The sequence below is a fragment of the Macaca thibetana genome, chromosome 6 (genome assembly GCF_024542745.1).
Source record: "Macaca thibetana thibetana isolate TM-01 chromosome 6, ASM2454274v1, whole genome shotgun sequence".
In the NCBI taxonomy this organism is placed as follows: Eukaryota; Metazoa; Chordata; class Mammalia; order Primates; family Cercopithecidae; genus Macaca; species Macaca thibetana.
In genome coordinates this window covers 6,144,148-6,288,326 of record NC_065583.1, presented here as the reverse complement: position 1 = coordinate 6,288,326, position 144,179 = coordinate 6,144,148, and the positions used below count along the sequence as shown (strand labels likewise).

At 42.6% G+C, this 144,179-nt stretch overlaps 3 protein-coding genes and 1 non-coding gene across 10 annotated transcripts; 1 reads left to right on the top strand and 3 right to left on the bottom strand.

Moving 5' to 3' along the window:
* Positions 1-3,596: 3,596 nt before the first annotated feature.
* LOC126956369 (uncharacterized) lies at positions 3,597-4,277 on the bottom strand. Its single transcript, XM_050793285.1, has one exon. The coding sequence runs from the start codon at positions 4,275-4,277 to the stop codon at positions 3,597-3,599; it is 681 nt and encodes a 226-aa protein (XP_050649242.1).
* Positions 4,278-40,718: 36,441 nt separating this feature from the next.
* DRD1 (dopamine receptor D1) lies at positions 40,719-45,398 on the bottom strand. 2 transcript variants are annotated; one of them, XM_050793227.1, is made up of 2 exons: positions 44,376-44,885; positions 40,719-44,259 (listed from the first exon to the last, which is right to left on the bottom strand). In XM_050793227.1, the coding sequence occupies exon 2, from the start codon at positions 43,773-43,775 to the stop codon at positions 42,435-42,437; it is 1,341 nt and encodes a 446-aa protein (XP_050649184.1). In that variant the 5' UTR covers positions 43,776-44,259; positions 44,376-44,885; the 3' UTR covers positions 40,719-42,434. The 2 variants fall into 2 exon arrangements, with proteins under 2 accessions (XP_050649184.1, XP_050649185.1); XM_050793228.1 differs by lacking the exon at positions 44,376-44,885 and adding an exon at positions 45,321-45,398 and having other exon boundaries at positions 40,726-44,259.
* A 6,076-nt stretch (positions 45,399-51,474) lies between these two features.
* Positions 51,475-51,577, bottom strand: LOC126957806 (small nucleolar RNA U13). The gene has a single exon (XR_007726968.1). It is a non-coding gene; the product is annotated as a small nucleolar RNA U13 (small nucleolar RNA).
* Positions 51,578-79,113: 27,536 nt separating this feature from the next.
* Positions 79,114-128,742, top strand: SFXN1 (sideroflexin 1). Of its 6 annotated transcripts, none has more exons than XM_050793249.1 (13): positions 79,114-79,217; positions 80,370-80,471; positions 86,046-86,150; positions 92,327-92,499; positions 108,054-108,224; positions 109,132-109,230; positions 110,473-110,548; positions 111,119-111,204; positions 112,463-112,590; positions 115,638-115,687; positions 121,253-121,302; positions 121,706-121,753; positions 125,937-128,742. In XM_050793249.1, exons 4-13 carry the CDS (start codon positions 92,336-92,338, stop codon positions 126,031-126,033), a joined length of 969 nt encoding a protein of 322 aa, XP_050649206.1. In that variant the 5' UTR covers positions 79,114-79,217; positions 80,370-80,471; positions 86,046-86,150; positions 92,327-92,335; the 3' UTR covers positions 126,034-128,742. The 6 variants fall into 6 exon arrangements, with proteins under 6 accessions (XP_050649206.1, XP_050649208.1, XP_050649205.1 ...); XM_050793251.1 differs by lacking the exon at positions 86,046-86,150 and adding an exon at positions 83,071-83,129; XM_050793248.1 differs by lacking the exon at positions 86,046-86,150.
* Positions 128,743-144,179: the final 15,437 nt, after the last annotated feature.

Sequence of the window (144,179 nt, the reverse complement as noted above, 5' to 3'; positions counted from 1 at the left end):
CTCCATTTCTTTGTCTGTAAATCCAGGAGAACACTTCCTACTTCCAGGGTGGTGATGAGAATTAAATATCATAGCATCCACAGATCCATACAGTAATGCTTAGTAAGTATAAAATGTCTTCCTTTTTCTCCTTATTTTATCCAGACTTCCTCAGCTACTATGAAGGTAAAATATTCGAAGAGGGGGAGTTTAATAACTGAATATCCATGATCCTTTTAAAATCTCGTAAATGTGTACATTTCAGGTAAGTAAAGAAAAAAGAAAGTGGGGTGACTATGAAAGAGCTAATAGCTACTAGATATGAATTTTAAATGAAGTTTAATTTTAGAACAATTTTTGGAACATATTCTTAGCTTTCATCACTCAACAAATATTTGTGAGGCATCTATGTGTCAGACAGACATACATTCTCAGGCTGGGCTTTTGGTGAATTTGCACCGTTAGGGGCGGATATTCTCAAAATCCAGTGTTGCAAGAGAGCATCATCTTGACAATGGAGAGCTGTTAAAGCGTATCCTTCTGTCTCTCTGTAGCTCAGGCAGTGGACCAGGGAACGTCGTTGTCAGGGGCTGCCTGGTAACTGCTATAGTCACTGTAGGCTCCAGATGCACTGGTGGGCTTGCCTGGTTTCAGCCACATGGTGCAGTATGCAAGCCGTTCTCACTTGAATGGATTTCTTTTCTTTTCTTCCTCATCCTTCAGACAGTCTTCCATCCCTCTTGTTCACATAGATAGCCTTCCATCCCCTTTCTCCACTATCACGCCTGTCTAGTTCAGACACCCTCCCCCCTCACCCCACCTCCATCACAGCACCCATTACATCGGAAAGTACTTGCTGATTTCCCTGTGTTGCCACGTTGGGGAAAGGGCTCCTTGTGATTAGAACAAGCTTACTCACCTGTCTATTACAATTCCAGGGGCCTAATATTCATATATGTTAACCTATAAATACATCTATAACTTGGTTCATACATGAGAATATGTATTATAATACATTTATATAGCAGTTATAGAGAACATAAATTTTGATTAAATAATTTTGCAAAATTATTTTAGTTTTAATTTTACAGCTTCAACATTATAATTCATTGGACAAAGAACCATAATTTTTTTTTCTTTTTGAAGAAACTGAAATAGAGAGAGAGAATGCCATTCCATTTCCTCATTAGTCACAACTAATAAATGGACAGAAACCCAGTTAAACCGAGGTGACGGGATTTATTGGTTCTGGTATTTGGAAATGCAGGGAGTATCTTAGCCTCAGGAATCGCTGGATCATGGTGGCTCTCTCCACTTCTCAGCTCTGTTTTCCTCTAGGCTGACTTTATTTAGATTCAGGTTTATGTCACTGATGCTTCAGGAAGCTCCAATGTACAAAAGAGAAGTTTTCCAACAGCTGCAACAAAAGTCCCAGAACTGAGTCCCCGTGATCTGTCTTGGGTCATGTCTCCATCCATGAACCTCTGTCACTATAGACAGAGGCTGACCAGACAGGCCTGGACTCAGCCCTGGAGTTTGAGACAGCATCGGAGCCACCCAAACACCCTGGATAAGTGCTAGAGAGTAGCAGCTCTCCAAAAGCACACACCATGCTGTCACCAGAGCAGGGAATGGTCACTGGGCAGCAGAATAACATGTGATAAAGCAAAGTGGTGATAGAGCCAAGAGTGGAATTGATGACTTTCTGTGAGACAGAATTTCAAAGCACTTGAGGTGGTGGAGGAGAGAGGCCAAGTTTCCAGCCTGAGCTTGGTCAGGAGCAGTGAGAATTGAAGGAAGAGAGGCAGTTGGAAGATAACCAGGGGCGACCTGGTGGGGACAGAGCAGTGGTCAGGCTATGACCAGTAGGGTGGTAGGACAGAGGGGGAGGAAAGCAAGATGGCCAATTGCCATCCAGATGGGACAGGTGGCATGAAGACCAGCCTTCGAGTGTGACGCTCATGCATGAGGCACTACCCTAAAAGCCAATTCATTTCCTTCTTACTTCATTAAAATCCTGGAATCCCATCCCCTAGATTAAGGAAACTTCCTTATTCTCTTTGTTCATTCTAAAAGAGCCTGGTCTATAGACTCTGTATCCTAACAGTCAACTAGTATTATTTTATTACTATGATTAATCTCCTGATTGAGTAAAAAGAACAGAGAATTTGCAGTCCATCAGATCTTGTCAAATCCCTGCCCTACCACTTGACAGTTGTGTGAACTTGAGCAGGTCACTTCCCTCTCTGAGCCTCAGGATTTTTGTAATGCATGTCAGCCGCTGGCCAAGAACTTGAATACAGCAAGCATTCAACTCTTGTTAGCAGCTATGACTGTAATTTTTGGTGCTGTAAAGTTTTATAGGTCTAAAAAAGCCCAGTAACAAGTTCTTCACAGCAAAGTCATAATTAAATCCAGCTGGACAGCCCCAGATGAGTCTGCAACACATGGAATTTTTCATTATGAAGCAAACACTTCCCCTTTCCGAGGATCATCGTTAAACCAGGGATTTTTTTTCCTCACCGCCATAGACTCTGCTCAAGATTCCCAAAGGAGAACAGTACTTAGAGAATTCATTTTTAGTCATCTGAGCCTCATAAGAAAAAGCTCTGTCTTATTCAAATATGGCATAACAGAAATGAGGGCAGGAGCAGAGGGAAACGTAGTGTTGCTGGATTTAAACTTGAACTGTGGACTCTGCTTTTAGAATAAAACTCCATGGCTTTCTGGTTCTCACACTGTGCAGGTGCACCTTCTACCAAATGAGCTTGCACTGCATTCATTGCTCATCCACTCAGCTATTCCTCTTCCAACACTTACTGACTTCTGTTCACCAGTATCTGGGCTGAGCTCCAGAGTTCAGTAAGACCCGTCTTTTTTTTTTTTTTTTTTTTTTTTTTTTTAATAGGGATAGGCTCTCACTATGTTGCCCAGGCTGGTCTCAAACTCTTAGACTCAAGCAATTCTCCTACCTTGGCCTCCCGAAGTATGGGGATTATAGGTGTGAGCCACCACACCTGGCCTAAGACCTGTCCTTTGCCATAAGTAGCTCATAATTTACAGCCGGGGTTCACAAACTGTTTCAACGAAAGGCTATATGGTAAATATTTTAGGCTTTACAGGTAATAACATTTCTGTTGCCACTATTCGAGCAGATCCTTGAATAGTTGGGGATATATTTTTGGAGGCTTTGAAACCTATTGGAGGAAAGGAGCAATGGAGGAGACCTAGATATGTGGCCCAAGCAACTGGATGGTGCCTGCTGAGGCTGCCCCAAGGCAGAAGCTCATCTGCGTCAGTGCTTCTCAGCCTTTTAAAAAAATTATCAACCCCCACTAGGAGCCTTTTCAGACATTATTTTCTTATTTGTGCACCCATACAATTGTAATACCACAGATGTGATAATCTTTTTATGCAGCAATGCCTATCTGTGCTTTATGCATAAAAAACGTGAGAACTTTTGCCCTCCCCTGCCTGAGAACTAATATTTGCTCCCTTGGGAATGCTGTCACCCCATTAAGAATGCATGGTCTAGCTCTAGGAGAGGTGGTTCCCTCTCCACCTATTTCAAGCCTCTTGTCTGAGCACCGCCTCCTCCTCAGTCATGGCAGGTTTAATCATTGGGCTTTGGGGGGAACCCCTAAACCTCCAGAGAAAGACCATCTTAGAACACAGCATGGCAACACCAACCTTCCTCTTCTTTGGAGGAGTCTGCACTTCCCAAGGCTTCTGGGATAACTTTGCCCCAAATGTTCACATGGTCTGAGACCCACAGTCACAGGTGATAAAGGAACATTCACACCCTTTATCACCCCAATTCCTCTTAGGAAGGGGAAGATCATTGTGTGGGGAAAATACCTTAAGAAGTGCTTTGGGTAGAAGGTGAGACCCTTGGTGTGGGTGTTCCTGGAGAGGGGTGGAAGAGAGAGGCTGAGGCAGAGCCAGCGGGACGGGAGTCCACACGGGACACGCTGAGACTTCCTGTCAACCTGCAAATCTTCAAGAAATTCAACACACACACCCGAAGTGTTCCACTGGCATGTATTTCTGGTGGGAAAAAAAGTGAGGGGGCTGAGATTTGCAGGGGGGAGGGGAGCAAAGGCAGGTGAATACACAAAGCAGCAGCAGGTGGACTCCAGGCAGGTGAGTCTAGGAACAGTGAAACTTGGGAGACGTGCATCCCGGGCAACACTACAGGGAGAAGGAGACAGTCCCACCCAAGCTTCGAGGTCCACAGAGGCCCAGGAAGATGGCCGGGGTTTGGTTTCTGTAACCACTCCCGTGAGAATGCAAGTCATGGAAGACCCATCAAAAAGTTAAACAACCAGGAGGTATTCGCTCAAGAATGCAAGGCCCAGAGGTGAGGCATCTCGGGATTGGTTCATTCATCAGCTGAACGTCCTTATCCTCTAAGACTCCAGCGCCCTGCATCTTCCGCCACCCCCACCATCTTCGGCACACGGGCCATGTCTCCCCCCATGGTTCCCCTGCTGCCACATTTACAGCCACATCCAGAGGTGGAAAAGTGGTGAACCGCTATTCTATAAAACCTTTTAAGAGTGAGGAAAACTCCCCCAGAATCCCACCCTGACCCCTCAGCCCCCAGCACACTGCTCAGCAGTAAGCGGTCTATCACAGGTCCTTGGTGAAATTAAGACGATTGGCTAAATGAGCGACTCCCAAAATGTGGCCCCTGCATCAGCAACATCAGCGCCACTTGGGAATTATTAGAAATGCAAAGTATTGAGCTTCATCTCAGCCAATAAAATCTGAAACTCTGAGGGCAGGGCCCTGCAGTCTATGGCTTAATGGGCCCTCCTGGTAATTCTGATGGAACCAGAAGTTTAGAATCAGTCAAGTAGCTTAGATTAATAAACATGCATTTCTGGTCCTGTGGTTTGGATGCGTGTCCTTCCAAATCTCATGTTGGAATTTTATCCCCAATGTTGGAGGTGGGGCCTTGTGGAAGATGTTTGGCTCATGGGGATGGAGCTCTCATGAATGTCTTGGTCTCATCCTCATGGTTATGAGTCAATTCTCAATTCTCACTCTATTAGTTCCCCCCAAGAGCTGCTTGTTTAAAAGACCTGACACCTTCCCACTCTCCTTTGTTTCCTCTCTCACCATGAGATCTCTGCACACCTTGGCTCTCCACCTTCCAACGTAAGTGAAAGCTTCCTGAAGCCCTCACCAGAAGCACATACTGGAGCCATGCTTCTTGTACAGCCTGCAGAACTGTGAGTCAAATAAACCTGCTTTCTTTATAAATTACCCAGTCTTTTAGGTATTACTTTATAGCAACACAAATGAACTAAGACATCCGAGCTGGAGAAGATGGCACCATAGGAAGCACCTGCTGGTTGCCTGTCCTGAAGGTGGCTACTTATGCATGAGACAGGTGGACTGGAGAGAGCTGGCAGTGTAGAGAGGGGCCCAAGTGAAGCCCACACGCTCACTGCTCGGCAGGACAAGAATGAGTGTGTTCTTCAGTCAAGTGGACTCATGAGAATACCTGGGCTGAAACCATCTTGAGAGGACCCATACTCAAAGGAAAAACATTGGCCCCATGTCCAAAGATTAGCAACTAAATGTATATTGACATGGTATTAAATAAAATGAAATGTTTAAGATACATTTGTAGGGCTGGGCGTGCTGGCTCATGCCTATAATCCCAGCACTTTGGGAGACCGAGGCAGGCAGATTACCTGAGCTCAAGAGTTCAAGACCAGCTTGACCAACATTGTAAAACCCCATCTCTACTAAAAATACAAAAAGTTAGCTGGGCATGGTAGTGCACACTTGTAGTCCCAGCTACTCAGGAGGTTGAGGCAGGAGAATCGCTTGAACCCGGGAAGCAGAGGTTGCAGTGAGCCGAGATTGCGCCACTGCACTCTGGTCTGGGTGATAAAGCGAGACTCCATCTCAAAAATTTTTTTAAAAGAGGTACATTTGTATAGGTACTACTTCGAATAAGGAAGGAAACTTAGATACCTCTCACTCAGTAACCAATAGAACAAAAAATGCACAAAAAAGGCATAAAGATTGTATTCCAGTTCTTCAGGGAAACAGAACCACGTAATATAGATAGATAGATAGATAGATAGATAGATAGATAGATAGATAGATAGATAGATAGATAGATAGATATATGAAAAGAGATTTATTATGGGAGATTGGCTCATGTAATTATAAGGCTCATGATCTGTCAGGTCCAAGTCCAGAGAACCAGGTCTGAGAACCAGGAATGCTGACATTCAAAGGCAAGAGGAGATGGATGTCCCAGTTCTGACAGGGAGAGAAAATTCACTCTCCTTCCACTTTTTCTTCTATTTTGGCCTCAGTGTATTGGATGATGTCCACCCACATTGGTGAGGGTGATCTTCTTTACTGTGTCTATGGAGTCAAATGCTAATCTCCTCCAGGAACACTATCACACACATGTCAGAAATAGTGTTTTCCAGCTATCTGGACATCCCTTAGCCCAGTCAAGTCGGCACATAAAATTAACTGTCGTGAAGATATAGACTATCTAAACAACCAATACAATTAACAAATTCGATGCAGCTTACATATATAGAACACTACACCCAACCATGGAAAATACTTGCTTTTTAAGTATACATTGATTATTTACCAAGACTAGCCATATACTGGGCCGTAAAGCAAATCTCCACAAATTCTAAATGACTAAAATTATTCTGAGTATGTTCTCTAACCACAGTGAAATTAAGCTAGCTATCAGTAACAACACAATTTTTTAACCAGAATGTTTGGACATTGAGCAACTAAAACACCCATTGGTCAAGGAATAAATCAAAAATAGCCATTAGAAATTGTCTTGGGCTGAATGGTAATGAAAATATCACATGGTGCTGGGTCACAGCTAAAACTGTGCTCAGAAGGAAATGTGTAACTTTATTTCTTTAACTTTTATTTTAAGTTCAAATGTACATATGCAGGTTTGTTACATAGGGAAACTTGTGCCATGGCGGGGTTGTTGTACAAATTATTTCATCACCTAGATATTAAGCCTAGTACCCATTAGTTATTTTTCCTGATCCTCTCCCTCCTCCCACCCTCCACCTTCCAATAGGCCCCAGTGTGTGTTGTTCCCCTCTAAGTGTCCATGTGTTCTCATCATTTAGCTCCCACATATAAGTGAGAACATACAGTATTTGGTTTTCTGTTTCTGTGTTACTTTGCTAAGGATAATGGCCTCCAGCTCCATCCATGTCCCTGAAAAGGACATTATCTCATTCTTTTTATGGCTGCATAGTATCCCATGGTGTATATGTGCCATATTTTCTTTATCCAGCCTGTCACTGAAGGGCATTTAGATTGATTCCATGTCTTTGCTATTGTTAATAGTGTTGCAATGAACATACATGTGCATTTTAATAGAATGATTTGGGATTGCTGAGTCAAATGGTATGTCTGTCTTTAGGTCTTTGAGAAATCATCACATTGTCTCCCACAATGATTGAACAAATTTACACACCCACCAACAGTGCATAAGCGTTCTTTTTTCTCCACAACGTTGTCAGCATCTGTTATTTTTTGGACTTTTTAATAACAGCCATTCTGATTGGTATGAGATGGTATCTCATTGTAGTTTTGACTTGCATTTCTCCCATAATCAGTGATGTTAAGCTTTTTTTTTTTTTTGACGGAATCTCACTGTGTCACCCAGGCTAGAGTGCAGTGGCATGATCTCGGCTCACTGCAACCTTCAGCTCCTGGGTTCAAGGGATTCTCCTGCCCCAACCTCCCAAGTAGCTGCGATTACAGGGGCACATCACCACACCCGGCTAATTTTTTGTATTTTTAGTAGAGATGATGTTTCGCTATATGGGCCAGGCTGGTCTCAAACTCCTGTCCTCAAGGGATCCACCCACCTCGGGAGTTTTTTTTTTCATATGATTGTTGGCTGCACATATGTCTTCTTTTGAAAAGTGTCTGTTCATGTCCTTTGCCCACTTTTTTATAGGGTTTTTTTTTCTTGTAAATTTGTTTAAGTTTATTATAGATGCGGGATATTAGATCTTTGTTGGATGCATAGTTTGCAGAAATTTTCTCCCATTCTATAGTCTGTTTACTCTGTTGATGGTTTCTTTTGCTGTGCTGCACTTTTTTTTTTTTTTTTTTTTGAGATGAAGTCTTACTCTGTCACCCAGCTGGAGGGCAGTAGCATGATCTTGGCTCACCGCACTTCTGTCTCCTGGGTTCAAGCAATTTTCCTGCTTCAGCCTCCCGAGTAGCTGGGATTACAGGCACAGGCCACAATGCCTGGCTAATTTTTGTATTTTTAGTAGAGAAAGGGCTTCACCATGTTGGCCAAGCTGGTCGTGAACTCCTGACCTCAAGTGATCCGCCCGCCTTGGCCTCCCAAAGTTCTGGGATTGCCAGCGTGATTTTTAGAATTTTCTATTGGTATTCATAAGTGACAGTGGTCTACAGTTTTTTGTTCATCTCTATATTTATCAGGCTTTATTAAAGTTATTCTCATTATGTAAAAGAAATTGGAAAAATATATTCCTTTTCTTTTGCTCCAGATAAATTTAAACAAAATTAGAATTATCGGTTGTTTATTACTTAACATTTTGTTTTGAAGAATTACAGATTTTCAGAAAAAAAATTATTTTAAAACTACAAAAATTGCTACATACCTAGATTCCCTGGAGGGATATACATATTTTTCTGAAGTGCTTGAGAGTAAGTTGTAGATATATTTTTTAACCCTGAATTCTTTAGTGTATATTTCCTAAAAACAAGGACATAGCCTTATGTAACCACAATACAATTATCAAAATCGGGAAATTAACAGATACAATACTATCATCTAATCCATAGGCCTTATTCATATTTTATTAGTTTTCCCAATAATATCTTTTCTAGAAAAATATTTTTTCTGGTTCAGAATCCAATACAGCATCACACACCATTTAGTTGTCATGTTCCTCTAGTCTCTTTTAATCCGGAGCAATTTACCAGTCTTTTTCTTTCTTAAGCCCGATATTTTTGAAGGATGTGGGCTATTTATTTTATGTAACATCTCTCAATTGTATTTTGTCATGACTAGATTCAGGCCACGCATTTTTAGTCACAAATACCACAGAAATGATGTTCTGTCCTTCTCAGTGCATTTTATCAGGAGGCACGTGTATGTTTGCCTCATTACAAGTGATGTTAACTTTGATCATTTGTTGTGTTGTCTGCCAGGTTGTCCACTGTAAAGAATGTCTGTTCCTTAATCGTTTGGTAAAATTTCCCTAGAAACCTCATAGCATTTTTTCTAATGGATGGAAAAGTAGCTCTTTCAAAACTTCCATTACTCCCCAAATTTCCTTAAGCTGGCCCTTTGTAATCACTCCATTTCCCAATTCCTAACCACTGACAACCACTGATCTGTTCTCTGTCCCTACAGTTTTGCTTCTTCAGAATGCCATATAAATGAAATCATAAAGTATGTAACATTTTGAGACCGGCTTCTTTCGCTCAGTCTAATGCATTTCCGATTTGTCTATATTGTTGCCTGTATCAATAGTCTGTTCCTTTTAATAGCTGAATAATATTCTATTGGATAGCTGTACCAGTTTGTTTATCCATTCACCTGTTAAAGAACATTTGGGTGGTTTCCAGTTTGAGGTGATTATGAGTAGAGCTGCTATAAACATCTGTGTAGAGAGTTTTGTGTGAGCACAGTAATTTTATCTAGGGTAAATACCCTGGGAGTGAATTGCTTGGTTTTTATTGATAGTGTATGCTTTGCTTTATAAGAAACTGTCAAACTATTTTTTCAGTGGCTGTACCATTTTACATTTCCACCAGGAATGTAGGAGAGCCCCAGCTATTCCACACACTTGTCAGTGTTTGGTATTGCCAGATTTTTTCTGCTTTTAATTTTAGTCATTCCAGTGGGCATGTCGGTGTATCTCATCACAGTTTTAATTTATATTTTCTTAATGGCTAATGATGTTGAATATCTTTTCATGTGCTTATTGCCATGTGTATATGCTTGTTAAAGAAGTGTCTTCAAATGTTTTGTCCATGTTTTTATTGAGTTATTTGTTTCCTTCTACTGAGTTTGGAATGTCCTTTGCATATTCTGGATACAAGCTGTTTGTCAAATATGTGTCTTGAAAATGTTTTCCCCCAGTCTATGGCTTTTTTTCTCATTCTCGTAACAGTGTATTTCACTCAGAAAAGTTTTAAATTAGCCCCATCGAAGAGTGGGCAAAGGATATGAACAGACACTTCTCAAAAGAAGACATTTATGCAGCCAACAGACACATGAAAAAATGCTCGTCATCACTGGTCATCAGAGAAATGCAAATCAAAACCACAATGAGATACCATCTCACACCAGTTAGAATGGCGATCATTAAAAAGTCAGGACACAACAGGTGCTGGAGAGGATATGGAGAAATAGGAATGCTTTTACACTGTTGGTGGGACTGTAAACTAGTTCAACCATTGTGGAAGAGAGTGTGGCGATTCCTCAAGGATCTAGAACTAGAAATATCATTTGACCCAGCCATCCCATTACTGGGTATATAGCCAAAGGATTATAAATCATGCTACTATAAAGACACATGCACATGTATGTTTACTGTGGCACTATTCACAATAGCAAAGACTTGGAACCAACCCAACTGTTCATCAATGATAGCCTGGATTAAGAAAATGTGGCACATATACACCATGGAATACTATGCAGCCATAAAAAAGGATGAGTTCATGTCCTTTGTAGGGACATGGATGCAGCCGGAAGCCATCACTATGAGCAAACTATCACAAGGACAGAAAACCAAACACCCATGTTCTCACTCATAGGTGGGAATTGAACAATGAAAACACTTGGACATAGGGAGGGGAACATCACACACAGGAGCCTGCCATGGGGTTGGGGGGTAGTGGAGGGATTACATTAGGAGAAATACCTAATGTAAATGACGAGCTAATGGGTGCAGCAAACCAACATGGCACATGTATACATATGTAACAAACCTGCACATTGTGCCCATGTACCCTAGAACTTAAAGTATAATTAAAAAAGGGAAAAGTTTTAAATTTTGATTAAGTTCAACTTATCATTTTGTTTCATAGATTATGCTTTTGGTGTCATATCTAAAAATTATTTGCTTAACCTAAAGTCATATAGATCTTCTCCTATGTTTTCTTCTAAAGTTGTTAGAGTTTTTATATTTTACATTTATATTTATAATTTATTTTGAGATAATTTGTCAATAAGGTATGAGGTTTAGATCAAGCTTCATTTTTCTGCAAATGAATATCCAATGGTTCTGATGCCATTTGCTGAAAAACTATCCTCCATTGAATTGCTTTTGCATTTTTATCAAAAATTAATTGGCCATATTGATTGGTTTTTAAACTCTCTATTCCAAACACTGTTTCTGAAGTCTCTACTCTGTTTCATTGACCTATGTGAGTATGCCCTCACCAATACCATACTGTTTGATTATTATAGTTTTATAGTTAATATTAAAATGCAACTTCATTCTTCTTTGTCAAAATTTTTGTAGCTATTCTAGATTCTTCTTCTTGCCATATATATTTTATAATAAGTATGTCTATATCTATTTTTAAAAATCCTGTTGCAATTTTGATTGGACTAGCATTAAATTCATAGATCAATATACAGAGAACTGTCATGATTAACTCTATTGAAGGTTCCAGCCCATGAGCAGGGCATGTCTCTCCATTTATTTCTGTCTTTCTGAATTTTGTAATATCATTTCTCATTGTTAGTATATAAAAATATAATTGATTTTCATGTGCTGACTTTGAATATGCAAACTTGCTAAGTTCACTTACATAGTTCTAGCAGGTTTTATTTCTTCCTTTCTAATCTATATGCCTTTTATTTCTCTATCTTGCTTTAATCCACTATTACAGGAGAGAACGAGAATGGACATTATTGCCTTATTCCTAATCTTAGAGGAAAGCATTCAGTCATTAAGTATGTTATCTGCCCCTTATCAGGATAAGGTCATTCCCTTCTATTCCTACCTCACTAAGATTTTTTAATCACAAATGATGGTGTATTTTTCAAATGGTTTTTCTGCATCAATCAAAAATAATCATCTAGGGTTTTTTTTCTTTACTCAGTTGACATGGTGAATTACATTGATTGGGCTCAACTATTGAACCAGTCTTTCATCACAGCAATAAACCCCAGTTACTCATGGTATATTATTCATTTCATATGTTGCTGAGGTTTTTTTTGAGTTTTCCTGAGAACTTTTACAACAATGTTCATGAACAATATTGGCCCATACTTTTCTTTTCTCATATTATTTTTGTCTGGTTTTGGAATCAGGATGATGTATAACTCATAAAGTGAGTTGGGAAATGTTCCTTCCTCTTCTCTTTTCTGGAAGAAGTTATGTAAAACTGGCATTATTTCTTTTGTAAATGCTTTGTAGGACTCACCAGTGAGATCGTCTGGACCTGAAAATTCTTTCTTGGAAGGATTTTCACTACAAATTCAATTTTGAAAATAGATTTAGGACAATTCAGGTTTTCTACTTTTTTCTTCGGTGACTTTTGGTAGTTTGTGTCTTTCAACAAATTTATTTTATGTAAATTGCCAAATGTATGTACATGCAGTTGTTCCTAGTATTCTCTTATTACCTTTTAATCTGTATGGAATCTATAGTAATATCCACCCCCCACCCCCATTTTGTGATCTTATTTTTGCTCCATTTGTTTTCTTTTTTTAAATTTCTATTGTAACTTCTTACGGTTGTAGCTTCATTTGTGTTACCCCTTTTCACTTCTTAATATAAATCTTTTAAGCTGTGAATTTTCCCCTGAACACCATTTATAGGTTCTGATATGTAGAATTCATTTATCATTTCCTTCATATAATCTAATTTTGGTTGAAATTTTTTTTCTTTGCCCTGACTTAAAAGAGTTTTGTTTGTTTACTTCGAAGAGATGAGGGTTTTTTCCGATTTTATATTTAATTCCTACTTCTACTGCATTAAAACTAAGAAATTTTCCTGTACCATATCTACCTTTGGAAATGTATTGGGACTTTCTTTGTGGACTAATATGTGGTCAAGTTTTGCACTTCTTCCATAGGTACATGTTTTAAAAAGAACTCTATTCTTTATTTTCAAGGTAAAAAGTTTCCTTTATGCTAACTATATCTATATTACTAATTGATTATACTGTTTAGATCTACTTGGTTTGTAATTGACTAAGAAAGTTGAATTAAAATTCTTAATATTACTATATATCTGTTATGTATCTGTTTTTTTTCTTTAGGTGATTCTTGTAGTTTTCACTTTGATCAATGCTGATACTTTTATTTAGTTCTTCATTGAGAATTATACTCTTTGTCCATTTTTTGTTTCTCAGCTTACTGAATTCCTCAATTTCATATATGTGTCTTGCAAATATCATAATGGTAGTTTTCTTTGGTGACCCATCCAGAATTTATTCTTTCATTCATAGGTAAGTATATGAATTTCCTATTGCGGCTATAACAAATTATCACAGACTTAATGGCTTAAAACAACAGGAACGTATTATCTTACAGTTCTGGAGGTCGGAAGTCTGAAATGTGTCTCACTAGGCTAAAACCAAAGTGCTGACCTGGTTGTGTTCCTTCTGGAGCTTCTAGGGGAGAATCTGTTTCCTTATTTTTTTCCAGCTTCCAGAGGCTGTCTACATTTCTTGACTTACAGTCCCTTTCTCCATCTTCAAAGCCAGCAATGGTGGGTTGAATCCTCCTCGGACGGCGTCACTCTGACCTTCTTTTCTAGACTTAAATCTTCCCTCTGCCTCTTTAAGAAACCTTCGTGATGGCATCAGGCCCACAGATAATCCAGGGTAACCTCCTATTTAAGATTGGCTGATCAGGAACCTAAATTCCATCTGCCATCCTCACCATGTAACATAACAAATTCACAGCTACCAGGGAACAGTCCTCTATTTTCTTAGTCCTCTATGTTTTTACTTATTTATTTGTTCTTTATTAGCAAATGTTAGTTACTATTATATTTTTTAATATTTACATTTTAATATTTATATTTGTACCAGTGAAATTTTTGCAGATGCAGCGTGAGCAGAGGCATGAAATGTTCTTTACTGGTTGGCTTGGTTGCTTATGCTCTTGTGGTATGCTATGAGAAGATTTCCTCTGAGTATCTGCTGCCCTTTCACCTGGGTCCCGAGCTAATACAGGTAGATATCTAAACCCCGTCCATGGCCTGGAACCAAGCCCAGATGGCCTACAGCCTCAGGCAGGGTTACCTGACAATATCATTTCTAATCAGCCCAAACCTCAGACAAAGAACACATCAACAACAATGATGTGATGTTCTCGGAAACCACTAGCTTCTTGAGGTCGATTGTTACATAGCAAAACCTGGCTATTATGGTTTGTATTGCTACTATTTAGTCAATTTTAAATGATATGTTTTTACTCTCAGCCATTACACGAAATCTTCAATATAATTTTCTCTCCATCTATTTTTTTTTTACCTTTTCTTCACCCAGTTTGGGTAAGGTCTATCATTTCTATAATGTGTTACAATATATAACATTCACCTTTTGTCCTGCCAGTTGAATACCCCCATTAATATTAGTCTTAGTTCTTCTATCAAATATGTATAATGCTAACCTCCAGTCCTTGTATATAGTTTCTTGAAAAATGGTTGGTTGGTTGAAAGTTGTCATTTTTATTTTCCTCAAGGAAGGCTCATGGGAACACATTCTCTGAGTTCTTGTGTTTTTAAAATTGTATTTTTTTAACCTTGCTATTTAAAGAAATTTTTGACTGGGTATAAAATCATTGATTCATGCTCTCTTTCCTTAAATAGTAAGTGTTGTTCTACTGTAGTTTGGAATTAAATGTTGTTCTAGAGAAATCGGAAGCCAGCTGGGGACAAAGGAAATAAAGTCCTATATAAGGTATAATACTAGGAATCTTTATATTCACAGTCCACTAATTTTTCTAGGAAATGTCTCAGCATTGACCATTCAGAGTCACCTTTCTCGGGCACACAATGTATTCTTGGCAATGTGTAGATTCAAGTGTTATTTTATTTTAGGAATGCTTTTTTGATTTATACCTTTAATATTTGCTCTGTTTTGTGTTTTGTTGTCTTCTTTGGGAATGCCAGTTATGCATATATTTAATGTCCTTTGCCTGTGCACTAAATCTATCACTATCTATTCCTCTTTAACTCTTTCTATTTACATTTTATTTTGTTCACACTTCTCATTTCTATTTTCTATGTCATTATCTTTTTGTAGTGTTTATTAACACTTACGCTCTTTCAAATATTGTCTTCGTTTTTATCATGGTTCTATTTTTCTTCCCCTTCTTCTCTGAGTTTTGCCAGATCACATTTCATCTTCTGCTGCCCTGCAATCCCATCTCTGAGGTATTACATAATGGTTATTTTTAGAGATTATTGCTTCATTATGATGTTTAATTCATAGTAGAGTGTTTGTTCACAATTCTAATCTGTTCCAAGGCCATTTTACTACTGAACATTTTTATTCATAAATTTTGCTGTTCCCTTCCTCCTTTTTTTCATAGTATCTTCTTAAAAATGCAGCACTAGTGTATTTTTTTTTATCACTTATTGTTAAATGCATTAGGATTTCATGAGCCATGTATTTGCTATAGATGGAGAGAGGCCAGGGTGGAATTATAATCAAGTCAGCTTTCACAACTCAGAGGCTCTCTTCTCCTCACTTGCTACAAAGTGAGGCTGCTTCTCTTAAACATGGATTGTCTAACATAATTCTTCTACATGTAACCTGGTGTGGAAGATTAAATTCCCATTCTCCCTTCTTTTCTCCCTGTAGTAACACCATATATCTACATCTTTGCCACTGCCTTCTGGTGGATGGATTGTACTTTTCTTCCCCTTAACTTTGGACTTGGTCATGCAACTTGCTTTAGCTAATGAGCTATTAGTGAGTATCTCATGATCAAAGGCATGATTCTTGGCTAAGCTGCCATTAGTGAGTATGCCATGATCAAAAGCATGACATATGTTCATGCAGTTGAGTTTATCCTCTTGACTCTTGCTTTTCATCATGAGAAGAACATGACTCAGGTAGCCATTGATTTGAGAAGGTTGAGTTACATGTGGAAAAAAACAGCACTCAACCATCAACCTAGGGTCAAACCTAGCTTAGAACAGCCTACATACATTAACCCCAGCCACCTTAAAGATGTATGAGCAAGAACAAATGTTTATTGAGTTTGGGTGTCTTTGTTACCTAGCTAAAGCTGACTGATACATCCAGCCTCCTCACTTCTCTGAACCTGACCAAGCTTAGGGGGACTTCTTCCACCTCTCAGTGTATTCTATTTCTTCACTCTCTTTTTTAATTAAATGACATAGTTTTTTCTCTTCAGAGTGGTTCCCCCAGCTTCAAAACGTTTTTATAATTTTTTTGGTCCAATGCTTTACTGACCTCGCTCCTCTCCTGTTGGCTCCTCCCTCTTGCACAGCTCCTGGGTGCTCTTGGCAGCTCTTACCAAATATTTTTCAGTCTCTCTCCTAGCTTCACTGAAAAAGGAGTTTGAATTTTTGTTTTCTGTTCTCCTTATTGCTTTGGATGATTTCCAGGAAGAAAAGAAGAGATTATGAAGTTTGTGCATCCATTTTCAAATGGAAGTCTGCCTTGCTTCTAGAATAAGAAGCTGGCATGGAGTGTTGGAACAAATGTGGGCTTTAGAATCAGACAGACCTGAATCAGATCCTGGGTCTGCCACTAATTTCTGTGTGAATTTGAAAAATTTACACTGACCTCTCTGAGCTCCAGTTTGTTTCTTCAATCTATAAAAAGGATCTAGTAACACTTATATCAGAGTTATTAAAAAGAACATCTTCAGAGAATGAAAGCTAAAATATGGACAGCATCTAGCAGTGCAAATAGTAGGCACACCAAAAAAATGAAATGAAAACCTATTTTTTTTTTTTTTTTTTTTGAGACAGAGTCTCATTCTGTCACCTAGGCTGGAGTGCAGTGGCGCCATCTCGACTCATTACAACCTCCGCCTCCCAGGTTAAAATGATTCCTGCCTTAGCCTCCCGAGTAGCTGTGATTACAGGCACACACCACCACAACCAGCTAGGTTTTTAAAAATTTTTTTTATTTTTAGTAGAGATGAGGTTTCACCATGTTGGCCAGGCTGGTCTCAGACTCCTGACCTCAGGTGATCTGCCCACCTCACCCTCCCAAAGTGATGGGATTACAGGCTTGAGCCACTGCACCTGGCCTGAAAACATAATTATTATAATTCTTTCATTGCACTGTTGGTGGTGACTACAGAACAAAAGATATAAGAATGCAGTTTTTAAAACACCTAGATGAAAAGGCAATAAAAGTACAAAGATACGTCTTCCATTCTGTGAAATCTGCACAGGAACAGTGAGACCTGCTGATTCTTCGAGAAGTTCAGAAAATAATTTAATTCCTTGCATCCTGTCCCTCCTCTCCATACTTGGGTTTTCTATCCCCACCTCTATAGAACACATGTCTTGGTCTGGAGATGGGGCCAATGGCTAAAGTCAAGCCAATTTGCATAACCTCATTCCCTGACCACGATCCATTTGTTCATTGATGGGCACTGGATTAATTCAGGGCCAATTAGATTGAAAGAGATGTTAGCTGGTGGTTTTAGAAGAGTAAGGTTTTAGTCTTCTGAGGGAATTTCTAGGAACAACCTCGTCCCTCTCCCTTGACAAGTCCCAGAAGATTTTGAGAGCCCTCTGAAAACTGCAACAGGAAAGGGATGTGGTCTTGAGATGAGGCTGGCATGGCAGAGAGGAAACACGCAGAGAAAAAGACCCTGGATCCTTGATGATATTGTTGCACATCTGAATCAAACCAACACTGGAGCCCATCCAACCTCTTCACTGTATGGTAAATAAGCCACTTAACCTTCTTCCAATTGGTTATGCCCATTTGAGTTTGGTTGTCTCTTACTTGCAGCTAAATGTACTCCATTACATTATCAGACAGCAAAGTTTCCCAACAATTCCCATCACCATCATTAACACTTTCTCCACAAAAGACCATCTTGAATCCTGTGTCCCAGGTGGTTTCCAGAATCAAAAAACCATTGCTCAATGTCCCTTTTATAATTCTGTTTTTTTCATAGACTATGCTCTTGCATGGTTCTAACAAACATTTATCAATAATAAAAGCTAATATCTGTTAAGTTCTTAATACATGCCAGTCTCTCCACCAAGCCCTTTGCTGCATTCTTTCATCTAATACTTACAACATTCGTATGAGATAAGCACCATTGCCTCTTCCTACAGAGGGAGTAACTAAGACTTAACCATCTTAGCCTCCGACCTAAGTTATAGATCAATAAAGTGGTGAATCCAAGAGTCAAACTGACTCCAAAGTTGAATTCTTAAACAGTAGGCTGAACTGTGTCTAAAAAACATTTATTTGAGCCCCATCTATGCCCAGAGAGGAGTTAGTTTTTCCTCATGAGTTGCACATTAGCTAATGGGATAAGCAAATTTGTACACAAATCATCATAGCACAGCAGGGAATGCAGGAACATGCCTGAAGAGATAAGTGGAAGTCAATTCAGGAAAAGTCCCATACCATGCAAAGCAGCCAGGACTCTATCCTGAGGGTGATGGTGACCCAGGGAAAGGTTTCTGGCAGAGGAGTGATATGATGAGATGGGTTCTATAAACTGTGGATGTGACTGTAATGTGAAAGATAAATGAATGGAATGAGACTGGGGTTTAGCCAACCTATGAGGAAGGTGTGCAATACTCCAGGTGTGGTGCGATGTGCACATGGCCCATGAGAGAATATTCAAATGACTTCCCCTTGAATGGAAGAAAGAAAAGGAGCATAAAGTACTTCCACATTCTGCTGCAAGCCAACATTCAGCCCAGTGGGAACTACAGACGTGAACATCCTATATTAGAGAAGTGCCCTATCACACAAAAACCATATCCCTCCCACCCACAATGAACACCACTCTTTCTAGGTGAGCTGCTGGACTGCCCAGCAAGTGCCTATGATAATTGGATTGCAGAGAATTAGGCCAGTCAGCCAAGGGTGGGGTGTGGCCTCCAGAAGGAGAATGTGCTCCATCGTGCTTTCAACTGTTGTAAAGACTAAATTGACTCTGTGACTCATCCCCGTTCTCACCATGGAAATCGGCCCTTAACCATGCTAAAGCACACACATACGCACACAAAAAAATGTAAACACATCCACACACACACAAGAGGAAATGAAAAGAACACTTATTGCAATCAGTCAATGACGTAAGCCATTTCTTTATTTCTATCTGTGTCCTAACCTTTGTAGCATTGCTTCTGAGCCAGAGGTCATCATCAGACTACAATTGCTAAAATTTAGTGAGCATGCACATTAATGTATTCATCTCATTGGATCAAAAAAAAAAAAAGATCCTGTTATGTCAGTATTTCTGTCCTAATTTTGAAGAAGAGAAAACCAAGGTTCAGCAAGGAAGTACCTGAGCTGAGACTCAAATCTAGTCTGTGTGACCAGGACCCCATGCCTTCCAAAAATGAGTACTATCCTTCACATTTATCCAGCACTTCAGATTTACAGTAATACAATGTTATGTTGTTTAATCATCACAGCCACTGTCTACAAAACCATTGACATTTTTCAGGTTCATGGGTTGAGGCTTAGGGAGGGGAAATGACTAACCTGGGATCACACAGCAAGGAGTAGAAGCAAGGTTTATATTCAACCTCCTGAGACAGTGGTTCTAATCACAGGGATACACTGCCCATTTCACTGTAGGAACTTTGCACCTGCCTGGATTGATATACACCTTCTGTTTCTGACTCCAAATGGCTAAGTAATCTGCTCGTGTTAATACATCAACCTAAATTACAGTAGAAAAGAATCTAAAGTTGACCACCACCTCATTATCTCACCCTTTTGCACAGAACAAATAAGAACAGTAGAGAATGTAGCCCTTGGCATTCTTTCAAAAAAAACACTTTTCTTATTATTGTATTCTAAAGTAGCTATGCACCAAAATTGCAAAGGAGTTTAAAGAACTGTCTTGAAACACATTTGGGAGTAGATTTGCTTCTCATTCTTTAACAAGTCCTGGGCTGAGGTAAAAAACATTCATTTTATTCTTAAGGGTCTTGAAATCCATGTCTTTCACTTTTTAAGAACTAGGATTAAAGCATCAAAAGAAAAGTCCTTATTGAAGGGCTTTGCATGGCTGGCCAAGAGTGAATTCACCAGCTATCTCTCCAGGCTCCTGTCATCTCTGGCCACAGGGGACGGGCCACCATTGCCAGATCAGGGCAACTAGTGAACCAAGAGAAAAGGAACTGCCCTTTACTGAAGGCCCACCACATGCCAGGGGCATACCACTTGCCAAGCACTCTATACAGCCCAGGGGTGCATAGCTAAAGGGCTAACTGCACGCACCCTGGAAACAGCCTGTCTGGGTTTGAAGCCCAGATCTGGGCTATTGGCCGGAGGCCTTAGTCAAGTCTCTTAACCTCTCCGTGCCTCAGTTTCTCCTCTGCACAATGAGGGCTGTAACAATAGCTTTCTCGTCGTATTGTTGTGGGTTGGGATATACAAAGAGCATGAAGTAATTCCTGGTACACAGTAAGAGTCCTCTTTCTTTAAATATTAACCACAATTGCTACTACTGTCTTTTTCAATTCTTACACCCACTCTGTGATATAGTGGTTCTCATCTCTTCTGGTAGATAAGGAAACTGCAGCTCAGAGCAACAAGGCAACAGTGGCTGGGGAAGTGATTGGAAAAGCTGAATTTAGCCCTGGTCAGGCAAAGCTCAGGCCTGTGGTCTGCACTCCCTCACCTCCAGCTGATAGGCACTATGCCAATATTTTCAAGTTTCATAATCCCGGTAATACCCCACAAGGAGAAACGCACAAGGTAGAAGTGCTATCAACATAGAATGGTATAAACAGATTGCTGGCAGTCAAACACACACAATAATCTGGTTGTGTCTGGTTCGGCTGCTTATAATCAGTCTCAGAAATTTTAATGACATTGTCTTCCTCCAATCCACCCACATGCCCACCCATCCATCCCTTCACCCACTCACCCATCTGTCCATCATCCTTCCATCCACCCACACACCCATCCATCCATCCTTCCATACACCCGCAAATCCATCCCTCCATACACCCGCAAATCCATCCCTCCATCCTTCCATCCACCCACACACCCATCCATCCATCCTTCCATACACCTGCAAATCCATCCCTCCATCCTTCCATTCACCCACACACCCATGCATCCATCCTTCCATCCACCTACACATCCACCCATCTATCCTTTCATCCACCCACACACACACCCATCCATCACTTCATCCACCCACCTACCTATCCATCCATCCTTCCATAAATCCATCCCTCCATCTTTCCATTCACCCACCCACCCATCCGTCCATCGATTCACATGTCCATCCATCCCTCTACCTATTCACCCATTCATCTGCGTATCATCAAATATTTACATAGAACATACTTCTTGTCCTTCCTGGTAAAACTGCTAAAAATCTTTAAAATAATTCCAAATTGAACTGCTTACTGAATTATGTGCTGGGTGCTACAGGGATATAAAATGACTATTTGACAGATCTCAACCACAAATGTACACCCTTCAACACTGGCACACAGAATTTATTTATCATTTACCCTCTGTGCCCATCACCACCCCCCAACAGGAAAAGAATTACTCATGAGACAGTTCCTGATTTGCAACCAAGGAAAAGGGCCTTGTTATTTGGACAGCTGACACATCCAACTTTGCTAGCTTAAGATATATATTTTTCTTAATATTCAAATGAAACAACTTCAATCTCCCACTTTACCTGCTACAGTCTGCATATTTGTCTTCAAAAACTTGCATGTTGAAACCTAATCACCAATGTGATGTAATTAGGAGGTGGGGTCTTTGGGCTGGTTAGATTTGAGAGCTCATGAGTTTAGTGCCCTTATAAAAGAAGTTCCAGAGAGCTGTCTTTCCCCTTCAGACATGAGGACACAGCTGTGAGGACACAGGGAGAAAACACCATCTATGAACCAGGAAATGGGCCCTCAACAGAATCTGACTCTGCTTGATCTTGGGCTTCCCAGTCTCCAGAACTGTGATAAATACGTTTCTACTGTTTATGAGATACCCAGTCTATGATATTGTATTGTAGCAGCCCAAACTGACTAAGACATTCCCTATCAGGAGCAGGTCTATCTTCCCACCTAGGGTGATCCCAAATACCTGCAAGGTGTCTCTTCAGTCTAAGGAAGCAGGTCTTATAGCCACTATCAAAAGATCAGAACACAAAAAGCTCTGCTTTGCTCAATTGTTGCCTTAGGCAGCGTGGGCTATGGGGCTTTGGTAACTGATAGGGACATACTACTTTATCTCTGAGGAGGCGTAACATCAAGGCCGTGTCCAGTTGGGACATACATTCCGATGGCCGAATAGCATAGGCACTGTTTTCTTCGGATGCTTCATGAAGAGGGCAAGGGGAATAGGGAATACACAGTATCCTCTTCTTAAGTGTCTTGCTTAGTTGTGGTTGCTGCACCAAACCTCCACCTCCACAGTGAAGCTCTTTGGAGACTCAACTCTGTCAACACATGCCACACACACACAGAGTTCTATGCATCATTAATAATCCATGGAGTCTATGTTAGAAAGAATTCAGTCCGTTGTGCCATGTGTTCTGCCTAGAACTAGTCCTCCCCTAAATTTTGGAGAGCTTATACAAAGAGGTGGGTGGGTTTCAGCATGTTGGGTCCAACAGTGCCTCACAGGCCAAATAGATCATCCTAGCATCAGAACTTTAGCCTGGCCTCCACACACACTCCGGTCCAGCCTAGGGGAAGTCCTACCCTCCCCGATCCCAGGGCCCACCCACTCCCTGAGCCATGACGGTTAGCAGCCAGAATGCCCATTCTCTTGCCTCATGTTTCCCTAAAGACTGATATCAGCAAATTGCCCTCAGTTCAAGATCCTCAGTTACCACCCTATATTTCTTTCCAAATTTTCCACCACTTCATTTTCTGGTATCCTCCTCTTTTTCCCTGAGAAGCATCACTATGCTGTAGGCTGGGGATGGGAGGGAGAATCCATGGGCTGTGGAGACATTTCATAGGCTTCTTCTAGGCATTAAATGAGGAAATGAATGCAAAAGTGCCCAGCACAGTGCCTGACACATAAAAACATCAATAAACTTCAGCTGTCTTCCCCCTTCTTCAAACTACTTAATTTTCTGTGAAACTAACACTTCTTTTCTAATTGCCCTTGACTTCACATTCTTTAGCCCATACTTCATTACTAATCCATTCTTGCCTAGTTCCTCCTACATTCCTATTGTTCATGTTAAAGATGACTTTTCTGCTCACCTGTATAAGTCTTGCTGCCTCCTACACTGATTAATTTAGCTAGATTGAAAAGGAGGACTAGTGCTTCCTCCATAAAACTCCAATTAATCAATCATTTTAGAACTTGAGCTACTTTGTGTGATGGTATTTGTGGAAAGAGCAGGAACGTTGCTGTCAGTCCTGAGAGGTGGTATTTACTGGTAGAAAGACCTCAGACAAGTAATTTTACTCCTGTAAGCCTGAATTTGTTTATAGTACCCTAACTCATAAGATTGGTGAGATGTTTACGAATAACCTACGAGAAGTTTCCTGGGCAAAGCCTGACTTAAAGTTGCAAGGTAACATGAAATTACTGCACTGCGACAGATTTGATTCTGAGTACGTTTATGCCACTTAGCCTATTTTTGTGTATAAAATGTACAGAATACTTTATCAAACAAGAATAGGGTATACATTCTTCTCAAGCTCAGAGAGAACATTCACCAAGATAGACCACATTCTGGGCGATAAGGATACACCTTAACCAATTGAAAGAGATAAATGCATACAAAGTGTGTTCTCATACCACAATGGAATTAAACTAAAAATCAACAACAGTAAGATAACCCTATCTATTTATAAGTTAAACAGCACGTTTCTAAATTTCACATGGGTCAAAGAAGAAGTCTCAAAGTTAACCAATAGTTCAAACTAAATGAAAGTATGATTATCAAAATATGTGTGATACAACAAAACAGTTCTTCAAGGGAAATTTATAATATTAAATGCATATAAGAAAAAAAAAATCCCAAATCAATAAGCTAGGTCTCCACCTTAAGAAACTAAAAAAGTAAGAGTAACTTAAGCCTAAAGAAAACAAAAGAGCTAGAGCATAAATCAATGAAACTGAACACAGAAAAAAACAATAAAATCAACATGTGTTCTGCCTAGAACTAATCCTCCCCTAAATTGATAATTTGATAAATTTCACAAATCAAGAAAAAAAAGGAGAGACGACACAAATTAAAATATCAGAAATGAGGAGGGGAAATGACTTTACAACTGATTCCATGGACATTAAAACGGTAAGAAAAGAATACTATGAACTACTCTATGCCCAAAAGTTTGATAACCTAGATGAAATGAAAGACGATTCCTTAAAAGATACAAACTACCAAATTCATACAAAGAAAAAGGTAACCTGAATATTCCTAATCATTTTAAAACTTGAATATTCCTAATTATTTCCTAATATTCTTTTATTTAAAAATCAAATTAATAATGTTGCTCTCAACCTTCCAAAAAACGAAACACCAGGCTTAGACAGTTACACAAGTGAATGCTACCAAACATTTAAGAATTTAAGGAAGAAATAGTGTCAACTCCTTACAATCTCTTCCAGGAAATAGAAGCAGAGGAAGCAGTTTTTAACTCATTCTATTAATATAAGGCCAGTACCAAAACCAGATGAAGACATTACAAGACATTACAAAAAAGAAACACTGTAGACCGAAATATCTCATGAACATAAGCACAAGAATCCTCAACAAAATATTAGCAAATCAAATCCAGTAGTGTTTAGAAAGAAATTTACATGATGACCATATTGGATTTATTCCAGATACGCAAGGCTATTTCAACATTCAAAAATCAATCAATGGTCTGAAGTCTTACATTTGTGTCTTTAATTCATCTTGAGTTAATTTTTGTATATGGTGAGAAGTAGGATTCCAGTTTTAGTCTTCTGCGTATGGTTAGCTGGTTTTCCCAGCACCATTTATTGGGTAGGGTGTCCTCTCTTCATTGTTTATTTTTCAAATAATTTATGATGAAGACCCCAAAAGCAAATGCAACACAATCAAAAGTTTCGTTAAACTGAAGGAGCTTCTGCATAGTAAAAGAAACCCTCAACAGAACACACAGACAGCCTACAGGATGGGAGAAAATTTTTGCAACCTATGCATCCAACAAAGAACTAATATTCAGAATCTATCAGGAACTCAAATGAATCAACAAGAAAATAACAACAACAAAAAAAAACATTAAAAGTGGGCAGAGGACATGGACAGACACTTCTCCAAAGAAGACATACAAGCAGCCAACAAACATACAAAAAAATGCTCAACATCAGTAATCATCAGAGAGATGCAAATCAAAACCTCAGTGAGATACTCTCTCACACCCCAGTCAGAATGGCTATTATTAAAAATTCAAAAAATAGCAGATGTTGGCAAGATTGTGGAGAAAAGAGAACACTCATACACTGTTGGAGGAAATGCAAATTAGTTCAGCCCCTGTGAAAAGCAGTTTGGAGATTTCTCAAAGAACTAAAAATAGAACTACCATTTGATCCAGAAATCTCATTACTGGGTATATATCCAAAGAAAAATAAGTCATTCTACTAAGAAGATAATAAGCCAATAAGTCATTCTACATGCACTCATATGTTCACTGCAGCACTGTTCAAAATAGCAAAGGCATGGAATCAACCTAGATTCCTATCAGCAGTGGATTAGATGAAGAAAATGTGGTACATATACACCATGGAATAGTACACAACCATAAAAAAGAATGAAATCATGACCTTTGAAGCAACATGAGTGCACCTGGAAGCTGTTATCTACGTGAACTAATGCAGAAACAGAAAATCAAATATCACATGTTTTCCCTTATAAGTAGAAACTAAATCCCACTTGGGTTCACATAAACATAAAGATGGAAAAAACAGACAGTGAGGACTCCAAAATAAAGGAAGACAAGGAGGGGTCAAGGGATGAAAAACTTTCTTTTGAGTACTATGTTTACTATCTGGGTGATGGGATCAATAGAATGCCCAAACCTCAGCATCATGCAATATACCGTTGTAACAAACCTACACGTGTACCCGCTGAATCTAAAATAAATATATATTTTTTTTTGCGATGGAGTCCCTGTCACCCAGGCTGGAGTACAATGAAGAGATCTCGGATCACTGCAACCTCTGCCTCCTGAGTAGCTGGAATTTTAAAAAATCAATCAATATAATCCACCATATAAACAAGCTAAAGAAGAAAAATTGTATAATATCAGTCGATGCAGTAAAGACATTTGACAAAAATCTAGCAGCCAATCATGATTTTTAAAACTCTTAGGAAACTAAGAATAGAGATTAACATCCTCAACTTGATAAAACTAAGAATATTTACAGAATTCTATAGCTAATGTCATATTTAATGGTGACAAGCTAGATGCTCTTCCCTTAAAATAAGGAACAAGAAAAATATTTTTTTTCTTCAACCACTCCTATTTAATATCATACTAGAAATTCTAGTTAATGCAGTGAGACAAGAAAAGCAAATGCAAAGTATACAGATTGGAAAGAAATAAAAATATTATTTTCACAGATCATATGATTGTCTATTTTAAAAACCTCAAAGAATCTACAGAAAAAGAAAACTCCTGAAACTAAAGTGATTATAGCAAGATTGTAGGATACAAGGTCAATGTACTAAAGTCAGTTGCTTTCTCATATACTAGCAATGAACAATGGAATTTATTTTTTTAATTTCATACAGCACAACAAAATAAAATACTTATATATAACAAAATGTGTACAGAATCTGTATGCACAAAACTACAGAGCAGTGATGAAAGAAATGCAAGATACAAATAAATGGAGAGATTCTATGCTCAGGGATTTAAAGACTCAATATTGTGAAGATGCCCACTCTTTCTAACTTAATCTATAGATTCAATGCAATCATAATCAAAATCCCAGCCAGCAGTTTGGTAGATATCGACAGAATGATTCCAAAGTTTATATAGAAATACAAGGGACCTACAATGGACAAAACAATTCTGAAACAGAACAAAGTTGAAAGACTCACATTACCCAATTTCAAGACTTACTGTAAGATACAATAAATAAGACAGGGTGATATTGGTGAAAAGGTAAACATAAATTAATGGAACAGAATAAAGAGCACAAAAATAGACCCACATACATGTAGTCAACTGATCTTTGAATAAGGACCTAAAGCAAGTTGCTCTTTGTGTTTTCAACAAATGATACTGGAATAATTGGATGTCTAGATGTAAACCAATGCACCTAGACACAGACCTCACACCTTACGCAAAAATTAACTCAAAGTTGATCATAGAGCAGTGTGACATGTAAAGCTTTAAAATATCTAGAGGGGGACCTGGCATGGTGACTCAGGCCTGTAATCTCAGAACTTTGGGAGACCAAGGCAGGAGGATTGCTTGAGCTCGGGAATTCAAGACCAACCTGGGCAACATAACGAGATCTTGTCTCTACTAAAAATTTTAAAAAAAATTATCTGAGCATAGTGGTCGTACCTGTAGTCCCTGCTACTCAGGAGGCTAAGGCAGGAGGATCGTTTGAGCCTAGGAGTTTAAGGCTGCAGTAAGCTATAATCATGCCACCGCACTCTAGCCTGGGAGTACAGAGACCCTGTCTCAAAAAAAAATTAAAATAAAATAAAATACTTATGAGAAAACAGGAGAAAATCTCTATACCTTTGGGTTTGGTGATATATTTCTAGATACAACAGCAAAAGCACAGTCCATGAAAGAAAATATTAATATGTTGTATTTTATTAAAATTTCAAATTTCTGCTCTGTGAAAGACACTATTAAGAGAATTAAAAAACAAGCCACAGGCTGGGAGAAAATGTTTGTAAAACATATATTTAATTGTAAAAAAAAAGTTGCATCTGAAATATACAAAGAACACTCAACAAAAAGAAAACAATCCCGTGTTGGGCAAAAGACATGAAAAGATACCTCACCAGAGAAGGTGTACAGATGACAATAAGCCTAAGAAAAGATGCTCAACATCACTTGTCATTAGGAACTTCAGGTTAAAACAGCAATGATATACTATTACACACCTATTGAAATGGCTATTTTTAAAATGCCAATACAATTTGCTGGTGAGGATGTGTAGAAGCAAGAACTGTTATTCATTGCCGGTGGGAATGCAAAACTGTATAGCCACTTCAGAAGATAATTTGGTGGATTTTTACAAAACTAAACAGAAGCCCCATATGATCCGGAAACTGCAAGCAGTCCTACATATTTACCCAACTGATTTTAAAAATTGTATCTACACAAAAATCTGCATGCAAATATTGATAGCCGCTTTTAAAATAATCAGCAATAACTGGAGGCAACCAAGGTGAACTTTATATAATAGGTGAATGGATAAACTGTCCATCCATACAATGGAATACCATTCACTGTCCATCGATGCAATGGAATACCACTGAGCAATAAAAAGAAATGAGAAAGAGAAAGCTACACAGAGACGTGGATGAATCTTAAATGCACATTGCTAGGTGAAAGAAGCAGTCTAAAGGCAGTGCATATTGTATGAATTCATGGATATGACATTCTGGAAAAGGCAAAACTACACAAAAGGTAAACAGATCAGCAGTTGCCAGGGGCTTGGCAGAAGGAAGGTTGAATAGGTAAAGCACAGGAGGTATTTTAGGGCAGTGAAACTACTCTACATGATATCATAGTGCTGGATACATGGCATTATGTATTTCTCAAATACCACAAAACTCTACAGCATAAGCAGTGTACCTTAATGTATGGATTTTTTAATCATTTGGGAGTTCAGGAGATCCCAAGATGGAATGTAGACTATGACAAAATAATCTAACTGTACTACAAATGTATGAAACAACCTCACTGAACGGGGTAGAAGAAAAAAGGACTGACGTAAGTAGCTTTGGAAATGGTGGAGTCTGTAAGACTGAAGGCCTTAAGGAACTGCACATAAACATTGTACCTACACACTTGGTAAAACTGATTCCCACAGCGATATGAGCTAACAATTCTGAAACCACTATACATGTGTCATGGGATTGAACATTTAAAATTCTGTAAATGTCCATGCATGCTTAATGTTTAGCTCCCACTTGTAAGTGAGAACATGCAGTATTTGGTTTTCTATTCCTGCATCAATTTGCTGCAGATTATGGCCTCCAACTCCATCCATGTTGCAGCAAAGGACATGACTTTATTCTTTTTCATGGCTGCATAGTATTTTGTGGTATATATGTACCACATTTTTTATCCAATCCACCACCATTAATGAGCACCTTGTTTGATTCCATGTCTTTGCTATTGTGAATAGTGCAGTGATGAACATATGAGTGCATGTGTCTTTTTGTCTTGTCTTTTTTGTATAATTATCTACATTCCTTTGGGCATATACTCAGTAATGGAGTTGCTGGATTGAATGGTAGCTCTGTTTTAAGCTCTTTGAGAAATGTCCAAATGGTTTTCCACAGTGGCTGAACTAGTGTACATTCCCACCAACAATGTATAAGTGTTTGACACTGCAGACTACAAGAAAGAGAAGGGAGGGAGAGGGACATGTGTTGAAAAACTACCCATTAGGTATTATGCTCACTACCTGGGTCCAACATACCCCAGTATCAATCCTACACATGTACCCCTTGTATCTAAAATAAAAGCTGAAATTAGAAAATAATAATAATAAAATAAAATTCGGTAAATGGATGGAAGATGGTAGGAGCCAGATTCCTCACTGTTAGAATGAGAGTTACAGATAAGCAAGGGGAGGAGGCTAGAATGACCCATGTGGTAATGGATTCAAGTTGGAGACATCAGCAAGAACTCAAGTTTAACTTAGTATAGATACAAATGGTTACACATAAAAATATTTATGTGTATGTACATGGGCTTGAAGATGCATATATTTATTTGCTCTGTAAGCTAAGGAGACCTAGAAGTAACAACACTCCAGTAGCAATGAGCACACCTAAGTACCCAGATCTTGGTTTCTAACACCATCCTCCAATAAAAGGAACCAGAGCTCCCTGGAGAGAGGGTTGATTCTAGGGCTGGAGCAGGAAATATCTGAAATGAGCCTGGAACATCTTATAGAGTCAGAAAGTAAGGAAGTGCAGGAAAAAAAAAAGGAAACACAATGATAGGGATATGTCAAAGGGATCAAGTAGCCAATGACAGAACTCCCAATGGCCAAAGGTGGAATGATCTGAGCAACAGAATAAAGTAGTATTGGATTATTACTCAAAGTAAAACATAGGTTACATGAGCCATACCAACATAAATAAATAATTGAATACATAAACAAACATGGAAGAATAGACACATCTCCTATGCAGAAGAATTCCAAATAATTCACATAGATAACCCACCCCTAAGTGCAAACTGCACATAATGATGTTCTTCAAAAGAATATCATATTTTCCATATGGGTAATTTTACTGTGGAGAAACCTGATAAACACTACTTCAGCCAGGAGATCAAGGTAATAAGTCATGTTGAAAGTATACGTCCTTGATATGATGTGATAAAAATGGCTCGGCTCACGCCTGTAATCCCAGCACTTTGTGAGGCCGAGGCGGGTGGATCACGAGGTCAGGAGATCGAGACCATCCTGGCTAACACGGTGAAACCCCGTCTCTACTAAAAATACAAAAAAATAGCTGGGCGCAGTGGTGGGCACCTGTAGTCCCACCTACTCGGGAGGCTGAGGCAGGAGAATGGCGTGAACCCAGAAAGCAGAGTTTGTAGTAAGCAGAGATCATGCCAACGCACTCCAGCATGGGTGACAGAGCGAGACTCTGTCTTAAAAAAAAAAAAAAAAAAAAAAAAAGGCTCAGCAGTCTTCCTTCCAAACCCCATAACCTCAGTCTAATTATGAGAAAAGCAAACAAATCCTGATTGAGGGACAATCTACAAATGACCACTACCCCTCTAAACTGTCAAAGTCATCCAAATAAGAAAAATCTGAGAAACTGTCCCAGCCAAGAGGACCCTGAGAATGTGTGATGACTAAATGTAATATGCTGTGCTGAATGGGATCCTGGAATGGAAAAGAGCCTTTAGGGGAAAACTAAAGAAATTCAAACAAGATATAGATTTTAATTTATAATATATCAACATGAGTTCACTAATTGAGACCATATTAGCATCAGGTGTTACCAATAAGGGACACTGGGTGTGGTGCATATGGGAACTCCCTATACTACACCTGCAGCTTTTCTGTAAATCTAAATCTATCCTTTAATAAAAACTTGCTTTTATTTTTTGTCTGTTTTTTGTTTTTATTTTTTATTTTTTGAGACAGAGTCTCTGTTGCCCAGGCTAAAGTCCAGCTCAACCTCCACTTCCCGGGTTCAAGCAATTTTCCCACCTCAACCTCCCAAGTAGCTGGGATTATAGGCCCCTGCCATCATGCCAAGCTAATTTTTTTCTTTCAAATTTTTGTGGAGACGGGGTTTCACCATGTTGACCAGGCTGGTCTCAAACTCCTGGCCTTAGGTGACTCGCCTGTCTTGGCTTCCCGTTGTGTTGGGATTACAGGCGTGAGTCACCATGCCCAGCCAAAACTTACATTTAAAAAATGTGAACTGGTAGCCCATATTTTTTGACAAACCCCAAGCTCTCTCCTCTGCCAGCTCTCCTCTCCTCCTCCGTGCCCTCTCTCCCTCCCTCCACACCCACCTCCTTCTCTGTTGCATTTGGAATCTCTATTAAATGCACATCAGTAGTTTAATAGCGGTCAGGGAGAAAAACAAGAAGAATCGAGCTGACTGTTGAGTCTTGACTGCTCGTTCCTGTGAACGTAGAGTGAGTGTGGGCAGAGGCCTCATGACACGCAACCTTATTCTGGCCAAAGCAGTCAGTCACTCGTGAACCGATGCTCTAAAAAGAGGTACCCAAAGACCTTCTCCTATACACACTTGTGTTTGAAATCACTTAACCTCATTTACCAATCTCTGTCTACAACTGACTACAGATTAGCAATGCTCCCTGATTGAGTATCTCGCCTCTGAGACCCCTCTGCATTTGACTCATTCTTCTAATGTTTTACAGGTTATACAATCTGATGCTTCACACGTACGTTTCTTCCTCCTTTTAGAATGAAAGATCAGATGAGGGAACCTGTCTTTGCCCTCAATACTGCCCTAAATGGTTTGATCCTCAAACCTTGGATTTAGAACTTGAAGCCTTCATTGCTCTTCTCTGGAAACATCTATAATTAGGAGCCTGTGGGAACATTTAACATAAAAGTAACACTAAAACATTTAATATCTGTGTCAATGATGAGAAAAATAGAATTTGAAAACCTCCCAAAAGGTTAAACCTAAGAACAAACACTGGAGTGTTTTTCAGTTTCAAAAGAATCAGAAGTGGTTGATGTCACAACGTAGACTGCTTTTTAGAAGAGGCTCTTAAACATTTGAGCAAAAGCAACCGAGCCAGAAAACAGAGAGGATTCAACAGGGAAAATGGCAGTGGTCATTCCTGCTGTGCCCAACAGCACCTGACATCTTTGCTCTCAAAACGTGGAGAAAATTCTTGCTGTGGTTTGTTCAGAGCCAGGGTACTAGAAGCCTCCAGGGCCCTGAGCTTTCACTATTAATAAAATATCCAAAACTGACCTGAGGGGAAATGCATTGGCTCCAAAATATGACAAAGGGACTGCAAAACTAAAATTAAGAAAAAATTCACAAATGAAATCTTCTTTTCTGCAGCAAATATATATATGTATATATTTAAGAAGGAGGTGGGAGCATTTTAATATGTTTGATCTGATTTGCATTGGAGCACCAAAAGTCAGAGTAGATGAGGTCTGTGAAGGTCTTAAAACAAGGCAGTCCCCTGAGAAGGGCCACTTTGTGTCAACTTGTAGGACCTCAGACCTGTTCCCACTAATGACCCCCAACCTGGAGTCCCCAAGGCCCCCTTGTGTGTGTTTCACCATTTCCCAAAAGCTGAACAGAGAAAATGATTTAACCTATGAGAAGGGCACACAATGCATTATTTTCTAAATGAGATGCATTTCATCAGCATTATTCCAAATATGGACTCTGAGGAAGCTCAGTAACAGAGTCCCTTTGTATAAGACCCCCACGTAGTGGTGAAAGTCATGTCCTTGGGGGAAGGGCAAGGGCTGGGAGCAGGGCAGGCCCTGTAACCCTGTGATCTGCACTGGTCCCCTGAGCCTCTACAACCCAGGCCCCAGCCCCAGCCAGCCTCAGCCAAACCAGGCGCGGATGATCAAGCCAGAGATGTGCACAGGTGAGCTCAGAAACACATACGGTGCTCAAGACTGTACCTTCTTTCAAGGTCTCAGCACCCTCGGCCCAACCCCGCCAGCAAAGCAGCCACAGCTGGAGCTCTCAAACCTAACACCCAGTCCAGCACGCTTCTCCAAATAATTTTAACATAGTTAAACCTACGATATACATAAACACAAGATTCTTGTAAAAAGCAAGAAATCTACAAAGTAAAACGTTAAGGCCTCCCCTCCTCGGTTCTCCCCAAAGCTCACTCTTCTCCCGAGAGAGATACCACAGAGGTGCACGGTCACGGGGTGGAGCTTACCCTTGAGGGCTGGACTTACCTACCTAAATTATTTGGAATTCTTCCACATGGGAGATCTGTCTATGAACGCACATTTGTTTATTTATTTGTTTCCATTATTCAGGTGGGTAGGCACTTTTCTACATCTTTTCTATGTATTTACATTAAGAAATATATACTTCTTACACTTTTTGAAAGAAAAGGAACTGTATTGTTTGACAACTTGTTTTTTCACTTAGTAATATGCTCTGAACGTTCTTTCTTAACTGTGCTTAGGGATCTACCTTTCTTTTAAACTACCACGTACTAGCAACAATGTGCATTTTAGTCATTCATTCCCCTCCTGCTGGACTCCCGGGTTGTCTTCAGCTGGCTTTTACAAGCAAGGCTGCAGCGTGCATCCCTTACACACACATCTCTGAGCACACAGGTGAGGAGGCATGTAAAAGAGATTCATGGAAGTGGGATTGCTGGGCCAGACTGTGTGCATGCTTTCAAGTTTGGTTGTCCTAGCCAAATCCCCCTTCCACTTGTCCGTATCCATTTACACTGCTATGAATAGGACAAGAAAGTGTCCGTTTCTTGCCCCAACCCAGAAGTTCTGCTATTCAGTGGAACCTCATCCAACTGTGACATTCTAAATGTCATGGCCCTAGGAGCAAGCAATCTTATTAGTACCAATGAAAGCTTTCTAAAAATGGGATGCCAATTTGCTCTTGCCTTGAAGGTATTATGACCAGTCTTTTTAAACAAACTAGAACCCTCACCTTATTGCCCCAGACTGGATCCTCTTTAATCCTCTCATTTGCCAGTCAGGAACACACTGTTTTACAGTAAGTAAAAACCCACAGCTGTTTTGGCAGAATTAGCGTGGAGCACCCGTCTCCCCTGACACCCCCCCTCAACCGTTTAACAGTAAACAGCAGGGTGCATTAAAGAAGCTCTTACAAATGGGGCTGACCATTATCTTAATTACAGTCAACATGTTTATAATGCTAAATACATCTGTCCTAAAAACTCAATCTCAAAACAGCATGCGTGGGGCTAGATAATCTGGGAGCACATTTGTGACATTTGGTTGACATTTCCTCTCTCTGCTGGGTAAAAGGGTTGACTGCTATCCAGGCACATTCCCATGAGAGAGAGCCATTGAAACACTATGTCACTTATTCTTCCTGTGATTGTGTCAGTGATGGAGAAACCTAATTTAACAGAAAAGATCAGCCCTTATAAACTCAGCAAAGTCAATCCCACAACAAAAATTAAGGTGTGTGTATAAGCACCTAAACTTTTTATAAAGTTATCAATTCACTTATTCATCTAATGGACTAAAATATTAACTTGGGTGCCTGTTGCATGCCCAGCCATGTGGGTGCTGGGAATACAGTGTTGAAAAGGACACACCGAGCCCTCCAAGGGCTGCCTCACTCACTGGAGAGAACGGGAACCAAACAGCACACAGGACAAGATGGATGTCCTGCAAGGGGGCTGGCGTCTGGAGGGAAGGATTCCAGCTCTGAGGCCCACACTTGAAATGGGTCTCAAACAGATGAGGATGACAGGGAGGAGGGGTGTCCCAGCTGGAAGAAAAGCGAAGAGGTGCCACCAGCGTGCCTTTGAGAGCAGTGGGCAGGTGAGCACAGCTGGAGAGGGTGTGCAGAAGGGAAGGTCGTGCTCACACCCAGGGGCTATCAGGAAATTATCTGGTTAATTATTCTGGCGACCGAGAAGGGGCTTCTGCAGAGGGTAGAGATCACCCCAAAGCCACTAACTTGGCAGCCTGTAAGTCCCCATTTGGACCAAACCTAATACATTTAAATGAATCTCCACTTCATGTCCTATAGCCAGAAAATCCATCTGGCACCCCCTTCCCAGTCCCATGTTTTCAGGCACTGGAGCTCCCACCCCAGCTCTCCTCGTTCCGTGTCTCTCTCCACCTGTCAAAGCTCTGTCCGTCCTTCAAGCCCACCTCCAATGCCACTTCCCTCCCAGCGCTGTGCTCAGTTCCGATGCTCTGCCAGTAACACGCCCCAGTCTTCCCCATCCTGCCTTTACGCTCTCGTGTCCCTCTCCAAAAGCACCTGGCAAGTGTAGGTAAACGTTTACTGAAATAAGGGGTAGCCTGATTGAACTGATCTGCAAACACAGGAATGTTTCAGCCCTTGAGTAAGCCATCTCCCTATTTTGTTATCTTTGAACTCCACAAGGTCGTGTTTTTGAAATGTAAATGTCTCAAACGTTTTCTTACACTCTACCCAAAGATACAAGCTTCCTGTTGTCATTGCTCACTTAACCCTTTCAAAGACCGTCAACCTCAGTGTTGCTAATGTTCACAGCCCGGTAATGTTCACAGCTGGTTCGCAGGAGTTTGTAAAACCGTTGTCTATACTTTTTGTATATCCTTGAAAAATATCAATAATAATAAGAAATGTTTAATACACAGTCTTTGAGATATTTGGAACCCTCTTAGGAAGTCCTTGTTTGGTTAGGACTATTTCCTGGTAAACAGATTCTTGATTAAAAAATAGGCTTTGAAGTCAGACAGCCTAAATTCAAAGCTGGCCCCATCATTTACCAGCTATGTGACCTTGAACACATTACATGCCCTCTCTCAATATTAATTATGATCTGTAAGATAGCAGTGATGATAAGTGTGCCCACCTCACAGGACAAGTATCAGAATGGAGTGAGATGAGGAATATGTATAGTGCTTGACACAACGCAGGGTACGTGGTTATCAAGACTCAATAAAATTGAATTATTGGCATTATCTGGAAAAAAATCTCCTTCTCCTTACATCATACTTTCAACACATTTTTTGATGATGGTTTATTTGCGTATATGTCTTTCTCCTCTAAGACTAGAATAGTGTCTAATCCATTTCTGTGTCCCTAGCATCCAGCACAGGGTCTGAATCATAAAAAGTGCTCCTGAAAGGTTACTAACTTCAAACTGTATTGAATCGTATATATACATATACACACATATGTATGTGTATGCATATATGTACGTTTATATATGTATATGTCTCTAAGTGCATGTGTGCGTGTGTGTGTGTGTGTATATATATGCAATTACCTCTATACAACCATGTCACTCTAGGGAACTGCAAGCCTCAGAAATCATGTGGAAGTTGTACCCAAAGACTTTAGAGAAAGCCTAGTAGACTTACACAAATACATCAAGCACCCAGAAATAAACTTCGCTGAAATTGTGACTCCAGCATTCCTTCTTTTGACTTGTCCATTCTTTCATTCATTTAACAAAGATTTAATAAGCAACTCCTATAAGACAGGGAGTGTGTCAGAGGCTTAGGAATATACAAAGAGAGGAGGGAAAAAAATAAAATAGCTTTTGCTCTCATATGCACATAATTTAGGGAAAATGATAAGGAAGTCAGGAGATCGCTTCATGACAACGTGGTGGGCCTTTGGGAAGAAATGAGGGAGTAGAGGTGGGAAGAAGACGCCAAGGAGGAACTCCGACTGAGTCGGAGTGGACGGACAGGCAACAGGGAAGGGTGCCCCAGATCAGGGAACGGCAGGCACAGAGGCCTAAAAGCAAGAAAGGACTCCACAAACTGGACGAAGCTCACAATGCCTGCAGGGTGGTGAGGCTGCAGAGGCCACCAGAGGCAGGATCATGAAAGGCTCTGAATGAACTTTATTTTTTTACTAAAAGTAATTGGGAGCCATCGAACAACGTTAAGCAATGGCATAGCCGTCAAATTTGCATTTTATAAATATCCCTCTGTTAGCTTTCTGAAAGCAAAGAGAATGGGGACTTGAGAAACTCATCGGGGGAACCTATCAGAGTCATATTTTGCCTATAATGAATTTTATATCTCCTATTTCTTTTTTTTTTTTTTTTTTTTTTTTTTTTTTTTTTTTTTTTGAGACAGAGTCTTGCTCTGTCACCCACGTTGGAGTGCAGTGGCCAATCTCGGCTTACTGCAATCTCCGCTTCCCAGGTTCAAATGAGTCTCCTGCCTCAGCCTCCCAAGTAACTGGGACTACAGGCATGCACCACCACGTCCGGCTAATTTTTTGTATTTTTAGTAGAGATGGGGTTTCACTGTGTTAGCCGTATGTCTCCTATTTCTAAGCCAGAAAATATCTTAGAAAGCATCTTATCTAACCCCCTTATTGTAGAGACCAACCCCCCACCTTACTTTCAAGGAATGTAAAGCAGCCTGTCCATTTTTTTTTTTAAATGAAATGAAACATCTTGCCCTACAATTCAGCCTTCCTAGGTCCCACCACCACTGCCGTTTTGCTAGCATTTCTGCCAGTGGAAGCATGAGAAGTAGTATCACTTCTGAGTACGCAGCTTAGGGCAGATCCTTTTCAATGGCTGAAAACATTTACCCATTTTGAAAGCTGGTAGAGTCTGTATTCTATGAGCATGAGAAAAATTCCAACTGGCTTTGTATATTTTCTCATAGTGATTAGAAAGTTAAACCCTTTTAAATCAGAGATTATCTTGAGCTTCTAATACTATTTAAATTACAACTCCCAAATCTTGAATGATGTAACAGACTAAAGTCCAAATGCTGCTTTTTAAATTCTGTGCATCACACGGAAGTTACTTAACGTGACAGAAGGCAACATAGATTGGCCTGGTAACAAAATCTTAGCGATTTTGTCTGTGCTAGAATGCTCACCATCCTCTCAATCCTCCATAAAATAAACAGGTTGATTAGATATGATCATTTATATCCAGGAAGTCTCAAACATATCCATAGAGATGCATCTAATCTATATAGTACTACAATTTCATAGCCCAGAGGGCTCAATCCTTCTCATGACCAAAGTAACCAGATCGTGCAAAGCAGTAAGTCCTAAATTTAACAGCCGGCAGGCCATCAACTCATTTATTACTCCTGAAACAAATTCTACAAGATAAAGACATTTTAAGAAGAAAATGTTGTGGACAGATTTATTCAATCAGTATCTAGCGGTAACTGAAAGCAATTTTCTTAACCACACAGATATAAAAAGCCACTTGCTTCTGGAATACCAGATAACTGCAGCAAAAGACAATAGTGTCTGGGAAAATCCCAAACCACCTGTACTCTGCAAGTCATTTCCACTTGCTTTAAGCACACATACGACAAGTCAAGTATATAGCAAATCCATTATCACTAATGCAACGAATATTGTGATTAACCCCTTCAAAATAGAGATCTTGCAAAGAATCAGTGAGCACATCTCAGTGCTCAGAGCTCTGATAGGCATTAACTTCATTTTAACCCTCCCAAGAACCTGTATATTTATTTCAGTTTCACAAATGGGCAAACAGGCTGAGAGGCAAAGGCGTAGGGCTATGCTCACACAGGTAGCTGCAATTCCTATCTGAAATGTCAGCCCTCCCCTGCCTGAAACAAACCCTGAGCTTTTTTACATTCCAGGCCCTCAGCTGTGGGCTGGCTCTGGGGGAAGGAGTGGCTGACATGCTGCTGGTGCAGGCCTGGATATAAATCATGATGGAGTCCCCAGAGAGTGGAGAGTTCAGAAAGTCACTGAAGTTAGACTACATATCAATTTGCTTTGGGGGGCAACACCCCCACTGAAAAAGTTAATGCAGAGGTTTTACTCCTCCCATTTAACGGCTCAGGATAACTGAGGCTCAGAAAGCATGACTTGCTTAGATGCCAAGAGAAACCAGTAACTTTCCTGAATGAAGCCTACCCTACGCATTGAAACCCAGTGTTCAATCCCCACTTCCACAAAACTTCCTGCTGTGTCAGTGACCAATAAGACCTGTGTATCTAGTTGATTAGGAAAGATGCCTTCTTGGATGGAGAGGGGAAAAAAAGCCTCTCTTTCAAGCTGCCTTAATCTTGGTAAAGTGTTTCACATATATTTAGAATTATTAAGGCTCACAAATACAGTTAAAAATGAAGTGAATGTCATCTTGTAATTTCACTTTTATAATTATAAATCAAGTTCTCTGAAAGGTTCTTTGAGTAAAATTAACATTTCATAAGATGCCCTTTATCCATCCAATATGCCAGGAATCCAAAGTATAGTCTCACGGAAGGTGTATTGAATGTTATAATTATTGAACATAATTTCTAGACATATCACTCATTTTCACTCTTTTGCCAAGGAGATAAAACTGTAAAGGCTCCGATTTCATTAGTTTGACAATTCTGCCTGTGCATTGTAGCTTGTGTTGCTGAGCTTCCAATTTAAAAACAAAATTAGGCTTCAAAGAATAAAGATACCCATAAAGTTATGAAACAGAGAGAAAAGACATCATGCTTTATGGGTGCTCATTCTAGATATGTTCATTATATGCCAAAGCCCAGAGAAGGCAAATTCGGAATTGAAAAAGACACCATCTGTTATGTGATGTTCCAAATTACACACTTAACCCGTAATTTCTATATCACCTGCCGTTTAGCTGTTCTCTTTCCTCAGTACAGGAAAAAAAAATGGCTCAGCATATTAACTGAGTAGCTTTGGCAGGACCTATGGATGTGCCTCGTAAGACATTTTGGTAAGCTCAGCATCACAACCTGTATATTCTGTCCAGAAAAAAAAATTGTTATATTTTACTTTTAAAACAACCATCACATGTACGATGGTTGCCATCAGCTGAGAGGCTACAACAACCCAGTAGCAAGTCATGGTCTTTTCTGAAATTTTTATTTTCTTTAAAATAGGCTTTTTGAAAGAAAAAGCAGAGATTTTAGAAAGTTTTAAAATCTGTGAAATGAAAAGTAAAATAATTCCTCAAGTAATTCCTCTTTTCAAAAAAAATTATTAAGACAGAAGACAAAAGAGTATATAGCCCAAATCAGAAAACATTTTCACTCGAAATATTCAAAGGCAACATGTGCCATATGTAACAGAAGAAACTCCCATTGAAGAAAAAATATATATATACTTGAAAATGCCTGTGTTTCCTTCCTTGTAGATCTGAAATGTTCTAGTTTTAAAAACACGTTTAGCAAACGCAACACAGCTCATTCAGGGTTGATTTGAGTTCACAAAATATTTTTATTATGTGTAAGAAAGCATACAGCCAATAAAATTAAGAAAACATTCACAATACATAAATAACACAGACCTGATGCAGGAGATATTTTTCAGATTTTTTTTCTTTTCACGGATTGCATCTAAATGTTAAGTTCATTGCTTATCAAGAAGAATACTTTGTAAACATTTCAAAGAAACTCTGTTGAAATGCCTCACGAGTTGGCATCTGGCAAGGGAGGCTTATGATACTTTTTACAGTCCAGGTGATGATGCAGGAACTTGATTCCAAAGCACAGAGAAAGGACTAGCATTTGTCAAAAGAGATGCTGATGGCTTTAGGGGGCTCAATACCCCCAAAGGGAAGGATTCTTCTGTTTCTCCCACCAACAGAAGCATCTGACTCAAGGATGATAATGAGGCACTATTCGTTAGTCAGTATACCATTAACATTTAAAGACTTCTTTAAAACTCAGCTCTAAATTCAGATTGAAGCACTACAAAAAGTAGCCCCACTGAGTGGCTTGGTTTGACCTGGTAAGTTGGAAATGCAGGGTTTGAGTCTGGTCCCTTAGTGGGACTGCTGTAACCCACTGTCCTTGCTATGCATCTCTCTCCAGGAAAGCCATTTGTCTGGTTCAGAAAAACTACCTGACACGTGAAATGAGAAAAGATGGAGAGGGCCAATTATTTTACATAAATACAAAGCAGCGTATACTTTTCATTACCAACTAAGATCATAAATTTAATGCTGGGTTCCTCTTAAGCTGGCTTTTATTTAAGATATTTACAGAATTGCAAATTCCCCTGGGAAAGTCTTTTGTCATTTAAAACATTTTGAACACAGTAGTAGCTGTACTTTTTTAAATTTTTCAAAATCTTTTCAGAAAAGAAAGCATTTATAGCATTTGTCAATTCTCACCTTGCATTTATTTGTATCCATGAATTTTAAGGAATCATTTCAACTTTATTCTCTTATCTATCAGTTTCTGCTATGTTTCTAGAAGTTACATGAACATTTAGAATGTCACAGAATCTGTGTGTTTGTTTCATTGACTTATAAAGTGCTAGTTAAATGGCCAGAAATGTGGTTGTAAGGTCTTGGATAAAGCTCATTAATTTATCCTATTAAATATGATAAATATAGATTTATTATATAATAAATTAAAAATATCCATATATACAATAAATAAATAGAACCAATATCAACAAAACATCTCTCAATTCTGGAGAAAATTTTCATTCCTACCGTGAGGCTCAATTAATGTTTTAGAAATAATGGATGAAGGCATGCACCTACCTTTACAATCTGAAAACTTTGCTTGGAACAGTGTTAGCACCTGTTTGTATACAGCAAACTCAACCCATCTCATTTTCTTCCCAGAAAGATTTGATTTTAAGTGAAGCTGTTCACTGTTGATTCTTTGCCCTATTTTGTAAGTCCTAAGATAAGAATAAATTTCTAAAAACAATTCTGAAGCCAAAGACATGTCCCTTGTGGCTCCCCATGTTTATAGTGTCCCCGTTTGATTGACTATGAACAACACGGGAAATACACTGGAATGTATTTGAAAATAGAGTTAGTTGTGTGTTGGAAAGCAGCAGAGGGCTCTCCTGACACCTCAGAGTCTCACCATACCTTAGTTTCTTAACAGCAAGCCCCAGAGCAAGTTCCTCTAGCTTTTGGGATGAGCACGTGTGGCAGGATTCATCTGGGAGTTCAAGTTGGGTGCTGTCCGTTTTGTGTGATGGGTTGGATCTTCTCCAGAGAGACGTCAGTGTCATAGTCCAATATGACCGATAGGGCTGGGGACAGCTTCTCCAAGGGTCTGGCGATTCCAGCTGCCTCCTCCTTTTTCAGGTCCTCAGAGGAGCCCACAGCATGTGGGATCAGGTAAACCAGATTGCACTCCTTGGAGATAGAACCTCGTGGCTCGTGATGGCTGGAAAACATCGCGGCCCCATTGTTATTGATACTCACCGTCTCTATGGCATTATTTGTCGCCGGGCAAAGTCTGTAGCATCCTAAGAGGGTTGAAAATGCCTTCCGAAAATCAGCATTAAAGGCATAAATGATGGGGTTCAAGGATGAATTAGCCCACCCAAACCACACAAACACGTCAAAGGTGATGGAATCGATGCAGAAGGGCTGCGTCTCCCCAGACCCGCAGAACGGCAAAATGCAGTTCAGGATGAAGAAAGGTAGCCAACAGCACACAAACACGCCCATGATCACTGACAGAGTCTTCAGGACTTTAGTTTCTCTTTTGAAGGACATCTTAAAAGAACTTTCCGGTTGAGAACATTCGACAGGCTTTCCATTACCTGTGGTGGTCTGGCAATTCTTGGCATGGACTGCTGCCCTCTCCAAGGCCGCAATGCGCCGTATTTGTTTCTGAGCAATCCTGTAGATCCTGGTGTACGTGACAATCATGATGGCCACAGGGATGTAAAAACTTATTACAGAGGATGAGATGGCATATGTCCTGCTGAGGCTGGAATCACAGTTGTCTATGGTCTCAGCCAGGGAAGTGGCATTCCCATCAGAGGGGCTGGTGGGTTTTGCCTTGTGCCAGCTGAGCTGCACTGGGATGAAGGAGATGAGTACAGACAAGGTCCATGCCACACTGATCAGGATGAAGGCTGCCTTGGGGGTCATCTTTCTCTCATACCGGAAAGGGCTGGAGATAGCCCAGTACCTGTCCACGCTGATCACACAGAGGTTGAGGATGGACGCGGTGGAGCACATGATGTCAAAGGCCACCCAGATGTTACAGAAGGACCCAAAGGGCCAGAAGCCAGCAATCTCAGCCACTGCTTTCCAGGGCATGACCAAGACGGCCACCAAGAGATCTGACACGGCCAAGGAGATGACAAAGAAGTTGGTAACCTTGGACCGCAGGTGTCGGAACCTGATAACGGCAGCACAGACCAGCGTGTTCCCCAGGAGCGTGGACAGGATGAGCAGCGACAGGAAACAGGCAGTGAGGATACGAACAGAGAAGTCCCTCTCCACCACCAGCCCAGTCCCGTCCATGGCAGAGGTGTTCAGAGTCCTCATCTTCCTAAGGGAAAGCACATCAGGGGCTCTGACACCCCTCAAGTTCCTAAGCAGGGAATAGGGGTCAGTCAGATTTCCAGGAGTCCTCCCCACCAGGCAGCCCCTTGCACCGCCCTATTGCTTCCCTGGCAGAGGACTTCACCAACATTCCATCAGAGGACTGCTTGAGTGGCAATCCAAGTCAGTCCTGCGGACTGTCACTCTTGATTTCTACATTTGTCTTCTGACTTCCTTGCTGCAGGTCACTGTCCTGGGCACCAGAAAGCCCCTGAATTCCCCCAAATAAAGCGTTGGCTTTTTAGCATGTTCTAAATCATCAATCCAGTGACTCCTGGGCCTCTGCTCTGCTAGTCAGTTGCAATCACATTTCGGGGCTGTTGCTTCTCTGGTGATCACAGGAAATTCTCCCCTTCTGAGACTCAGCTGAAAATACATGTCTTCTCGCTCCACCAAGCCGCTGGCTCCTCAGCAGCTCTCCAAACGCCTTAAAAAGCAAAGAGAAAACACACGGTCTTTCTCCAAGACTTAAGCAGATCGCGTCTTTACTCACGTCAAGCCCAACCTAATAATCCCCAGGGCAAGCCCGTCCCAGCCACCTACCTTGCCTTGGGGTCGTCTCTCTCAAAGCCCCTGGAGCTTGGAATGTGGACTTCGCCAGGCGCAACGGCTCTGAAACGCTGTGGAAACGCGCCTGAGCCCAGTCAGCTGCGAGCAGCAGGGGTTTGGCTCCCGGTGCGCAAAAATCGCCGGGGTGCGTTTGGGGAAAGGATCCCACGCCAGGTACCCAGACAGGAGGCGCCGCCCCACTGCCTTGAACAGCTAGGGATTGTTCAAAGGGCACTGGACCCAGGCTAAGGGCTCCTGGGCGCTCGAAGCTTCCTTGGGAGAGAGCATTCCCAGGACTGGTCCCCTGGGCAGCTTCTTTTCTCGTCTTCCTTTCGAGAGCCCAGAGCCTTGGCGAACCTCGGGCGGCCTTCAGCCCTACAGGGCAGGGCCCTGCGCCTCCCGGCAGAAACTGCCCGCGACTTCTCAGGAGCCTGTGGCAATGCGAGGCAGCGAGCCGAGCTGGCACCAGCAGGCGCACGGGCCGGCGGGGTTCCCGCGGGGCACAGCCCACCCCGCCCGCGCGTCCCCTCCCCTGCCCTGGGGGCGGTCCTCGCTTGACAGTCAGAGTTGCGGGCGACAGCCGCACGTGGTCCCCCTGGATGGTTCTGCGGGCGAGGTGGGCGGAGGACGCCCGGGTGAGTGCTTGCACTCCTTGGTTATCTCGCCAGTCTCCGGAGCTCAGCGCAGCACGCGCAGGGCCGGCGAGACAAATCCGATGTCAGAACCTCAAGTAAGCTTGAGTCCCCTGAAAGCAAAGCTCGGCCCCGACATCCAGCGCCTCTTGGGGTCAACCCCTAGCCCGACCCAAAGCCATAAGCGAGCAGGAGCCCCCCATTCTCTGCACACCAACTCCCAGAACTGCCGGCCGACGTCCGACCTGCGTTGTCTCCAAGTGCCCCCTAAGTAGGCTGAGAGATGCCCGTGGGCGCCTGTACTCACCGCTCGCAGGGAGGGCGCGGCGCAGCGGCGATCCGGGCCAGCGCGCGCCGCTGCGCCACGAGGGGACACACTCCTTCTCCGCCCCGGTGGCGGGCGCGTCCCGGCTGCGGTCAACGCCGGACTGCAGCGGGTGCCCCGCGCCTACCCAGCGCCCCAACCCGAGCGCCGCGCGCTCCGTGTGCCCGGAGCGCCCTCTGCCGGCGGCTGCGACTTCCCGAGACCCCGCTGTGCCCTCGCAGGGACCAACCTCACTCACAAGCGTTCCAGCGACCGCCAGGGACCCGCGCCGCGGCTCGTTTTTCCCGGTCCATGACTGCCAACCTGAAAACAGGGAAGCGGAATCTTCTTCACTCAGGGCTCCTCCGCTTGAAATGCCCCGAAAAAAGGACATGGGTGAAAAATTTTACTTTGCTGGCATTGTATTCGTGAACCAATGTTTCCTCCTGTGCGCCCACTGCGTTCAAACCTGGGGTGCTAGAGCAGGCAAGACGCAAGCCTTACTGTCAAAGAGAAAGGCAGAGCGGGCATTGACTCGGCAGCAGCCGTGTTGCCGGTGCACTCTTTACGTTGTTCCCCCGTTAAAACAATCCTTCCCCCGCTCCGGGGTCGGCTCATCCCGGTTCGCCCAAGTGGAAATGCGGCTCAGAAAGGTAGCGGGGCCTGCTCAAAGTCATGCAGCTAACGCGGGAGCTGCGCCGTTGCCCACCTGTTCTTTTAACTCAGCACATGTGGTATAGGAACCCACAAACTGGAAACTTACCTACAGGGCTAAAATACAAGGAAGAGCCATATGGAGGCAGCAGGGCCTGGTGGAGAAGGAGCCCCCAGCCTCTCCTGGTTGCCCCAGGCAAGCTCACAGGTGAGACTTTGCACTAATTGTGCGGAAATTGCGACATTGTGGTGCCTTCCTGTGCCTTCCCGAAAGGTATGAGGAGAATAAGCATGGAGCCCCCGGGTCACACTGCCTGACCGCCTGGTCCTGCCCTGCCACTGTCGGCTGCAATGTGCACTCTCTCCTCTCTGAGCTCGGGTTCTTCCTCAATGAAACCACGAGGACTTAACAGGATTGTCCTAAGTATTAACTGAGACGGTGTTTCCAGAGGGCTTGGCACCAAACCTAGGAGCCCGTCAACCCTCCCTGGGCAGGAACCCCTGGCACCCAATAAAAAACCAACAGTCCAGGCCAGGCACGGCGGCTTACGCCTGTAATCCCTGCACTTTGGGAGGCCGAGGCAGGCAGATCATGAGGTCAGGAGATCGAGACCATCCTGGCTAACACGGTGAAACCCCGTCTCTACTAAAAATACAAAAAATTAGCCGGGCGTGGTGGCAGGTGCCTGGTAGTCCCAGCTACTCGGGAGGCTGAGGCAGGAGAATGGTGTGAACCTGGGAGGCGGAGCTTGCAGTGAGCCGAGATCGCGCCACTGCACTCCAGACTGGGCGACAGAGCGAGACTCCGTTTCAAAAAAAAAAAAAAAACCCAACAGTCCAATCTCCACAAGAGCCATGCAACATATCAGAAGCAAAAATTTTCTCTGGGAAAAAAAAAAAAAAAACCTAAACCAAGTAATAATTCCATTTAGTTCGCCAGCACAAACTGTACCTTGGTTATTTGTTTGTTTATTTATTTATTTATTTATTTATTTAGAGGCAGAGTCTTGCTCTGTCACCCAGGCTGGAGTGTAATGGCTCTGTCTTAGCTCACTGTAACCTCTGCCTCCTGGGTTCAAGCGCTTCTCCTGCCTCAGCCGCCCAAGTAGCTGGGATTGCAGGTGTCTGCCACAACGCCCGGGTAATTTTTTGTCTTTTTAGTAGAGATGGGGTTTCACTATGTTGACCAGGCTAGTCTTAAACTCCTGACCTCAGGTGATCCACCTGCCTTGGCCTCCCAAAGCGCTGGGATTACAGGCGCCAGCCATCGCGCTCGGCCTTTTGCACCTTGGCTTTAAATGAAACGACCGTATTGCTGGCACAGACCCTCCTGTGCCTGTGCTCACAGCTCTCTCCTCCCACCCACGGCCTTGCTGTCACACACAGCGTCCAACAGACTGGGGGTCAGAGACACAATTGTTGCCACACACATTCCTCAAGAACCGCATTTCTATAGAGCCCTAAGTCGTGCTTAACATAACACTTTTGGATCACTTTCCCCAAGGCCATCATTCTCCAAGCTTCTTGACCTTGTTTCATTTTCTTTCTTTCCCTTTTACTAATAAACACAAATTAAATATATGTTTCTGGTTCGAGACTGTCATGTAAGCCTGAGCATTTAACTCCTGACATTCTACATTGGCATCTGCAATTTTCCACTGAAACTACCCAGAAATAAAATAGGTAGGGGAAATTCAGCATTAACCTTGGAAAGCAGGAAAGGGTGGGGTCCTGATCTGCAGGATAAGAGCCAGCGGGATTGGAATGGGGGAGGCAGGACTCTGTAGGAATATTCCATATGGCAAGAAAATGTACTTCAGGAAGTAACCTCGAAAGAACACACTAACTGCCCTGCCACCCCAAAATCGAGGTAGCACACACCGGAGGTGAGGATGAGGCCAATTTGAGGGGTAAAATTTCTGTCTAATGACTGCCTTTCAGAAGTGCCCGCAGTTCCCCAGTCTTCTCAGAGCCAACAACAATGCCGCCGTTCTTGTAATTAAAACAAGGATGACAAACACATCACAACACCTGGGCTTCAGGTGGTATCACACTCAAGAAAACATCAGTTTAACAGTGGAAAAATATTTGACATGACATTTAAATATTAATCAAAATTTTGTTCAAAGGAACATTCATAGCATACTTCATGTTCTCATTTCTCTCAAGCCCACCAGCTGCTCAAAAAAACTTTTTTGTTTTGCTTGAAAAATCACCTAAAGTATTTCAAACTAGCCCATACTGACCTTTATCTTTTTCTCTCCACCCATTTACCTGACAAGTCCAGGTGATCAAATCAACACACAGCATTTTGGTAGTGGTTGAGAGCTATATTTCTCCACCACAAGTAAATTCCTGTCATTTTCAATGTCAGATATTAAATCTCCTCCCTACCCATATGCTGTGGTTTGAATGTCTGCCAAAACTCATGTTGAAATTTAATTGCCATTGTGACAAGATTAAGAGTTGGGGCCTTTAAGAGGTGATTAGGCCAAAGGGTTCTGCCCTCCTGAATGGACTAATACCACTATCTTGTTATCTCTGGAGTGGGTTAGTTACTGCTGGAGGGAGCTCCTGATAAAAGGATAAGTTCAGCCTCCATTCCCACCCTGCCTCTTGTGTACTCCCTTCTTCTGCCAAGTTATGATGTCACCGCATGATGTGGGACTTCCCAGCCTCCAGGAACTTGAGCCAAATAAACTTCATTGTTTATAGTTTACATAGTCGGTGGTATTCTGTTACAGTAGCAGAAAACAGACTAGACATCATAACACATAAAAAAAGGCTCAGAAACCCAGCCAGCAAAGCAAAACCTGCTAAACAGGCAGAGAAGGAGAGAACCTGAGAATAACCAAGGAGGTGATTTTGTTTCAGATCACCAGGAAAACCAGAGTGTTGGACCAGTTTCTCTATCATTCTATAACTCAATGCCTGAGGTGCCTTCCTAACAGACATAGGTCACTGGCTTTTGAACATCATTGCTGAGAGAACAGGAAAGAGTAAAATGGAGCTTAAATCTCAGTGTTTCACTTTGCACAGAGTGTGAATTTCAGAGGAACTTACAGTTTTGCTAGAGGTTTGGAGTTTTTCCTATTTTCTTACTTGAAGCTAAGGTGAAACAAAGCCTTCCATTTTGTTCTATAAAAATCTCCCCCACAAACATCAAGAACACAAATAAAAATGCAATCAGGTATTAGATCATGCTGAGAATGTAAACCCAACACAAAAGCACCTTTGTTTAACAAATTAGTATGTCTTTTAAGCTCTACCGTGTGTGATTTACGCACAGAGAAGAGGGGGAGGTCAAAATGATGCTTTTCAACAAATCTTTATTTGGAGTATATAAAAGTCGGTGAATACAGAAGGCACACTATCAAAGGGGAGCTTAATCTCATAAAAGAATAAATAAAACAACGGAACTGTCAAGTATATCAAATGATGTATTTAAGAGTCTTTAGGATTGTTAAAGCTGACTTTATACACAAAATGATTAGCTTATGATGTTAGTGAAAAGAGAGAAAGTTTGGCTGACCTTGACTAAGTAACTAGAATGCTTGTTTCCGACAGTAAATGTAACTTCTCTGAAATTCCTAATCCTGTGTCGTATTTTCCTCTCCTATAGTTACACAATTCAATAATCAACACTTTAAAATTTCAAAATCAATATATATCAGTTTCTTCAGTGGTTGATAGGTAGTGGAACGCGCATAATGTGTTTTCTATTGTTGCACCTGCTCTTTTTTCCCTTTTTCCCCTCTTTTCTGCCTTTTATAGGCTTAACTGAGTAGTTTTTATAATTCCACTTTATCTTTTTTATTGACTAATTTTCTATAATTTTTTGTTATTTTCATGGTTGCTTTAGAGTTAATATCATTTCTCTGTCTATATATATTTATACACACATATACACATATATATTTTATAACATACATATGTAATATTTTTCAAAGCCTGCATTTAAGTGATATTATATCATTCCATGTATCATTAAGAACATTACAATAGTATTCTTCCAAGTCTTCTTAAATGGTCAATTATCTTTTAAAGAACTCTTAAGTAATAAGAAATAAATACTGTATGTTTCCCATGTGCCATTTCTGATGTTCTTCCTTTTTATGTAGATCCATATTGCCATCTGGGATCATCTTTCTGCTAGAAGGACGACCTTTAACATTTCCTGAAGTGCAGGGCTGCTGGTGGTTGATTTTTTTCAGTTTTTATATCTCTAAAAAGTATCCATTTTGCTTTCATTCTTGAAAGATATTTTTGCTAGGTATAGAATTCTAGATGGACAGATTTTTCATTTTAATGGTTTCAGATGTTGATCTGCTATCTTCTTATTTATATTTTTTCCAACAAAATATCTGCTATCAACCTTATCTTTGTCCCTCTCTACATAACATGTCTTTCTTTTCTCTGGCTATTAAGATTGTTTTTTCTTTATCACCGGTTTTAAGTGATTTGATCAAGATCTACCTAACAATAGTTTTCTTCAAATCTTTAGCATGTTTTTCTAGTCTATAGGCTTACAGTTTTTGTCAATTTGGAAAACTGTGGTCATTATTCCTTAATTTTTTTTTTATTTTTATTTTTTTAACAGAGTCTCACTCTGTCATTCAGGCTAGAGTGCAGTGGCACAACCTCTGCTCACTGCAACTTTGGCCTCCTGGGCTCAAGTGATTCTTCTGCCCCAGCCTCCTGAGTAGCTGGGATTACAGGTGCACACCACCACGCCCAGCTAATTTTTGTATTTCTAATAAAGATGGGGTTTCAGCAGGTTGGCCACGCCGGTCTCGAACTCCTAACCTCAAGTGATCTGCCCACTCGGCCTCCCAAAGTGTTGGGATTACCGGCGTGAGCCACTGCACCTGGCCTAAATAGTTCTTTTTATCTTTCCCCTTTCATTCTCTTCTTTTGGTTCGTTAAATGCATGGACTGCTTGCAGTTGGCCTCCAACTCGCTGATGCAGATTCTCTTCTCTTTACTCTCTTTTCCCTCTGTATTTCATTCTGGATAGTTTCTATTGTTATATCTTCGAGTCAACTAACATTTTTCTTCTGCAAGGACTAACGTGTTGTCAGATCTCATTCTGTGTATTTTTCATCTCACATTTTGTAGTTTTCTTGTCTGAAAGTTCATTTTACGTCTTTTTTACATGTCCTGTGTATCCACTTAACTTTCTGAATATGTGAAATATGGTTATAATAACTATTTTAATGTCCTTCTTTGCTAATTCTAACCTCTGCGTCCATTCAATTGATTTTTCTCTTCATCATAGGTCATATTTGTCTAATTCTTTTCATGCCTGCTCATTTTTTTGGATGTCATACATTGTAAATTTTATCTAGTTGGTGCTAGCCTTTTCATATTCTTAAAAATAGTCTTGAGTTTTGCTCTAGAAGATATTACAGTTATTTGGAAACAGTTTAATCCTTCAGTTCTTGCTTTTTTTCTTTTTCTTTCTTTTTCCCCCTCTTTTTTCTTTTGTTCCTTTCTTTCCTCACATCAGATGAGTGACGTGCTGACACTGTAACAAGGCTTGAGGCAGCGCATCTCACACATGAGCATGAAAACTGAATCATTATGCTTATGAACCACAAAAGGATTCGGGTATTGCTTTTAAGAGGTAGTAGGTAGAACCAGAGCAGAGTTTAATCTGGGTTTATTTATTTTGTGTGACTGAAGCAAGATTCTTTTTCAGTGTATCTGGCTGGTGGTGGCAAACCCTGTTCATGGCCCTGCGTCAGTGCCGGGCACTGAGATACTGTTCCTTGTAATTTCCATACTTAGATTTCTGCACACTCATGTGCTGGTTAGTCCTCTGCTGAACACTCAAAGGGGACTCTCTGAAGATCCCTGGAGTCCTTTCTCTCCCTCTCTCTCTCTCTCTCTCTCTCACTCTGTCTCTTTCTCGGCAGGTCCCTCCTTTGCAGTACTCAGTTCTGTGACCTCTGGTCGTCTTGATCTCCCTGGACCCTTAGTTGTGTTCACTCAACTCAGGCAGTCTGCCCGACTCCTCCTGTGTCCCCCTCCCTGCACTATGGCTTGGAACGTCTTTTGAGGCAGCAAGCTGGGTGACAATAAGGCTCACCTCATTTTTCCCCATCTTTAGGGGATTGCTGTCCTTTGTTTCCTGATGTCCAGTATCTGCAGAAACATTGTTTCATGTATTTTGTCCATTTTATTGGTTGTTTCTGGTGGGAGGGCAAATCCCATCCCTGTTGTTCCATCTTGGCTGGAAGCAGAGATCAAGAAAAGTCACAACTTTTAGATTTATGTCTCAACTTTTTAGGTTTTAAGTCTAAAAAGGCAAAGGAATCTAATCAGGCAGGAAAAACTGAGGTTGGAAATGGAGGCTAGTCCAGTGATACTTTAATACCACAAAACTGCTCCTGGTTCATGACTCTGGCCTGCCATAGAATCAAATTTAGCCCCGGCCCCACCTGTCATTACGGTTCCAGCATTCTCATCTTCCCCCATCTAAATCCTTCATTCTTAAGAGACATAGAGGGTCCACCTGGCTCTGCCTGGTCTTTGGGGGGTATGGGGAGTGCCAATGCTTTGAGAAGGGATGGAATGGTTATGAATACCACCATGCCTTCCCTAAGTATTTTTTGAGTGCCTATTATTGGCCAGGTACTATTCTAGGTGCTGGGAACAAAACAAACCACCCTGTCCTCGTAGATTTTTTATGACAGTGGTAAATGATAAATACTTTTAGCACAACACAATATAGAATTGCTATAAGCTTTGATTTTGTTGAAAAAGAAAAATGTGCTTGCTAGCAAAATCATAACCTAAGCTGAGATGAAAGACAGGCTAATCCACAAAAATTGTTTACCCTGTGTAAACGTAGAATCTATTTAAGTCACTTAGAGAGTCTTCTTTAGGCCATTTATAGAAGACATGAATGAAGCCCAGGGGAGAGTCTCTGCAGCGAAAAATGCTGAAGTGGCTCTTGAGGCTGAAAATCAATGCTTTGTGAAGAAACAAAAGCTACTAATTTGTCTACTGGGCCCATGAGATTGTATATCACTGGAGGAGCCCAGAGAGTATCCTTCAATTCACAAAGGGCTTTCCTCTCAGCCTGCCTCTGCGTTGATTTAATTACTTCCCCTCCCTAGAACATATGCACTGGTCACTCTCACCCCCAGCTTCAGGTATCCCAGTTCGGGAGACGAGCCTGGGGCTGCAGTGGAAGGAACAGTGGGTCAGGCAGACCTGGGTTTGAATCTTGGCCCCATTACTGTCAAGCTGTGGGGCCTTGTTCAAGTTTCTTCACCTAGATGCCCTCCTTATCTCCCACCCCTGAAACTGCAAATACAGCTACTAAGAAGCTTACATGAAATCCCGTCCGAAGTATCAAGCAGGTGGGCACAGATCACGAAATCTTCCCTTGCATTGCATTTTGTCTTGGCAAAGGCTGTTTGTAAAGTGTACATTCGTTGGTCTTTGCCAGTCCAGCATCCATTTCACCTTCTCTGAAGAAAACATTCCAGATTACTTTGGGGGAATTACCTGTTCTAGTGGTCTGATAGGGCCTGTCCCTCCCTAGCTAAGGAAATAGACACATGGCCTGAGACAGGTTGACCAGATGCTTCCTCCCTGAGATTTGTATCTTCAGCAGAAGGACAGATAAATTGAACCCATGTGAATGAAATAGCATCAGCCTCATCAGCATCCCTCTGACCAGACTGCTTCTGCTGTGAGACTATGCATGGAACTCATGCTTCCAGAAGCCCTGGGTGCTTTGTTCCTTTTCCTTTCTCAAGCCTGGCTCCACAGCCTCCCCTCCACTCAGTGTTACCTTTCCAGTGAATTTCCATTTGATTAGGTTAGCCATAGTACATTTCTGTGACTTACAGTCAGAGATTTCTATCTGATCAGCTGAAGAAGAAGAGGAAGAGGAGGAGGAGGGAGAGAAGAAAGAGAGAGGGGGGAGGAGGGAAAGAGGAGGAGGGAAAAGGACAGAGAGAGAAAGGAAAGGGGAAGGAATAGGGAAGGAAACACATTTTATGTTTTGTTTGGATTTAACACAACCGGAGCCACAATTTTTGCTTGGCTGGCCAGCAAAGAGAAGAATTAAACACAAGGAACCTCAGGTTTTTTCCTAATTAACAGATGACTGATGACCCTACATAATCTATATAATGATGGATCTTCTCCCAATAATTTATTTCATTTGCAAACTTCATTCCCTATAATAAACATATTTAATAGATTAAATAAATTATGTGTATTACCTGCTTCCAGTGGGCAATCCCCTGATATCTTACCTGGAATCATTGGAGCCAGCAGGCACCAAATCTCCCAATTTTGCACATTGAGATTGGCCTGATTAGCTGTACCTTTAGAAATACAGCTAATGGAGATGCCCATCCCAGCTTTGGGAGGGTGGATAGGGGCACCAAAAGAGACTTTACAGAGGATGCAACACTGAATCTGATCTTAACGGAAGATCTCAGAGGACAAGCTTAGATGAAGAAGGAAGGAAAAGTATGTTCGCAGAAGGAATGCAAAGACTCAGGTGGGAGCGTGTGGGGAGGGGAGAAAAGCAGGGATAGGGAGCGATATGGTTACAGGATTGGGAAAGAAATATAAAGAGGGTCCTTTTAAAATCAGAGCACTTTTGAGGTCAGTGTACTTTTATCCAGAGATTTCTAGAGTCTCAAGGATACCTGAGAGACCTTGTTATGCTCATGAAGTAAAGAAACTGGAAGAAGTCCCCATATTTTAGTGGTTTTGTTACTGGAAAGGGGTCTCAATCTAGACCCCAAGAGAAGGTTCTTGGATCTTGTGCAAGAAAGAATTCAGGGTGAGTCCATAGAGTAAAGTGAAAGCAAATTTATTAGGAAAGTAAAGGAATAAATAATGGCTACTCTGCAGACAGAGCAGCCCCGAGGGCTGCTGGTTGCCCATTTTTATGGCTATTTATTGATTATATGCTAAACAAGGGGTGGATTATTCATGCCTCCCCTCTTTAGACCATATAAGGCAACTTCCTGACATTGCCATGGCTTTCGTAAACTGTCATGGCACTGGTGGGAGTGTAGCAGTGAGGACAACCAGAGGTCACTCTCATCGCCATCTTGGTTTTAGTGGGTTTTGGCTGGCTTTTTTACTGCAGCCTGTTTTATCAGCAAAGTCTTTATGACCTGTATCTTGTGCTAACCTCCTGTCTCACCCTGTGGCTTAGAATGCTTTCACCATCTTGGAATGCAACCCAATAGGTCTCAGACTCATTTTACCCAGTTCCTATTCAAGATGGAGTTGCTCTGGTTCAACACCTCTGACAGCACTAATTTGGAAGAGATGGAAAACTTTGAGGAGGTCCCAGAGAACGGCCAGCAACCTCGCGGACAGAATCCTGGGTACCTTGGGTAAAAGTTTCCTCTCCATGACACCCACAAGACACTGTGGCCCCGATCGCCAGCCCTCCACCTCTCTGGGATTTTTCTATTATATCATCTGTCCACTCAACATCTCCCTCAGATTTTACCTGTGTTTTTTATCAAACTTACCATCTTCCTCCAAAACTCGCTGCTCCTCTTGTAATTCCTCCATTGGTGAAAAACACTGCCTTCGCCATACACAACAACAATCGGACTTCAAAATGAAGAACTTTTGCACATCAAAGGGCACTGTAAACAGAGTAAAAGCACAACCTATAGGCCGGGCGCAGTGGCTTATGCCTGTACTCCTAGCACTTTGGGAGGTTTAGGCAGGCGGATCACGAGGTCAGGAGATCGAGACCATCCTGGCTAACACGGTGAAACCCCGTCTCTACTAAAAATACATTACATATAAGCATTATGTAACGCTTCCCCTGCCTACACCACATTCAGAGTCATACATGCTTGCTCATTCTTCTGGGATTCAGGGAGACATCTGCTCCTTTCACCTGATTTTAACACCCAGTGTTCTAATCCAGGTCTCAAGGTCTCTCATATGGGTTACCTCAACCAGCCTCCCCATCATCATCTCAGCCTCCCCAAGGGCATACACCGTGGACCTGAGTTGTTAGGTCATGGGCTGTGTATCTCTAGCTTTCACAGCAAACCTGTAAAGTAAAATGAGCAGCACCCATAATTGACTGTTCTGTTTCTATCTGAGGCAACTGGATATCGTAGCAAATATTATACACTATTTGCCCCTTTCTTTAAAATGGATTGCTTCCTTACATAAACTTTTACTAGGTCTTAGATTTCTTTAGGCCGTGCTGTACTGGAAGAAATTCTGTGTGCAATCTTGCTGAAGAAGGTCCTCCTAAATGTAGGTAAAGAAAGGAAAAAAGCTGGTGTGGCTCCATCTGGAGATGAAATCCTGAACAGTACAGCCTTTTAGGGAAAAAAAAAAAAAATGATAAAATTGGAAGTAGGAAACATTTCAAGAATAAAACTCCGGGGGGGAAGTTTAGAAGGGGGCTGAGGGATAAGACTACACATCGGGTACAATGTACACTGCTCAGGTGATGGATGCACCAAACTCTCAGAAATCACCACTAAAGAATTTATCCATGTAACCAACACCACCTGTTCCCCAAAAACGATTGAACTAAAAATTTTTAAAAAAATAAAAAAAAATTTTAAAACTCCATTCCCTGATTGGAAACCACAAAAGGGACCTTAAGAGGTTGTCTGTACATGTCTCTTTGGAGATACCTGGGCTCAGGGTCTGCCCTGTGGAATGTGCCTTGAATCTCTCAAGGTCTTTCATGCTCACTGACCATCACAGGAAATGGCATTCAAATCAGCATCTATCATTTTTGGAAGGTTTATAAACTGACATTTTACTTTGCCAGAAATAGGAGACTCAGAATCCAACCTTGTTTGTGTCTTCTCTCATGTTACAGAGGCAAATGACCTGATGGACCTGGCAGATTCCCCATCTTTAAACAATGATGGTTCACGCTGACACTCTGTCCCTGGCTGCAGAAGGCACCTCTTTTTCTGTGCACCTGACACCTTTCTCTCCCAGACTACCTGGTCCTGGTGGGCTGCCCATCATGGGCCTCAACTCCCCTGACCACGTGGGACAGGCACAAGACCCACAACACTCTGTTCAGACTCTCTCTCGGGCATCTGAAATTTCCATGGCGACAGAGGGACAAAAGAAGGACAGAACTGTCTCTTCAACAAATGATGCCGAACTAGATATCTACTTGCCGAAGAATGAAGTCATACCCTCATCTCACAGTATCTACAAAAACTCGCTTAAAATAGACTAAAGAGCTAAACAGAAAAGTTAAAATTATAAAATATAAGGAGGAAGCTTCATGGTATTGGATTTGGCAGTGATTTCTTCTTTATGACACTAAAAGCACAGGCGACAAAAGAAAAAAGACGGAAATTGGACTTCAAAATGAAGAACTTTTGCACATCAAAAGGCACTGTAAACAGAGTAAAAAGACAGCCTATAGGCCAGGCGCGGTGGCTCACGCCTGTAATCCCAGCACTTTGGGAGGCCAAGGCGGGTGAATCACGAGGTCAGGAGATCAAGACCATCCTGGCCAACACGGTGAAACCCCGTCTCTACTAAAAATACAAAAACAAAAATAGCCAGGCGTGGTGGTGGGCACCTGTAGTCCCAGCTACTTGGGAGGCTGAGGCAGGAGGATGGTGAGAACCCGGGAGGCGGAGCTTTCAGTGAGCTGAGATCGCACCACTGCACTCCAGCCTGGGCGACAGAGTGAGACTCTGTCTCAAAAAACAGAAAAAAAAAAGAAAAAAAAGAAAAAAAAGACAACTTATACAATGGGAGAAAATGTTTGTAAATCAAATTCCTAATAAAAAATTAATATCCAGAATCTATAAAGAACTCCTATAACTCAACAATAGCAATTAAACACTAGGCAAAGGACTTCAATAGACATTTCTCCAAAGAAGTTATACAAATAGCCAATGAGCATAGGAAGAGATGCTCAAGATCACTAATCATTAGGGAAATGGAAACCAAAACCACAGTGAGATCCCACCTCACATCCATTAGGATGGCTACTCTCAAACAAGCAGAGAATAGCAGGTGTCGGTGGGGATGTAGAGAGATTGGAAGGAACCCTTGCGCATTGCTGGTGGAAATGTAAAATGGTGAAGCTACTATGGACAATAGCACAGAAGTTCCTCAAAAACTTAAAAACAGAATTACCATATGATCCAGCAATTTTGTTTCTAGGTGCATAACCAAAGGAATTGAAAGCGGGAACTCAAAGAGTTATTTGTACACCTACGTTTGTAACAGCATCGTTTACAATAGTGTGAAGATATCATCGCGGGCATGTTAACATGTTAAAGCGTTTATTTGAGCAGACAGTGATTCATGATTTGGGTAGCACCAAACTGCGAGTAGTTTGGGCTCCACCAAGAGAGTGTGAGGGAAAAATTGTTAAAAGGTGTCCATGAAAGTAAGACAAAGAAAATATTTGTTTGGCTAAGGCAGGAAGTCTCCAGTTAGAGGTTAGTTGGAGGTTTTTGATTAGTAAAATCTCTAGTGAGAGGTTAGTTAGTAGTTTCTGAATGGCTCAGCTGGGGTGTCATTTTCCTAGGCTATGGTCACTCACACTGAATGAGGTTTCAGTTTGCTTATGTAGGAATCCAAGGTGCTGGGTTCGCAGCCAAATGGACTCCAAATTAATTTTTTTTTTAATAATAGCCAAAAGGTTAAATCAACTCAAATGTCCATCAATGGAATGAGTCAATGAATTTGTTTACTCGTCAATGAATGTGTAAACAAAATGTGGTATATACATACAATAAAATATTATTCAGCTTTAAAAAGGAAGAAAATTCTAAGCCATGCTACAATAAGGATGAACTTTGAAGACATTATGCTAAGTAAGATAAGCCAGTCACAAAAATAACAAACTCTGTATGATTCTCCTCATATGGGGTCCGTAGTCAAATTCATAGAAACAGAATAGTGGTTTCAGGGGCTGGGTAGAGGGGGAGTCATTGTCTAATTTGCAGTGGTTTTTTTGTTTTGTTTTGTGTTTGTTTGTTTGTTTGTTTGTTTTTTGAGATGGAGTTTCACTCTTGTTGCCCAGACTGGAGTGCAACGGCACTATTTCGACTCACTGCAGTCTCTGCCTCCCAGGTACAAGCAGTAATTTGTAATGTTAAATTAAGCTTAACCTAAAGCTGCCTGCTTACATATTTTAAGTTCAGCCTAAAGATCCCTCCATACATGGTGAACTGTCCTCTAACTGGATGTATGAACAGACTGTAACCTACTCTTGCACCAGTCACTGAATTTCTGCAAATCAAAGGTGGCCAGACCCTGTTTAAATAATGCAAACATTGAGCTGTAGCCAATACAGTAGTTTCTGAACCTCACTTCCACTTTCTGTAGATTACTTTCCTTTTTCTGTCCAGCAGTCTTTGACCAGACTGCAGCAACAGGGTCTCTTTGAACCTGTTCTGGTTTAGGAGACTGCCCAATTCACAAATCTTTCTGTTTATTTAAACTCTGTTAAATTTAATGTATCTGAAGTCTTTATTTTAACAATTACAGAGTTTCAGTTTTGCAAAATATGAAGAGTTCTGTGGATGGATGGTGGTGATGGTTTCACAAACGTGTGATGGTAGTTAATGCCACTGATCTGTACCCTTAAACAGAATAAAAATGGTCAATTTTATATTGTTTTATCACAATAAAAAGAGAAGGAAGTCAGAGCTGAACCATCAGGCAACAGCCTCCAGAGTGATGGTCTGTCCTTGTGTGCTGTTGAAGACCCCGGTGCTTCCCTGACCCCTCCATGGCAGGCCTGAAGGATAAACACTCCTTTCTAGCTCACGAGTGCCCCGTTGTGTTCACCTTTAAGTCCTCTTTTGAATGAAGTCACCCAGGATAGGCTTCTTTTTGCCAAAGAACATCCCCTGAAATGCCAGCATTTTACGTAAAGTGGCTGCAGCTATCTGCCTACCAGAGAGCCATCCCCAAATTGTTCTATGTAACAAAGAATGCCTGCCGTTTGCTTGCCACCCCTTATGCATTCTGCTGCCACCTCGTCCCAGGGTCACCCTGTCTGTCCAAGCCCTCCAGAATGGAGATTTATTTGACAGTACATTCATGTTTTTCTTTTGGTTTCTCTCTAATATTCTTTCCTATTTCATTCCTGTAGATGACATGTACCACAGCTCATGGGCCAGTAAAAGCCACCAATTGCACCAGTCCTGATTCCTGGGCATGATGTGATAGTCTGCACTCACCCCGTCTGGGTGAGGAGCCTGTGCAGACATCATTTCCATCTTACCCAAGAGAAAACGGAGGCTCCAAGACGGGAGGGGGTTTGCCCCAAGTCTCAGAGTGAATAAGATGATGGAACCAGTGTCTTGCCCAGGCCTGTCCAACTTCAAAGACCATAATCCCTATCCACTAGAGAGAGCGTGGCTGACGTTCTGTATATCGAAGCAGCTCTTGGATCAAATGCTAAGGAGCTAGACAGAACTCTCCAAATCACATAGATTGGTTTGAGACTCATTATTATTACTTAAAAAATAGATTTTTTAACTACTTATGGCATGAAAAACAAATTCACAAATTGAAACAAGGCAGTCAATATATCAACAGATGTCATTTTTTAAAGCCAAATTTAACACATTCATTAGAGCATAAGAGACTCAGTGGCAGAGCAAGAGATCACAAAATTAAACTTAATTAATGTATAAATTTAAAATGTAATTAATTGGGTTAAATTACTGCAAAACACAGCCAATCTCAAATGGAGGGGTTTCTGAATTAAAGCCAGTATAAAAATGTTGTTCTAATGAGAACACATGGACACAGGGAGGGGAACATCACACGCAGTGGCCTGTCAGGGGGTGGGGGAGTAAGCGGAGGGAGAGCATTAGAACAGATTCCTAATGTACGCGGGGCTTGAAACCTAGATGACGGGTTGATAGGTGCAGCAAACCACCATGGCACGTGTATAACTATGTAACAAATCTGCATGTTCAGCACATGTATCCCAGAACTTAGGAAATTTTTTTTATAAAATGCTCTTCTGTATTTGCTGCAACATAATCAATGTCATGTTATTGCTCATATATATTGCAGTGAACACACACACACACAAAAAAATAATGATGACTACAAAACCAACACAGTGAGAAGGAAACTAATGTTTTGTTGGTGCCCTCTATGGGCCAGATCTGATGAAAGTTTTATCATCCTTGTTTTGAATGTGAAGAAACTACAGCACTGAAATACTTGTTAACTAGCCTGAGGTCATATACTAATAAGAGGCAAAGCTGAGATTCATACTTGATTCTATCTGATTACAAAGCCTGGCCTCATTCCACGATCTTTCAAGTTTACATATTCATTTATCCGACGATGTATTTATACACACACAATACACACACTGCTCCTAAATCACTGTAGATTTATTTACAATTTATAATTGTAATAATTGCTGTGAAAGAAAGCAAACAATAGGAAGTATTAAGAGAAAATACAGACTGGGGGTGACCTTTTTGGTAAATTATTGTTCATAATATTTGCTGCCTTTCTTTGGGAGAATATTCTACTTGCCCAGCTCGTTGATTTCAGGCTTAGCCATGAGACTTTACACATCCCTAAGGGACATATGCTTGATACTCTATGGGACTATTATAGGTCCCCACCCTGGGGAACTTGGGAGTGTCCATGTGACTTCATTTAGCCAATAAAATGAGGCTGGAGAGATGTGTATTATTGGCAGGAGGAAGCCTGGTTTTTACCCTGATGGCTCACCGTCTCTCTTCACTCTGCCCCAAGTCCAGCAATGTCCCAGGGAAGGCAGTTCATCAGCCTGTGTCCCAGAGTGAAGTCTTTGTGAACAGGAGCTGCAGCTGGCCCTCGATAGAGTTATCGTTGAACCAGGCATGGTGGCTCACACCTGTCATTCCAGCACTTTGGGAGGCCCAGGTGGGCGGATCACTTGAGGCTAGGAGTTCAAGACCAGCCTGGCCAACATGGCAAAATCCCATCTCTGCTAAAATATAAAAGTTAGCTGGGCGTGGTGGCACACGACTGTAATTCCAGCTACTTGGGAGGCTGGGGCATGAGAATCGCTTAAACCTGGGAGTGGCTGAGATCGTGCCACTGCACTCCAGTCTGGGCGACTGAGCAAGACTCTGTCTCAAAGACAAAACAAAACAAAAAAGAATTGTTATTGTTGTAAGTCACTGCGATTTGAGGATCATTTGCTAGTACAGCATAGTTTGACCTATCCTGATGGAGGAACCTTCTTAAGGGGGTCAGGGAAGACCCCTTGGAAGAAGTGACATTTGAGCTGAGACCTGAATAAAGAGAAGGATTCTATCTGTGAAAGAGCCAAGAGGGGAGAGATTTCCAGACAAGGCAAAACAGCAAGTGTGCACGCCCCAGGGTGGGAAAGAACTCAGCACACTTGATGAAAGAAAGCCCGAGTTACTGAGCTGACAAGAGCAGTGAGGGATGAAGCCAGAGATGTGTCCAAGCTTGAACACAAGGGTGTCACCAGCCATGTGAGGAGGTTGGGCGGCATTCCATGTGTGACAGGAGGACACTGAAGGAGCCAAGTGGTGGAACGACGTGGTCAGATTCAAGCATGTAAGATTGCCCTCAATGCTGTGTAGTAGAAGAAGCAGGGAAACCAATTAAGAGGCTTTGTTCAGGCCTGTTAAGGGCCAAATGGTGTTCCCCAGTAAATCACATGCTGAAGTACTAACCCCTAGTAGCTCAGAATGTGGCCTTCTATGGAAATAGGATGGTTGCATGTAGAATTCATTAAGTTTAGATGAGGTCACACTGGAGGAAGGTAGGTCAGTCCTTAATCCACATAACTGGTGTCCTGATAAAAAGAGGAAATGTGGGTGCACACAGACACACCGGGAGAATGCCATGTGATGAAGGCAGACATTGGGGTGGTGCTCGTGCAAGCCACGGTATATCAACAATTATCAGCAAACCACCAGCAGTGGAGCCAAAGGCATGGAACAGATCCTCTCTCACAGCCCTGAGAAAGAACCACCCCTGCTGATGCTCTGAACTTGGACTTTCAGCCTCCAGAACTGCGAGACAATACATTTCTGTTGCTTAATCCACCCAGTTCATGGTACTTTGTTATGTCGCCCTAGCAAATTAACACAAGGTTGGAAAGAATGATGCCTTGGACTGGGGTCATAGCACTGGAAATCATCAAAAAGCAGATGAATTCAAGGTACATTTTTTTTTTTTTTTTTTTTTTTGAGAAAGAGTTTTGCTCTGTTGCCCAAGCTGGAGTGCAGTGGCACTATCTCAGCTCACTGTAACCTCCACCTACCAAGTTCAAGAAATTCTCCTGCCTCAGCCTCCTGAGTAGCTGAGATTACAAGTGCATGCCATCATGCCTGGCTAATTCTTTGTGTTTTTAGTAGAGACGGGGTTTCACCATATTGGCCAGGCTGGTCTCAAACTCCTGACCTCAGGTGATCCGCTCATCTTGGCCTCCCAAAGTGCTGAGATTACAGGCATGAGCCACCACACCTGGCCTCAAGGTACAGTTTCGAGGGTGGAAATAATGGAAGTGCCTATTGGATTAGACATAGATTAAAATGGAAAGGGAGGAATTAAAGAGGAAATTCTCAAAATTGTGTATTATGCACTCTGTTCAATGCTTTCATGGATTATTGCCTCATTTCATCTTCACCAAAGGCCCACATGTCAGTTGGGTCCCCTGGGACGCAGACACTGAGATGGAATTAGGAATGCATGAAGTGTATTGGAGTAATGTCTGTGGATGATAAAAAGGAGAGGAAGCAGGACTGGGCAGGGAAAAGACTGCGATGCAGATGTGACAGAAGATTCAGGCACCCCAACCCAATAGGGACCTTCAGAGCAAAGATTTCCCATCACAGCATCTTGCATTGGCAGAAATAGGCCCTAGTGTTCCCACCACGCTTGGCCATGGGCTGGCAGGAGCTGGAAACAGTGTGGCCTCTGCTTAACAGTGAAGGTGGATCCTGAAGGCTCTGACAGCTGGAAGCTGTCAGCTAAATTTGCTCCCAACAGTGAAACAGCAAGTTCTTATTTGAAGGGAGATCAAGCCACTCACCATGCTCTGTAAGGTACAATTTCTAACTATATTTCTCAAATTAGGAAACGGAGGTTCAAAAATCATACTTTGAAACATTGCCTTGAATGGGACAACATAGACTCTGGCTCTGCTCCTCTAACCTCATGGTCTCTGCCAAATTATGGCATTTGTGGCAGAGGCTGAAAGCTGGCCCCCTCAGCGCTCGTTCCATGCCGGTGCCCTCGAAGCTTGCCTCACAGCACGATAGGGGATGAAGAGCTAAAAAGCAAAGTCTCAGATACCTCTGAGGTGTGGGTACAGGTGTGTGACCTGGTTTTGGCCTGTCTGATGTGTCACTAGACTTGTTCATGACTGTCAGAAGTGAAAGGTAGGACTGTGGCAGATAAGAGGCTTACCTGGAGAGCTCGGTGGCTGAGTCCCTAGACTTACAGGTGGTGAGTGGCAGGTGGTAACAGCTGTACTGTTTTTACTAGAACAGCCCTTGATATGACTGACTGATTCTCCCAACTGTGTTGTGCCTGGTTCTTTAAACACTCTGGAGGCTTGCAAACTATCCAGGATCCTTTAACAAATTCCCTTCTATTTACACTAGGAAGAAGGACCTCTGTTGTCTGCAATAGAGAGCCTTGAGAGACACGATACTGGCTAGAGTACACTGAGCCATACAGACACAAATGCACTATTGAGCAAGGAAATTGAATTGAAATCCAAATGCTCTTTTCAAGTTCTGGCATACTTCACTGCAGCATTTCTCCTACATAAATTGAACACATTTTGGTCTTAGCAGCATGCAAACATATCTTAAAAAATCAAGTACACACCTGGAAGGCAGTGTGTTGGTTAGAAGGGTCTCAGATCTGCAAGAAATTGCCTTGCAAAAACCAGACTTTTTTCCAGCTGTATGCAAATGAACTATCAGCATCTTTAAACCAAGCAAAATACCAGCTGAAAAATTCAAGTGTCTTAGCTACAACACAGAATAGGTGTTCACAGATTTTTAATAGAAGGCCCTCTTAAAAAGTCCCATTTTTATCTGTGATGTAATTCGAAGAATGGGTTTGATTTTTTCCTCCCTACCTGTCCACCAAAAGCAAATCAAAGGCCTTTTTCCTCAAGGAAGTTGCCACCCTATGAACAGCCACGAATGTCAAGAGCTGACTTGCAGGCTGAGCTCAGTTACATTAGGGACTTCTTCCTGTGCAAGTGGGGCTACTGAAGGCGACAGTGATATTAGTAAGGGGGAGAGTCATGCACCTGGAAACAAAAACCTTGACCCTCCTCATAGTCCTGCGAAACAACACTGACTGGGTGTGCAAGCTGGTCCCTTCCCTGAGCCTCTCTGTCCTCCTCCGCAACCCTGCCTATGCGTTCATTTTCAGGATTTCACTGAAAATCTCACAGCGCAGGAAGCTGACATGGTCTACAGAGGCACCGAATTGAGGCAAACAGAAATTTCAGAGGCCACCTCTGCTTAGAGAAGCCACAGGCAGAACCGTCCAGTGCACCACCACCTCGGATCACACCCCCCCAAGTCATCCAGTCCCCAGAGCGCCTTTTTCTGTTGTTTTGTTTTCTCTTTAGAGACGGAGTTTTGCTTTATTACTCAGGCTGGAGTGCAGTGGCATGATTATGGCTCACTGCAGCCTTGAACTACTGGGCTCAAGCCATCCTCCCACTTCAGCTTCCTAAGTAGCTAAGGCTACAGGCTCTCACCACTATACCTGGCTAATTTCTGTCTTTTTCTTTTCTTTTTTTTTTTTCCATAGAGACAAAGTCTGGCTATGTTGCCCAGAATGATCTCAAACCCCTGACCTCAAGTGATCCTCCCACCTTGACTTCCCAAAGTGCTGGGATTACAGGCATGAGCCACTATGCCTGGTAAAGCCTCTTGACCAAAAGCCCCACTCCAGTGGCTCCCAAGAAGCTGGTTTCAAAAATCCTATCTGTTCAATGGATTAAAAATCCAGCATCCTTATACGATGGAATACTACATGACAATGAAAAGGAACAATGCACAGATGCTCGCAGTAATGTGGAGGAATTTCACAGCCATTGTGATAAGGAAAACAAGACAGACACAAAAGACAACATGCTATAGGGATTCCATTGATTGGGCATGCTAGAAAAGGCTAGGCTAATTTAGAGCTACAGAAAGCAGACTAATGGTTTTGGGGATGGGGGCTTGACTGCAAAGGGACACAAGGGAAACTTTTTTGGACACTGAATATATTCTAAATTTCAATTGTGATAGTAGATACACAAATGTATATACCTTGGTCAAAACTGAGTAAACTACACAACTTACCATGAATTGTGCAGTGTGTGTTATATAAACTGTGCCTCAATAAAGTCAACAAGAATAATCCTGTCAGGATGACAAAGACTTTCCATGTGAAAACCCCTTTTCTATATGTTCCTCTTTAAATACCTGCCCCCTTGCTCTCTCTGAGAGCATAGATAGTTTGGCTGCCAGTTAAACCTGAATTATAGTTATCCTCATCACAAAATGTTGTCTGAGAAAAATATGTAGGCTCTGCACTTACTTTCTGTGTGACTTTGAGCATAATACTTCACCTGTCTATGACTTGGTTCCCTCATGTGTACTATGGAAACAGCAGTACAAAGAGGGCCCAACAACACAGCTTACACATGTGTTGTGTGCTCAATAAACCCTGGTTTCCTGTCTTCATGCATCAGTTAGGGCTCTTTAGATTGCATGTAACAGAACATCTGGTCCGATTTATCCAGAGGTGAGACTAATGACGGAAGAGCCCAGAGCTTGTACTGACTCCAGAAGGTCAGCATCAAGGCCAGGCAATGGATTTCTCTCCCTCTCTCGGCCATGCACTTGGGCACGTCAGCATAATCCTCTGGCCCCATGCGGTGCACTCCCTCCCAGCAGCACCCACCTCTCCCTTTGGGCCTCCAGAATGCTTTGCCTCCCATGCCATCCTGGAGGCCCTCTCTCTGTCCCCAGTTGGGACACACGCCCTTTGTCTTAGCCAAGAACTGCAACCACGGGCACATAACATGCTAGTAGGATTAAGCAAATCATCCTGGAGCTGCAATCTGGGTTCAACGTCCCCCAAAAAAGCGACTGCTACAAAATGGGGCACAAGTGACTGCTTCTCTCAGCAGAAGAAAGGGAGTCATTATATAGGAAGATAATCAACAAATGTCCATCGAACACATTCTGTCTGTCTGGGAATTCATCAGGAAACAGAAAATACAGAAGTTATTTTAACAGAGGATTTAATCCAAAGAATTGTTTAAACAGGTGACAGAACACTGAAGTCATCACAATGTAGCAACTGCAGGAATCAACTACCATTCCTAATAGCAGGGGACGAAGAGGAGAGGCTGGGATAGGAAATGGGCGAGACCTGGGGAAAAGAGAGCACTCTTTGGCTGGTGCTCCTGGCCCAGAGGTTAGAGAGGCCCTTCGGTTCCAGGACCCAGAACCCTGCGGAGACGTGCTGGGATCTCTGAAGCGGTGTAATGGGGCTGAATCAGGGTGTGTGGGAAAAACCTAGCTCTTCGATGAAGAAGCAAGACTGGAGTGATGCCAACAAGAATAAGATGCAAACAGGAAGGGACATGTCTCTCCATCCGCTTTCAGTCTTTCCTCCCTCCCTAGGTCTGCATGTGAGCCAGCTGGCAAAGCACAAATGTGGCTTGCAGAGTCATAGAATCACAAAGCATCAGGCAGAACATTGGGTTTGGAGCAGAAAGACAATTACTTAGCAACTAGCCCCCAAACTATTCCACAATCAGGGTATCAATGAGGACATTTTCGCTGCAAGAAGTAGAAACTCCAACTTAATTAGCTTAAGCAATGAGAACATTTTCTTCCCCAGGAAGAGCTACCCCAGATTTGCCTGTAATTCAACTGCTCAACATTGCTGTTAAAGACAAGGTTCTTTCCATCTTGGAGGAGACGCTTCTTGGTTCTGGAACCCAGAACACTAACGGGGAGTGCTGGGGTCCACACTATGGATATGTGTGTGGATATATCACATATGTGGATATGCATATAGGCGCCTCAGGAGGTTTGCTGTCATGCATATACATATATACTACATGTGTATATACATGCTGAATATATGTGTGTGTATAGAGAGAGAGGAAATCTATTTTATTTTTGAATTTTTATTTTTAGTTCTGGGGTACAGGTGCAGGACGTGCAGGTTTGTTACATAGGTAAATGTGTGTCATGGTGGTTTGCTGCACCTATCAAGCAAATTTATTATAAATATGCTGACATAAAGGATGTGTAGAGCAAAATTTACAAACGATAATAAATTATATGATACTCCTTATTATAAGTTTCATATAGGCAACTGGTTCTCACAGGATGCTTTCATTGATTTTTGCCAAACTCTTGGATTCTCAGCCAACCTATGGTTGCAACTGATGAAGTTTAGTTCAGGCATGACCTTGTTTGATATAGAAAAACAAACTGAAACCATAAAGATGTATGCGTGAACTTCACTTGTTAGCCAATAACATGAGCATTTCCCATAATTGAGCTTAAAAAAAAAAAAAAAAAAAAAAAAAAAAAAAACAACTCTATCTGGAGCACTCCTCCCACCGGGGTGATTGAATGTTTATCTTAGTTAATTCAAAGTTTACCTATCTCCTCATTTTCTTGGAATTACATCCAACTTCCAGGACATGCTGGGAGGGCCCATGTGATCTTGCTTCAGTTCAAAGAGCTCACTGTTTACATAGTTGCACATCCATCTGTCAGTACTTATGTTTGCATATCCCTCATTCCCATCCACGAGATAGTTTGGATCTGCTACCTCTGTTTCCATATCCCACACTGAGAGCCCAAAAATCTCCATGAAGCGAAGTCCCCGTCTCCCAAGGCTCATCACTATGCTCTGCCAGGGAAGCAGGATGCAGATTCCTTCTCCCTGGAACACATTAATGTCTGAGTTTTCCACGTTTTCCCTCTGCTCTCCTCTTCCTTCAGCCTGATGGAATCATTCCCATTCTGTGGGAGCAGTAAATCTCTACATGCCTTAAATGCCCTGATCCAGTTTAGCTGAGAGTGCAAGGGAAACTGGCTCACTCTTTGAAGAAAAGTAAAACTGAATTCCCACCTCTCATACTGCATACAAACTCTAGACAGATTTTAGATTACATTTTACCTTCTAGATGAATGAAAGACCCGAATGTGAGGTGTAAACTATACAACTAAAGCATTAAACATTAGAGCAAACCTTTTAAACCCAGTGTTGAGGGAGATCTTCTCTAATAAGACATCAAAAGGCCAAAACAAAAGAAAAACAAACTGATGGATTTAATTACACCAATGTTCAAGATAATCTGTTCAACAAAAGTATACTGTAGACAAAACTAACAGGAGGATGACAGGTTGGGGGAAGATATTCGCAATGTTTTTGGCAGACTTGGAACGCTTACTAAGAGATAAAGGAAAGGAAAAAAGGCAACAAACATAAAGAAGTGCTAATAAGTAGATGAGAAGATTCTCAAATTTTTTAATAACCAAAGAAATACAAATTAAAATGACAATATAGCACTTTATTACCATCAGATTGGCAAAACTTAGAAAGAAGTATAATACCAAGTCTTGGTGAGACATGAAAAAAAGGAGCATTTTTGTACACTGGTGATGAGTTATACAATGCCATCATTCTGGAAAGTCCTCTGGCAGTGCTATCTAAATTAGACATGCATGTATCTACAGAAATTTCACCCTCGGATATGTTTCTGGAGTCCTTATTAAACAAGACCATAACTGGATATGCGTTAATATGTTTTTGCAGGGTTTATGGTACTGAGAAGTACCATAACACATCCTACGTAGTAGATAAGTAAAAATGCATCCTAGGTAGTAGATAAGTAAAATGTGGTGGCTCTACACCAGGGAATTTTATCAGGAGTTAGAAAGAACAAACTAGATCTATACAAAACAACATAAACAGATCCCAAGCACTCAGTAGTGAGTGACAAGTGAGAAAGCAAATGGGATCTCCAAAAGAATACCATTTTTATAACTTAAAACCATATGCCCAAAACATTACATATTCTGCAAAAACATTTTGTAATGTGTTACAGCTGTTGCCCACAGACGACAGGAAAACAGAAATGGGGCAGGGATAAAGTGAATGATTTCTTTCAAACACATTGTCTCCATTCAGACTTTCTCCATTCCCCTAAGGATTCAGATTTATTGACCCTAGAGTTCCAAGTCTAGAGCCTTTCCTTCTGCCTGGATGCAGCTTATCATTGAGAAAATTAGCCCAGAACAGCTCAGTCATTTGATGGAGACTGAGGGGAATAGCAAAGGGAGTTGGGGGTTGGATCAGTTAATCAGCTAACTGCCAAAATCTCGATATATTATCCCACCACAAATGTTTCAGGGTTCTTGGTGAGAGTTTTCAAATCCATAACAAAATCACCAGAAAAAGAATGTCTACTTTATGTTGCAATTTGCCTATGACTTGGATAAGTCTGTTCCAAATGACCCTCTGTGAGGACTGCCACATTCAGTTGTGCAGCCTGTGCACTGCACAAAGATGCTCCTGCCCGGGGGAGCGGGAGGAAGCTGGAAGTCACCTGGGACTCTGTTTATGAGCTGGGCCTGCCTGGGGCTCTTTCAATCACAGACAGGAGCCTCAGGAGGTTGGCTGTAACTTGTCCGCCAGAGAGGGTAACCTTGCAAAATTCCTACAACGGTGCCGTATGTACTTGCTGGAGCCCTGACTTAGTTTACCCTCAGCCTCCCCATGTCTCAATCTGGTCAATATCCTTATCAGAAATTCACTCTAGCTTCCTTTACAATCTGCTTTTAGGACAGTCCTGAGGCAAATTTCACTTGTTCTTCCCTCTGCCTGGAATGCTCTTCCCCAGTTAGCCACATTGCTCACTCCCTTCCTCCACTCAGGCCTCTGCTCCAACATCACCTCCACGGGGAGGTCTTCCCTCCACATCTCCTCTAAAATAGGCTCCCATCCTGCCTTGCTCTCACCTCTCATCCCACATTCTTCATCCTGCGTATCACCCACGGAATGTGTACGTATTCGTTTACTGCAAGCTTCTCTAAGGGAGAGACTCAGTCTCACTCACTAATTGGTGCCTGTCCTGCGCTGGCACAGAGTAGGTGCTCAGCAAAGACATGTGGGATGAATGCATGGATTGAATCTAAACAGCAAGCAGAGTATGGTATTATGGTATTCCTCTCCAAAAAGCACAGGAAACAGAACAGCAAGTGCTGAACCAGGGCAAAAAGAAATGTGAAGTATTACTTCTTCCTTAATTCTGGCCTATTATATATAATACGATTAATTTGACTAAGAACCAGTCCCTTAAACCCCATAATGGAGTAGCTCAGTTTTCTCAGAATAATAAACATTGTCTTTAGCCTCCAGAAACGATTTCAAAGACATAATTGGCTTCTAAGCGATGCTTAGCATTCTTTACTTTTAAACAAAGAGCCAATTCATGATGTGTTCTTCAGAGGCTTTGTATGTGAGGCTGACTGGGCTTTCACTCTCAAACAAGAAATGCTGGCCAGGGGAATGGGAGAGGGATAACATTAGGAGAAATACCTCATATTAAATGACGAGCTAATGGGTGCAGCAAACCAACACGGCACATGTATACATATGTAACAAACCTGCACGTTGTGCATGTGTATCCTAGAACTTAAATAAATAAATAAATATTTTTAAAAAGTTTGTGCTTGAATGTTCTTGGCTGCTTTATTTGTAATAGCCCCAAACTGGAAATATTGTAAAGGTCCGTCAGTTGAAAACTGAATACAAAAACAAATGTGATATATAACAGAATTCTATGCCCCAATGGGGAAAAATCCAACACCATGGATAAAACTCAAAAACACGCTGCGTGAAAGAAGTCAGACATATACACACACAAGTGTAGCCGTATGATTCCATTTATACGAATAATAAATATTTCAGAGCATGAACGAGTTCCAGAATATTAGCTTGGTGCAAACATAATTGTGGTTTTTGCCATTGAAAGTAATGACCAACAACGCAATTACTCTTGGCTACTCCAGACAAGTGGTTAGGGAAGGCACCTCTGAGGAAGGTGACACTAATAACTGAAAATTAGTGTCAGAAATTATGGAAAGCGGGTGACAGAAAACAGGATGATGTGATGTCGGGAGTGGAGGTGTCCTGACTGAGAAAGGGCAGGAGGGGACTTCTGTGTCTGAGTGGGAGGCAGGCGTCATTGGTCTCTACGGGAAAGGCCTGATGTTGCCTGGCATGTGACCTCAGCTCAGCCAGATGCTCCTGCCCAGGCAGTGGAGACTCCATTCTGGTAGTGGCTGCAACAACTAGTTTCAAGAGAGGAGTGGCGTTCGTCCAGTGTTCAGGGGTGCAAGCCACAGAGTCCTCACCACAGTGCTTCCGTGGCATAATCTGGGCTGTGACAGCAACTGCAGGCACTTTTCAAGGAACTGAGAATATAGCAGAGGATAAAGAAGACAGGATTCCTGCCCTTATGGTAGAATATTCTAGCTGAAAACATAGAGAAGAAACAAATCAAAAACAAGTAAACAAGGTAATTTTTTGTTTAGTTTGTTTTTGGTTTTGTTTTGAGAAAGAATCTTGCTCTATTGTCCAGGGTGGAGTATAGTAGCGTGATCTCAGCACACTGCAGCCTCAACCTCCCAAGCTCAAGTGATCCTCCCACCTCAGCCTCCCAACTAGCTGGGACTACAAGTGTGCCACACGATGCTCAGCTAATTTTTTTTTGTGTGGAGAAAGGGTTTTACTAGGTTGCCCAGGCTGCTCTTGAACTCCTGGGCTCAAGTGATCCTCCCACCTCAGCCTCCCAAAGTGCTGGGATTACAGACATGAGCCACCACGCCTGGCCTAAATGAGGTAATTCTGAAAAGTGACAGTACGACAAAAGAAATAAACAAGCAATGAGCTCCAGTGTGAGTGGGAGGGACTACTCCAGACAGGTGATCAGGGAAGGCACCTCTGAGGAAGTGACATTTGACCTGAGAGCATTCCAGGCAGAGGGAACAGCATATGCAAAGGCCCTGTGGTAGGTAAAGTTGCCCTGTTGAGCCAGCACTACCATGAGCATAGGGAGCAGTGGCATATGGTAAAACTGAAGAACTGGAACAGGACAGATGATGAGGGTCCATAGGCCACAGTAAAGAGTTCAAATTTTACCATAAGTATAACTGGAAGCTGTTGATTATTTAAAAGCAGAGGGCACATGATTTTATTGACCTTTCCAAGAGATCAGGGACTGAACAGTTAGAGGCAAGAGCGGAAAAGGAGATGTAAAATCAGGGGCAGAGTAGTGTGATGGTTGCTTTTATGTGCCTGGCTAGTCTATAGAGTGAATTAATCAAACACCGATCTAGGTGTTGCTGTGAAGGAGTTTTGTGGATAAGGTTGACATCTACAATGAATTGACTTTAAACAAAAAAGATTACCCTCAGTAATGTGGGTGGACCTCATTCAATTGGTTGAAGGCCCTAAGAGGAAAACCTGATTCTCCCAGTGAAGTTCAGCCTCAAGACTACAGCATCAACTCTTGCCTGAGTTTCCAGCCTGCTGACCTGCCCTAGAGATTTCAGACTTGCCAGTCACCACAATCATGTGAGCCAATTTCTTAAATCATTCTAGACAAATAGATGGAGAGAGAGAGATGGATGGAGATATAGTATATATAGAGAGATATAGATATATAGTTTATTGGTCAATTTCTCTAGAGAAGCCTGACTGATATAAATAATTAACCCCTCAGGGATGCACTGAAGACTAGAGAAGATGTTTGTGCAAGTGGTTAGGGTATGTGTTGCCTGCCCCACTCACAGTGGATACTCAGTTACCGGCATTCCTCTCCCTCCCTTCTGTAAGGCTCTGCTGAGTTTCTGGACCCAGAATCTCCAGGTCTTCCCTCACCTGAGAAAAAAACACACTGAATCCAATGTGTGTGAGTGGGTACTACAAAAAGACTTTCTTTGACAGGTCGGGTGGACGCTGATGCAGCTGCTCCATGAAATGTTCTACAGCCATTCAAGCAAGAAAGGGCACCTTCCCCTAGGTCTCCCCTGGCCCAGCTCCCTGTCACCTCCACACCCCCTCCTTTGTTTACTTATAGGACTTACTACCTTCTAACATGCTATATATCCTACTTTTTTTTTTTTTTTTTTTTTTTTGAGACAGTGTTTTGCTCTTGTTTCCCAGGCCAGAGTGCAATGGTGCGATCTCAGCTCACCACAACCTCTGCCTCCCGGATTCAAGCGATTCTCCTGCCTCAGCCTCCCAAGTAGCTAGGATTACAGGCACGTGCCACCACACCTAGTTAATACTGTATTTTTAGTAGAGACCGGGTTTCTCTATTTTGGTCAGGCTAGTCTCAAACTCCCGACTTCATGAGATCTGCCCACCTTGGCCTCCCAAAGTGCTGATCCACCTGTGCTGATTACAGGCGTGATCCACCATGCCTGGCCTTATATATTCTACTTATTCATTGTGTTTATTGTCTGTCTTCATTTCCTACACAATCAGCTGTGTGAGGGCAAGGGGCTACATGTGTTCCATTCACTGTAGCCTCCTTAGCACTTAGAATAACGACTAATGTAGAATTAGTCAGTTTTCAATAAGCATTTACTGAATAAAAAGCATGAAAGAATGCATAATGAAGATTATGATGTGACCTGAGAACATGTTTATAAAATATAACTTTGAGTGAAGAAAGTGAAACATAAAATACATGTACCAGGATTCTCACCACATATTTAGCAAACAAATACGGCATTCACTGGATGTCCTGCTAGACACTGGGGATAGAAAGTTGAATGACACTGAGTTTCTTGTTTGAAAGAGTTCATGGTCTAGAGAGAAGACAAGACTGTAAAACTATGCAGAGAGAGTTTATGAAGTGCCGCAGGACCCATGAAGCTGCAACTCTAAGAAAAGCAGCTCTCAATTAACAAGGCTCACACTGACCAGGCGCCCTGCTCATCTCTGCACATATGTAATCTCAGGTAATAGTCACGATGGCCCCAGGTAAGTGTTAGTCTTACCCCATTTAGACATAAGCCAAGGCACGGCAAGGTCAAGGAACTAATTTGTGTAGGGTCTCACACCCGATCCAGGCAGAGGTGGAATCAGAACCCACGCGGACCCACCTGCAGAGCACTGTGCCGCGTGCTTCTGGGCTTGTGCATACAGAGAGCTGAAACTCAAGCATGGGATGAACCGAAGTTTGATGGGTCAGCAAAGGAATTACAATATTCAAAGGGAATACACTAAAAATCTAGCAGGGAGATTTCTGGGGAGTAGCATTGAGTATACACTTATACTTTTCTGTACTTTTCAAATTCATTTGATTACATATTTCTTTTATCACCAAAAACAACATGGGGGGCAGGCGAGGTGGCTCACGCCTGTAATCCCAGCACTTTGGGAGGCTGAGGCGGGCAGATCACGAGGTCAAGAGATGGAGACCATCCTGGCTAACATGGTCTCTACTAAATCTGTCTCTACTGAAAATACAAAAATTAGCTGGGTGTGGTGGCGGGTGCCTGTAATCCCAGCTACTCGGGAGGCTGAGGCAGGAGAATCGCTTGAATCAGGGAGTCAGAGGTTGCAGTGAGCCGAGATAGCGCCGCTGCACTCCAGCCTGGCTACGGAGTGAGGCTCTGGGAGAAAAAAAAAACAGAGGGAGAATGAAAAAAAAAAAAAACATGGCTAATATCATCTGGAACTTAAAGTTTTAATTAAAGAGTTAATTTAAACAAACCAACAAAAAATATGGTTCTCACTGGATTATCTGTTCTGCCCTGATGAAAACTTCCCTTTGTGATACATTCAGCAAGATCTTTCCTCAGCTCCCTGAACTTTTGCTATGCTCAGAAATGCCCCCCCACCTTTGCTGATTTAAGCATTGTTTTGTCTTTGCTGTTCCCTGAATGGTCAAAGTCCATATTAAAATGCAAGGGTTTTGCAACTTTTGTTGATGCAAGCCTAGCAAGAATTCCCAAGCATTTGTTTTCTGAATTAAACAGAAATGTCATTTTAGCTTTATGGAAGCTGTTTCTGAACCGAAGTTTGATGGGTCAGCAAAGGAATTACAATATTCAAAGGGAATACACTAAAAATCTAGCAGGGAGATTTAGCAGGGAGCTGTATTTGAAACAATGACTGGAAATCATATAAACGCTTGCTTCCCACTTTTAATTCCCTCTCATTTTTCTTCCTTCATCCATCTGCTGTTCCCACTTTTTCAAATTTAGTTGCACTAGCTCGGATGTCACCACCTCTATGAACATCTCCTCACCCCAGTTAGTCAGGGATGAAAATCCAACTCACAAGAGCTTAAGATTTTAAAAAGAAGGAAAAAAGACAAGCAAGGGAAAAGAAAAGAGTTGGGGTGGGGGTGGGGTCTATTGACTCCCATAGCTGGAAGCCCAGGAGGCAGACCAGGAGGCAGATCTAGCCTCAGGCTTGGCTGAGTCCAGAGCCTGACATGATGCCATCTGACCTCTGTCCCTCTCACATCTTTTAGCCTGGCTTCCCTTCCACAGCTCCAGCGGCCCTCAATCCACATTCTCTTAGATCAGTTGTCCCAATATATGTGTGTGGTGGGGAAGGGAGGCAGGGAGGAGGGGTTACTTCTCTTCCCCAGCACCTACATATAAATTCAGGGTGGAATTCTGGCCCAGCTTGGGCCACGTACCCATGACTGTGGCAGACAGGAGAAGATCAAGTACCATGATTGATAATTGGACAAGATCCAGTGAAATGCGGGAGGGGAATTCCCCAAGAGAAATTGAGATGCTGGAAAGACAAAAACTACACATGACGGAATTTTTTAATAAAAAAAAAATCCACAATTCTCCACCAGTCTATATATCTACACCTGCTTGCCATGTTGCTTGGCAGTTTCTCTCATCAAAAGATAAAGTCTATTTCACCCTGAATAGCGGCTGGCCTTGTTGACCTGCTTTGACCAATAGGATGCCTTGGAAATGAAGGTTTGCCATTTTCAAGCCTTGGCCTCAAGAGGCCTTGAGTTCATCTATTCTAGCCTTTCTCTGCCTTTGCTATGTGAACATGTCCAGGCCAGCCTGCTGCAGGAATGAGACGTGGAGCAGAGCCATCCGGACCCAGTAATCCTGGCTGAGGCCCCAGACACCTATGAGAGAGCTCTGCCAAGATCAGCAATGCCACTGATGGCCCAAAGGTGACCACAGACACATGAGCAAGCTCTGCAGAGCCCAGCTCGGGTCAGCAGAACCTCCCAGCCAACCCATACACTCAGGAACAAAACTAAATGTTTACTGTTGCATAGTCCCAAGGTTTTGTGGTTGTCATATAGCATTACTGTGGCAACAGACAACTGATACATTTGTATCTACTAAACCTCTTCCACATGCCCATTCTGCAGGCAACTAGTCAATCCCTTCTCTGTGTTCTCAGGACACTTAGTTATACAATATATTCCACACTCTACTGTTGCAAGTTTCCTATTGAATTGTTACCATTTATTTTAAGCAAGTATTTACATGTCTATCTCCTTGCTCATAAGCTCTTTGGAGAAACTGGTTTTGGTTTTTTCTTTTGTAAATTTGTAAATAATTGTTAGTTTTCTTTTCTGTGAGAGAGAGAGAGACAGGGTCTCACTCTATCACCTAGGTTGGAGCGCAGTGGCACAATCGCAGCTTACTGCAACCTCCACATCCCAGGCTCCAGCAATCCTCCTACCTTAGCCTCCTGAGTAGCTGGGACCACGTGCCACCATGCCCAGCTAATTTTTTGTATTTCTGGTAGAGATGGGGTTTTACCATGTTGTCCAGGCTTAAACTTCTGAGCTCAGGTGATCCACCCACTTCGGCCTCCCAAAGTGCTAAGATTATAGGCATGAGCCACAGTGCCCAGCCAAGAAGGGGCGATCTTTTGTATATCTTTTTGAGCCCAGCACTTGGCACAGGGTATGGTACAGAGAAAAAGCTAGTTAAATATTCACAGGAATTTGGAGGATGAGGAATACCACTCAAACTATCTGTGACATATTGCTTAAGTTTTAGAAGTTTTGTTTTTCACATTTGGATCGTTAATCCACCTGGAGTTTAGTTTCATGCATTATACAAGTAGGGATTTGGCTATCCCAGTACTGTTTAACGAATATCCAACCTTTTTCCCCTGACCTGCGATGCCAAATCACAGCAGGTTTCTACATGTGCAGGTTTCCACATGGCTGGCAACTCTGTTTGGCTCCATGAAGCTTCGCTGACCCCGGAGCAAACACACCACCTTTCTTATTTACCATTGTTTTATAACAAGTTTTGTATCTGTAGGACAAGTCACTCGGCCTTGCTCTTTTCTTCAAAGCTTGCTTGGCTATTTCTGGCTCTTTATTTTTTTCATATACATTTTGCAGTCTGCTTGTGCAGTTATAACACACACTCCACCATGCACACCAGTGTCAAAAAATTTTTTGGAATTGTCATAGGTCATTTGGGAGAGAATTTACATCTTTAAAAATGGAATCTTCCTATGAAATTTATGATGTAATTCACCATTTATTAGATTTCATTTGCCCTTTAAATATGCCCAGGTTACCCACCTGGTCCAAAACACCATGATTCCTCTCCTGGATAACCTCAGCATCTCGCTAAACAGCCTCTCTGCCTGCACATCCCCTCCCACACAGTCTGTTTTCCATAAAGAAGACGGGGTGGTGGTGGTGACGGCGGTATTTTTTAAGACGTAAATCAGGTTGTGGCACTAAAGTCCTAAAATCGCCTTGTAGCGCCAGTCTTGCCAAGCTCCACACTTTAATTGGGTAAATGAGCGCGTGAATGGACGCTGGCTATGCCAGGCCCCGGGAATAAAGAAATGATAGAGAGGCAGTTCCTTAAGGGAAACCCAAATGGAAAACAGTGGCCCCGGCCCGCGCAGAGCCCCACACCACGGTGAGGATGGGCTTGGAGTTCTCCCGGAGCCGGGGCGCGGTCGCTAAGCCAGAAGCGGAGTCTCGCGCGCGGGGCGGGGCCTGGACCGGGAGGGCGGGTCCCTGAGCCTGTAGCTCCGGGGCGCGGACGCGCGCTCGCAGGCCCGCACGAGGACGCGCTCCGGGGACGCGCGAGGACACCGTGGCGGGAGAAGCGCTTCCGGTGGCGGCAAAGGCTGCACTGAGCGGGACCTGCGAGCTGCGCACGCTGCGGCCCGGGGGGAGCGGTGAGTCGCGGGAGGCAGGCAAAGCCAGGTGGGTGGGAAACGCCCAGGGGGCCCGGCGGAGGCGCGCAGGCTCGGGCAGGCTTGGGCCGTGCACCTGCGGGCCGGCTGCCGGGAGACCCCGGGCTGGGAGGTCGGAAGCCCCTTCGCAGGCCGGGGATGCCTCGGGCCGGGGGGTCCCTGCACCTGGGGATCCCTGCCATCTTGCTGCCGGACAGCACCCCGCTTCCAGCATCCCGAGGCCCAGCATCCCGTGGGCCTCCTCTCCGGTGGGGAGAGCCCTCCGCCGCGTCCCCGCGCGCCTGGCCGCGCTGTCTTCGGCGCCTGCGTGGCGAACTCGCCGCGGGGACACCAAGATGGCTGCGTCCCGGACAGCGGCAGCCAGGTGGCCCGGTGCCTGACCCCGCGCTCCGCGCTCTCAGCTTTGCCTCCTGGTGCTGGGGTCGGAGGGGAGACCACCTGGTTCCTGTCCTGGAACTCGCAATCCAGTAGGGAGGTGATGTGCAAGGAAGTAGATTCTTGGAATAGTAGTTGCTTTTCTCCTGAACTTTCACATCTGTCACAGGTCTCTAACCTGCCCAGAATGACAATAAACAGTCTACTAAGTGCGTGCCAGGTGACTTAGGTCCATGTAGTTTTACACTCTTCCAGCCCTGCGAGGTACTGGGTTCCAGATGAGAAAACTGGGGCTGAGAGAGGTTGAGTGCCCAAGGTCGCACAGCTGGCCATCCATAGTCCAAGGCCATCTGAGTCTCAGTCGTAAATGCTGCGTTCTCAAAGATGCTTTTTCTTGGCTATGCTGCCTAAAATTGCACCCCCATTCCCACACACACCGTTTGTAACACAAACTCTGGATTTTTTTCTTTAGTGTCTTTTGTCACTAGTTGAAATTAAAGGTGGTTGTTTCCTTCTCCTCATGTGAACAGGGCCTATTTTGTCTTGCTCAGCCTTTCTATCCCCGGCACATAACAATTGCCTGCACCAAGAAGGCCCTCAGTGAATATTTGTTGGCTGCCTGAATGAAAAAGCCTAGCTCTGCTTGACCCCAGAGCTTGGGCACTTAGCTGCTCCGTAGGCAACTCTTTTCTGAGTCCCCATAGCTTTTCCCTTGTGCATTTCTCACAGTCCTAGTCCCTCTTCTGCCTTGACTTCTAGATTTTGACTTGGGTGCCTCTGGATTCTCCATTCTTTGTCCATCCCCCGTTTGATCTGCTTCAATGTTCCTGGCATTGTCATAGGTGCCCAAGGAGGATGCAGGTAAATGAGGGGGCTTTGCAGCTCCTACAGCTTCAGACTTGATGTAAAAGATGAGAGGGAATTGTTTGGGAGGATGAATGGGGTGGCTACCAAGAAGTTCGGGAACCTCAAGCAGGTTCTTTCTCTCCTCAGCACTGAGCAGGTGTCTCACTTTCAAAAATACAGTGTTTGGGCCAGGCGCGGTGGCTCACGCCTGTAATCCCAGCGCTTTGGGAGGCCGAGGCGGGCGGATCACGAGGTCAGGAGATCAAGACCATCCTGGCTAACACGTTGAAACCCCGTCTCTACTAAAAATACAAAAAATTAGCCAGGCGTGGTGGCGGGCGCCTGTGGACCCAGGACTCTGGAGGCTGAGGCAGGAGACTGGCGTGAACCCGGTAAGCGGAGCTTGCGGCCAGCCGAGATCGCACCACTGCACTCCAGCCTGGGGACAAAGCAAGACTCCGTCTCAAAAAAAAAAAAAAAAAAAATACAGTGTTTGGCAGTGAGGAGCTATCAGCTCCCATCTCAGCTCAGTACATATTCAAAGGTTAGATTGAGGCTTTCAGGCCACCTGGATGTTCAGAAGAGGGATGATATCTGTGGTTACAGTTGTTAGAGAGGAACCTGTGTGGCAAGGGGTGTCATAATTCAGGATCAGTGAAATGTTTAGCATGTTCTTAATTTTCTGTAGAAGTTTTATGAAATCCCATGGGGATGGCTACAGAAAGGCACCAACTGGCAAGGATATCCCTTCCTGCTCCTCACTTTCTGCAAAGAAAGCTGACAGGACAGCCAGGGCACAAAGGCCGGAAGAGCAGACCTGTCATCGAACTTTGTTGTTCTGGAAGCCTTACATTGAAGTCAGGCATCTGTATCCTGTTGTGTAGCAGTGGTGAGCTGCGTTCGGTTAGAGTAGAAACATGAGTGTGACCAATTTTTCCTTTGTGGTTAAAGGTAAGAAATCAGAAGTAGTGAATCCATTGTTTTAAAAAGGGGGGAACAAAGAGCTGTTGTCCAGAAAGTGAAAAATCATTAAGTTAGACCATGTATCAAACCTGCACTTAATTATACAAAGTTCAAAGTTACTAAGTTTTTCTTTAGCAGCTGTTAATTTGTAAAGTAGTTTTATAGACTTTGGTATATGGCATCCCTGAGTTGATTCCTATAAATGGATGGTAAAACTTCATCCGAATATGTCTAAAATATTACAGTTGGGTAGTGTTTGTCATTTTTTTCCAAGCTGATACCACCATCTCAAATAGAAATCAATAGAATTTGTTTTAACTGGTAATAACATCACCCATCCTAAAATACTGCTTAAGAAATCCACACCCATAGTTGATCTTGAGGACCGGAATATGAGCAGTGGTTGTAATGTTACATCAGTGTTTTTGGTTTTTGTTGTTGTTGTTTGTTTGTTTGTTTTTGGGGACGGAGCCTCCCTCTGTTGCCCAGGCTGGAGTGCGGTGGTGCGATCTCTGCTCACTGCAACCTCTGCCTCCCGGGTTTAAGTGATTCTTGTGCCTCAGCCTCCAGAGTAGCTGGTATTACAGGGGCCCACCACCATGGCTGGCTAATTTTTTTGTATTTTTAGTAGAGACGGGGTTTCACCATGTTAGCCAGGATGGTCTCGATCTTCTGACCTCATGATCCACTCACCTCAGCCTCCCAAGGTGCTGGGATTATGGGCGTGAGCCACCGCGCCTGGTAGATGGGTGTTTTAAAGTTAATAGAATAGTGGGATCTGCATGGGGGGGAGGACATGGCAGTGGGAAGGGCAGGAGGCCTTGATTTTCCGTGTATTCCTGATTCTAGGCAGGCCCCACGTCTCCATGCAGAGCTATCCTGGAATAGGGAAGCATATGCAACACAAATCCATTGCTGAATGGAATACCCTTGGAATGAATCTGATGCTTTGCACAGAATTCAACTCTCTGATCTATAATTCGATCCCCTGTGTGACCACGCCCATAAGAAAGGGATACTATATGCAGATGCCCAGCCCAAACAGAAATCAGGGAATTTGCTTTTTAGGCTCCTTGAGTTAGTGTGATTGTCCTTGTCAGACACATGTTCTCTGGCCTCCAAAGACTCAGAATTGAGTTTCAGAGTCAGATAGAACTGTGAAGGCTGTGTCATCTTGGGCATGGCACTAAATTTCTCCGAGTGGCTCTAGAAAACAGGGGAAGATAACTTGGAGGGCTGTCATAAGGATTTAGCAATCTAACCATGCATGGAAAGCTTAGTGTCTGGGTGCTCCGTCATGTCCCCTGGACAGTGGACAGCAGTGATTGACGGGCTGTCTCACACCTGCCTGGCCCTAGCTAAACAAACTGGGCAATCATACCCTGTCATAACTCTCACAATACAGTAGTTTTAACCAACAGGCTTCCAGCTTAATAACGTAGTTATCATTGTTAATCTTTAGCCAAGATTAAAGGTCTTTATTACTAACTCCTGATGAAGCACATTCCCTGCTAACTCGTTTTCTACAATATTTTGGAAAATTCTTTTTTCTCGAGTAGTTAAGCATTTTCTTAGCATGCAGCTAAAAATTTGAAATAAAGTTTATCTTGGAGATAAATTCTTTTTCTTACATGTTTCTGATCATCTTCAGGAAGCTCAGGCAGCCATTCCTGGCACCAGGAGCTGCATTTATGCACAGGACTATGGCCGGTAAGGACAGGAGCTTCCACTCATGGAAAACCAGCTTATTAATATTGATTGCACTTTTGTTTGGCACCTTAATAAAGATTAATAAAAGACTCATACTCTTCAGTTTGCTAATCCTACCAACTCTATGAGCCAACTCTTATCTGTGTTTTATAGATGACACAATTGAGGCTCGGAGATGTAAAGTAATTCACCCAGTCACATGTCTAGAAAGGAAATAACAGAATCAGGACTGAAATCTAGATTGTATTTGCTTAAGTCCAGTTCTCATTCCATAGGTTATCAGGGAGATTACACCACAGGGCAGGGGGCCTCCATCAGCAGGGACCAGCCAGAAAAAAACAGCTGTGTGTTGGGTCTTTCCAAACCCAGGACCAAGCCAGTGTTGAGTACATAAGAGGCCTTCAGTGGGTACAGAAGGCATAAGTTAATTTTGTTTGTGAATGAATAAATAAAAAGACTTTCAGAAATCTATTGGGATGAGGCTCCATGAAACTATATTTACTCGAAACCTTAGTTAAGGGATTGAATTTAAACAGTTTTTAATTTCTCTATGAGATTATTTCTGTCCCTTTTAAAGGGTGAAATAATTTTTAAACATATATCATCTGTAAAATAATCTGTTCATTTAAATGCAGTATCATGTTATAATTGTTAACAGTTCCAGATAGCCAACATCATTGTGAGAATGTCTTTATGTGATCAAACCTTAAAGTCATTTTTCTTAGCATAAGTGGCATCAGCCAACCACAGAATTTTTTAAGTCCCACTTTTTTCTCATACCCCACCAAAATTTCTTAATACCATTAAAATCCAAATATTTCTTTAAAATCATTCATGAAAAAGATTCTTAGAATTAACACCTCAATTGGCCAAGCACCAGGAAGCCACATTACAGCTACTGCAATACACGGAGACCGTCTGTCACCAATCATTTCCTTCTAGCACGTCTGTTCTAGGCCCCTTCTCTTCCCTCCACACCCCATTGCATCATTTCTTCAGCTCATGAAAACTGAGCTTGCTGGATGTGAGAAACCTGCCAGTGTGCCGCTGTGTGAACCATCACATTTTGCTGCTGCCTTTCTGCAGTCCTGAAGCCAGCAAGTAACTGCTCAGTAAGCATCTCTAATACAGCTTCCCTGGGCCCCTCTGTGTCTGTGGCGGGCTGGGGCCTGCTCCCCTGTCTCCTAGCCTCTCTGAGTGCCTGAAGGCACCCCCCCAGCGCTTCTGCATAACTCTCAAAGCCTCAGGTGGACAGGGCAGAGAGAGCACCCTCCCCACTGACTGTCTCCTCACTCTCCCTGGCATCACTCACTTGCTTCACGTGCCATGAGGGTGATGAACCCACACACTCTGGAACACATTCTTTGGCGTCCTGTGCCGTCTGGCCCTCTGAGGGACATTCTGCATGATCCTTGCCGCATCTGCAATGGGAATGCAAATATCTTATTCTCCAAAACTTTCTTTTGAAGCCTCTGTGGTTTCATGATTATTCACACTGTTCCCAGTGTCAACGCAAGGCTGGGAAGCACGACTTCCTCCAGCGCAGTCTGCAGAAATCCGGAGTCGAGAAGCCTCTGTCCTAGCACTGCCCCTATCCTAGGTCATGAAAGACTGTGAGTGATGTTCAAGACACCTCTGTAACAAGGTGTCTGATCTTTACCCAGTTTCAACCTTGCAGGCAAGCCCAGGGGCCATAATTTGCCAGATGGATGGCTGCATAAACCAGACCATGGATAAACAAAGGCCATTCCTGCACCTTCACCCCCACCCCAGGACCTCGTTCCCTCCCCACAACAGTGCCCGCGGCAGCCCCGCCCCACCACCCAGCCCTGCTGACCTGTCAGTACCAGGTGTGTGAAGCACATGCCCTCAGCGCATCTCTGCCTTGCCCGGGGCCAGCAGGTGCGCACTGGAATGCTACGGACCAACCAAGTCACCCGGCCAGCCCTGACCCCGGCGAGTGGAATGGGGTGCACCCTGGGGATCCCCACATGGCGGCCAAGGCCTTAGGGATACCAGCATCTCGCTCCCTGAATAGACTCTAGGCACAAAGCGGAGCCAGCCCAGGGCGTGCCTAGGCGCACCCTCCCCAGCCCAGGCCCCATGCATAAGGAGTGCTCCATGTCAGCATGCTTGGTGGGCCCCATTGATTTTTAGAGACGGGTTTTACTATGTTGCCCAGTTTGGTCTCCAACCTCCTAGGTCCAAGCAGTCCTTCCACCTCCGTCTCCCAAGTCGCTGGGATTACAGGCGCGTGCCACCACGCTCAGTGCTGTTGACTTTCATGTGAATAGGAAATAAGTTTTGGTGTTTGTTTTTGGTTTTTTTTAAGTGGGACTCCTGTTTTTAAAAATGGATCAATTTGTCTGGGGTGCAAGCTACTTCTGTGCTTAAAGGTGGAAGTAAGTTCATGCGTGAAAGAAGTCTTGTCTAATTGAAACACGGCATCATGGTTAATAATAAAATGTTATCTGATCTGAGATCACCTGTTTTTGTGAGAATGCTAATGTGCCATTCCTGATTAGTCTGCATGTTTTTTGGGTTTTTTTAAATTCTGGGGGCAGAGGAACACAGATCATCACATCCAGTTGGTAGTTCTTATGCCACTATAGTACAACTTGAAATCCTTTTTAAGTAGAGGAAACAGTGTTGTATTCATTTCCTATTGCTGTTATAACAAATTACTACATATTTAAGTAGCTTAAAACAACACAAATATATTATCTTAGAGTTCTGGAGGTCAGAAGTCTAGAACAAGTGGGCCTTCCTTCTGGAGGCTCTAGGGCAGAGCCCCTTTCCCTGCCCTTTCCAGCTGTTAGGGACTGCAGCTCACAGCCCAGCATCAGTCCAACCTCTGCTTGTTCCTACATCTGTTTCTTTGCCTCTGCCTCTTCTGCCTCCTTCTTTCTCTTATAGGGACCCTTGTGATGACATTGGGCCCACCAAATAATCCAGGATCGTCTCTGCATCTCTCAAGATCTTTAATTTAATCTTATCAGCAAAGTCCCTGCACCATGTAAGGTAACATATTCATAGTAGTAAGTGTTCAATAAAGAGATATTAAAGATAGCCGCATTTTTTATTAGACCTTCTCACAGCTTCCGGGGATTCGATGGAGATATCTTTGGTGGCCGTTATTCTGCCCATCACAGGTACATGCGGTAGGCGCTTCCACTGCCAGGATTTCGGTGGGTTTGACTGGAGTCTGCAGATAAGCAGTTGGAGTCAAGCACTCCTGCTTCTTCCCTTGCTGGAAAGATGCGGTGGCTTTGAGTGATATCCCAGAATCTTGATTCTTCCGTCTGCAAAATGTGCGTAGGATGTCTGAATCACACTGTTGTTGTGAGAAGTTCTAGATGGAATATTCTCTAATATTGCAAGCTTAGGCCAGCATCTAGCCCAATTCCTTGTATGTAATGGAAATTCTTAAGATGTCAGGGCTCCCCTCTCCATCTCTCTCCTTTTTCCTTGCCTTCTAAGGAAGACATTTTTTCTGAGGCCTCCACAGCATTCTTGATCACTTGTACTGTAGAGTAACTTTAAGGTTATTGTAATATAGAACTTCGTAGTATGAAGGTCAAGTTTTTATTTAAAGGAAAAAAGGGAGGGGCCTCCAAGATATCATTTCTCTGCAGACATTAATTGGTGTCATACTTCAAGAAAAATGGCTAGAAGAGAGTGGTGAGTGGAAAGCTGGCCAGTGCCCTGGAGGCTGGTCCTTTGAGCTCTCCCAGACTTGGTTCTGCCGCCAGCATCTACTATGCAACCTGGGCAAGTTATTTCCCCTCTGGACCTCGGCTTCCACATAATAAGCACATTGGAGAAATCATTTTTAAGACTATCCAGCTCTTATACATGATAATACTTAAATTTTATAGAGTACCCATATTTTTGGCTGGGTGCAGTGACTCACACCTATAATCCCAGCATTTTGGGAAGCCAGGGCGGGCAGATCACTGGAGCCCAGGAGTTCGACACCAGCCCGGGCAATACAGTGAAACCCTGGCTCTACAAACGGTATACAAATTCTAAGAATACAAAAACTAGCTGGACATGGTGGCAGACACCTGTAGTCTTAGCTACCCGGGAGGCTGAGGTGGGAGGATCACCTGAGCCCAGGACGTCAAGGCTGCAGTGAGCTGTGATTGTACCACTGCACTCCAGCCTGGGTGAGAGAGAAGACCCTGTCTCAAGAAAAATAAATAAATAATATAGTAACCAATTCTCAAATAAGACCATGATGGCAGCAACTTGCCCTAAAGGTTGCCCTTATATTTAACAAATTAGAGATAGTTATTAGGAACTAGAATTATATAAAAGCTACATATTAATTTTTGTTTTCATTATTTATGTTAAGCATAAAGGAAAAATACTGACAGTGAGAATTATAATTAAAAGGGAAAAGAGATTACTTGGTATTCAATTTTCTGAGAACAACCCCTATCAGATCTCCACCAGGGAACATCACAGATCACCTAGGCCCGAGGGCAGGCACCAGAGGGTAGAGAACGGTGCAGGGAAGGAAATGGCTCCCGGCCTCATGTACAGCCACAGCCTGGGGTCCGTCCAGCATGAGGTCCACACCCAGAGCACATGCTGAATCCCACGCCCAGCCTTATGTTGAACCTCCTGGATCAGAACCTCTAGAAGGAGGATAGTATTTGTGTTTATAAGAAGCTCTCCAGGTGATTTTGATGTGTTGCATTGGTTCAGAACCATCAATCTGCACCAGCAGCTTTGCAGGAATAAAGTCTCCTGAGGAGGGGAGGTTTAATGTGTTGTTCCATCTTGCTACCACCATCATTGCTGTTAAATCCACCTCCTCCCCCTTCACTATCCAAAAATGGAAGTGACCGGCTACCAAGGTGTCTACCTTTTGGCCAGTCGGGCTAACAATAGATTTACCTCTCATCTTCCAGGATGCTACTGTCTCCTGGTTTTCCACCCACCAGTCACTCCCCAGCCCACTGTGCGTGCCTTCGGTCCTTTCTGACCTCTTCACACCAGAGTCCTTGGATCTCTTCTCTATTTACCTTCACTTCCCTGGTGATCTCATCACATCCCATGACTTTAAATATAATCTCTGTCTGACAACTCCCACAGATAATCTCCAGATTAGACTTCTCCCCCGAACCTAGACCTGCTCATTCTGCTGCCCGCTGGACATCTCCACTTGATGCCTCCTAGGTGCCTCAAACTTACTCCGGGCAAATCTGAGCTTCCTGTCTTCTCCATCGGCCCTCTCTCCTCCTCCAGTTTTTCCAACCAAATACTTAGGAACCTTGCTTTTCCTTTCTCTCACATCCCACGAGTGTGAGGTGTCAAGAAATCCCGCTGGCACCACTGAAGAAACACCAAGAGCTCCAGTACCTCTTGCCGCCTGCGCTGCCCCCCGGCTCTGTCTGGATCTCTGCAGGAACCTTGCAGCTGCTCCTCCTGTGTCCACTCTTATCTCCCCGTTGTCTGTTCTCCACACAGCAGCCAGAGAGATCCTTTCAAATTGTGAGTCCGTTCATTTCAGTCCTCTGATCAGAACCCTCCGATGACTCCCATTTTTTGCAGAGTGAAATGCAAAGGCCTTACAGAGGCTACACGACCTATATCATCTGACTCCAACCTAAGCCGTTACGCCTCTTACCTGCTCATCTCCCATCTCCCGCTTCCTCACTCCACTCTAGCTCATGCCTTCTTGCTGTTCTCTGAAGTCACCAGATGCATTTTTGCCTTAAGGTCTTGGCAATACCTTTTCCCTCTGCCTGGAATGCTCTTCCCCCAGATATCCACATGATTCAATTCTTTACTGTCCTCTGGTCTTGCTGCGGTATTACCTTCTCAATGAAACATGCCCTGACTACCTTATTTAAAAATGCAGGCCCTGCTCATGATCCTTCTTATCCTGTTCTGGGGTATGTTTGTTTGTTTGTTTGTTTGTTTGTTTGTTTTCCCCAAACCATTTACTGTCTTATAATATAATGAATAGTTTACTTGTCTTTTGTGTTTTTTGTTTATTGCTGTTTTCCTTTCACCTCTGCCATCCCAGCGTCAGCTCCAATAGGGCAGGAATTTTTGTCTTCTTCGTTCCCTGATACAGCCCAAGAGTCCCAAGAGTCCGTCCTGTAGTAGGTGCTCAATAAATAGATATTAAAGATAGCAGCATTTTTTAGGCCTTATAGAAAAAACAAAGCTAGCAGATTTTTTTTTTCTCCTAAGTATTTATTCTGTTATGCATTTAAACTATGGTCTATTTGAGAGTAGGAATTATATCTTTTATTGGCTCATTCAGAAAGGGGAGGAAATTAGGCCAGATTTTCTGTTTTATTCAGTTGTATGATTACGTATGGCATTTATTTGATGACCTCTAAGGATAGAAACAAATGCTGTGTAATACATGTAATTGTAACTTCAAAATGTGGCTCGTGGACAGGGGCCAGCATGTGAACCCACCTGCTTGAATTCGCCTGCACGCCCTACGGGTTGCTAAGATGCCTCAGCAGAGCCCAAGCCTCTGTAGACAAGTCTGAAAAGGGCTGCTTTTCAGAATATGAACTGGACTCTGCTTTTTGTAATACACTTGATATATTCTAATTCAAAATTTATTCATGTCTGCATACAATGACATACATTTCTTGTATCCCCATGATGGTGGTAGCAAGAAGGAAGACACTGCACAGCACATTCAACTCCCTTCCTCGGGGAACTGTTTATTCCTGCGAAGCTGCTGGCGCAGATCGATGGTTCTGAACCAGTGGAACACATCAAAATCATCTGGAGAGCTTTTGAAACAGACAAATGTTATCCTCCTAGAGATTCTGATCCAGGAGGTCCAGCACAAGGCTGGGCATGGGATTCAGCCTGCACTCTGGGTGTGGACCTCATGCTGATGGGTACCAGGCTGTGGCTGTACATGAGGCCATGAGCCATTTCCTTCCCTGCACCCTTCTCTACCCTCCTGTGCCTGCCCTCAGGCCCAGGTGGACTGTGATGTTCCCCGGTGGAGATCTGATACAGATTTTTCTCAGAAAATTGAATACAAACTATTCTCTCTTCCCTTTTAACTGTAATTCTCACTATCACTACCACATCCCTGTTTCCTTAGAAGCTACAAAGTTAAGATGGACTTGCAACGTTGTGTCCAAAAGTTTCCTAATCTGAAGCTCTACGCCCGGGCTGGAAATCTGGGCCGGCTTTCTGTGTCAAGAGTGGGATGTTTCATTCTGTGCGTTAGGATTTCAAGTAGCGAAGTTTCTGACCGTCTGTGATGATAGATAACAAGATTTCTCAGTGAGATGAGAAAACAGTGGTCACAAAAAAAGAGAACTATTATGACACCACATAGCTGCATTCTGATCTTGGGGAAAATAGGCTTCCCATTAGCTTTCTGGCTGGCCTTCTCTGTGTTTGTTACCCCAGCCTGCTCTAGGAATAGCAGGGCTGATTCTTACCTTCTCACTCTCACCGCCCTACTGTTTTCCATACACTAGACTCCTCACATCCGTGGACCTCACATGCTCAGTTTTGATCCTGTGGTCCATGATATGTGTTAATTGGAGATTTTGAGAAAATATGCCTTACAGGAATGCCCAGCATTTGCATCTGACATCTTAATATACCTCCGAACCTGTAAAGCACTAGGAAAGTAACTTAAGGAAAAGTGACCTGAAAAGTGAATTAAAATTAAAACTGGTATTAGAAATGTAGGGAAGGGAAGCAGGTGTAAGTAAGCCATGGTTTGAAACCTTCATAGTGGGTAAAATCCTTTGGCCTACTAATATCACGCAGAGAGAGCTAGTCTGAGGAAATCACTAGCTGTAAGGACAAACATGCATAGACAGGGATAAGCAATTATATGTCATGGTGAAAAACCAAAAACCACTTAAACATTAAAGGTGTAGTTATATATCCAAAATGAACAGCGGCCACAACGATACTCATGAAATAAGTACAAAAAAATCGGGATTTTAAAATACACAGTGTGATATCAACTATTTTTTTAATTGTATAATAACATGTATAGAAAATATCTGTAAGGAAAGGTACCAAAACATTAACGATGATTTCAGAGTGCCTGGATTATGGGAGATTTTGTTTCTTTATTCTTTATTTTCTATAATAAGCTTGTGTTTTTCAGAATACCACAGTAAGCATCTATTACAACAATACAACGCAGTTCTAAAATAAACATGTATTACTCAGAGAAAGAAATTAATTACTTTTGGAAAAAAAGTAATGCTCTTTAGCCAGAAAATAAAAATTTTATGAGGATAATTATACGCTACAGAGTTATGCCTATTCATGGGGCTATGCAAATGTGTTTTTCCCACTATGTTCCTGGTAGCTTGAAGAACATAATTCTTAATTTTTGATTGGTGGTTTATGTGCTAAACAAGGCTGAATGAATCTGCATCTTTTTTAGTTGTGTAATTTTTAGCATTTAAACCTTTTTAAAATCATTAGTCATTTCTCCTAGTAGGAATAACAACTTTAGTAGGCTTTAAACAACTTTAGTAGTTTGACGTTGGTTGTTTCACTCAGAAAAATGGGTTCAAACTTCAGGCCTTGTTACTGTTATTATTTTTAAACTTCTTTTTTTTTTTTAGAGACATGGTCTTGCTTTGTCACCCAGGCTGGGGTGCAGTGGCATGATAACAGCTCACTACAGCCTCCAACTCTTGGGTTCGAGCAGTCCACACACCCCACGGCCACCTCCGCCTCCTGAGTAGCTGGAACTATAGGCATGCACCACCATGCCTGGATAGTTTTTTAAAATTTTTTGTAGAGATGGGGTCTTGCTTTATTGTCCAGGCTGGTCTCAAACTCCTGGGCTCAAGGGATCTTCCTTGCTCGACCTCCCAAAGTACTGGGAACATAGGTGTGAGCCGCCGCACCTCTCCTAAAACTTCATACCTTTATTTTCTGCAGAGTAATTCTAAGTATTCAACAAGTAAATATTAAAATACTATGTATTTATAAAGACAAATATGTAGGAAACTATTGAAATTTAGTTAAGATCAATTGAGATTTATAGACAAAGTTAGCTTTGAATTTAGATGGCCTTTTTGCCATTTATAGCAAAATTATCTTTATAAATAGGAAGAGTACGTAAACCTTTACTTGAAAATTAAAAGTGACTATAAAGTTTCTAAATATGTAGTGACATTGTAAGCCTTACTTGAATTTGCCTTTTTGACTCTTTGCAGTCCGGGACCATGTCTGGAGAACTGCCACCAAACATTAACATCAAGGAACCTCGATGGGATCAAAGCACTTTCATTGGACGAGCCAATCATTTCTTCACTGTAACTGACCCCAGGAACATTCTGTTAACAAACGAACAACTAGAGAGTGCAAGAAAAATAGTACGTGATTACAGGTAACATTAATTATTGTTTTTTGGTTTAATGTATAAATAGATCATCATGTTAGGCTGTTATCTTTAAACCTTCACTTAGTGATTTTTACAACCTTTTTTTTTTTTTTGCAATGGAATTCTTTTGACCAAAAAAAAAAAAGGGAAGGGTAAAAAGACTTGTTGTATCCCTCATTGCTCGCCCTTAACACAAATATCTAGGGTTCATATTAACCTGACAATGAGAGTCACCCCTCTTTGTTGTGGATACCAATCCCTTTCTCCTGGCAGCTTGCCTTCTGTTCTCCACTAGCACCACCACCTCCGCTATGACATCCACAACCCCTCCATGCATTTTTCTGTCTCTGGACAGAAACAGCATTATGCAAAAACAAATTGCCAAGAATCAGGGGTAGTTTGGTTCCTTCTGAATTATAGGCCCAGTAAGTAAAATCCTGTAGGTAGGAGCTCAGATGGCAAGGGTGCTGCTGGCAATGCCTACAGGGACTGCAGATGTGGGATGCACGCCATCAGTTGAGAGAAGCAAACAGGAGGGAAGAGAAGATGCTACCAGTGTAGAGATATTCCATCCAAGGCAGCAGTTGGCCACTTTTTCTGTAAACGATCACATAGGAACTATTTCAGGCTTTGTGGGTCATTGTCACATATTATTCTTAAATTTTTATTTGTGTTTTTTGTTTGTTTGTTTTAACAATCCTTTAAAAAAAATGTAAAAACCTCTTACCTAGCAGGGCACACAGGCCACGACCGGTAGTTTGCTGACTCCTGCACTAGGGGAAAGTCAATCCAAAGCTGGGGACTGGATTGTTAGAAGCTTTGTGCCTAAACGTGCCCAGAAGTGATACATCAGAAGCAGGTCCTTAACCATCATCTAGGTAGAGAGAGAACCAACAACAGCCAATAAACACTGAGTCTGGCCAAGTACTGCCATGTGCCAATGTGCGTAAAGAGGGAATATACAGACAGCAGATATACAAACAGCAGAACATCCTGGAGCCTTATGAGGAAATAGTGAAGACAGGCCAAAGCCATAGAAAGCGGAGAGGTTGAGATGAAAAGACAACTACGTGGTTGAAAAGAAGATGGCATAAGGAACATTGCCAAGAACCAAAAAATGTGATTGAAATTGAAAGGTTTACTGGAGGCAGTGGTAAAGAACCAACATCAGAAATCACACAGTAAGAAAAAGAATTACCGGCCGGGCTCGGTGGCTCACGCCTGTAATCCCAGGACTTTGGGAGGCCGAGGCGGGCAGATCACAAGGTCAGGAGATTGAGACCATCCTGGCTAACACGGTGAAACCCCATCTCTACTAAAAATACAAAAAAATTAGCCAGGCGAGGTGGCGGGGGCCTGTAGTCCCAGCTACTCGGGAGACAGAGGCAGGAGAATGGCGTGAATCCAGGAGGCGGAGCTTGCAGTGAGCCAAGATCGCGCCACTGCACTCCAGCCTGGGTGACAGAGCGAGACTCTGTCTCAAAAAAAAAAAAAAAAGAAAAAGACAAAGACAAAGTAGAATTACCGATGGAGAGAATGAACCTGAGAAGCTTCCTGGGTGAAGACCAGAGGTCGGCAAACTTTCCGTAAAGGGCCAGACAAAAAGTATTTTAGGCTTTACAGGCCACGCATTCTTTGTCACATATTCTTGTTTGTTTTTACAACCCGCTAAAAATGTAAAAGCTATTCTGAGTTCACAGACATAGAGAAACAGGCCAGGCCATGGACTGGTGTTTGCCAGTCCCTGATATAGATGGAAAAGAAAGATATGAAAAAGACTTTATAAGAGGAAAAGAGAGTAGAGACTGAAGATGAAATTAAGTGGTGCTCCTAAAAGACAAACTAAAAAAATTGCAAATAAGCAATATTAAATATATTTCATAGCAACAGAAAGTAAAATGGAATTCTCCTCAGGTGAGGAAAACCATTTCTCTAATTAAAGAGACCTGCCCTATTTCAAGCAGAGACACCCACACATGGCAATTTTTTTCCTTTTGTTTTTTCTATAAACTTTTAAAACTTCCAAAAGCATCCATGAACAGGAAAACAAAAAAAGCTATTAAAAAAGAACCTGTCAGAAAGGGCTCAGTCTTTTCATCTTTATACTGAATGCCAGAAGATAGTAAGTAGGGTGTGCAAAGTTCTCAAGAGAATGAGTTGTCACTTGGGAATTTTAGAGCAGATCTTCTATTTCCAACAGCAACAGAAAATATGCAAGTGCGGCCAGGCACAGTGACTCATGCCTGTAATCCCAGTACTCTGGTAAGCCAAGGTGGGTGGATCGCCTGAGGTCAGGAGTTCGAGACCAGCCTGGCCAACATAGTAAACCCCTTCTCTACTAAGAAAAGTACAAAAAATTAGCTGGGCATGGTGGTACATGTCTGTAATCCCAGCTACTCGGGTGGCAGAGGCAGGAGAATCACTTGAACCCAGGAGGCAGAGATTGCAGTGAGCCGAGGTCATGCCACTGCACTGCAGCCTAGGCAACAAGCACGAAACTCCATCTCAACAAAAAAAGAAAGAAAGAAAGAAAGAAAATATGTAAAATATGCAAGTGCATCAAACATAAACTCTTCATGAAACCTTCTTGGGTGGTCAAAAGATAACACAAAATAGAGTTAAAAAAAAATAAGCCGTAATATAAGGAGATTCCTCAAACAGTGAAACATGAATCACCGTGTGACCCAGCAATCCCACTTCTGGGTATATACCTGAAAGAAATGAAAGCAGGAACTCAAACAGATGCTTGTATACCCATGTGCATAGCAGCAGTATTCACAGTAGCCAAAAGCTGGAAGCAACCCAAGTGTGCATCAGCAGAGGAGTAGATGAGCAAATGTGGTCCTGCCGTACAATGGAATCCCATACCATGAAATATTATTCAGCCTTCAAAAGGAGGGGGATTCTGATGCATGCTACAACATGGTTGATCCATGAAGACATTATGATGAGTCAAATAAGCTAGTCACAAAAGAACAAATATTGCTGATTTCACTTATATGAGATACCTAGAGTAGTCAAATTCACAGAGACAGAAAGTAAAGGGAAAGTTGCCAGGGGCTGGGGGAAGAGGGAATGGGGAGTTAGTGTTTAATGGGCACATAGTTTTAGTTGGGGAAGATGAAAATGTTCTAGATGTGGTGGTTTGATAGTGGTGATGACCACACAATAATGTGAATGCACTTAATGCCACAGAATTGTATACTTAAAAATGATTAAAATGGCTGGGAGTGGTGGCTCATACCTATAATCCCAGCACTTTGGGAGGCCAAGGCAGGAGGATCACTTGAGGTCAGGAGTTTGAAACCAGCCTGACCAACATGGTGAAACCCCGTCTCTACTAAAAATACAAAAATTAGCTGAGCATGGTGATGCACACCTATAATCCCAGCTACTTGGGAGGCTGAGGCAGGAGAATCGCTGGAACTCGTGAGGCGGAGGTTGCAGTGAGTTGAGATTGCACCACTCCACCCAGCCTGGGCAACAGAGCGAGACTTCATCTCAAAAGAAAAAAAAGGGGGGGGGGTTAAAATGGTAAATTTTATGTTATGAATCTTTTACTACAACAAAAAAGAAATATAAGAAAGTCATCATATAAATAGACAAGTGATGAATGTTGAAACACATTAAAATAGAAACAGTTGTACCTCTAGTATGAAAGAGTGTATATAGAATAAAAGAAATTAAAAGTGGTTGTTTTTTTGTTTTGTTTTGTTTTGAGACGGAGTTTTTCTCTTGTTGCCCATGCCGGAGTGCAATGGCGCGATCTCGGCTCACCGCAACCTCTGCCTCCCGGGTTCAAGCAATTCTTCTGCCTCAGCCTCCTGAGTAGATGGGATTACAGGCATGTGCCACCACACCTGGCTAATTTTGTATTTTTAGTACAGATGGGCTTTCTCCATGTTGGTTAGGCTGGTCTCAAACTCCCAACCTCAAGTGATCCGCCCTCCTCAGCCTCCCAAAGTGGTGGGGTTACAGGCGTGAGCTACCGCGCCTGGCCTTAAAATTATTTTATAAAAAAATGTAATAGATAGCTGGGCATGGTGGTGCGCACCTGTAATCCCAGCTTGGGAGGCTGCAGCAGGAGAATCACTTGAACCTGGGAGGTGGGGGTTGCAGTGAGCCGAGATCGCTCTGCTGCACTCCAGCCTGGGCAACAGAGCAAGACTCTGTCTCAAAAAAAAAAAAAAAGGTAATAGGTATCTGAATCTAAAGCCCTAGATTGTAGTGTCAAAAACCAAAAAGGAAATGGAAGAATTAAAACATCTTGTCTCAAATAGGAACAAAACTCAAAAATATACATGATTTTGCTCCTTACTGTATTCAAGAAATGCATTAACATGTTTTATTTTAAAGTTAGTAGAATATGCATGAACAGAAAATTGTACGCCTTAATAATTTACTAACATACCAACAAATTAAAACATTTTTAAATCAAATCAAAGACTTTAAAATTGGGTGGAAACACTTAAAAAGCTCAGTGATGACATGACACCCCACTTAGAATACCTGAAGCTTGCGTGATGTAATTGTACTTACGAAATTACAATACACTTTTCCAAGAATCCCTCAATGTCTCCCTTTTTTTTTTTTCTCTTCACCTTTTTAAAGCATATAGACCCTTAAAGTCTGGGTGATAAATTGACTAGGCCTGTTCCAAATGAGCTTTGGGGTATTTGTTAGGTTCTGTGCTGATATATACTCTTTTTTTTTGAGATGGAGTCTTGCTCTGTCGCCCAGGATGCAGTGCAGTGGCGCTCCAGCTCACTGCAACCTCTGCCTCCCAGGTTCAAGCAATTCTTCCTGCCTCAGCCTCCCAAGTAGCTGGAAATACACGCGCCTGCCACCATGCCTGGCTAATTTTTATGTTTTTAGTAGAGATGGGGTTTCAGCATGTTGGCCAGGCTGGTTTTGAACTCCTGGACTCAAGTGATCTGCCCACCTCGGCCTCCCCAAGTGCTGGAATTACAGACATGAGCCACCACGCCTCACCTATATACTTTTATATATATTAATTAGTAAGCCAGTTGTTGAATCAGTATGTGAGAAATAACTCATCGAGTTTCTTACCTCCCCTCAAGAGATAAATCAGGTGGGAAGATTAGCTCAAGGGCTAGTTAGGGTTAAAGAGATACCATGTTTTAAGTGTGACTGCCAATATACAGTTCTAGTGGGATACCAACAATGCTATTTTAAAATGAACCAAAAAGGAAGTAATAAAAATGGCTAACATTAAAAAGCAGGACAAAGGTAATTGCAAATAAAAAGCAAGAAATCGCAACTCTGGGCAAATAGACCCAAATATCTTGATATTGATAAAGATATAGTGAATGCTGAACAGACAGTATTCATGAGCTGGTGGTGTTCCATCAAAATATACAAAGAAAGGGTGGTTAGCAATACAAATAGAACTTGATTAAAACACAATCGTAGGGCTGGGCGCAGTGGCTCATGCCTATAATCCCAGCACTTTGGGAGGCCGAGGCAGGTAGATCACCTCAGGTTAGGAGTTTGAGACCAGCCTGGCCAACATGGTGAAACCCTGTCTGTACTAACACAAAATGTTAGCCAGGTGCGGTGGCGGGCACCTGGAATCCCAGCGACTCGGGAGGCTGAGGCAGGAGAATTGCTTGAACCCAGGAGGCAGACGTTGAAGTGAGCTGAAATCACGCCACTGCACTCCAGCCCGGGTAACAAGAGCAAAACTCCGTCTCAAAAAAAAAAAACAAAAAACCCACAATTATAGTAGGAAATTCTAACATACATTTTATCATCTTTGATAGATCATCTAATCACATTAGAATTTTTATGCTCTTTTAATTCTTTGATCAAAACAAAAATAAAATTACAAAGTAAAAACAATGAGAAAATTAATAAGAAACCTTAAGGAATTGTACTCAGGGGAAAGACTGTAGCTTTACATATCTCTGTGATTAAACAATAAAAGCCGACAATGAATGAACTGAGAATCCAGCCTAAGAAACTAGAGAACAGCAGAATAATAAGAAAACAGCAAACCCTGCAGGGTACTTCCTGAGTGCTGGATACTGCTTTAATCATTTCACATTTACTCATTTAACCCTCACAACCTTTGAAGGTAGGTAATGTTATTTCCATTTTTCAGATTGAGAAATGGAGGCATTAACAGAATCCTGCTGCAGTAGGCGGTAGAGCCAGGATTGAAACCCAGACAATCTGACCACAGAGTTCATGCTATTAACTGTTAACTACTACATACACTGCTTTTCTTTTTTTTTTTTTTTTTTTTTTTTTTGAGACGGAGTCTCACTCTGTCGCCCAGGCTGGAGTGCAGTGGCGCGATCTTGGCTCACTGCAAGCTCCGCCTCCCGAGTTCACGTCATTCTCCTGCCTCAGCCTCCTGAGTAGCTGAGACTACAGGTGCCCGCCACCGCGCCCGGCTAATTTTTTGTATATATTTTTTTTAGTAGAGATGGCATTTCACCATGTTAGCCAGGATGGTCTCGATCTCCTGACCTTGTGATCTGCCTGCCTCGGCCTCCCAAAGTGCTGGGATTACAGGTGTGAGCCACTGCACCCGGCCTACATACACTGCTTTTCAAAACAGAGAGGAGTTAATTTTAAAAGTCAGAAATTAATTAATAGGATTAAAAAATAAATGTAAGAAATTGTCCTTTGAGAAACCCAGAAAAGGATAAGCCTCTGGTAAGTCTAACCAATCTAAAGGAAACAAATAAAACTGAAAATACATAACAAAAGGAGTAAGAAGGTTACCTAAAAGAGAAATAGAAAATAAAAATAAAGCCTACTATATAGCTTTTTTGCTAAAGATTTAAAAAATCTTAGTGAAATACATAACATTCTATGAATACAGTATATAGATTACCAAAATTGACTCAATCCAAAAGAAGGCAGGGAAAGGGGGAAAAAGGGAATGAGGAGAAGAGACAAACAGAAAACAAATAACAAGATGATAATAAAACAAAAATCTTTCCCACAAAAATCTCAAAGGCCAGATGGCTTTACACAGGTAAAGAAAGAATTTTTTCACAGGAAGAATATCAAACCAGCCAGGCGCAGTGGCTCACTCCTGTAAGAGTGAGGTGGGCGCTTTGGGAGGTTGAGGTGGGCGAATCAACTGAGGCCAGGAGTTCAAGACCATCCTGGCCACCATGGTGAAACTCCGTCTCTACTAATACAAATTAGCTGAGTGTGGTGGCTCGTGCCTGTTATCCCAGCTACTCAGGTGGCTGAGGCAGGAGAATTGCTTGTACCCAGGAGGCAGAGGTTGCAGTGAGCCGAGATGGCACCACTGCACTCCAACCTGGGCAACAGAGTGAGACTCTGTCTCAAAAAAAAAAAGGATATCAAACCACAAACTCCAGCAGAAAGCAGAAGAGTCAAGAAACACTTCATCATTCATTTCCTGAAGCTACAAATACCCTGATGCAAAACCAGAAAAAGGGATAAGAGGAAAAATGACTAATACCCCTGGTAAACATAGACATGGAAATTCTTAACGGAATTTAACAAATCTACCCAGAAAGGGCAATACCAAAATAAGCAGAACTCAAGTGGAGTTATGACAAGAATTCAAGATTGGTTTAACATTTAAAAATCACTGTATCAGGCCAGGCACGGTGGCTCACGCCTGTAATCCCAGCACTTTGGGAGGCCAAGGCGGGAGGATCACGAGATCAGGAGATTGAGACCATCCTAGCTAACACGGTGAAACCCCGTCTCTACTAAAAATACAAAAAAAAGTAGCCAGACATGGTGGCGGGCGCCTATAGTCCCAGTTACTCAGGAGGCTGAGGCAGGAGAATGGCGTGAACCCGGGAGGCGGAGCTTGCAGTGAGCCGAGGTTGTGCCACTGCACTCCAGCCTGGGCAACAGAGCAAGACTCCGTCTCAAAAAACAAATCACTGTATCAGCAGACTAAAACAGAAAACCATATTACCATATCAATAGATGCAGAAAAAGCAGACAAAATCCAACATCCATTCCTGATACAGCTGTCAGCAAACTAGGAATAGAAGGGGAAGGTACAACTACAAAAGCCCTACCACTAACATCAGACCTGATGGTGACAGTATGAACACGTTCCTTCCGAGGCTGGGGAGCAAGGCGAGCATTTCTGCTCTCATTAATTTTCTTCAGCATTGTGCTAGAGGTTCTAACTAGGGCAATAAGACAAAATTTAAACATTTTTTTTTCAAAAAAGGCAAAGATAGGAAATGAAAAAGTAAAACTTTCCTTATTCACAGAAATTGTGATCATCTATATAGAAAGAATTTACCAGGCCAGGCGCGGTGGCTCACGCCTGTAATCCCAGCACTCTGGGAGGCCAAGGCAGGTGGCCAACATGGTGAAACCTTGTCTCTACTAAAAATACAAAATTATCCAGGCCTGGTGACGCATGTCTGTAATCCCAGCTACTTGGGATGCTGAGGCAAGAGAATCACTTGAACCTGGGAGGTGGAGGTTGCAGTGAGCTGAGATTGCACCATTGTACTGCAGCCTGGGTGACAAGAGCAAAACTCCATCTCAAAAAAAAAAAAAAAAAGGAATTTACAAAAAAACCCAACTAGGATAAATGGATTTAGTAAGGTTACAAGATCTATATACAAAAATCGATTTCATTTCTATCTAGTAGCAATTAACAACTGTAATTTTGAAATTTTTAAAATAATACCATGTTCAGTAGCAACAAAAATATTAAGTACTTGGAGATCACTTTAACAAAATATATAAAATGCCTGTACACCGATACACACACACACACATTACAGAGAAAAAAACAGAGGTTGGGTTTTTTTTAAAAAATGGGGAGATATGCAGTGTTCCTGTATTGGAAGACTCAATATTGTTAAGATGTCATCTCTTCCCAAATTTATGTAAGATTCATTGTAATCATCAAAACCCCAGCAGGCTCTTTTTAGACACTGACGAGCTACTTCTAATGTTTATGTGGAAATACAGGGAGCCTAGAATATTGGAAACAATTTTGAAAAAGAATGAAGCTGAGAAACTTACACTGCCTGGTCTTAAAACGGACTGTAAAGCTCTCATAGTAACGACAGTTTAGCATTGTTGTAAGGAGACACATTTAGATCCATGTAACAGAAGAGAATCTTGAAATAGGCACAAATATATACAGTTAACTGATTTTACATAAAGGAGCCAAGATAATTCAATGAGGAAAGGATACTCTGTTCAATGAATAGTTCTGGAAATAAAAAAATGGATCTTGATCCTTAACTCATCCTGTAAACAAAATTTAACTTAAATGGATAGTAGACCTGAATATACTAGCTAACACTATTCAACTTCTAGAGAAAACAGAAGAAAATGTTTATGACTTTGATATGGACAAAGAATTCTTTTTTTTTTTGAGACAGAGTCTCACTCTGTCACCCAGGCTGGAGTGCAGTGGCACAATCTCGGCTCACTGCAACCTCTGCCTCCCAGGTTCACACCATTCTCCTGCCTCAGCCTTCCGAATAGCTGGGACTATAGACGTGTGCCACCACGCCCAGCTAATTTTTTGTTTTTTTAGTAGAGACGGGGTTTCACCATGTTAGCCAGGAAGGTCTCGATCTCCTGGCCTCGTGATCCACCCTCCTCGGCCCCTCAAAGTGCTGGGATTACAGGCGTGAGCCACCGTGCCTGGCAATATAGGCAAAAATTTCTTAGATAAGACATAAGAATGAACAATGATCAATTTAAATGGAAAGAGAAAAACACTGATAAATTGGACTTCATCAAAAATAGTCTTTCCATGACAGAAGACACTTTAGAAAATAAAAATGCAATTCACAGACTGAAGGAAAATATTTGCAAAACTTATATCTCATAAAGGATTTGTATCCAGAAGATATAAAGAACTCTATCAATACTGAACTATATCACTTGAACTATATCCAACCAGTAATTACCCAACCCAATTTTTTTAAGTGAACAAAAGATTTGAGTAGACTGAGGACACTTCACCATTGAAAATACAGGAATAGCAAGTAAGCATATGGAACTATGCTCAGCATTTTTAGTTACTAGGGAAATGCAAATCCACAAGAAGATACTACTTCACACCTACTTCACCTACTAGACTTGGTAACCACCCGTTGGGTTCACCTTGCCTGCTGCCCAGACAGAACCGATTTATCAAGACAGGAATCACAATGGAGAAAGAGTAATTCACGCAGAGCTGGCTGTGAGGGAGACCGGAGTTTTGTTATTACTCAAATCAGTCTCCCCGTCGGTGATGAGAGTTTTTAAAGATAATTTGGTGGGTAGGGGCTTGGGAAATGGGGAGTGTTGATTGATCAGGTTGAAGATGGAATCATAGAGGTTCGAAGTGAGGTTTTTTAATGTCTTCTCTTCCTGGGTGTGATGGCAGAACTGGTTGGGCCAGATTACTGGTCTGGATGGCGTCAACTGATCCAAAGTGCAAAATATCTCAAGGTCTGATCTTAGGTTTTACAATACAGTGACGTTAGCCCCGGGAGCAATTTGGAGAGGTTCAGGTTCTTGGAGCCAGAGACTGCACGACCCTTAAACTGTAATTTCTAATCTTGTAGCTAATTTGGTAGTCCTGCAAAGGCAGACTGGACTCCAGGCAAGAAGGGAGTCATTTTGTTTCAGAGTCAAACCATGAACTGAATTCCTTCCCAAGGTTAGTTCAGCCTATGCCCAGGAATGAACAAGGACCGCTTAAGGATTACAAGCAAAATAGAGTCGGTTAGTTCTGATTTCTTTCACTGTCATAATTTCCTTAGTTATAATTTTGCAAAAGCAGTTTCAGAATAACTAAAAAGAGAATTGATCCATGTAACAGAAGAGATGACCGGTGCAGTGGCTCATGTCGGTAATCCCAGCACTTTGGGAGGCAGAGGCGGGAGGATTGCCTGAGCTCAGGAGTTCAAGACCAGCCTGGACAACATGGAGAAACCCTGTCTGTACTAAAAATATAAAAAATTTGCCGGGCATGGTGGTACATACCTGTAGTCCCAGCTACTTGGGAGGCAGGAGAATCACTTGAACCCAGGAGGCAGAGGTTGCGGTGAGCCAAGATCACGCCATTACACTCTAGCCTGGGCAACAAGAGTGAAACACCATCTCAAAATAATAATAAATAAATAAATAAATAAATAACTGGTACGTCCATCCATCGAATGGATTAACCAACTCATATAAACAACAAGGTGCATCTCAAAAGCATTATGCAAAGTGAAAGAGGTCAAATACAAAATACACAAAATATATATCTACTCGCTCTATGATTCCATTTGTGTGAAATTCTTGAAAAGGCAATATAGTGTTAGAAAATAGATCTGTTGGTTGACAGGAAGTGAGGAAATAACTCCAGAGGGGCCCAAGGGAACTGTTGAAGACATGGAAATATGCTGTACCACAGTTCTGGGGTGGTTATACCACTGAGTACATTTTTTCAAAACTTATCAAATTGGACACTTAGAGTGGATGACTTTTATGGTATTTAAATTATACCTCAATAAAGCTGATTTAATTTTAAAATGTTATGAGATCATAGGAAAAAAAGGAAATGCTTCCCAATTCATTGCAACCCTGATAAAATAAATGATTTTTAAAAAAATACAAAAAGAAACAATGGCCTGTCTTACAAATTGATAATGCAAAAATCCAAAATAAAACACCAACACATAACATCCAACCTTGTGTTAAAACATGAACTGGTAGAATTTATTCCAAGAATGAAAAGGTGATTTATATTTAGAACATTTATTAATGTAATTTATCACATCAGTATGTCAGAGCAAAAAAGCCACATCTTGATAGATGCCCAAAAGAAGGTAAAATTATATATTTCCCATAAAATAATTAATCAGGAATAATGCATAGTACTTCTTTAATTATTAAGAATGCATATCCCACATCAGTAGTGACCAGTGCACAAAATAATGGAACACTAGAGCTGAACTTCCCAAAAAGACCTCTAAAGAAAAGGAACCCTGGCCGGGCACGTCGGCTCACGCCTGTAATCCCAGCACTTTGGGAGACAGAGCCAGGTGGATCACCTGAGGTCGGGAGTTCAAGACCAGCCTGGTTAACATGGTGAAACCCCGTTTCTACTAAAAATACAAAAAATTAGCCAGGCATAGTGGCACGCACCTGTAATCCCACCTACTCGGGAGGCTGAGGCAGGAGAATTGCTTGAACCCAGGAGGTAGAGGTTGCAGTGGGCCAAGATTACGCCATTGCACTCCAGCCTGGGCAACAAGAGTGACTCTCCATCTCAAAAAAAAAAGAAAGAAAGAAAGAAAAAATAATAATGAAATTCTATGAAATACTTAGAGAAAGAAAAGAGCGGGGCAGGGGAAGGGAGAGAGGAATCAAGGGAGGCAGAGAGAGAGAAAGGGAGAGGGTTTTGGTAGTCAAATTTGAGAAAGTTTACATTCCACTTTTGAGAATGTCACATTCTATTAACTGTTCAAAGTTTCTAAAAAGTCCAGGAGTAATAATAAAGCTGCTTAATCATTTTTCCCAAACTTGGACATGAGCCCTTTCTTTTTTTCCATAATGTATGTAATATGTATGAGAATACTCAGCCAGGCGAGGTGACTCAGGCCTGTAATCCCAGCACTTTGAGGCCAAGGCAAATCACCTGAGGTCAGGAGTTCAACACCAGCCTGGCCAACGTGGTGAAACCCCGTCTGTACTACAAATACAAAAACTAACCGGGCATGGTGGCGCACACCTGTAATCCCAGGTACTCCAGAGGCTGAGGCAGGAGAATCACGTGAACCTGGGAGGCAGAGGTTGCGGTGAGCCAATATTGCACGACTGCACTCGCCAGGGTGACAGAGCAAAACTCCATCTCAAAAAAAAAGAAAAAGAAGAGACCATAACAACTGAAAAACCATAGAACAAATAAAAATACAATGAGGGGACTACTTATAATAAACACAAAACAACAGTAGTTTCCTATGTACCAGCAACAAGCAATTACACAGTGTTTTTAATTCACTTCATAAGAACAATTTTTTTTTTTTTTTTTTTTGAGACAGAGTCTTACTCTGTCGCCCAGGCTGGAGCGCAGTGGCACAATCTTGGCTTACTGCAAGCCCCGCCTCCCTGGTTCATGCCATTCTCCTGCCTCAGCCTCCTGGGCAGCTGGGATTACAGGCGCCTGCCACTGCACCTGGCTAATTTTTATATTTTTAGTAGAGACGGATTTTCACCATGTTGGCCAGGCTGGTCTTGAACTCCTGACCTCGTGATCCACCCACCTCGGCCTCCGAAGTGCTGGGATTACAGGTGTGAGCCACCGCGCCTGGCCTATTAATTTATTAAGGCTGCCATAACAAATTGCCACCAACTTGAGCCTCACAGTTATGGAGGCTCGAGGTCTGATATCAAGGTGTCAACAGGGCCGTGCTCCCTCTAAGAATCCTTCCTTGGGGTTTCTAAGGTTCTAGAAGCTCTAGGAATGTTTTGATGTGCCTTGGTTTATGGGTACATCGCTGTCATTTCTGCCTCCTTCATCACTTGGCCTTCTTCTACATCTGATTGCACGTGGCCTTCCTATAAGGACACCATTCATTGGATTTAGGGACCACTCTAATCTAGTATGCCTTCATCTGAACTAATTGCGTCTGCAGAGACCCCATTTCCAAATCGGGTCACATTCTGAGGTTGCAGGTGGACATGAATTTGGGGGAGACACGGTTCAACCCAGTATAGATTATATAGAAGAATATCTGAAGACACAGAGAAATGTTTACAATGTATTACTGAATAAAGAAGGCGGTTATAAAGCAGCAGATCCGGTGTGAGGCCTTTAAGTAAACACATCACATTTAGATTCCAGAAGAGAGACTGAAAATGTACGCATGCAAACATTACCACTGGAGATGAGTAGGTGAAGACTTCAGTGATTTTAAGTGCTCTAATAGGTTCCTGTATTTTCTAAATTTTTGACAATGAATATGTGTTTTTTTGATAAAGGGAAGGAAATATAGAATGATGTACCTAACGGTTTTTTTTTTTTTTTCATCAAGAGTCTTCTGAGGCTGGACATGGTGGCTCACGCCTGTAATCCAGCACTTTGGAGGCCATGGCAGGCAGATCGCTTAAACCCAAGAGTTCAAAACCAGCCTGGGCAACATGGTGAAATCCTGTGTCTACGAAAAATGCAAAAAAATTAGGCAGGCATGGTGGTGCATGCCTATGGTCCCAGCTACTCAGGAAACTGAGGTGGGAGGATCATTTGAGCCCAGGAGTTCAAGGCTGCGGTGAGCCAAGATCATGCCATTGCACTTCAGCCTGGGTGACAGAGTGAGACCCTGTCTTTTAAAAAAAAAAAAAAAAAAAAAAAGGGCCGGGCGCGGTGGCTCACGCCTATAATCCCAGCACTTTGGGAGGCCGAGACGGGTGGATCACGAGGTCAGGAGATTGAGACCATCCTGGCTAACACGGTGAAACCCCATCTTTACTAAAAAATACAAAAAAAACTAGCCGGGCGAGGTGGCGGGCGCCTGTAGTCCCAGCTACTCGGGAGGCTGAGGCAGGAGAATGGCGTGAACCCGGGAGGTGGAGCTTGCAGTGAGCTGAGATCCGGCCACTGCACTCCAGCCTGGGCGACAGAGCGAGACCCCATCTCAGAAAAAAAAAAAAAAAATTTCTTCCTGAACTAGCTTTTCATTCTATAGGTATAAAAATGAATATCCTTAATTACCATAACTTTTGTCTAATTGGTTAAAATATTTTAGAGTTTACAAATTCAAAATACATTATAAAATATGTCACTTAAAGAGTATTTCAAAGTTGAATGATCTCCTGTTCCCTATATATAATTTCTTTTCTGGCTTTTCCAAACTACAGGTAATTTGAGATAACAGGTTTGAATTTTTTTTTTTGAGAGGGTCTTGCTCTGCCTAGGCTGGAGTACAGTGGCATGATTTTTATTTTTTTGTAGAGACAGAGTCTCACCATGTTGCTCAGGCTGGTTTTGAATTCCTGGGCTCAAGCAATCCTCCTGCCTCAGCCTCCCAAAGTGCTGAGATTACAGGCATAAACCACCACGCCCAGCCTGAAATGTTCATTTTAAGTGCTTATTGTCCTGTATGTTTTGAAATTTTTGCTGACTATATGTAACAAATTTGTCACTCCATCTAGGCACAAGTGTTTTAGGTGAGCATAAACTTTTTTTTTTTTTTTTTTTTGTGAGTCAGAGTCTCGCTCTGTCACCAGGCTGGAGTGCAATGGTGCGATCTCAGCTTACTGCAACATCTGCCTCCCAGATCCAAGCAATTCTCCTGCCTCAGCCTCCCGAGTAGCTGGGATTACAGGCGGGTGCCACCACACCCCACTGATTTTTGTATTTATAGTAGAGACAGGGTTTCACCATGTTGGCCAGGATGGTCTCAATCTCTTGACCTCGTGATCTGCCTGCCTCAGCCTCCCAGAGTGCTGGGATTACAGGCGTGAGCCACCGTGCCCGGCCAGAGCATAAACTTTTAAAATCTTGTAGCCACTTGTCTCTAGGGTACTGGGGAGATACTTGAAATGAGCAATTGCCATATTATTTGTTATTTTCTTAGGCAAGGAATTGTTCCTCCTGGTCTTACAGAAAATGAATTGTGGAGAGCAAAGTACGTCTATGATTCAGCTTTTCATCCTGACACTGGGGAGAAGATGATTTTGATAGGAAGAATGTCAGCCCAGGTTCCCATGAACATGACCATCACAGGTTGCATGATGACGTTTTACAGGTACGTTATAATATGTAGCAACAGTTTGTTTACCATTACAGAAGCCCAAAGTCTATTTTTGCATGTAAATAATTTTGTTGAAATAAGTTTTATTGCATAAGTATACGAAGTGGCAAACAAGGTAATTAGCTTGCTTGAATCGTTCCGTAATGTACTTATGAATCGAAACATCATGTTGAACTCCTTTAGTTTATACAATAAAAAATAAAATTGAAGACAATAAAAAACAAAAAACGGGGCATTATGGATGTAAAAAGAAAAAAGTCATTTCACTTTTAGTTCCATTATGTTTGAATGTTGTTACTCTGGGACCCCTTTTTTTTTTTTTTAACCTTTCCCCTCTGCTAAATAGCATCTTCTTAGTTGTTCAAAAGGAGGTCGAATTTTTTTTCTAAATCTTAGCCCCAAAACAGAATGAAATGGAGAAAGAAAATAAAGAGGCTGCAAGCAGATTCTCCTTTGACTCCATTCATATACATATAGGTATAGGCATGAGTGTAGATATAGGCACACTGAAGGTGTATGTGTAGACATAGACATATAGCACTCCTCATGCTGTTAGGAGGGCCCAGGACTGCTTAGCCTACACATTGTGTCTTTTTTCCCAAAAGAAGGGATCTGGCATTTATTGAATGTCTATTCTGTACCAGGCTCTCTACAACTTTTATCTTACTTCATCCTCATGGTAACCCTCTGAGCTTGGTGTTGTCTATATCTACGGAACGAGGACATGGATGACCCCAGAGGATAAAAGCTTGCCCAGCACACAGGTCCTAAGCCTGTGGCCTTGTGGCTTTCTCCCTTCCCCAGTACGTCTCCTCTGTGGTTACTGGTGTCCACATTTTCTGTTCTGTGCCGCGGCTGGGTCCTGATGGTGGTGGGTATGTGACGGATGGCTCTGTTTTAGGACTACGCCGGCTGTGCTGTTCTGGCAGTGGATTAACCAGTCCTTCAATGCCGTCGTCAATTACACCAACAGAAGTGGAGACGCACCCCTCACTGTCAAGTAAGGCTATGAGATTTGACCGCTCTCTGCAGTTCTCCAACCTTCATGTTATTAAGTGGCGATACTCTCCTATTTAAAAAAGCGTATGTGTACACATTTTTATATTGTTCCAAATATTATGTAGCATCTTCTTTAGTAGCTTTTTTTTTTCAAAAAAGTCAAGTGTTTCTTTTTCTCTCTCTCTATCAAGAAAACTGTCTTCTTCCAGCCTGCCTTCTCAGACGTTACTCATGGCTTTGGAGGTACTGATAGGATGATACCTCCTTCTCACCCTGAAGCTCATGGCCCTATAGAACACACAGCAGGCAGCACCAGCCTGGCCTCTGATAAGTGACAGGCTGTTCCCCCGTCTACCCTGCCTGAGTCGACAGACACCAACGTTAAAAGTAGAGGCGACAAAGCGTGGTCTCTGCAGAAATCAAGGGGAGACCATGGCGGTGTGACCTTTGTATCTGATATGTTTTTAAAATAGCTCATCTGTGGAGCCCAAAAGAAAGCAATGAGTTTAATTTTTTGTCACCTGTTAAAAAGAAAAATAGGCTAACAAGATTAGTTAACCACAAATGTTAGTTAGCGTAATTGTATTATACTTGAAAGGAAAGTGCTTCTCTTTTTTTATCACTTAAAATTGCTTTTGACAACCCATATTTTTCTACTGTTGTCATATGGAACAAAGGATCTTGAACTCTGTAACCCAGTGGTGTTTATCGCAATTAAAATTTCTTTTAAGAGAGAATTGCTTGGGCTTTATAGTTTTTGGACGATAAGACTTAGTATTTTTATACAGTTAAAATATCATTTTTTAAATGGCAGCACTTCGTTTTTGCTTTCAGTGTGTATATTAATATTTTGAGAAGTATTTTAAACAAATATGCTCCACACATTTAGCCCAATATGCATTCCCCTGTATTCATAGCTTCCTACACGCAGCACACAGCTCCCCTCCTTTCCATGAATACAAAGTCTGTATGTTTATTTATTTATGTATTTTAACCACCTCACCTCAAAGAATACGTGTCTGCTTTTGGAGTTACAGTCAAGATACGTGTGAAGAATCCCATTTTTTACGGGTCTGCTTGCTTTTTCTCTAGATTCCCCTATTTGTGGAGTGATAATGTTGTTTTGTAGACTCTTCATTCTGAATCATTCTCTTTTATATTTCCCTTTTATTTCTTCAAATAATGTTGCACCAGTTTCCTGACATGCCCTCGTTATCTACACGATACCCTTTTTTCTTTTCAGTGAGTTGGGAACAGCTTACGTTTCTGCAACAACTGGTGCCGTAGCAACAGCTCTAGGACTCAACGCATTGACCAAGGTACTCAGATTTTTATTTCCATAATAAAGCTGCTTAATTTGTTATCATCTGTCTGGCTCTAAATCCCTCTATTATTTCTTAAAATAGTTCAAGTCATATGGCTTTCTTGTTATAGTCCTTATCTTCAACTGCGTATTTTAGTTATATTTTCCAATAACTTTGGGAAGAGTTGTCACCGATAACACCTACCAGGACTGTGGTCCGTGCCTGGCTCTGTGTACAAAGTGCTAAATGTTCACCATCCTCACAGCCCTCCAGAGGCATTGCAGTGGGCAGTGTGCCGCAGGCCACAGCTCTGAAGAGAGGCGAGGGCATCTCTCTCTCGGCACTCCAAAGCCCATCCTCCTGCAACCACACTTAGCTACAATGCCTTAGAAGCTTGCACGGTCCCAGCACACCCATGTGGGAAACATACAAATACTGCCAGGAAAATTTTGAAAGTATTCTTGGCCTGAGTTTCTATGCAAATAGGACTCTGCATTTTTCAGAGTTTTCAAGAAGAAATAAGTTAATTCCATGCACTAGTACAGGAAAAATAAGATAAAACTTTTGAAATTTTCTCCTCTGCAGCATGTCTCACCACTGATAGGACGTTTTGTTCCCTTTGCCGCCGTAGCTGCTGCTAATTGCATTAATATTCCATTAATGAGGCAAAGGTAAGACGAATATGCACTCTCAGTAGGGACGTGTGCTTGATGGGGGAGTCTCTTGTAATAATTAGCTTTGTTGAAACTTTCAAATATTCGTTTTAATATGTATAGGTGAAATTATGTGAGATCTTGGATTTCCTTCACAATAATCTGGGGTTGGGGATGAGGATGGGTGTGTTGATAAAACAAGCTTAGCTATGAGTTACTGGTTATTGAAGCAGACTGAGGAGTGCGGGGAGGGGGCTGAGCTGGAATAGTCTTTCTGTGTCTGTATAATAAAAAGTTTAAAAGATATATCTCAAGCTTACATTGAGTTGTGCTTGGGTTAGACAAAGTCTATCCAAAGAAAGTTTATTCTCTAAAATAGATTCCTTTTTTTCCCTCCAGAATTTTCTTTTGGAGCTTAAAGTAACATTATTCTGTATCTTTGGAAGTATTGTTTTAGAACTGGCAAAAATTAAAGGAGAAGAAAGGACAACAAAAGCATTTTGGAATGGATAACAAAAAACAGGGGTAACCGTAGTAGTTATACTTAGTGTTAGTAAATGTAGTTAATAAATATACAATAGGGCCATGTGCGAGTGACTTTCCATGCCAGCATACTAAGTTTGTTGACTTAATAATGTGGTGTGTTATGTCTGTTTCTCATTTGGAAAGTTGCTCAAATTTGCACATGAGCATAGATAGAAGTTAGCATATCCACCCTTCGAATCGTATTGTTACTGAAAAAGGTACACCCTGTTTTAAAAGTTTTCTAGGTTGTTTCAGTTTTATTTCTATCAAAGGAGGATTAAACTTGTCCATGGTATTTAAAAATAGATGTGTCTGCCAGGCGCAGTGGCTCACGCCTGTAATCTCAGCACTTTGGGAGGCCGAGGCAAGTGGATCACCTGAGGTCAGGAATTCAAGACCAGCCCAGCCAACATGGCAAAATCCCGTCTCTACTAAAAATATAAAAATTAGCCAGCACACTGGCGCACGCCTATAATTCTAGCTACTCGGGAGGAGGCAGGAGAATCGCTTTGAACCTGGGAGGCGGAGGTTGCAGAGAGCAGAGATAGCACCACTACACTCCAGCCTGGGCAACAGAGTGAGACTCTGTCTCAAAAAAAAAAAAAAAAAAAAAAGATGTGTCAGTACCAAAAAATGACACTTGAGTGGGTATTTTAATTAGGTAGAGGCTTGATCTTTCCCAACATCGTACTGTTTCGGGACATTTCTTGAAGGCATTGGTGGAGCTCTCTGTATGTGTTTTGCTCTGCAGGGAACTCAAAGTTGGCATTCCTGTCACAGATGAAAATGGGAACCGCTTGGGGGAGTCAGCGAACGCTGCGAAACAAGCCATCACACAAGTCGTCGTGTCCAGGATTCTCATGGCAGCCCCTGGCATGGGTTAGCAGGACTTTGTCATTTATTCCAGTACAGGTTGAACAAGCGTTCACAGATTTGTGAACCAGAAAACAAAGACAAATATCATGCCTCTTAGTGGAAATCGCCTTCCCGTGGGGGTGGCAGAAAATAAACAAGTAAATAAAGTTATAGTATGTGCAGTGGTGATGAGGGCTAAGGGGGTAGGGGGCTAGGGCAGGTGGGGGTGGAGGTAGGGCAGCCGGGAAGAGCACTAGGTGGAGGTGTGGGAGTGAGCCAAGTGGCTATCAGGGATGAATATTCTGGCAGAGGGAACCGCAGGCAGGAGTTTGCCTGGTGTGTTGCAGGCATTATGGGTGCAGGTGCAGCTAGGGCACAGTGGGAGGGGTGGGGAGCAGTAGGAAGGGAGTCAGGAGGCCACAGACAGCAGAGCATGGATGGCGGCCCTGGCGTTTCACACTTGGGTTTTAGTCTGAGAGGTAAGAAGCCAGGCAGGGTTTGGATACAGAAGCAGCACAGTCTGACTTAGGTTTTATTTGTGTGACTCTGGGTGGTGGATTGAGAATCGGCTGAAGGGGAACGAGAATGTTCAGTGGAGGCTATCCAGGAGGCTGCCTCGGTAATCCAGGCAAGAGGCAGTGATGTGCTGGACCAGGGCCACACAGCGGGAATTTGACCAGAAGGAACTGATGGAGCAAATTGGAATGGTTAGAGCAGTTATTGATAAATTGTGTGCCAAGCAACTAGTCAGTTTTCCCTATAGGGGCTGGGATCAGCATGACCAGAAACAGAAACTCTACATTGTATTTAGTTCTGCTGAGATTCTCTAGTCCACCCGAAGGCTGCTCAGAGCTACCTTCAGACCAGGGGCCTAAAGAAAGTTCTCAGACTGAGAAATCAGAGGGCCTGGGAGTCAGAGTGCTCTTCACAGAAAACAAACAGAAATTAGTATGTTTCATTTTCATCATCTAAACTGAATGCAAACAACACTTGGCAATTAAAATGAAGCTCGCCAATGAAGTATACTTCACCAGCTGCTGTCAAGTCATCCATTAATACTTTCTGGAGGTTTTTAAATTCCCTTTGTCACTGTGACTGCTCGTTAGCAGGCAGGCAGAGCAGGCAACAAAAGTTGAAGAAAAGTGCATGAAGGAAAACTTTGAGGAACATTCTATTCACATTCCGGCAAATTGGGGGAAAACTGCTATTATCTGATTTCACACAGGAGTGCCTTGGTGCCCTGTCTGAGGCTAATGTGTTCTGTAGGGCTGGCTGCATAGCCACAGTCCTGAAACATGGGCACAGCATCCCCTGAGTCCAGGGACCAACACGTTTGTCACTAACCTAAGAGGAGGCTATGGAACCCACCCCGGTGTGCCTGCTGAGCCCTGATTTACAGATTTGCTGAAATCGAGGTTGCAGCTTCAGCTTCTGCCCTGGATTTGTTTTGTGGTGGTGGTGGTGGTTGTTGTTGTTTTTGAGACAGGGCATTGCCCTGTCCCTCAGGCTGGAGTGCAGTGCTGTGATCATGGCTCACTGCAGCCTCAACTTCCCTGGGCTCAGGTGATCCTCCTACCTCAGCCTCCCAAGTAGCTGGGACTACAGGCATGCGCCACCTCACCCACCTCATTTTTATATATTTTGTAGAAACAGGGTTTTGTCATATTGCCCAACTGTTCTAGAACTCCTGGGCTCAAATGATCCGCCCACCCTGGCCTCCCAAAATGCTGAGTTTACAGCTGTGAACCACTATGTCCAGCCCTGGGTTTGCTTTTGATTGTGGTCTTTTCTGTTTTGAATTGCCTCACTCCTCTTAGAGTTCAGCCAGCCCAGCCCATCAAATCCATTTCTAGTGATTTGGCTATTTTAAACACTATTTAGTCCCCAGAGAAGAAATACAATCTTTCTGTCCCAGTGCAATTTATACGAATAATTGACGTATTAAAGTAGTGGATATAACAGTTTAGTCTGATAAAATTTGTCAGCAAATGAACAAATGCTGTCCACCACATACCCAGTGTTTTATATGCATTATTGTATCCAATTTCCCCCATTTTATAGAAAAAGAAAACAGAAAACTGAAGTTCAGAGAAGTTAGGTAACTTCTCCAGGGTCACCCAGCTAGCAAGTGGTCTAGCCCAGCGGTCCCATACCTTTTTAGCACCAGGGACCCATTTCATGGAAGACAATTTTTTCATGGACCAGGGGTCAGGAGGATGGTTTCAGGATGATTCAAGCACATTAAATTTATTGTGCACTTTAGTTCTATTATTATTACATTGTAATATATAATGAAATAATGACACAACTGACCATCATGTCGAATCAGTGGGAGCCCTGAGCTTGTTTTCCTGCAGCTAGACAGTCCCATCTGGGGGTGATGGGAGACAGTGACAGATCATCAGGCACTGGATTCTCATAAGGAGCAGGCAACCTAGATCCCTTGGATGTGCAGTTCTCAGTGGAGTTCGGGCTCCTGTGAGAATGTAATGCGGTCGCTGATCTGACAGGAGGCAGAGCGCAAGCATAATGCAAGCAATGGGGAGCGGCTATAAATACAGCTAAAGCTTCATTCACTTGCCCGCTGCCCTCCTCCTGCTGTGCGGCCCAGTTCCTAACAGGCCACAGATCCAAACCAGTCCATGGCCCAGGGATTGGGGACCCCTGGTCTAGTCTGTACGGAAGCAGTTAATGCCTGACTCCAAGGCAGGATTCTTTACACCATCCTCCCTGCCTTGTGCGCTTTGTTTTATTAATACTGGAAGAAAAAGTTCTTGATATTTTTATTTTTGCCTATTTAAACCTAAAAGTAAAGTTATTTTCAAGATTATAAAATGATCTGGCTGGCAGAGGATGTGATATTACTTTTCAAAAATTTAGAAAACAGGAACAGTTTTCAATTTAATGAATTCAAATATAATAATTTAAAGAATTACTACAAACTGTTTTTACTGTGACAGTGGAAACAGCCTAAAAGTGACAGAAGTTTTCTGTTAAGTGGTTGAAAAAAAAAATGTAAGCTGAAAATTGACATTAAATAAAGATTTAAGTGGATCTGTCTTTATTTGCAGCCATCCCTCCATTCATTATGAACACTTTGGAAAAGAAAGCCTTTTTGAAGGTAAGCTGTAGTTCTTTTGTCATTTTCTCAACCCTTTTTATTTCTTTTTAGATTTCAAACTGTACAGAGTATTTCTTACCTAAACAGTATAGAATTTGAAGGCCACTTTCTCCTGGGCACTTATGTAAATAAAAAGATGTTCCCAGGAAGATTTGATTTCTAATCTCAGATATTTGAAAAAGCTTTTTGTAAATAAAGACTGCTACTTTTGAGAGGTTTTAACTCAGTTACACACACAGTCATCTATTGGATGCCTGGCTGGGTAAAAATGAAGGGATGATGTGAATTTGGAATGATATGTGTACAAGTCAGTAGTCATCCTATCAGGAATGAAAAAATCATTCAGAGTAGCAGCTTCATGGGGTCTCAGTTTGGGAACAGTTACCACAGTTCCTCTCATCTCAGTGACAAACACTGAACAGAAGACAGTTGGGCATGTTGCATAAGTTTCTTGCTGTGACAGATGGAAATTTCTGTAGATATTTTCCTGGCATTTTTTCATGCGAAGGAGCTGGCAAATGATAAAAGCAGTTAGCCCCATCTTAGCCCACCATTGCCGCATTGTTCCAGGCTGTTACACAATGATAAGATGAATAACTGTTGTGTTCTCCCCACTTTCATCTTAAGTTGTGGTTTTTTTTAGCTTTGCTTGATATCGTACCCTTTGATCATCATTTGGAAGTGTGTCGCCTCGCCTACTCTTCCCACCGAAGCCCCCTACCTGCCCCACTCCCCACATGGAAGGGCCCACTGGTTTCAGAACCCCACATGAAGGTCCAGAGAGATGATCAGGACAGCTCATGGCTCAGTCCTGGCACCTCAGTGGCTACAAGGGGGCCTGGTTGTAGCTGTATTCCTCCAGACCTCAATGAGAGATAATTGCTCTGAAAAACTAATGGCTAAATACTGTTAAGGTACCCATGCATACCTACCACTCCCCAAGTTCACGGTTGCTGGTATACGTCAGTGTTGCATTTCATCCATGCAGAGAGGACCGTAGGACAGAAATGATAGTACAGTCATTGCTTATGACACAGAGGCAGCTTATATTAAAATCCCTACTTTTCCATGTTCAAAACACTTTCAGATTCTATCGTGAAGGCAGGCTTCACCGTGCCCCTTCCGCAAAGGCTGAAGAGATCACTTCCTCGGCAGCTCATGATACCCATGCGGGCTGTTCACCTTGGTTGGCCTTCCGCTTGTTCCCACTGCCCCAGGGCCAGGTGTGCCTCCTCTGCAAGGATGTACTCATCTGGGCTTTTACCTTAGAAATGACCAGACTCCTCCGCAAACAAGAAACTAATTGAACATTCTGGGCTTTTTTAAACGATGATGCTTGGGGAGCATTCAGTATGACTCATCCATTCCCCCACGCCTTATTTCTCCCCAAGTGGAGAGCTGGGAAAAAAGGCATCAGCTGTAGGCAGGTGACTCACGGAAATTTTTGCAGTAAACCAAAAAGTTCGCTGCCTAAAATCTGGTGCTTCTGTGAGCAGTTTTCTTGAAGAATAGTTCCGTTGTCTCTTTACACTTGGGTCATTCTTAATGGCATGTTCATTGGGAGCGAAATTGATATGGTTTGGGTCCTATGCTAGTTCTTATTCCTTAAGTTCTAATTCTTTTATATTCCCTTTTATAAACGTGGACTGCTGTGTCTACTCAGTAGGCTTTCAGGACTGCTAGTTGAATGGGAATGTAACATTTATTTGTTCATTCATGTTTTTTTTTCAACAGCCCTTTGCTGAATGCTTGTTTATGCCAAGCGATGTGGTAGACGCTAGAGTCCCAGAAAGAGGATGTGACTCCTGCTCTCAGGGAGCATGTAGCATGGTATAGGGAAGAGGCGCAAGACAGATTGTGAAAAGACACAGTGTTTAAAGTTTGGGGCACAGAGGGAGCGCATAGGAGGTATCTTACCCAACTGGTGTAGGTGAGCAGGGACTTCTTTGAAGAGGACGGGGTGAGGGCCACACGCTCTGCAGAAGCTCAGCAAGTACACAGAGCAGGAATTGTTGGAGATTTGTGGATGGTGAGGTTGGCTGGGATGTAGGCAATGTGTAAGGAATTGACTATATCATATATAAAAGTTAACTCTCAGTGGTTCATAGAATCTAAATGTAAAAGTCTACACCTATAAAACTTCTAGAAGAAAATACAATAGAACACTAGGGCTAGGCAAAGACTTATTAGACTCAACACAAAAAGCACAGCCCATGAAAGAAAAATTGATAAATTAGACTTCATCAGATTTGTTAAATTCTGTTCTTAAAACTACACAGAAAATGAAAAGAGAAGAAACGGCATGGGAAAAAATGTTTACAAGGCATGTATGTGATAAAGGACTTGTGTCCAGAATACATAAAGGATCCTCAGCCCTTAAGCTGGGCAGAAGGTTTGAACAGACGCCTTACCAAATACATACGGTTCTCAAGCACCTAAAAAATGCTTAGTATCTTTAGTCATTGGGAAATCTAAATTAAAACCACATGAGCTGCCACTCAACGCTTATTAGAATATCAAAAACTAAAAAGATTAATCATAACAAGTGTTGGTGAGGAAATGGAAGAACTGAAACCTTCCCCAGTGCTGGTGAGAATTAACGCGGTACAGTCATGTAAGAAAATACTGAGGCGGTTTCTTACAAAGTTAAACAGATGCTGCCCTGTGATCCAGCCATTTCCTTCCTACTTCTTTACCTAGGAAAAATAGAAGCACATGTCCATGAAAGACAAATGTTCATAGCAACTTTATTTGTGATAGCCAAAAACTAGAAACAGCTCAAATTGCTCAACAAAAGGAAAATGGATAAACACCTTGTGAATACAAGGGAACACTTAACTCAGCAATAAAAAGTAACAAACTAGTGCTACACACAACATGAAGGAGTCTCAAAGTAATTACACAAAAGAATAGATACTGTATATCGAGTCCTAGAAAATGTAAACTAAATCTAGTGACAGAAAGATGAGAGGTTGCCATATAATGGGGTGCAGGGTTTATGGAAGAGGGAGGAACTGCAAAGGGTACAGGAGCAAGAAAAACATTCGGGGTGGTGAATATTTTCATTATTTTGATTGTGCTTGTGGCTTCACAGCTGCATATAGATGTCAGAACTTACACACTTCAAATATGTGCAGTTGTATGTCAATAAAGCTATTAGAAAAAGATCATGGAGGGAGAGAGAATTTAGAGTCATTAACTTTTAAGGGTTTTTCTTTTTTTGCCTTGTGTGTGTGTGTGTGTGTGACCGAGTCTTGCTTTGTCACCAGGCTGGAGTGCGGTGGCACGATCTCGGTTCACTGCAACCTCCGCCTCCCGGGTTCAAGAGATTCTCCTGCCTCAGCCTCCCAAGTAGCTGGGACTACAGGCACCCACCACTGCGCCTGGCTAATTTTTTGCATTTTTAGTAGAGACGGGGTTTCACCATGTTAGCCAGGATGGTCTCGATCTCTGGACCTCGTGATCTGCCCGCCTCAGCCTCCCAAAGTGCTGGGATTACAGGCATGAGCCACCGCACCCAGCCTAACTTTGAGCTTTTTACTTCATTGAAAAAAAAAAATATATATATATATATATATAAACATATAATTACTCTCTTTAACTCATTTAGACTTTTCATCTAAACATCCCCTGTTTGCACAGTTGTGTTAGGTATGATATGTCTCTACCTTGAGACATTTTGTGAGTATCTAGTGAAACACCAGCATCCCAGCTGACGAATGTTGTATCTGACTTTCTGATTGAGAGGAAGGGATGAATAAGGCAGGATGGGATGCTGGGGTAGGAGCTGGAAGAAGACATGGTATCAGGTTGGGTTTTGGCAGGATACTGTAATTGTCTAGGAGCCTTGTCTGTGCAAGGAGCCTTTCCATCAAAACCCTCTGCGTGAGCCACAGTCAGCACGTAGTTTGCACATGCCCGCCTCCAAGGTGGCACACAGCTGCCCTCTTTTGGCTAACAGGTTAGCTCAGTTTGCTGCAGACCAGAGTCTACTTAAAATGAAGTGGCTGCTCTCACAGGTTCATGTTCATCCATGAACAGGCTCTCGCTCAGTACTATGCCTACCCTCCCGTCACCAAGTCTGTCCCAGCCCAGATGTCACCTGGATAGGAAGTGCTAGGGGAGTATTTAGCATCTCCTTATGACAATCCTTCACCATCAAACAGAGACGGTTGCCAAAGATACAGTGTTTTCCTTTTCATTCTGTCTTTTTTTTTTTTTTTTTTTTTTGAGATGGAGTCTTACTCTGTCACCCAGGCTGGAGTGCAGTGGCCAGATCTCAGCTCACTGCAAGCTCCATCTCCCGGGTTTACGCCATTCTCCTGCCTCAGCCTCCCGAGTAGCTGGGACTACAGGCGCCCGCCACCTCGCCCGGCTAGTTTTTTTGTATTTTTTTTAGTAGAGACGGGGTTTCACCGTGTTAGCCAGGATGGTCTCGATCTCCTGACCTCGTGATCCGCCCGTCTCGGCCTCCCAAAGTGCTGGGATTACAGGCTTGAGCCACCGCGCCCGGCCTCATTCTGTCTTTTGAGGAGAGAGACCCCTCTGTGTAACCTGTGGGGATCAGTTTCCTTGCCGATGCTTCTCCCTTCCTCTCTAATCCATCCCTTTCCCCTCTTACGCCAACCCTGATGAACCTTTTCTCCAGAGGAGTCTCTGGGGACCAGGGTGCGCCTCCCATGCACGTTGTCTTCTAACAGCTTGTGTTGACTCCTAACTAAGCTGGCTGATTTCATTACAACCAGCTCACACCTTGGTTGCAGTGATTTCTGTGGCCCTATTTATATAACCATATATCTCATCACTCTTTATATTGTGTATTGAAGTACCACTCCTTTTTTAAAACTAAAAATCTAACAGCATTTATTCTCCAAAAGACCAACCAACTTGTTCATTTCCATTAAAAAAAAAAAAAAAAGTGTGACTAGCAAAAATGTTTTATGCTAGAAATAGTTTTAACCATACTGACAGCAACTAAAACCAAAAAGACGAGGTGCAAAGGGGGGTGAGGGATGGTGAGCATTTGTTGGGTTTCTGGTATATTCCAGCCACCATACTAGGTGCTTCATGAATGTGATCTGGCATCTTCCTCCACACACTTTTAGGAAGCTGTTAATGATGTTCATTTTGCACCATAACAAGGAAACGGAAGCTTGGAGAGGCTATACTCTGCCTGTGCTCCCCCACAGTCAGGAACCAACCGGAAGGGCAGAGACTTGAGACCTTGGCACCAGGCTATCCTATCTCCTCAGCCAGGGGATACGTTACAATTAAATGACAGCTATCTCCCCACCTCCACTATATACCCAGGCAGCGCTCAGATTAAATGGGGGGATGTGGGAAAAAACAGAAGCCACTTGATCTTTGCGTGTGTGCTGATTTACAGATCAAAGAAGGCTACAGGAAGTTAGGCTAACACCGTTGTTGCAGCATTTCCCCCAAATTTCACTAACCACCTTCTACCTGGATCTTGAAATATGGTGAGGTTCCTTCCAGTTAATCGCAAGAAATTGTCTCTAAGACCCTGTATGAAAAGTATTCAAAGTCATTTATTTCTCAACACAGAGGTTCCCGTGGATGAACGCACCCATTCAAGTTGGGTTAGTTGGCTTCTGGTGAGTAGAAATTACTTTTACATAATTAATTTCTTTTTAAAATATAAATACACAGCGTATGAAAGGTGACTGGGTAATATGGGATACAAATTTTGAAAATGAGCCATCTCAGAACGTCTGGAATGCATGGCCCCAGATAATTAAATAGAAGTAAACTGTCTTTAGAGGAACCTACAACATGGGGGCTATTCGTGTGATTCTTTTTTAAATCGTTTTATCTCTGTGACTTTTCCATTATTTTGGCAATCCTAGGTAATAAAACTTACACAAACAGGACTTATTTTTGTTAGACAACACAGAACATAATGCTCTGAAGAAAGAAGGGATTGTCGTAAAATAGAAAAATAATCTGAAAAGTTAACCATTTAAAATGGTCTGACTTTTTTTTGTATTTTTTTTTTAGTTTGGTGTTTGCTACACCCCTGTGTTGTGCCCTGTTTCCTCAGAAAAGGTATGTATTTGTTATTCTTCAGAATAATCATGAGTTTTAATCCTAAAAACCAATGGAAGGTGCAGGTGCCATTATTCCATTTCATTGGCAGGGAAGCTGAGACTCAAAAGATACTGAAGCCAGGGTCTCTAAAAGGAAGGGATGGAGGCAGAAATCAAACCCACATCTGCCTAATTTCAGATGTACCCAGTTCTTTTCTACCCCCTTCCATTAAATTTTATTCTTTTATAAGAATCAGATTAACTCTGGTGCAAATTTGCTTTTATGAAAATTTAAAATACGGTCCAATCCATTGGCAAATGCATCTGTAATACAGATATGATAGGATGTAAGTTCCGCCCCCAGGGACAGCAATTATATGCACTTAGCTTAGGTGGTTGGTATATTTGCTTCCCTTCTTCCCACTTAGTTTTTTGCCTTAAAAGCTTTCTCGTGCATGCCTTTCATCACAAGCTGCCCTTGAATCCTGCCTTTGATGTGAGAACAGGACTAACTGGCATTAAATCGGCATTTTCGACATCAGGTCTCCAGCCTGCTCTTGACCTGACACCAACATGCAAAGCGGCGGCATTTTGTTGTCTATCGTTTTCTGTGTTATCAGGCCCCTTGCCATGGTAATACCCTTTCCTTCGTGGGCCAGTAGGTCCCGAACATACGGTCTTTAATCCCCTAGCCTTGCGGAGTCGGTTTTGGATGAAGTGTCTGTTCTAGAACTAATGCGGTCACATCCCTCTACCTGATGGAGAACTCCACCTTGTATCTGCTCTCCCACTCTGTCTCCGACCCCACTGTTTTTGAATAGACATTTAAATCTCATGGACAGGAGCCCTTCATCACCTTGGGCCTGCTGAGGAGCCCCCTGTGAAGAGGGCAGGACCTTCAGAACTTGCTCTGGGAGCCTGATTCAGATGAATTTCCTCATCTCTACAGTGGGATAATGATACCTGTTTAACTGCACAAACCCCAGAGTCTTGGGGCTCAACCTGAGAATGTCCATGTCTGTAGTATGTGGGCTTATGAACACTGGTGTTCAGCAGCTGACCTTGATTTAGCAATTTAGACTTCGAGCACGTAAAATGCCGAGGGGCGTGCCTGATACCAAGGAAACGCCTAAGAAATGTAGCTGTAATTATTTTCAGGTTGAAAAGATTTTAGATTTGAAAACCCATAGAGAAACTTTCTACTTTGGCCTTGATTTTCTTTGAGTGCTGCGAGAAAAAAATATATATATATAGTCTAACATTTATTTTTTAAGATTCATTTAAACTCTAGGTGTAGAAATGAAAAGCTTTCTGTAACTACTAGTGTCCTCAGGTCAAGGCCCTCAGAAAGCGTGTGGTTTTACATTTGTGAAACCAATGGTCTTTTGTTTTACTGTATTTTAAAATAACTTCTTACTCTGTTTTGTTGTTGATACATTGTTTATATGTTTGGCTTCTTTAGGTCTCTGGCTCCTCAGTTTCATAGATTAGGATTAATAATATTCCTTGGCTCGTAACATAGTATCCTCATTGATCCAAGCATGACCCTGTTTTCCGTATTTTTATTTTATTTATACTAGTAATATAATGAACATCCACAAATTCAGTGCCCAATGAGGCAGGAAAATCACTTGAACCCAGGAGGTGGAGGCTGTGGTGAGCCAAGATCACGCCACTGCATTCCAGCCTGGGCAACAGTGCGAGATTCCATCTCAAAAATATATATATATATGTATATATATCTCCAGTAAGTTACATCTTATAGACTCATCCCAACCTGTGTCCCTGCCTCCCCTGCAGATTTAACCACTATGCTGAATTTCATGCTCTTGCATTTTATATTTGTGTATGTATTTTTAGTTTGTCTTCTTAGGAACTTGTTAGACAAGGGTGTCACACTATCATAAGATATATAGTCTTCTAGTACTTGTTCTTTTTATTCAGTATCAGAACTAAGATTCATCTACATTATTGCGTGTACCTGTAGTCCATTCGTTGCTATTGTTGTATCATAGTGCATTGTATGAATGCACCACAGTTGCCCATCTCCCATGTGAACAAGTGATAATGAAAACATTCTTTATTAACATTTTTGAGAAGCAGCAAATGTGTTGCTTTGAGAGATATTTATAGCTTTAAATGTTTATATTTTGAATAATGGATAAAAATCAATGCACTAAATGTCCAACTTAACTTAAAAAAAAAGCACAAAAGAATAAACATCAGAAAAGAAGGAAGGAAGGAGATTAAGATCAGAAATAAATAACAGAAAGAGTAGAGGATCAACAAAGTGAAAACTTGGTTCTTTGAAAATAGAAACAAAATAGACAATTGTCTGGTGAGATTAATCAAAACAAAAAGAGAGAAAAGCACAAATAATATGAATGAAAAAGAGGCATAACTGTAGATTCAGCAGTGATTAAAAATAATATCAACATTATACCAATAGATTTGAAAACAGGCGAAATAGACAAATTTCTGGAAAAAATATTAGCAAAGCTGAAAAATTAAAAAGTCAGAATAAGCAAGATAGTCATTAAGGAAGCGGAAGCAGCATTTAATCTTCCTCCTACAAAGAAAACACAAGAAACAGGTAGTTTTACAGGTAAGTTTTTCCCGCTGTCAAGAAACAGATTATTCCAATTTTAAACAAACTCTCCTGGAAGATAAAAAAGAGAACACTCTCCACCATCCACCAAGGTTTGAATAACTTTAATTCCAAGATCAGACTTGGGCCTTTAACATACGTTCGTAGTAATTACAGATACTTAGAGATCAATGGCAAAACAGAAGGACCAAGAGGCGGCATAGCAGGGCTTCGGGATCAAGAAAGATCTGCCTTCAACATCTCAGTTGCACCTCAGGTTTCCTTACCTGTACAATTATGATAATACTGGACTTCCAGACTTTTCATAAGGATTAAAATGCATAATGTCTGGCCCAGCAAATGAGCAATAAGTCATAGCCATTATCATTACCATCATCAATGTCATCATCATTTAAAATGACTCAAAGGCCCACTACATAAGCAGTAGCCATCGTGGGATTTTTTTTTTCCTACCTTTTTTCTATATTCGTAATTGTTAAAATTTGTTTTGCATATTTGAAATATAAACTTGTATCCTGATTTTTTTTAACCTTACAGTCTATCACATGTCAACTATATTAAATACCAATTTTTTTATTGTTTTTTAGAGACAGGGTCTCACTCTCTTGCCCAGGTTGGAGTGCAGTGGCACAGTCATAGCTTACTACAGCCTTGAACTTCTGGGCTCAAGCAATCCTCCTATCTCAGCATCCTGAGTAGCTGGGGCCACAGGCATACACCAACACACCTGTCTTATTTTTTATTTTGATAGATACAAAAATTTGGGTCTCACTAGGTTACCCAGGCTGGTCTCAAACTGCTGGCCTCAAGACATCCTCCTGCTTCAGCCTCCCAAAGCTCTGAGATTACAGGTGTGAGCCACTGCGCCCAGCCTCAAATTTTTTTTTAAACTAATTACATATCAAAATATTAGCAGTTTTTCTGGTAGGTATTCTGGACAATTTTCTTTATACTTTAATGAGTATACGTTTCTCTCAAAGAATAAGCTTTAATGTATATATATACACCCATAATACCTTCAAATACATTCTTAAGCACTTAAAGACTAACAGCAGTTATCTCTCAGTGGGATTATAAATGTTTTGGGGTTTTTTTGTACATTTTAGTATTTTCTGAAATTTTTTCAATAAGCATGTATTATATATGGTAAACAAAAGCACATTAATGCAGGCAAATTATTAATGTTATACATTTCACTGACTGCATATATCTTTTTTTATCAATGGTGAACATTGCAAATGATTGATACTGTTTTTCTTAGGAAGTGGCATTGCCACAAATGGTTTTTCCAGCACCAGCAGGGTCTGAGAGTGTCATCACCATACCCTCTTGCCAGCAATAAGAGATTTCACCTTTCAATAACGTGAGAGGGAAAAGTTGGGTGTTGGGTTCTTAAGATGCATTTCTTCCATTATGAGTGACAATTTTCTGAAAGGAACATAATCTCGTTTTCTAGCCGCATGAAGCATTTCTCCAACAAGACCCACTGTACCAGTCCTGGGATCTCCACGCCTGTGCCTTCTCCATGCTCTTTCTAGATCCTGATTCTCACCTCTGCCTGTGTAATAACCCTATCATTTCTCCCTTATCCCAGTTCCATGTCTGTGACAAGCTTGGAGGCCGAGTTGCAAGCTAAGATCCAAGAGAGCCATCCTGAATTGCGACGCGTGTACTTTAATAAGGGACTGTAAAGCAAGGAGGAAACCTCTGCAGCTCATTCTGCCACTGCAAAGCTGGTGTAGCCATGCTGGTGAGAAAAATCCTGTTCAACCTGGGTTCTCCCAGTTACAGAAACCTTTTAAAGATCCACATTCGCCTTTTAGAATAAAGCTGCTACTTTACCAGAGCACCTGGCATGGGCCAAGTGCCTGATACTCCCTTACATTGAATCATGTTATGATTTATAGAAATACCCTTCCTTTAGCTTTTATAGTCATTGTTTTTCAAAGACAGTATACCAGCCATCACCCAGGGTTTTAAAAAAGTACTAATAGACATAGAATAGGTGCTCAGTGTATGGTCAGTAAATATTCTATTGATTATCAATCAATGAAAAGAGAATCTGTTTAAAATATTGAATTTTCATCTCACTCCCATTCCAAATCAAGGAGATCTCAGCAGTGAACTGGGAAAATACAAAAGCTCTGGGCTAATGTATAAAAACTTACCCCGAAATATTAAGGGCAATTTGCTTCTAGTGTGGGGACTGTGCTGGCCCAATGAAGGTGACGAAGTTTTTGGATTTGGAGGGTGAAAGCTCCTTCACACCCCTTCCAAAAGTCAGTCACGGACCACTGCAACATGCCTTCCTGCTGGATAATTATATACATTCAGATTGTGGGTGGATTGCCTTGGTTGACTTTTAATTTATTGTTTTATGTTCTTATAAAGATGTTAATCTTACCTTGCAGTTATTGACTTTATATTCAATTATTTACATCAAATAATGAAATTACTGAAATGTACAAATGTCAAATTTTGGAAGTATATTCAATACCAATGCTGTGTGAGTGGGCTGAATCTAGTTCATTGGTTTTGTTTTTTTTTTTTGGTAAGAAATGAGACTACAGTTCCAGCTACCTACATGTCTTTTCTTGTCATCCTTATAGATCTCTTTGGCTTTCAGAAAGATACAGTGATAATGTGTATGAATCAGTCACAGTGAATTTTACTTGAATATTGTATGTTGCATTCCACTTCATTGGAAGATAATGAAATGTACCACTGTTTACATCATCTGTAGTGATTTCACAGATAATATATTTAATATAACAGATTATGTTTCAAGTCTGTAGATGTCGAACGTCGTAGACAGTCGGCCCTCTGTATCCATGAGCTCTGCATCTGTGAATTCAGTCAAGTTTGGATGGGAAATATTTTTTAAAAAGATACAAAATATACATAATAATGAAAAATAATACAAATTTAAAAACCAATACAGTATAACAACTATTTACATAGTGCTTACATTGTATTAGGTCTTATAAGCAATCTAGAGATGATTTATCAAGTATACAGGAGGATGTGCCTAGGTTATATGCAAATACTGTGCCATTTTATATCAGGAACTTGAGCATCTGCAGATATTGGTATCGGAGGGCGGTCCTGGAACCAGCCACCCACAGATACTGAGGGGCGACGTTTCACGAAGTGTAGATCATTGTATTCAGAGATTGTAAGTGAAAAAATATATAGAAACTCTTTAGTTTTGGCAGATTTTTTTTCTGACAATGTGACCAGACTGAATTTCCTCATAAAGAAAAAATGGCGTGCCTTGTGTCTGTGTTTCTCTTTTCTCTGAAAGGATTAATAGATCTGAAGCTTTGGGCCACTCGGAGCCTTCCTTGATGCTGCCAGAATCTCCTCATTTAGATTTTTTGTCTTAAACCATTGGAAGCAAAACGGCTTTCCCATGACACTCTGGTCTTGGACAGGTTCTGTTGTCCTCGACATGTCTCTTTAAAAAGTGGTAAAAGCCTGAAATTCAGGGCAGATCTCCATAAGGTGCTGAAGGGACTCTTTTCGTAGGAAGCTAAGGCACGGCTGCCTGCCCCAGGTGTCCTGCTCCTCTCAGAGTCCTCCCGGCACCAGGTAATCTGTAGCTCCGTTTCAGAATGTTAACCTCCAGTGAAGAGCTCATGACTGGTTAGAAGACTGACAAACTAACCAAAATTTTACACACTCCAGTTATGTGTGTTAAAAGTTATAAAAGGAATGGCCAGGCGCGGTGACTCACCCCTGTAATCCCAGCACTTTGGGAGGCCAAGGCGGTTGGATCACCTGAAGCCAGGAGTTTGAGACCAGCCTGGCCAACATGGAGAAACCCTGTCTCTAAAAATACAAAAAATTAGCCAGGCGTGGTGGCGCACACCTGTAATCCCAGCTACTCGGGAGGCTGAGGTAGGAGAATCGCTTGAACCCGGGAGGCGGAGGTTGCGGTGAACCGAGATCACACCATTGCACTCCAACCTGGGCGACAGAGCAAAACTCCATCTCAAAAGAAAAAAAGATTATAAAAGGGATGATGAACATGGAGCTGCGTCTTTTTAAACGTTGTTTTTTGATGCTTCAGACTCTTAATGCTTTTATATAAAGCTATAAACTGTGTATGTTAATCACGGTTTATAACAAAGAACAAATAAACCAAGATTGGCAATCCTTGCTGATCTTTTAGAAATACCCTTTCTGGAGAAAAAAATCCACATGAAGTGCAATAAGCTTGTAAAGCTAAGTAGTTATTAATATTTCTATTAACATGATATAAAGGATTATGATTGTAAGTGTTTACTGACTGGCAGTTTTTATTTCAGTATTAGCACAGTGTCTTGCCAGTGTTGGAGGCCATGTATTATTTCAGTTCAACTGGATGAAATGTTAAATAAACTCAGAATGAAAATAAATTCTCTCTTTTATTTGTACATAAAGGATAAAGCAGTTTGTATGTTACAATTGATGGTACTTTTCATTCAAACTTAATATCTACAGTACCATCAGCAACTCCTAATGAAAAGATATTTTTGTATTTTGCCTTTGACAAGAAATATATTTCTATTTTGAGCTACCAGTCTTCCACCTTTTTGAACCTCATATACATAGAGGCACACCCACCCCCCCCAAACCCCAACGACAGTGTGATTCCAGGAATATTAATGATGGGCATGGGGGATGGATTTTGGCTTTAAACTCTGATGGCCAACACCACTGCACATGACGGTGATGTAAATGTGCTTTTATATTATTGATCTGATTCTAACCTGGAACTGCATTTACTGACAAAGTCTAAATTAACCTAAGATTGGGGAGTGCCTTAATAAAAGACTTGATACGGGCCAGGCGCAGTGGCTCAGGCCTGTAATCCCAGCATTTTGGGAGGCCGAGGCAGGCGGATCACAAGGTCAGGAGATCAAGACCATGGTGAAATCCCGTCTCTACTAAAAATGCAAAAAATTAGCCGGGCGAGGTGGCGGGTGCCTGTAGTCCCAGCTACTTGGGAGACTGAGGCCGGAGAATGGCCTAAACCCGGGAGATGGAGCTTGCAGTGAGCTGAGATCGCACCACTGCACTCCAGCCTGGGTGACAGAGCGAGACTCCATCTCAAAAAATAAAATAAAATAAAATAAGACTTGATACAGAGTTGAGCATTTTAACTTCCTTGGCCATGTTTCTGCATTTGTTTTGCTACAGTAACTCTGTTGTCACTGAAATTTAAATATATTCAAGAGCGTGGGTCTAGAAATCAGAGCCAGGTCCAATCTTCATTGCACCCTTTTATAAAAGATACGCATTTAGGCCAATGACATTCTCTGTGACCTTCAGTTTTGTGGTTTTTGTTTTGACTCTTTGGAAAAATCATTGAATCATAGAGTTGTTATAAAGATTAAATGAGCTAATCCCTGCACAGCAGACACCATATTGCCTGGCACTTAGTAAACATTAAACGAATGGTTGCCTCTTGTATATTTGCTCTAGAGACAGTGGGTGTGCATTCAAAATGCCAGCGTGTCATTGCTAAAGGTAAGATTTCAGAACCCTGGCAACTTTGCCAGAGATGGCACACAACTTAACTAAAAATATCAGATTAAAATGGTCAAGTGGAGACTTTAAATCTATCCCTTAAAAATGTCCAACAATTAAGGTTTTGCATAAATGAGACAGAAGCCAGAAGAGTCTCCACTCACAGATGAGCAAACGGGCTTGCATTAGTGAAGTGCATGCTTCAGGCTGCTCCTGGTCACTTGAAAACCAGATCTGATATCCATACCTACAGCCTTGTCCAAAAATGTAGACAACTGGAATATGCTAATAAAATTAATTTTTCTTCTGTGTATTCAGAGTTTTACTAAAAGCTGCAGGAAAATAAGATTACATTTGGTGGGATGAGATAAGGCATTACTTAAACCCTAGATAGTCAAAGTGTGGTCCGTAGACCAGAGACATCCAAACTTGTTAGAAATGCAGATTCTTAGACCAGACCCCCGGCCTGCGGAGCCAGGATCTGACAGGTGCCAAGAGCCCCAGGTGATCCCTGAACACATCGCAGCTTGAGAAGTTCTGGCTACAGCCACATTCCTGGTGTTCCCAGGGGTCAGTGAGCTTCACTGGGTCAATTTGAGGACAACTTGTGGTTTTCTGTGAATTTTGAGTATTTACCCCTCACCAGATTCCAAGAAACCATGGGAAGGGGTCCTCGTTGACAAGCAAGCTTACAAGGACAAGGATTTGGATTTCTCTTTTGTCCATTGCCATATCCCCAGCACCTAGAACAGTTGACACTAGGCCAGGGGCCATGTGGTCATTGGGTTCAACCTAGGCTATTTCTAGAATCTGCAAAGTGTCCTCACCTACCCAAATGTGGAAAAGAATCCATTGTGTGTTTCAAAGAGGGCATCACCAGCATGTGGAAAGAACAGGGAATAGGAGATTTTCTGAGAAGACAGCTAGAGGGGAAATGACTGAGCAACCACATTACAAGTGTGTTCTAGAATGAACCCTTTCCTCACAGACGACAGAGTGCCTCCAAGTTTCTGCAACAGAAGGAAACCAGGACTGATGCACATAGGGGCTTGTTTAATCCTCATGGAACCCATCATATCCCCACTTTCAAAGAAAAGAGATTTGATGCTCAGGGAAGTGGACTGACTTGCCCAGTGTCACACCATGGTGGAACCACGATCTTTTTTTTTTTTTTTTTTTTTTTTTTTTTTTGAGACAGAGTCTCACTCTGTTGCCCAGGCTGTAGTGCAGTGGCCCAATCTCGGCTCACTGCAACCTCTGCCTCCCAAGTTCAAGCGATTCTCCTGCCTCAGCCTCCCGAGTAGCTGAGACTACAGGCACATGCCACCACGCCCAGCTAATTTTTTATATTTTTAGTAGAGATGGGGTTTCACCATGTTAGCCAGGATGGTCTTGATCTCTTGACCTTGTGATCTGCCCACCTCGGCCTCCCAAAGTGCTGGGATTACAGGCGTGAGCCACTGCGCCTGGCCTAGAACCACAATCTTAATTTAGACCTTACAAATTCTCATAGCTTCCCCATCAACAGGAATAATTATAACCAGCTTTAGAACAACATTTCACAATCTCCAAAGTGTTCTTTACATACATTCTTCCTTGTAATTCCCACAAGGGTTCCTCTGAGCATCATCTCCATTCAAAAGGTGGGGAAAGTCTTGAAGAAGTGAAATCGTTTGCCACAAACCTTACCCAAGATATTCAAAAGACCATAAAGGATTCTATTCACGTTCACATACACACACATACGAGGTATGTAGAACATGTAGAGTTCCAATGAGCACTCAGCCAAGGTCAAAGGTAATTTCCAGATGGGGCCTCATATTAGAGTCATAGAAGCAATGGTTCTGAAAGTGTGATCCCTGGACCAGAGCATTAGCATCACTGGGACCTTAGAAATTCCCATTCTCAGGCCTATCTCACACTTACCAAATCAGAAACTTAAGCTGGGGCCCAGCCAACTTTTAACAAGCCTTCTCAATGATTCTGATGGACATTCAAACTTGAGAACCACTGGTTAGGAGGATGAATGCTTGGAGGTGGACCTCTCAGGCTTGGATTCGGCTCGGTTCTTCAAATTGAGGTAGGCTAACCTCTCTCAACCTCAGTTTTCTCATCTGTAAAATGAAGATAGTACTACTTCCCTCATTGAGTTATTGTGAGGATGCAGTGAGGATTAGCAAATAGGCAGCCCTTAACCTGGCACCTGGCACAGTGCATGCACATCCAATACATTTTAGTTAAACTTAAGATGGATGTGTGATCCCTGGGACAAAAGGCTGACAACATTTTGCTGGTGACCCTATTGGGAAACAGGTACTGTCATGACTGCCGATAAGAGTGCAAACTGCTACAATATCTCTACAAGAGTTTGGCAGTATATATCAAAAGGTATAAAAACATAACTCTCTTTTAAGCAGTTTCACTCGTGAAACCTAATCCCACAGGTGTATACACTCATGTTCACAGAAGACCATGGCTACTCCTATGGAAGCCATATGAATGGAGCCTTCTGGGTGGGTTTGGAGGAAGGGGAAGTTGGAGGATGTTTTCCAAAGATAGTGAGAAATTTTCAGGCAGAAAAACGAATAAAAATAAATTTTTCTCCAGGTGCAGTGGCTCACGCCTGTAATCCCAGCACTTTGGGAGGCCGAGGTGGGCGGATCACGAGGTCAGGAAATCAAGACCATCGTGACTAACACGGTGAAACCCCATCTCTACTAAAAATACAAAAAATAGCCGGGCGTGGTGGCGTGTGCTTATAGTCTCAGCTACTTGGGAGGCTGAGGCAGGAGAATCGCTTGAACCTGGGAGGCAGAGGTTGCAGTGAGCCAAGATTGCACCACTGCACTCCTGCCTGGGCAACAGAGCAAGACTCTGTCTCAAAAAAATAAATAAATTTTTATCTTGGGAATTTTTTTAAATTTCTGATTTGAATTCTTGCTAAGTAGATTATATATATATATATATATATATATAAAATGATTGACTGTCACAAATATAAACTAAATTGGGAAGCAAGGCTATCTCTACGCAATGAAACTAAAAGTCAGTTTTAAATTTTCTTCTTTATGCTTTTCTATTTTCCCAGATTTTTTTCTGCTTCTGCACTCAGGACATATGAAATGCTATTTTTAAAATTCTATGTACATTCTAATCTCAATTTTGTAATAAATACATTGATACACATAAAAGACATATAAAAATAATATACACCAAAATGGTTAACAGTTGGTGTCTCTGAGTTTGCAGGTAATCTTTATCTTATTTACACTTTTCTGATTCCCAAATTTTCTGAAATGCACGTGTATTCATATTATAAACGGAAAACCATCCAGTTCAGGCCTTTGAGTAATGTAATAGCTTGAAGCAACACCCGAGTCTCCAGGCCTTCTCGCAGGGTGGGCCGTGATCCCAGCCCAGGCACCCACGCTGGCAGCCCTGGGGCCAACTCTCGGCTCTCCCAGCTCGAAAGCCCGGGGGATACTGAGCCAGTCGTGGACCCTTCCCTAGATTCCAGCTCCCTACTGGAAAAGATGGAAAAGCGTGGACCTCAGGAGCCTTGTCAGGCCTGAATCAGGCTCTGATTTCCGAGCCAGGCGAGTGGCGCAGCGCTGAGAAGCGACGCCAGGGCGCAGCATTGCCTGCAAGATCGCGCGGCCGGAGCCGGGCGCTCCCCGCAGCTGCCGGCAGGTGGCCCAGGGCAACCCACGGCCGCCCGCGGACGTGCATCTCCCAAGCGAAGTCAGGAAAGAGGTAGAGGAAGCTACAAGAAAGACATGGTCTCTCCAGCTGCGGCAAGCTGGAAAGATGCCCTGGCTTGGCGTCCCACAGATAGGAATGGATTCATGGATTCCGGATGCATTCCTTTGGGGTACATTGTACCGGGCACCTGGTTGGGGGTGAGAGGGGAGGACACAAAACCAGGGTGGACCAGCCCCTGTCCTTGCCCTCAGCATCGTCAGCACTGTGACACAGGTCAATAACACCAGGTGCTGCAGGAGCACGGAGGCTGAGCCCTGAACCTTGGCGGTGGGAAGGGAGCAGGGAATGGGGAGGGCCTTAGGGGATGAAACCAGCCACACCAGAAGGATGTGCAGGACTTCCTCACTGGGAGCAGAAAATGGCAGGAAAAAAACCAGGACTTCTAGGTAAGGGAGACAGTGCATACAAAGACCTGGAGACCAGGGAAAGTGTGGCTGAGTGTAGTGTGCAGGAAGATCTCACCAGGATGCCAAGTCATGAGGGCCCTGCAGTGCCCACAGAGGCAGCACGAATTTCATCCTGAAAGTTGGGGCTCCTTCGGAACAGTTTTGTGCAGGGAAGGAGCAGTAGTTAAATCTTAGTTCTGCCACTGTTTCTGTGATATGAGGCAAGCCACTTGCCTTCTCTGGCCCTCAGTTGCCTCCTCTGTAAATGAGTACAATAAAAGCCACCTTGCAGTCTTCTTGTGAAGAGAACGCTGAGTCAATGCCCAATATGTGTGACTTACCTTCCCTTGTCCTTTAATTTCTTTTTTTGTTTTATACTTTAAGTTCTAGGGTACATGCGCACAACGTGCAGGTTTAATACACAGGTATACATGTGCCATGTTGGTTTTGCTGCTCCCATCAACTTATCATTTACATTCGGTATTTCTCCTAATGCTATCTCTCCCCCAGTCCCCACCTGCCAACAGGCCCAGGTGTATGATGTTCCCCTTCCTGTGTCCAAGTGTTCTCATTGTTCAATTCCCACCTATGAGTGAGAACATGCAGTGTTTGGTTTTCTGTTCTTGCGATAGTTTGCTGAGAATGATGGTTTCCAGCTTCATCCATGTCCCTGCGTAGGACATGAACTCATCCTTTTTTATTTGTCCTTTTATTTCTCTGCAATAACATTCAGATGGAAAAGACAGATAAGCGGGCCGTCTCCAGCACGGCCACAGTGCCAGCCTGGCAAAAATTAGTAGTCCAGGGGAGTCATCTCAGCTGGCTTCCAAGGGCCAGGAAATCATTTTCATCATGTTTGATTGCAATCAAGAACAAGTTCTGCCCTCTTATTCCCGTTAATAATAAAAATGTATCTTTAAAAATGCATCTTACTCTGATTATAAAAATACTATCTCCAGGAAAGATGGTAGCTGAGAGAACAATTTAAAAAATTAAAAATAGAGAAGAAAATGCCAACTCCATTGAATGCAAAAGACCCGACCTCATGACACAAACTCTAAATAATCATTTTCATCCAGAATGTAGGAGGGGGGATTCTGGGACCCACTTCTGGAGTGGAGCAGTATCAGGTAAGTGAGAGAAGGGCTGGGCGCTGGGTAGGACTTGAGGGTGCAGACACGTGCGAGGAGGACAGGAACCAAGAACGTTTTCCTCTGATCTGGTTCCCTCACTGAGGGGTGAGTCAGAACAGGAAGTCCAGTGACAGATCAAGATCCGATGAGGAGGAAGAAGGTACCATAACCGAGAGAGAAAGCTGTATGCAGCTTTCCTGGGTAGCTCAGCTACCTGCGCTCCTTTGCAAGACAAAATCTAGGTCATGGGGAATTAACAAAAGAATCCTAAGCAGCTAAGTTGAGCCTCACAATAAAAAGCAGAGAAAGTAAGAAGAGGGGGCAGATAGAGAGGGTCCACAGCCACTGAGAGTGGTGAGTGGGCAAGAGGTAGTTTCGAAGAGAGAGGGTGCAGAGAAAGGCAGCGACGGAAGATGCCATTCTTAAAAGTTGGCTGAGCATGGACAGGACGTGCCAATTTCGGTGTGGAGCAAGGCTCCTCATCCCCGGCTTCATTCCAAAATCACCTGCCAAGCCTTTCAAAGTATCTGTTGCTCAGGCCGCATCCGAACCTATTATATCTCCATACCCAGGGGAAGCCTGGGAATTGGAATTTTGAGCTCCCCAGGCCGATCTGAGGTGCAGTCAGGATGGAGAATTGCTGTTCTAGAGATAGAATTGTGCTTTGATGTACTTTAATAACTTTGGGGGTTGATGGATGGTGTTTTTAAATGCATTATACTGATGCGAATGTCCAGCCCTGAGCTAAGAATATTGGCATTTGTTATCTCATTTAAATCCAGTGAGCCCCTGTTTACAGCTAGTGGTGGCTAACATTCATTGAACAGTTATTTTGCCTTAGACAACACCTCATTTAATCTCACAACAACCCTGTGAAATAACTAGTTTTTATCCCCCACTACACAGATGAAATTATGGCATAGAGCATTTAGGTAACTTGCCCAAGATCAGCCAGTTAATAAACGGCAGAGGCAGAACTGAGCCTGCGCATCTGGCTCTAGGGCCCCCTGGTCAATACAACAACATCTGCCCAGGTTCCCCCTTCACTTGCCTTTCATCAGAGGGAGGGGCAGGCCAGCCTCTGATCCCAAGGTAACCACAACCAAGACTCCATTCAGACTGGCCTGGGAGAAGGAACCTAAATGAGGCTGAATGCAAGCAGCAGATGTCCCCACACAGCAATTCATTTGCTACTGGGAACATGGCTCGGCAAAGACTCCAGTGTGAATGGAGTTTGCAATTTGAAAGATGATATGTCTGGAACCCTGTGGCGTGCTCTATTCTGGCATGCACCTGCCTCCTCCATTCATTCCCATCCCCGCTCCCATCCTGGTTCCACCTCAAACTCCTCTTCCTCCCCCCTGCCCTCCTTCACGCCTCAACCTCTCTGACCTAAAAAACTCTATTTTTACTATAAAAATAATAGGCCACACGCAGTGGTTCACATCCTAGCACTTTGGGAGGCTGAGGCAGAGGATAGCTTGAGCATAGGAGTTCGAGATGGGGCATAGCAAGACCCTGTCTCTACAAAAAAATTAAAAATTAGCCAGGTGTGGTGGCATGTGCCTATGGTCCCAGCTACTTGGGTGGCTGGGGCAGGAGGATCCCTTAAGCCAAGGAGTTTGAGGCTATAGTGAGCTATGATCGTGCCACTGCACTCCAGCCTGGGTGACAGAGACAGACCCTGTCTCTAAAAAATAAAAATTAAATTAAAATTAAAATAATACTTTCTCATAAGAATAAGATAGCACAGAAGTATATCTTAACTCTGCATGCCACCATCTCCTGCTGGGTACAATTTCCTGTGTGTTCCCCCAGACCTAGCATAGGCTCACACAAACATTATGCTCATCTGTAAATGTTTTTGCTTTTGAATTGTCTGTAAAAATTAAATCCTGTTATTCAAATTATACTACAACCTTATTTTTTATCCTTAAATATATGCCATGAACTTTTTTCAAGACAAAATATATTAATCTTTCTCATTTTTAAGAGCTTCATAGAATTCTGATATACTAATTCCTATAATTTATGTATCATTCCCCTATTGATGAACATTTATTTCCACAATTTTGCCACTATACACACACACACAAAATGCTGTCATGAGTCCCCTTGTGCGTAGCTTTATATTCTTATGCTATCGTTTCTGTAAAAGAGGTTCCTAGAAGTGAGATTAGCTGCTAGTTCATAGCATGTGAGCATATACATTTCTTTTCTTTTCTTTTTTTTTTTTTTTTTGAGATGGAGTCTCCCTTCATCACCCAGGCGGGAGTGCAGTGACGTGATCTCAGTTCACTGCAACCTCTGCCTCCCAGGTTCATGCAATTCTCCTGCTTCAGCCTCCAGAGTAGCTGGGACTACAGCTACCACGCCTGGCTAATTTTTTGTATTTTTAGTAGAGACGGGGTTTCACTTTGTTGGTCAGGCTGACCTCGAATTCCTGACCTCAGGTGATCTACCCTCCTTGGCCTCCCAGAGTGCTGGGATTTCAGGTGTGAGCCACCACGCCCGGCCTGAGCATGTACATTTGTAACGATAATGATGATGATAATCATCTTGCTAACTGTATTTAGCACTTACTTCAGTGTGCCAGGCATTATAAGAACATTATATTCATTATCTTATTTAGTCCTTCCAACAGCCCTGTAAGATAGATTTTATTATTATCTTCATTTTCATGCAATAGCATTAAGGCCTAGAGAAGTTGGGCTCTTGCTTCAAATAACACAGTTAATAAGTGGACTGTCTGTCAAAAAGGCAGTACCAATTTTCACTCTAGCCACAGGGCCATTTCCCCAACAGGATATCATTGTCTTTGTGAGAACGAAAATCTAAAGGTCCCTCATTTTTGGTTTGCTTTCTCACCCCTTGAGGTGAACGTCTGTGGCTTCCATGATCACCACCCTGTTTCAGACCATTTTCTCTCCCTATTGGACCAGAACCTCCATGGGAGCAGCTCCTGCTCCCAGACTTCCCCCTTCCGGTCCATCCTCCACAGTATCAGAACACTCACACTCTCTCCTAAAGCCCTTTGGTCTCTCATTGCCACCAGGATAAACTCCTGGCTCCTTGGTCTACTATTTGAGGTCCTCCATGACCACATCCCTGCCAGCCTGTCAAAGTCACTATCCTTTCTCTGGCCCTTCTGTCCTTTTCCTGTCAGCTTTTCCAAACCATGACCCTGCACGTTCACATCTCAGAGCCTGTGCACACGCCATTTCTTCTTTCTGGAAGGCCTTTCCATCTTTGATTTTCCTGGCAAACTCTTACCCATCTTTCAAAGCCCAGTTTAAATGGCGTCTCTTGAAGCCAGGATGAAACCAAGGAGAACACCAAACTCAGTGACAGCGAGCTTGCAAGTGATAGTTATTCTGTGTTATACTTTTTGTGCTTTTTAAGTGTTTTGCAATGAGTAGCTGTTACTTTCATAACGAGAAAAAATAAAATACCTTCAATTTTTTAGCATCTTTTCCTATGAAATTTCTTAGTCTGTGCTTTACGAAGTAGTCATAAAGCATACTTGGACACACTTGTAATCCCAGCTAGGAAGGCTGAGACATGAGAATCGCTTGAATCTGGGAGGCAAAGGTTACAGTGAGCCAAGATTGCACCATTGCACTAAAGCCTGGGTGACAGAATGAAACTTTGTTTTTTTTAAAAAAAAAGAGTGGATTTGGAGGACAAGCACCTGAGACTGTGCTGGAAGAGCTGGAGTCACAGCTTGTCCCACTGGCCAAGTGTCTTATGTCCCTGACCTAAAGAATGCTAAACTACTCTCTGAGAGGAATATTTGCTTGCCTCCTGGTTTGTAGCAGAGTCAAAGTAGGCATCCTTTTCCTCTGAGAAAATATCCAGGATGCCTGGTGTATAGCTGACCCTCAATAAGGGGTTGCTGAATGCATTAATTAACAAAGAAGTCAAGCACACACACAATTTGGCTAACTTCTAAAGCTTAAGCTCCTCGTGCATCCAAAAGAAGATTTCTCCCTCATCTCCTCGTCCGCAGGGCCTAGGGATGGGCAGGACCCTGAAGCAATGGCTTCCATGTGGTAATTCCAGGATCCTGTTAGCCTTTGGTAGCTGTGAGAGCATATGTCACACTTCGGGCTCTGTGATGGGCCTGTGTCTCATTCCCAAATGCCGCAGGTACTGTATGAGACTCTGCTCTGCTGCATGATGTGAAATCCTGACTCCTTTGACCTCTCTGTGGGAGGGCAGCCTTGCAAATACACAGCAACCAGGAAACGTGTCTTTTGCCCCTGGTGGACTTAATTGTAAGGTTTCAGAGAATTATCTTTTCTCCTTGGAAGGTGTTTTATGGGTACATGTGTACTAACTATTACTGAGTAATAAACCCCTCCAAACATAGTGCCTTAAAACAACAAGGCCTTTATTATTTATTCTGATTCTGTGGGTTGGTGGGGCCATTCTCTGACGGGTCTCACCTGGGCTCACTCATGTAGCTGCATTCAGTTGCTGGCAGTTCCCAGATGGCCTCAGCCACAGGCTTGGTAGTAGGTGCTGGCTGTTGGCTGGGATAACTCGGTGCTCCTCCACATGGCCTCTCCTCCTGCAAAAAGCCAAACTGGCTTTCCTGTACAGTGGCCTCAGGACAGCATCCCAAGAGACACCAATACACAAGGCTCTGCTTGGGTCATGTTTGCTGATGTCCCACTGGTCAAGCCACATGGGTAAACCCAGAGTCAGCCAGTCAGGCAGGAGGCTTGGAGCTCGCCTCTTGATGGGAGCAGTAATAAGGAACGTGTGGCCAATTTCAATTCACCACAACGTGTGAGAGTCAGAGACAGAGGGGAGCAGAACCTGATCCTCACCTAGTGGCTGCACAACTGAGAAGACAGAAGGATGTATCCATGGCACAGAGGTGGGGAGATGTCAAAGAGGGGATTGGGGCTGGGCATGGCGTCCACGCCTGTAATCCCAGCACTTTGGGAGGCCAGGTGGGTGGACTGCTTGAGGCCAGGAGTTCCAGACCTGCCTGGACAGCATGGCGAAACCCCATCTCCTCTAAAAATACAAAAATTAGCCAGGTGCATTGGCACATGCTTGTAATCCCAGCTACTGGAAAGGCTGAGACATGAGAATCGCTTGAATCCAGGAGGCTGAGGTTGCAGTGAGCCAAGATTGCACCATTGCACTAAAGCCTGGGTTACAGAGCGAAACTTCGTTTTTTTGTTTTGGTTTGGTTTGGTTTGGTTTCGTTTCGTTTAAAAAAAAAAAAAAAGAGTGGATTTGGGGGACAACCACCTGAGATTGCACTGGAAGAGCTGGAGCCAAGGCCTCCCCTAGCTGTCCCACAGGCCCCTGCTCTCTGAGGCTTTACCTTACACAGAGGAGGAACTGAGGACATGTGTTGCTGGAGGAATGGAAGGAAATGCTAGGGAAAGACCAGTCCTGCCAGCAGGGAGAGAATTTTCCAAAAGCTGCATGAAAACCAGAAGAAAAATGATCTCTTTAAGGAGGTTGCAGGCCCGAGCAAGGCCAAGAACTGGGTGTGCTTCAGAGGGGACCCCCGGTGGCAGCCACAAAGGTGCATGCTCCAATCTCCCTTCAGGAAGAGCGTGCATTTCAGCTACAAGACACGCAACTGGCTGCTCCTGCTGCTACAGCTTTTAGGGTCCATCTCTGCGTGCCAGTTCTAGCCAAGGCCGTACTCTTCCCAGGAAGCCCCCTCAGCCAGTGACTGAGCATGGTGGGGGTTCTCAGACTTGGCCATTTCTGTCAAATGTGGGATTCTTCCAAGACCCATCTTTGCTCTAGGACTTTGTGCTGCATTGACGGAATGTCAGACCGGCATCATAGTCTGAAGGTTTTCCCTAATTCCTCCCTCTTTTACCTTTCATAGCTGCCGTGCCCAATACGCCCTTTGCTTGGCTAACATTTACTGAGCGTGTATTATGCATCAGGCACTGTGCTAAGGGATCCTATGTGCCTTGCCATTTAGTCTCTACAGCAATCCTATCAGATAGGAACCGATAGCACCCCACGTTATCGGTGAGGAAACAGGAACAGAAGGATGATGTGGCTCACCTTGCGTGTGGGGAGAGGGGAAGCACAGCCAGGAAGAGGTGGAATCAAGATTGGGTTTGGGGATCGGATCTGCACCCTCCACAGGGGAAGACACGCTTCTCACTGCTCTGTCCTTTCCCCTGGATGTTTTCCAGGCTCTAATTTCCTCCAGCTTTGAAAAATGAACTTTCCTTCTTGGAATTTGTCCAATTTTGGAATGATGTTTCCTGGTCTAGTCACAAATTCATCAGCAAGAGCTAAAATTAAGGGCTTCCCCTCAGTAGGGTGTCTCTCAAAGTCCTGCCTTGGGGACTTGACTGACCAAGTAAAGGAAAGCACTTCCTGTGCAGATAGCACAGGAAGAGCCGCTTTGGCTTCCCCGAGATCAGCAGGTCCTGAAAGGCAAAGACCTGGGTTTGGAAGGTGCTGCCCGTTGGAGGAAGACTGGGGCTTCTCCGCCTTTCACATCAGAAATGTGCTTCTGAGAACAGCATGGGGACGTTCCCAGCAGGGTGCCTGCCTCTCCGAGTCACACAGGGTTAGTCACTCCTCTTGCCCCAGAGGCTCTGCTTAGCTCTTCCATCTGTCAGAATCTCAATTTCATCTATACCTCACAGCCACAGACTTTCAACTGTAGACCTCCATGGTCTAGATATTCTCTACCCATTGTCACCCCCAAGGAGCTGGTCTCCAAAGTCTCCTCTGTGTAGGAGATTCAGCAGATCCAATGAATGAAATAGACTAGAGCAGGAATTTGATTTTGAAATGAAATCAAAACGGAATCATCCAGCACAAACCTGGCTTCCAGCCCAGGCACCATGTCCTGGAAAATAAGTCACTGTGTGAATTTGGGACAACCACTTACCTCTTTGAGCCTGTTTTCTCATCTGCAAATGGGGATAATAATAGTACCTGCCTAATGAGGATTTCACGAGGATCACAGGCGGTATGCTCAGCTCAGCACCTGGCACAAAGGCAGCTCTTAATAGATCTTAGTTACCATCTCATTTTGGGTCCCTTGAAGAGTAGGACTTCTTGAACCTACTTCAAGGTTGACTTATGAGGTAATCTCAGGAAACACAGTTGGAAGAGTGAAAGGAGAAAAGCCATTAAAAGTTGTCATCCCGAGTGGCTTCCTACTGTGGGCACCTAGGGCTCAGGCCCTCTAAGAAACTGTGGAATATGCATGAGAACTGCTGGGAAGCTGGAGCGCTTGTCCCCAGACTCCCAAGCCTCATATGTAAGGGATGCTCTGGGAGGCAGTAACAAGCCCCACAGCACATCTGGGTGCACCCGTGTGAAGAGGGAAACCCTCAGCCCAGTGAAGAGAGCCCAGTGTTCGAGAAGGAATGCGGTCAGCTTGCAGGCCAACTCAGGAGGGCAGGAGGGTGTCGGGGGCGTTCCTTCTGCTCCAGTTCCCATTATTGTTACTGTAATGACAAACACGGGTAACAGGGTATGTTATCTTGTGTTACTCACGTAAATATGTAGACCACGACAACTCAGTCCAATTTTCATTGTCTTCTGTGATGCTCAAATTTCAATAAATACCCTAACGGGCTTCATGGTTCATTGCAAAGGAAAGAAGGGGAATGACCAGTTATTTTATTAAGGAGTTTCGTGGCCAGGGACTGTGCTAAGCATGTAATCTTCATACAACTCATGAACTTGGATATGAATATCCCCATTTTGCAGAGAACAAAACTGAGGCAAAGAGAGGTTATATATCTCGCACAAAATCCTACATCCTGTAAGAGGCAGAAATGGGATGCAAATACACAAAATAAGACTCCACTGTCAATCATCTAAACCTTTGTGGAATTGAACTGAAAATGGCATGATTTTATGAAGTGGTTTGGAAGCCTGCTGAGTGGGTGGGGCAGGCCAGCACTCAAAGTCAGGCGCTAAGAAGACTGAGTTCAAAGGCCAGGCATGGTGGCTCACGCCTGTAATCCCAGCACTTTGGGAGAGAGAGGTGGATGGATCCCCTGAGGTCAGGAGTTCGAGAACCTGACCAGCATGGGGAAACCCCATCTCTACTAAAAACACAAAAATTAGCCAGGCGTGGTGGCAGGCGCCTGTAATCCCAGCTACTCGGGAGGCTGAGACATGAGAATAGCTTGAACCCGGGAGGCGAAGGTTGCAGTGAGCCGAGATGGCGCCATTGCACTCCAGCCTGGGCAACAGAGTGAGACTCTGTCTCAAAAAAAAAAGAAGGCTGAGTTTGTAACTTTATTAGACACCTCCCAAGGGCTTTCCTCTACACCAGAATGATGTCCCTTCTGTTATTAGGGAAGTAGTATGGAGTACCCTTGACATAACTAACTCCATCTTAGGAAAAGGCTCCACTTGATAATTCACAGGGCACTCTGCCAACAAGGATAAGATGTTTTGTTTAATAAACAAATGTAAAAAGTAAAGACCGCATCCAACCAGACAAGGACACAAACAAGCCCCTCTTCCACTATCAGTTCTCGCCAGAAGACTCTGTGACCATAAAAGATTAGGCCTTCGGCAGCTCAAATGGTCATCTTAACTGACACCATCTGGCTGTCACTCATGATAAGAACTTGACATCTGCTGCCAAAGGCTCTGCCACCTCAAAGACTCTTCCTTGCAAGACCAAGAGACTGCCCAGCCCAGAACAGGACACCTTGTGTCTTCTTTGCTCCCCCTGGACTGGTTTATTAACACTTTCTTCTATCTCTTTTTCCCCTTGATGTTAAATGCTCCATTGTTGTGGAATGTTTGATCTGTAACACTTCAAGTACAGTATCATGCATGGTTTGTGGTATTGACTGACTTACGGAGTGCCCGCAGCTCTGACTATGGAGTAAGTGGGAAGTATTCAGGAGAACTCCCTCCTTGGGAACTCCACAGACCTCGTGGCTTTTGTGATTGGATCACAATCAATACAAGCCTGACATTGTGGAAAGACACAAGCATGTGTGGACCGGGCTATTTCTAACCTGGCACCGCTCATGACAGAAGCCAAAGGGACGATTTGCATAC

Bases quoted from the DNA above. Each gene is read 5' to 3' on its own strand.
- DRD1 (XM_050793228.1), bottom strand. From the start codon at position 43,775: ATGAGGACTCTGAACACCTCTGCCATGGACGGGACTGGGCTGGTGGTG.
- LOC126956369 (XM_050793285.1), bottom strand. From the start codon at position 4,277: ATGACTTGCATTCTCACGGGAGTGGTTACAGAAACCAAACCCCGGCCA.
- SFXN1 (XM_050793248.1), top strand. The intron at 92,500-108,053 runs GTAACATTAATT...TTATTTTCTTAG, and splicing joins AAAATAGTACGTGATTACAG to GCAAGGAATTGTTCCTCCTG. The intron at 109,231-110,472 runs GTAAGGCTATGA...TTTTCTTTTCAG, and splicing joins GACGCACCCCTCACTGTCAA to TGAGTTGGGAACAGCTTACG.